The 144,179-nt window shown below is 42.9% G+C and overlaps 3 protein-coding genes across 4 annotated transcripts in view; 1 reads left to right on the forward strand and 2 right to left on the reverse strand.

Moving 5' to 3' along the window:
• Nucleotides 1-2,010: 2,010 nt before the first annotated feature.
• On the forward strand, nt 2,011-25,595 carry SLC5A9 (solute carrier family 5 member 9). Its single transcript, XM_075037069.1, has 14 exons — nt 2,011-2,154; nt 3,569-3,640; nt 6,109-6,213; nt 8,050-8,214; nt 10,812-10,917; nt 11,491-11,571; nt 12,354-12,559; nt 13,351-13,486; nt 14,394-14,501; nt 14,687-14,837; nt 16,052-16,220; nt 16,798-17,013; nt 23,264-23,411; nt 25,387-25,595. Exons 1-14 carry the CDS (start codon nt 2,026-2,028, stop codon nt 25,593-25,595), a joined length of 2,001 nt encoding a protein of 666 aa, XP_074893170.1. The 5' UTR covers nt 2,011-2,025.
• An 8,934-nt stretch (nt 25,596-34,529) lies between these two features.
• SPATA6 (spermatogenesis associated 6) lies at nt 34,530-80,532 on the reverse strand. 2 transcript variants are annotated; one of them, XM_075037068.1, is made up of 13 exons: nt 80,308-80,532; nt 74,486-74,623; nt 72,895-72,943; nt 71,983-72,024; nt 70,505-70,626; nt 65,842-65,922; nt 62,942-63,220; nt 61,221-61,308; nt 59,444-59,484; nt 57,581-57,756; nt 48,259-48,358; nt 44,410-44,498; nt 34,530-40,599 (listed from the first exon to the last, which is right to left on the reverse strand). In XM_075037068.1, exons 1-13 carry the CDS (start codon nt 80,353-80,355, stop codon nt 40,419-40,421), a joined length of 1,434 nt encoding a protein of 477 aa, XP_074893169.1. In that variant the 5' UTR covers nt 80,356-80,532; the 3' UTR covers nt 34,530-40,418. The 2 variants fall into 2 exon arrangements, with proteins under 2 accessions (XP_074893169.1, XP_074893168.1); XM_075037067.1 differs by having other exon boundaries at nt 70,505-70,629.
• Nucleotides 80,533-102,786: 22,254 nt separating this feature from the next.
• Nucleotides 102,787-144,179, reverse strand: part of AGBL4 (AGBL carboxypeptidase 4) — a 957,921-nt gene continuing 916,528 nt past the window's right edge. The window contains exons 11-12 of the mRNA XM_075037073.1: nt 118,613-118,709; nt 102,787-105,567 (exon numbers count right to left, since the gene is read on the reverse strand). Of these exons, the coding sequence (XP_074893174.1) occupies nt 105,444-105,567; nt 118,613-118,709 (221 nt within the window). The 3' untranslated portion in view covers nt 102,787-105,443. The remainder of the gene's footprint in view (nt 105,568-118,612; nt 118,710-144,179) is intronic.

Consider the following 144,179-nt stretch of genomic DNA (forward strand, 5'->3'; position numbering starts at 1 on the left):
CGGCGTTAAGAAGGAAAAGCGTGTGAGTGAGTGAAAATCAGCTCTGTGCAGGGAGAGCTGCCTGTTTACACCAGGGGATTTAGGCTTCCAGGTATTTAATTTCTGGTAACTGTACTTCAGCTTGTTGAAACATTTCAGTCTTGAAAAGCCTCTTGTGGATAATGAGACTACGGGGAGGTGCTGCTCCCAGAGAGCCTCGGACGAGGGAGCAGGGGTGGACGGGGGCCTTGCTTTAGCAGTGCAATTAATGAGCAAGTAGGTAGCCAGCATTTGCAAGAAAATGCTCGGGGAAGAGGGGGATAAAACAAAATGAGCAAGAGGTTTTGTTGCCTCCCTTGAAACCAAGAACAAGCAAAGCTCACCTAAGTTTAAAATGTCCCAGCTGGTATGTCATGGGGTGAGGGACCACGGATGGTGGAGGGTGGGGGAGGTAGGAGATGGTTGTGCTTTGAGGACCAGGGAACTGCAAGTGTTCTCCTCTTTCTTTTAGCATCCAGCTAGAGCCCTTTATGACTTCTTTTCTCACAGGACTCAGGGTAAGCCCCGCTGAGCCTGCCAGGGTGGCAGCCCCAAACCAAAACTCTCCCAAGGACATCCATCATAGCCCCTGCCTTTTTGCCTGCTAACCCAACCCACTGCCCTGTCTTCTCCTACAGCAGCATCCCCTCCATGGGAGCGCTCAGGAACCACCTCCAGCGTACTTGTGATTCCCCTGGTGCTACTGGGGCTGGGGAAAGTGAGGCAGGGGAAAGTGACACTGTCTTGGAGGGGCATTCACTGCACCGTGGGCGCTCAGCAGAAAGGAGAAAAGTAGCTCTTCCTCAGCCAGTGGAGAGAGAGGAGAGATATCTCCAGAGGGTGACTTAGGCCAGCTATGGTCTGGAGATGTTTGTATTTATTTAAGGAGGAAATGGATGCCACAAGCCCTCATGGCTTTGAGGGTAGCGTCAGGAGCCAAAACCTGTGGGAGGCGAATGTCTATTAGCATCACTAGGAACCACACTGAGAAGCCAGGCCTGTGCCTGTCTGCCTGTCTCAGGCTCTTGGGTTATGACCATCAAATGAAGCACCCGCAGGGACCATCCTGGACTCCTCCCAGCACCTCTGAGCAGGACCCTGGTACAGAGGGAGGTGGAGGCTCAGGTCCTACCTGGCCCCAGCATTAAGAGGTGGAGATGGGCGAGACATCCCAGGCAGCTGAGAAATGGCTCTGCTGTACCTGGCAGCTGGAGGGATGGGGAGGAGGACCTGTGACTCGCAGTTTGCTGCTGTGGTAGGGGACAGCCCCCTCCTACCTGCCCATGCCCCAAGACAGCTACTGCTCCTGCTGCCACTGCAGCTTTCCCGACTCACGTAGGTGACCTGGCATTGGCTCTGCTTGTCACGCAAGCAGCTTAACTACTTTGCTGCTGGCCACGTGCATGCTGGAGAGCCTGCCAAGAAAACTGAGCTCTCTCCTCCCTGCGCTTCCCCCTGTTGCTGTCTGCAAAGTGAATGTGCAGTGTAACACGTGCTCCCTGTCTGCTGACCATCCGCCGGGGCTGTGGGTCTCTCTGCAGCACCCATCCTGCCCAGATCAGTATCCTTACCACCCGCACCAGGAAGAAAGTCCAACTCCCCTCTATGGCAGCTCCTCTAAGGGGGAACTTTCCCCTATAGGATGCTGCAGAGAAAGTGATATGAAAGAGGGGCAAGGGACAAGACAATGTGACACTTATCCATTTGCCATCCCAGTGGCTGACACCAATGGGTAAATGAGCAGGAGAGGGGAACACTGGTAAAAGGACACAGGAGCATCTGGGAGGGATGCTCACACCACAGAGCTATGGGAAGGTCCTTACTGATGAACCGTGGAGCCAAAGCTCCTGCTGGGACCTGCTGGGAAAACATTAGATACAGTCCTGCCTGGCTCCCACTCCCCACTCACACCTTCTCCACCCTGTTAATTATTACAAGGGAAGTGATGAAGGCCAACGTGCGCCAAAGTCCAGTGTGAGAGAGAAAATCAGCAGTTCGCTTGCAGCCATGATCCAGCCAACCCCAGCTGCCTCAGAGCCGCCCGCGCTGCCGGGGGACACGAGAGTGGCCTTTGAGGTGGCAGACATAATCGTCGTGGTTTTTTACTTCGCCTTTGTCCTCGCCGTTGGGATATGGGTGAGTCCCTGAGGTGACTGGGTTTAGGTCCGCCTGAGGCGGAGAGCCTTTGATCCTCCCTGGACCCTTCATGGGTACAAAGGTGTTTGCCTGCAAAGGGCATCCTCTGTGCACACCGTTATCCCAAGGTCTACTGAGGGGTGACAGTGACCTTCCAGTGAGCCCTCACCCCCACATGGGGAATAACCAAGGGGTCATTCCCTGGAGGTTGTTCTGGGGATGATGTGTACCTCCCGTATTGCAAAGTAGTCTCACACCAGGGTGTGGGCAGGCAGGGGGCAAAAGAAAAGCCAGGGTTGGGGTGGAGAAGACTGAAACGGGACTTTAAAAAGCTTTGGAAAGATTGTTGCTAATTATTTGTTCATGTTGCTTTGTGAAGGCCTCTTTCATAGAGACCTGTAGTGTTCTGGCTGGCTGAAGCATTTTTTCTTTCCCAACTGGTACATTCAAGGAGAAGTCATTAAAGGTACAAGCAGCTTCTTTCCAAAGCTGGACTATCAGAAACCTGCACAAAGAGAGGCAGAAGCAATGGGTGAACACTGGCATACTTAACAGATACACGGTAATAATTTTGCAGCTGATGCTGAGACCAGGCATTCAGGCTCCTCCTGGCTTGGTGGCAGTGCTGCTCACCAGTGTGGATGCTGCCATGTGCACAGGTGGTTTGCAGCAAACCATTTTATTATAGTGCCCGACTGCAAGTTCCTGGTTGCTGCAAACAGCAAGCACAGTCAGCCTCAGTCACATTGGAGGGACTTGCTGGCCTATGGACATCCTATTGCTCTTGAAATCCCTGCAGTTCTCATGCAGTTCCTAGATGGAGCTGCATGATTTGGCCATGCAAGTGTGGGGCTGCTGGAAACCCTGAATCCACAGCAGTGGGAAGAAGCAAGGCAGCAGGAGCTGCAGCGAGACATTGCTAACCATCCTGGAGTGCATGTCATGCCCAAATGCAGTCCTTGATGGCATCCCATGGGATCCAAGGTTGTCCTCTGATTCTCACCCGTGACACGTTCTCCCTTATTTGGCTCTGAAGGCATTTGCTAGGGGTGTTAGCCAGTGAGGAGGGAAATGCTTCCCCTTAATGCATACCATTGTCAGAAGGTGGGCAGCCTTTCTTGGAGCTGCAAACATGTATCTTCACATGGCTGAGAGCTGACAAACCTCTTGATTTCTCAAAATTAGATGCCTTTCACAGGGGTCCTGCTTCAGCCTGCATCGGAGCCAGGCGCTACCTGTCTGTGCTGCTTTGAGTAGGGTGAGCCAGTTAACTGCAGTGACACCCAAGGAAGCAGGACTAGGGTGGTGCATGAGATTGCTGATGGGATGTATCAAGGCTACTGGGATGGGCATTGGGTCTGACTTGAGGGTGGGTGAATGGAGGAAAACACTCTTCTGTTTCCTGTGCTTCCAGTCATCGATACGAGCAAGCCGGGGGACCATTGGAGGCTATTTCCTAGCTGGACGATCCATGACTTGGTGGCCTGTGAGTGAAATGCATCCCTCTGTTCCTCATGGTTCAAAAGCAATTCCAGATGTAAGGACGGCAAGTCTAGTGAGGGGACCCAGTCCATACATGTTTTGACTGTAGTCTTGAGATGAAGAGGATCCACCAGGAATCATCCCATGCAGCTTTGCTTATGGGCTACAGCATGGAGCTCCTGGGCCAAAAGGATAGCTCAGCATCTTCAGGTTTTTTTCAACTCTGAATTCCTCTGCTAAACTCAGCGATAAAATTGTTCACATTGATGGAAGTGAGGGAGCGCTGACTGCCTAGCTGGGTTTGAAAATCTTTGGCCCCAACTCACCAAAGATACCTTTGTCCCCAAGCTAAGAGAGCATTAGGTGATCTAGGAATGTGCTATCCAGTAAAATAGCATTTAGAGACTGAAGAAAAAATAATCCCAAAGCCCAGGACTTTCTGAGCCCTTGCTATTTAGAGTAAAGTTGAGATTATTGACTAACGATGTAAAGAATATAAACTTCAAACCACCAAAGTATAAATCTTCACTATGAAGAAAAAAATCTATTGAAGGCACCTTTTCTTGGGAGTGAAAGGTACATATAAAGATAATTTAAAGTTTGAAAGGAATAAAAACGCCACAGGAATAAAGATCCTTCTCAGCCAATGCCAGACTCTAGCACCATATATCTCTCCAGTGAGTCGTGGGTAACAAAATGCACTTCTCAACCAAAACACTGTATTTTTTTCTATTTTTCCTTTGGATTTACATTGCCCATAAATTCACTAGGCTAGATTTTCAACCTCTTCCATCAGAGACACATACACCTCTCTAAAATCTGTTATTTCTTAAATGTTCTTTATATTTCTGTCTCAGGCAAGTGACATTTAATGGAAAAGCTTAGCTTGATGGTTTTCTCTAATTAGGAGGGCAAAAATTAAAAGATACTAAAATGGAACATTTTTTCCCCAACATCATTCTTTTTTTCTTAAAAAAAACCCAAAACACTAAACAACCCAAACCCCAAAGCATTCTCATTGCTTTGGCTCCAGCCACAGGTGGCCACAGAGTCTGGTGGGTACAGGTTGGCTCTTGGCTTTCCTAATTTATAGTTTCAAAGCAACCTATAATGCTGTTTGCTTTTCAGTTTTGTTTGTCAGAGAGCTGATTCCACCTCTGCAGCATTCCTGCAGGCTCAGCTCCTTGTGGCCTTCACCTTGAATACAAGACTGGCTTGCATGTATTTTATTTTTTTTTTTACGGGTGTGACAGATTTCTGCTGTGTGTCAGACAGCCTCAACTAAACCCTGATATTACACTGCTGCTCCTGTGCCATGTATCTTCTGTATTTCTGTATCTGATATAGATATCAGGAAAACTGTTTACATTTCTTGAGAGCATCCCCACCTCAATTGCAAATTCATGTTGCAGCAGCCAGCTCTCTAATCAAGAGTTTTCTTAGACAGACAAGCAGGCAGAGCTCTTGGCAGGAATCAGTGTGGGTGTTGATGACATATTAATGTTTTACCTTGCTCAAAGGTGAGAAGCAGATCAAATTCCATCACTCCTTTTTTCACATGTAGCAGTAGTATGGAGAGAAAAAGCTCCTTGTAGGCAATGTGGCTAAAAGCGAAATTTCTCTAGAGGCAAAAGGGTTAGACTCATCCTTTGGGTAACTTCTCATTTGACCCCGAGAGAGATTTGATGTTGACATACAGAAAGGAGGTCTTTGCCCTGTTTAAAGCACCTTGGAGCTTGCATTCTTCTAATTAGGGTGTCAATGAGCCATGGTAGGGACAGCCTACCATGCCCACAGCTACAGTTAAAGTTAACCTCGGGCATTAGCATTTTCCAGCCTACTGCAGAGCTGAGTATCTTTGAACCTATGTGTAGACATTAAACACAAAAGGCCTGCATGTTTCTCATATTGTCCCTGCTACGGTTCAGGAATCTCCTCCTTTAGGAGGAGCTCCAAGAGAGCGCTCCTGTCACCGTGGCTGTGTAACCCACCACGAGCGTGTTCAGTGCAAAGAGGCTGGGCTGTCAGCAAGACGCGGAGAGGTAGAGCAAGGGTCAGCGAGGCTGGAGAAGGCACGTTGCTGGATGAGTAACAAGGGAATGGAGAAATCTATCATGTTTCACGGACACTGAGGTATCTGTTACTGCCACCAGACTTCCCTCACCACGCTGTACTCCCCGTAACAGGTGTATATCTCAGGAGAACCACTGACAAAGTGAACCCTGATTCTGAGATTAAGCTTTGCATTGGAGTCTGGGCAGTGGAAGGGAGTAGACACACCCACTTTAAGATATAAAAACATAGTTTCCTTTAAAAGGAGAATGAAAGCACAACTCTCCATTAGCACCCAGCTACCTACCTACAAGGGGATGGGGCCCTGGGGAAAGAGAGTGCCTGGGGAAAATGCTTGGGCTTATACAGAAGTTCCTCAAGGTGGCTTTCTGGGGTTTATGCCTGTGCTATGTGTTTCAGATTGGAGCATCCCTGATGTCAAGCAATGTGGGCAGTGGCTTATTCATCGGCCTGGCGGGCACTGGAGCAGCTGGGGGCCTTGCTGTTGGGGGCTTTGAGTGGAATGTAAGCGTCACTTATGTTGTCAACTACACTGTCACTCTTTACAAAGGGATTGGGGGTTTGTCTCCAAAATCAGGTGCTAACAGTATCGGCAACTACAAGTTCTCCAGCCTCAGGAAAGAAGCCTCCAGACATTCAGATAGCGTTAAAAACATGAGATCTTTATTTTCGTTTAAGTGGAATTCACTAAAATTATTAGCTCTTTGACCTTCCCAGAAGCACATGGCCATATTTTTAAGCTTTATTCTGCACTCATGAAGATTAAAATAAAAGATAATGAATGCTGAAAAGGTACTTGGATAATCACAGGATTCGGGGTACAGGGAGTTTGAAAAAACAGCACGTGCTCCTAAATTCAATGTAAAACCATGAGAATTGGCAACACTGCATTCACCTGTCAGTGACGTCTCTGGGGTGAACACCTGAGTGTGAAAGCAGGTCTCATTCTGCCCTATTGAAGTGGCCTGGAAAATTGCCACTGACACCACACAGTGCATGAAAACCAGGCCCTTGGTGTGTGATACTAATGAAATTTCTCAGCTGCAGTGATGAGGAATGAGATTAGTGCCAGCCTCACAATAAACATCACTCACCTAACTCTAAATCTCTTGTCTATATCAGCAGAGACTGCTAATAGTGCCAGATACTTGCCAAGCACAGGCAGGGCCCACCAAGAGCTCTTTGCTGGTATATCTATTCACTGCACTGTTTTTTTTTCTAAACCATTAAGATCACTTTTAAGTCCTTTGTGAAGAAACCAGAGCCTGTGTTCAGCCTGGTGCATGTAGGACATACCAATATCGCTGTACTTTAAGTAAATCTATTCAAGTCATTTTAGAAACCCATGAAGACAAGATTGTATGTCAGGGCAAATCTAACTTCATGAGTTTAGATTCATTTCTTTCAGATTGGAAAGGGACCTTAGATATGCCATTATTCTCTCCCTTTGTCATGGGACATCACTCAGCTGCAGGGATTGTATGAGCATCTTTTACCTAAGCCAGTCTCTGCCACTGCGGGGGCCATGGCTGTTCTCCTCCATCACTCGCAATCTCTGCTTACAGGGATCGGTTTAATTTCTGATAACTTAAATAACTGATCAAAGTAAAATCTGAACTAATGTAAGGTACTTGGATGAAAGGTAATGGCCTGAGACAACCAGGAGGTGAAGTTTGATGATCCAATGGCTGTCATGTTCAAGATCTCCTGTTCAGGCTTTTGCTGGGTTTCAGAGAAGAAATACATGATGCCTTTACACCTTCCAAAGGACCCTTCACCTGTGGCAAAGCAATTGAACTGCTCCTTTATCTACCAGCGACAGAAGCACATCTGCGTCAGCCTGCAAGGAGAACATCGCAGCAGAGTCTTGCTGTTGCTTATTTTTATGCTCCGCAGGGACAGTCTGCTGCCTCAGCCTCATCACTTGCTAATCAAGCAACAAACAGATGCTCCCATCCTTCTCTGAATCACTTAACCCTTCACTGACACAGTATCAGTGGTTTCAAAGGCCACCAAATACAACACCATCTTTCAGAGATCCAGAGCAACAGAATACACTATCTTGCCCGAAAGGCTAGGAGGTGGAACAGGATGTGCCACTCGTGACAGAGAGACACAGAGCTTAGAAGGGTAACTTCAAAAACTTCTAACTGTATTGTAATAATTCCTCCATTTGTCATCTCATCTTCTGAGCAGGGAGAAAAAGTCAGACTGCTTTCCAGATCTATTGCATGGTACTGTACCTTTCTGTTTTCTTAGGATGTTCACTGAAAGAACAGAGGAGAAGGACATTTCCATGTGTTGAATCATGTGCCTTTATTTTCTCTGTCTCCTTAACAGGCTACCTGGGCACTTCTAGCTCTCGGCTGGATCTTTGTGCCTGTTTACATCGCAGCAGGAGTGGTCACCATGCCTGAGTACCTGCAGAAGAGATTTGGAGGGCAGAGGATACAAATCTACATGTCCGTACTGTCCCTCATTCTCTACATATTCACCAAGATATCCGTATGTATCCGACTGAACACAACCCTTGTGTCTAGGGCAGGGGTAGGTCATCCTGGTACAATGCAGAGCTGCTCAGAGATAACTCAGATGTCCTTGAAAGGACCAGCTCAGCTACCAGAAACAGCAGCAGTCTGTTAGTGTGCTGCTTTGCTCAAGTAAATACCTGCCTCTGTATTGATCATGGAGACTTATCCTAAAAGAGAGAGCCCTCATTAAACAGCAATGCACAGCGAGAACTTTACAGGGATATGGCAGCTAATTACTAAACTGTGTAAGTACCATAAGCTGTCTGCCTGCTTTTTCTCTTCTATCAGATCAAACCTTAGCTAATATAGACAGGGGAACTGCAGCATTACCCCATCTGAGGATCTGGCTGGCTGCATCTTGTAGATGTGAAATTCTCTTAAATTATCATAAATCTGCTGTTGTTCTTGTAGCTGAGTTTTCAGCATTAGGTATGTTTATTCCTCTCTCTTTCTGTCACTTTTGTTATATAAAAAGGGTATGGTGAAAGGGGGGTAGGTTCTGGCTTAAGACAAAACTCAGCATCTTTCCTGGATGCTTGTAGCACAGTATCCTGCCGATAGCCAAAAACTAATGTAAGCTACTGGGTATTTTCCTTCATTTAAATGCCATTAATAAAGAGGCAGAACTTAGGCTCAGAGATTTGCTAAGAACCACCTGTGCCCTTGGAGGGAAAGGACTGTATTTCAGAGTCCATTACAGGGACTGAAAAAATCAGTCCTTTGTCTCCAGCTGATTGTCCCATGGCCAGTACAAGTCAGTTTTCACTAGACTCTACTGAAGTATTTAGATGTCAAATTGCCTTGGAAGACATTAGCTGGAGATGAGGCACCCATGCGCCTTTTGCAGCTGGCTTCAGGGTCCTTCCCCAAGCTTATTATGTCTCAGGTCCTGGGAGGTGCATTAAGAGGAGTTCCAGGCTGGGAGTATGGGATAGATTTCCTCCTCTAATGGCCAGCTCTTGGTCATGTCACCCATCGCTGTCACCGCTGCCTCCAGGAGCTTTGCTCTGTGGGACTGAAGCATTGCAAGATGGGGTCTTGCAAAGAGGCATTTGAAGCCTCTTTACCCATGAGGGGTAAATGGAAGATTTCTCCTGCAACAGCACCACAATGTGCACAGCTACACAATCAATATATGTGATGAAAACAGACCAGTCTTCCAAAATGACCTTCAGCAGAACAGTATTTTCCAATGCCTTTCAGAGCAGGACCCTGGCCTCAGTCATTGCTGTTTCATCTCAGTGGTTTCTCCTCTGTGCAGCTAATTCACGCGTGGCTGACGGATGTGGCTGGTGGAGTTTATGGGCATGACAGGTGCTTTCTATTAAGCAGTGCTATTGTTTGTAGAGAGCTCATTTAGCGGCTGGCTGGACAGCAGGCAGTTGGTTACAAGAAGGATTTTTCTCCCTATGCTTTTTGCCCAAACATAGGTTAGCAACTAGGGCATTGCAGAGTCTTCCCTGCTTGCAAAGAAAATCAGAGATCTCAATAAACAGTGTTGTCAAAGGACTGATCCTGCATGGCTACAGAGGTGTTTCTATTTCCTGCTGGGAATTGAAAAACCAGAAGACACAGTGGCTCCTGTGGTATCCTGACAGTGGTTGTCCTGTCTCAGGGTTGCAGAGGTCAGGAGTTGCACTGAGTGCTTGCTTTTAAGGTGCTTATTTCAGGCACAGCAAATATAAATCTTGCCTCATCGCTTCTGTCTCCCTTGGCAAGTGTCTTCATCTGTATCTCAACCCATACCAGATTTGCAGGTGTCCTTCAGACTGATTTCCCAACATACACATCTCCCATATTACCTTCTGCATCTGAATGATGTTATCTGTATAATTCCAGGTTTCACCCAGTTTCTGGTTTCACCCTCTCTGCCAGTAGGTCCAAACAAAACAAAGCCGATGGGGCTTTCTGTATTTCTGGTGAGGTCCTCAGCAGGTATAACCCGTTTTTCAGGAGTCGTTCTAGTATGCTGAACTGCATGGATAGAAAAGTGAGCTGTCACCCTTTTCAGGTAAATAAATCATGGCACAAGACATCAGTGATTCTTTAGGGGTCTTTCAAGCTAGAGTGTCTCTCCTGGCCATGAGGCCACCAAGATGTAGTCTTGGGTAGAACCTGGTCTCTGCTATTTGCCCCCCTTTCCCTCCTGTGTCTGCCTGTGCATACATGGGCTCCTGCTTCCCACAGATGCCTTCACAGTCAGCAAAAGGAGTGGCAGTTTCCGCCAATACCTGTCTGTGCCAGTCAGGATTACATGCCACGAATGCTGCCTGTAAGACAGTCTTTTGACTGCTTTGTAGTGCCTTGGCGTGGGACCTTGATTTTCATCCTTCTGCTGCCCCAGCTCCCAGATGCTGAGAGCTCTGACTTGGAGGAAAGATTTTTCTTACACTGAGAACAAGAAGGTTCACAGCCAACAGCCCCATGCTCTCTCCTCCTCTTCCACTTCACCTTCGTGGTGTCCTCCCTCGTCAATGCTTTCAGCCGCAGAGGGCTGCAGGCTGCTTTATTAGATTTCACTTGCACGGAGCACTACTAACACCAGACTGCCCTTGGTTTTTTTTATTCCAGACAGACATTTTTTCTGGAGCGTTGTTCATCCAAATCTCTTTGGGCTGGAACCTCTACTTGTCCACTGTGGTCTTGCTAGCAGTGACTGCTGTCTACACCATAGCTGGTAAAAATCTGATTTTAAAAGAAACTTTTTGAAGTGAAGCCTAGGATATAAGTTTCCCCTTTCCTATATAGGGGAAAGTATTCAGGTCCTGGCCTGAGTGAGAGATTCCCCCAGTTGCTTGGTACCTGCCCTGTCAGTCCCAGCTGTTGGAGACCTCTGGCTATTCCCCTCTCCCCTCCTTGCCCAAGGGAAACTGGTATGGGGGGAACATCACTGTTTTCTAGAGAATTTTCTAACACTAGAGAAGGCTCCTGGCTCCCTCTCTGCAAATAGCTACCACTGCCCACATTTCCTCTTTTTTTCTCTTTTTGTAACATTAACATCTTTAGATATTAAGATGCCGAACTGCCTCCAAGTCCTCTCATGAATGTGGACAAGCCCTTCAGGCCATTCCTCATGGAAGGGCTTGTGACAACTATAGGGTCCTGGGGATCAGCTCAGTGCCAGCTTCTCCCAGGGGGTCTGTCCTGAAATCACAGGGCTGGGGCCAAAGAAAACCTTTTTCCAGGTGACGTACTTGTTTCATTGTACATGGTGATGCATTCTGCCTGTTGTCTCTGGTTGTCCTGACAGGTGGTTTAACTGCTGTGATATACACAGATGCGCTGCAGACTCTGATCATGGTGCTGGGAGCTTTGGTCCTCATGTTCATAGGTAAGGGGGACCTGCAGTGGCATCATACACTAGTTTAATGGTCCCAAGGTCATTAGACCTTAGCAGGGTACCTCACCTTTTCATGTATGGTGCAGAAATTAGTTTTAAGCACTCACAGAAGTGGTGCCAGCACAACTGTCATTCACCAAGCCATCAGACTTGCTTCATCCTTTGCACTAACTGTATGGAGGTAAGGTTCTGGATAACGTCACCTCACCAGTTTAGGTTTACTGGGAGTTGCCAAAGAGCTTGCAACACTGCATTCCCAGAGCCACATTCAACCCTCACTATGCTTATGTAAATTCAGAGTAATTCTGGTGACTTTGCCTGTTGACTTTCGGAGTTACTGTGCATTCATCTGGGTGTAACTGAGCTTTATAAAAAAATAAAAAAGCAACAAGGAACTAACCATCATTAGTCTTTGCTTTAAGCCTCCTTGGCAAACAGAAATATAGGTATATCTTGTTTCATGTCATACCGTTCTGCTCCAGCTCTTGGAGAGTGTGTGAACAAAGACTAGATGCTGAGGACATTGTGGGGATTAGGATCATGGATATTTTCCTGCATTGATCCCCTTCCAGGGTGCACTGTTAAAACCATAAGGACTCTGGGCAAAATCCAACTGACTCCTGTAAAAATCTTGAATGCCAAAAGCGAGGGTGGAATGAAAAGAAAGGAGATGAGAGGAAGACAGGAGAAAAGAAAAGTAATCATGAGACTCAGATAAAGAAATAACGTTGCAGGGAGCACCAGACCTTAAATCACTGGCATTTTCTTTTCAGGGTTTGAAAAAGTTGGCTGGTATGAAGGACTTCAGGAGAAATACAGCACAGCAATACCGAAGATCATAGTCCCAAACACGACCTGTCACGTCCCACGTGCAGATGCCTTTCATTTGTTCAGGGATCCAGTCACAGGAGACATTCCTTGGCCTGGCCTTATATTTGGCCTCTCTGTGCTGGCTCTTTGGTGCTGGTGCACTGACCAGGTAAAGAAAGTCTTTCCCTCTCAAGGCAAACCACCACTCACTTTGTAGATCTGTGAGCTGAAAACTGACTGTATCTCACTATGCAGGAGTTACTACCAGTTTACTGGTCTAGACCAGAATATTTCACTCCTTCCACCTTCTCAGCAAGCTGCTGATTTTGTGCGCTTCTTAGTGCAGAGCGAGCAGGTTATTTTCTTCCCTTTATCCCACTGTGGACTGGTTAGTACTGGCTGTCTTCATTGAGTTAGTGTGACAAGGATATGAAAATGTGGATCTGGAGCTGGCTTTGCAGTGACCTTGTGTAGACCTCCAGAGAAGCCATTCGTATGCCCAGAGTTCTCACGTCTCTTATTCCTTTCCAAGTTAGAAAGAAGGAAAACTGTATTTTTTTCTCAAGACATGGTGCTTCTGTGCTTTAAGATGGGATAATTACGAAAACACACCACTGAACTTATACCAAAACACCTACAGTCTGCTTCATTCCCTGTCTCTTGCTGCTGTACAGCTGCTGTCTCCAGTTCTCAAGGTGGCTTCACTTCAGTCAAGGGCGAAATGATTCCTGTAAAGGAAATTTCCACGCTGCCCTCTCCTATAGCCTGTGCACTGAGCTCTGAGCAGTGGCAGCAGGCTGCAGTCAACTGAGATGGGAAAGTTGCCATTGGCATGCAAAACACTCTGGGATCCTGCTGGATGAAAGTCATCCATGAGAATGAGAGACAGAGAGAGGATGGATCCTGCTCTCTCTGTAGTGCTTCTGTTTTACTCTCTGCTCCATTTCTGCACTGTTGCAGGTGATAGTCCAGAGGTCTCTCTCTGCCAAGAACCTCTCCCATGCCAAAGGTGGATCTGTGCTGGGAGGATATCTGAAAATCTTCCCTATGTTTTTCATTGTCATGCCAGGAATGATCAGCAGAGCTCTTTACCCAGGTAAGCCTTCCCATGTTCCTTGCCACAGGGCTTTATACCTGCCATGACCACTAATCCCACACAGGTCTGCCAGCACTTTTACACCTCAGAAACTGCTGTCCTGCAGGCATACTCATATAGATTCCTGTTGTGCAATGGTGTTCCCATGCCCTTCCTTCACCTCCAGTGCTTCCACAGTGGCAGAAGCCACTGGGAGTGTCCATATGGGGCATATTTTGCCATTGGGGGCATATAGCTCCATGCTGTGGACATTGCATGCATCTGTCTATCTGGAGGAAGTCAGTGAGATGAAATACATGGGGCATTGAGGTTGTCCTTCAGATCCTATGGCTTTCATTAGATATTTGGTGACAGTTTTAGCAATCTACCACACAGATTCAATCAGTTCCTGGTGGATTGTGCAAAACAGCCTTCTTTTGTGAAAGAGCAAGCATTCCCCTCCTGTTGTCTCCCAAGGAGCTCTCGTTGCTGGTTTCTCCAGAGCATGCCACTTCCTGGGAAGAATACCCTGGTTCGGAGGACCACTCTTGGAGGAAAGTGCCTCTCTCCCAGATTTCCTCAAATTGGACTAAGTCAGCCTGCAACATCCTTGGTAACCCAGCTGACAGGTTCATGGAAACAGTCCAGTTCCCACAAACGACAAATTGTCAAGGATTACAATTATGCAACATCCAGGAGAGTTATATCTGTACCCTGAACAGAATTGCAAAATGTCATCTTGCAGTTTCACCTTTATTTTACAATGATGTAAAATGTTCTTCAGCTCCACTCATTCTAGCTGTATTCCAGCTGCATCTCTGAATTTATATGAAAACGCACAAGGCATCAAGATTTGTTCCCTTGAATTAAACAACCATAGCTTAATGGGGTTTACACTGACTTCTTGTTATTTTCCTGTCTTCTACAGATGAAGTGGGCTGCGTGGACCCAGACATCTGTAGAAGGGTCTGTGGAGCTGCAGTGGGTTGTTCCAACATTGCCTACCCCAAACTCGTGATAGAACTCATGCCCAATGGTGAGAAACCTTTACAGTTGTGTAGGTGGCCTTGAGCCATGCTCTGCACGGGGGGGATCAGACTGCCCTTATCCATCCTAAGGATGAGGAAATCTTAGTGCTCTTACCAGACATTGGGATGAAAAAACAGTACTGAGAGGCCAAAGGTCTACTCCTGATTTTTCTTCCCTATTTTGGTCCCCCAGGGCTCCGGGGTTTGATGATTGCTGTGATGATGGCAGCCTTGATGAGTTCCCTCACCTCCATTTTCAACAGCAGCAGCACTCTCTTCGTTATAGACATCTGGCAGCGGATCCGCAGACAGGCTTCAGAGCAGGAGCTGATGATTGTGGGCAGGTCCTTACATTTCTTTATTTCTTGTAGCTCTCATCATCCGTTTTGAGTACAGCATTTACATTCTTCAGTCTGGACTCACTGAGAAAAATCTGGTGCCTAAAATATAGAGCAGGAACGCAGCCTGGGAAAGAGCATTACATTTTACAGCTTCATCTCAGATAGACCTGGTCAAAGAGAAACACTGAGTGTACCATTGAGCTAGGTAGATTATTGCCTCTCTCTTCTCTAAACTTAACATAAATAGTGCCTTAAATGTAACTTTTAGAAAAGCCAAAGATGCTCTGGAGTCACTGTCACCAGAGGTCTTTAAGAACGTGTTATTTTTGCATCAGATGGGAGTGATACATTGCAATTACTCCTTTTTTCAGGGAAAAGTGCAGAGAGCTGGGCCTCCCAGCTCTCTATCTCTGTGATAAGTTATAGTACCCTTTGCGAGCAAGCTTTGGTACTGCATTATATCAGGGGCATATAAAATTCTTCTCCTGATAGTGGAATTTAAGCTGATTTCTGCATGTTTGTGGTGCTTTTCCTCTCCAGTCATGAGCATTAAATTCTAAACTTTGCTGTGGGGTGGTTGAAGGCTGCGGGCAATCTCATACTCCACCACTGTAAAGTAGTGAGAGGGGAAGTACCTCTTGCTCAGCAATATGGAGAAACCTCTATAACATACAGTGCAAAGATGAAGGAAGGTTATGGTATGCACCTGAGACCTCAGAAGCAATTTTAATAAGCAGCAAATGAGTTGGAATTTGGCAAAGGCACCAGACCGAGCATGTTATCTGCTTGGAAAGGTGGCAGAAAGATTGCTTCCACAAACTTCCAGCTCCCTCTCTCTGTCACATCCGAGAGCTAGTCCTTCAAAGAACATGTCACTCTCTAGGACACACCAGGTTGAAGGGCTTGCACTGATCCAGCTCATGGTGGGAGCCACCATGTCCTTGTGGATCTCTCATGTGTGTTGACTGGCAAGTTCTAGCCGAGCTTACTCTGAAATCTGTGAAGTTAGCCTTGGGAGTTGGTTGAATTGACTTTCTAGAAGAGAACAATTTTCTCTCTTCCTGTGTACACAGGGAAAGGTTCTTCTTGAGAGTGATCTGTAGATTTTTTCTTAGGAAATTCTGAGAGCAACTGGAAGTGTCTTTTGCTACAAAACTTCATTTTCAGGTGGACTCCACCACCTGCGGAACTAATACAATTTTATCCTCATCTTCCAGGGTCTTTATCCTCATCCTTGTAGTCATCAGTATTCTCTGGATCCCGATCATTCAATCAGCCAACAGTGGCAAGCTCTTTGACTACATTCAGTCCATAACCAGCTATCTAGCCCCACCGATCACAGCTCTCTTCATCTTGGCAATCTTCTGCAAGAGGATTAATGAGTCTGTAAGTGGCGTGTCAACAACCAATTGATATACATATTTAATTTGATGCAATAAATAAATAACTCTCCCCTCAGTACCTAGCCTTTGAGACTCTTTAAACTCAAAAGCCAGTCCAGCTAAAGTGTGACAATTAGACAGCCTTTCCCTGGCATGCATTAGTGGATCTCAGCCCAGTCTCTAGTGTATGTGTGTTTGCTTCCAAGAAGGCACTGCAAGTGGTACTCTTTGGCAGTCCCATTTGAAAGCATGAAAGGCAAAAAGTTGTTCCACACTTTAGGGATGATGTATCAAAGTCTAGTTGGAGGCATGTTTTTAGAAGGAGACTCTTGCATTGTCTGTGCTCTGTCTGTTCCATGTTCAAGGGCAGAAAGAGAAAATGAGGAGTTTTAACTGAAAACATCCTCTGATGCATGTCAGTGTGGGTTTCCATCAGGCATAAAAGGTCTTGGTCTAAGAAAGGGCAGAAAAAAGAGCAGAAAAGATTAGAAAAGAGAAGAGAAGAGAAAAGAGAAGAGAAGAGAAACCTTTAACCAAAGGTAACATGCAGTGACCTTTTCTTTATGCTTGCCTTTTCTCAGGGTGCTTTCTGGGGCCTCATGGTTGGGCTAGCTGTTGGTCTTGTTCGGATGATCATCGAGTTTATTTATAGCACACCGTCTTGCGGTGAGGAGGACAGAAGACCAGCTGTGCTAAAGGACTTGCACTACCTCTACTTTGCCCTCATCCTCTGTGTCCTCACTGCAATTGTCATTGTCCTTATTAGTCTCTGCACCCCACCAATCCCTGAAGAAAAGGTAAGTAAGTGACTTGCAGTGGCACCCTTTTCTTAGAGTGCCCATTTGGTTTCCAAAAATCTCTGAAATCTGTCCTTTTCTTTTCCTCCCATGGCTAAGAGATGGTGTGTAGTGCATATGCTGCAAAGAAGCCCTTGCTCCTCAGCTTTCTATTCCCCAGGTCGCATAGTGTTAATGCTTCCTGAGGCACTGAGTGCTTCAAATTGAGTGTGAGTTCCCATGCTGTGCCTGGAGTTGGGCAGACACCACAGCCCATCATAACTGGAATAGAAAGAAAAGAAGAGGGGGAAGGAGATTAAATCATATTACAGAGCACTGCTGAGGAGGAATTAAATATATCTAATTGTAGCATCTACCCTGTTTCAGCAGAGCCAGCATCAATCTTGCAGGCAAACAAGATTAATATCTTTTGCAACATGGGCATTTAGGAAAATAACATTTTGTCCCAATGTGATCTCAATTACATTTAATAACTTTGAGTCAGGCACAACTTTCTTTTACTTAACACATTAAAATGGTGCAGAGTTGGGAGCCTTTATATAATAAAACCTTAAAAAAACTCTTCCCAGAGTTTTAAAGCAGCTGTCAATATAACAAAACTGCCATGTACCTCCAAACAAAGGTTACTGGATAGGTTTAAAAGACCCATTTTTTTCCTGTCTAACTGCATGAGGAAATGAGGGTGATGCCATCACAGCATTTTCTATCTGTTGCTTCCTCATAACTTGTAAAGCATTAACCAGTTCCATCAATGTTTGATTGAATGTTAGTGGTGTCAAAGATACCCAGCTCCTAAAGATTACATGAAAGCAAGCGCTCAGATAGAGGAGAGGGGGAGAGAGACACTGTCTTTGTGTCTGCTTTGAGATAAAGTCTCAGCTTTTATTAGCTATCAGAGGATCCACATGGGAGAGAGAAATACTGGCAAGGAGGCACCATTAGTTCTGCTGCTTACGTTGTTCACTACTGCTCGGGGTGGCCAGATGGTTGCCAGCAATTAATTACTGTGGTTTAATGAGTTCCCACTCATCATCTGACCTGTGATAACTAAACATGTGCAGTGCTCCCTGCCCACAGCAATAGCAAGATAAGATGCATTAACATAGCACTGGCAAATAGTGAACATCATACCAACAGTCCAGGAAATGAAGAAACTGGCCATAGCACCTACCGGCTTTTTAGTCTGACCTCACAGGTATAAAAACATTTAAATCGTGTTTTAAGAGGTGGGGTTCAGGTTGGAGACCTACTATAATAGAATCAGGGAAAGAGAAGTTATGATCATAAGAGATTCCTTAGAGGAGATTTTCAGTAGAAATAGGGGATTCTATAGGTGCTAGACTTAAGGGACCTTATTTGACACATTCTTCAAAGAGCCAATGCTCGGAAAAGGTGGATTTGGACTGGAAGTGGTCCAGGGAGAAAAGCCAATGGGATGTTCAGGGAGGATAGGATTTTGTGTGAAACAGCTGTGTGCAGTTATTTCAGAGGAACAAAGGACGAGGGGGTGGTGGCTGGGCCCCCAGGTACATCTGGAGAGCCAAGGAGGGAGGAGAGCTTGGTAAAGGGCATTGCTGGCCATGAACAAATATAGGCTGGGCTTTTCTGTGGAAGTGTTCTAAAGAGGGATGTTTAGAATAACCTTTTGGTAGGCTATGGACCCCACATAGTGCTGAGCTCAGTGCTTGACCTCTGTGTAAGAGATTCTGTTGAAGAAAATTGAAAAGAATTAATGATATTGTCTGTGGTAGTGAGAGGCTGGACACAGAGACCTAGATCAATCATCTGATGACAGTGATGACCATCCATGTCCCATGTGCCCTCTTCCCCCCACCCGCCTCCGCCAGTATCTTCCCACCACAAGGAAAATGGGATGGGCTGCCAGGCAATTTGTGCCACTAAGTGGTAGCTAATTCCCTCTTTCCGTAGCTCAGTATGAATGGGAGAACATGCCCCTACTTGGTTTTAGTCTGATTTTCATTCACTTTCTACTACTTATCCCAAATTTCAACAGGAAAGGTCTGCCCTTGCTCCTCAGAGAATAGCCAAAGTGAAGGCATGGGTTTTAAGCCAAGGTGGGTGCCAACATTGCTGGGTTGCTGCCTGTCTGGCATGAATCTGAATGGGTAGCATTAAACCCAACATTTTTCATTTTCTCTCAGTCAGACTGACCCCAGCTTTTGTCCTAGACATGAGTGCAGGTGTAGGTTTGGACCGTCACTCCTGGTGGCATGGTTTCTCATGGTGTCCTGCAAGCAGGGCTTGTCTCCTCATCTCAAGTTAGTCTGTGGCTGTGCTGAGATGGCTCAAGGATAGAAGGGCTTTGTGAAGGAAGGACAGGAGGTAGAAATCAGGATGGACATGTCAGGCTCTAACCCTCGGGGTAGAAACTGGCACCTGAACTTTGTGTTTGGCCATTAGCGACCTCACGTTGCTGGGGTTTGGCATGCAAGTGGGCAAACCTGTGGTGTATGTCTCCATGGTAGTGGCTGAGAGGGGGATACTGGGTGTCCCAGCTGAGGATATCTGAAGCTCTGGTGCTTCCCAGCCCCATGTGTTGGTCAATTCACTTTATGAGCCTCAGATATTTCCCCCATAAAAATTGCATGGGGCTAGTTCTGCTAGCATTTGAGATGTAATGATGAAAGACACCATATAAGAACTAGGAATTACACCATTTATTTTGTCAAGCAAAAGGAAAAGAAAAACAAGCCACCAAAGAAACAGCCAAGGAAATATAGTGATAGATCATACTTCAGCAGATGTAAATCAGCATAGCTCCATTGCCTTCAAAGACCAGGAACAGCTGTTGAGCACAGTTATGCCGCTTTACACCACCTGAGGATCTACACTGGACAACTTTAAATATTGAATCTCAATGCTTTTGAGATAGTAAATAGGCAAAAGGAGAAAAGAGATTTGTATCTCATGTTAAGAGTGTTACAGCTAATGTGCCTGGCTTTAAATGAATTACGGTCCAAGAACTGCAAGCTGTAGCATTTTCTCCTGCTGTTTTGGACACTCTCCCATCCCTGTGGTGATTGATGCTGTGCTGGAAAACAAGTATGCAAGGAATTTGTTTGGTATGCTCCAGAGTTCATATGTCTTCATTGTAGGTAGTCCATATTGTGTCACGCCGTCCTTGAAAACCCTGCAAAAGAGCTTACAATTAAATTTGAGACTGTGAAGCTGAAACACAACTGTCAGGTGCCAGATGGCATTTTGGAACAGAAGGATTTATTCTAGTTTACAAACAACAAAAGAAAAACTTTGCTGAGTTCTTGCAAACTCCCGTGTCCAAGGAGAATATGAGGGTGAAAAGGGAGAGGAACAGCCCACAAAGCATGAATGCTACACGAGCAGGTCACCTCCCTGGGGGTCAGGGCTCACCCAGACAGGCTGATGGATTGGCAATTCCACCTGATGTGCTCTGGGGTCAGGGATGTTTTCCCTGCGTCTTGAGGTCTGGCTTGAGTGGCTCCTTTAGGTGCAGAGCCTAGGAGGAGCACCAAGCCCGCTTTGGCTGGCCAGAGCCCACCCCGTGCACTCCGAGGTGCTGCAACTGAAGCTCCCACAGCATCATTTAGTGCCACTGAGAGCAAAGCACGCTCAGCTCCTGTGGGAACCAGGCACTCATGGAGGAGCAAACTAAGGGGGGACACAGGCTCCCTGAGCAGTGCCCACGCATGGCTCTGCAGTGGGGAGCCGAGCCACAGGGCTCCCCGGGACCCACCAAGTGGCTACCCCCCACTCCTCTGCCCTTGGGCATGGTGGCCTCGGGCAGCAGTTCCAAGGTCCAAGCTGATTATGCTAACGCAGCTCCCCTGTCAGCAGTTCTTCTTATTTATGTATTTGCTTGCTTTCTCCAGGCATGCAAAACACGTGCCATCATCTGCCTCCCCATCCCCATCCTTTCGTGAGTCTGTGCCAGCCAGCCCCGTGGTGGCCCCCATGGTCACACGGTGCTGCCGATCTGCCCCAGCATGCGTCCTCCTGGCGATAGCAAAGAGGAGAAAGGAATTCCTCAAGGAATTCAGCCAGCCAAAACCTCTGCAGGGGAGCTTGAAGCTGGAGCGTTGGTGTGATGCTTCCCTGAGGAGCCCTCTAGGGTGGTGGTTTGCTTTATTTGGCCATGGCCAAAGCACCAGCTCCTGGGGGGGTCAGTGGGATGATATGCGATGAGGTAACCTGCGTGTCTATGCTGCTTTCAATTGGGAATCGCGTCCGTCTGGCAGAGTCTGAGCCCCAGGTAAACTCTAGCCCTTGCAGATTTTGCTGCAATGTGAAGAGACAGTCATTCAGTGACATGTGGGAAGAGGAGGGAAAAGAAAAAAAGTTTTGGAAATCCTTTAGTACCCTGAAACTTTGCTATGTTCCAGTGACATTTCCTAAGTGATTAAAAAAAAAAAAAAAAGAATCCCTGAGAAAGATGAGGATCATCAAATCAAAGCAATTTAGCACATCGTGACAAGAAAGATTAGCCCTGCCCAATGCTCATCTTGGTTGAAAATGATTTAAATAAAGCTATAAATCTTCTGGAAATTATGCAACATTTTGTGTCAGCTGGAAACTCCTGCCTAGATTTGTGTGTGTAAAATTCACAAATTAAACTCACGTTACTTTCTAAGTGACCCATTTGAGACGTTCATTTCCATATGGGCAGAGCAGGGAGGCAGCCGCTCGTCAGGCAAATGTGTGACTTTGCCTGACCTGGTGTCACCACTGCAGCTTCGCTGCCCGGGTCCCATCCTGCGGCTCCTCCGCAAAGCAGCCGACAGGCTGGGGCGGGAGGACAGCCCATGGACTTGGGCACCTGCATTTGAGTGGGACTGATGAGCGTGGCCCTTGCTGCCTGGCTTGGCCAGAGCCCGCAGAGGTTAGGAAGCGTCCATGCCACCAAGCTGCTTGGTGGGCTGTGGTCAGCCAAATTTGCAGCAGGCCTGGCTTAAATTCAAAGACCTGAGCCCCTGGGATGGTTAACCCCACTCCGCAGCTGCAAAAGGACCGCTGTGAGGTTTGCAAGATTAATGCCTCCTGTGCACTCACTCCCTGTGTCCCAGGGAGGAGAAGACTTTCAGACTCGTGCTAGGATAAGAGTTTCAGACCTCCTGCTTTTGTAAAGCAGAGCAGATTGCAGCTGCAGCAGCTTATCCAGGGCTGATCATCTTTCATGGCTTTCAGTGGTTTGTTCACTGAAAGACTGCAGAGAGAGGTAATGTTTTCTATTGGCCCAATAGAGAAAACTGGAATTAAAAAAAAAAAAAACACAAAGAAAAAAAGCCAAACCAACAAACAAGCAAAAAAAAAAAAAAAAGGCATTTGGACAGGCAGGTCTTACAGTGTGTGCCCAGAGCTCATATTTTCCTACTTAGAACTACACCTGTTGGTCTAATGTATGGTACAATCCTCCCTGCAAATTGTGACTTGGTATTCACTGTCATGCCTCTGTCTGCCCACATAGTTGCACTTCTTGAACACATACTTGCACTTGCAGAGACACAATACTGCTACTTTTCCCACTATGAGCCTTCAGATAAGCTCATTTGGAAGTGCAGGTTGCTCCTTTGATGCGAGCTTGTCCCAGCTGTGAGGTTTAGTGTTCACATTGGGTTTTCTTTTCTCGTAAAATGACAACTGAGATGAGGCAGAAGATCCTCCAGTGCCTCCCCATGTCCCAGAGAAGGAGCTGCTCAAATACTAGTGTTCCCATGGCTATATATCTGCGTCATGCCCTTATGGCCATATATCTGCATGCCAACACCCGACTGATCTTTCTCTGCTGAGGGTACAATTGCTGTCCGTGATTGACTGTATCCAGAGGGTTATCTTGGCTTCTTTTTTCTTTTTTTTTTTTTTTTTAATTTACTTTATTACCCTTCCCGGTTTGAGGGCTGCCATTCTGGATGCAGATTATCATTATTTCATGTCAATCAAGTGAGCCTAGCAAATAGGAAGCTGCTTCTTCAATGTCTGCTAAAAGGTTACTCCTGGTAGAGACAGGGATGGAACAGGTTAATTAAAAATAGAAGGAAAGAAACTAGATTAATTCACACTTTTTTTCAGCTCCAATGGAGGGTGTGGGCACCTATGCAGAAGGGAGGTGAGAGAAAGTGGAGGAACAGCCATCGCCCCAGAACAGGTCTCTCAGCACTGTCTTGGATCTGTGCCCCCCCCAAAAGAGGGAGACGACTGTCATGCCAGTCTGGGACTGACAGGCAATAACCTGTTTGCTCTCTGTCCCACTTTGCAGCTCGCTTGCCTGACGTGGTGGACAAGACACAGAAAAGCACCTGACATTGACCTGAAAAATTATAAGAGCGAAGCAGCACAGATCAATCCAGCCAACGGAGAGAGTGACTTGGTCGAAAGTGCAGATTCAGGCAATAAGGAGCAGGCAGGTAGGGTGGCTGTTTGTGAACAAGCACGCTCGTGTGCATGTGAGTGCACAGTCCAGATCTCATGCAAGTCCCTCTAAAGCTCATGAGAGGTCATTTGTTGCATTCACTGGAGTTGGGGCTTGTATTTATGGGTATACCAGTTATAATGATGTGACAAATGAAAGTGTTGTGGTTCTTGGTCCTCCCAACATATCTTCTACCATTTACCTTCACGTCACAGTCCTCTGAATGGCTCAGAAGAGCTGCCATTCCTGAAAAAAAGAACCCCCACCATTCAGTAAAATTCAGTTTTTTCTTTCTCCTCCCTAGAACAAGTTATTTACCCATGCAAACTACCCCAGTCCAGTTCTGCCCAAGTCACAGTGTTATTTTAGCATTTCAGGTGTGGACAGTTAATGCTGTGCTGGACTCCTTAGATGGGAGTCAATGGCCACTTACGAACATCCCTTGGGAGGATGGAGGTCTGTGCTGCGGGGACACTGCTCCTTGCCCCATTGACACTGGGGCTTTGTGCCATGACACTGCATCTATTTGTCTGTCTCACCAAGATGCTCTTAGGAGCTCCACAGCACTACTGCAGGCATAACCAAAGCAGCAGCTACCACTAGTGCTATGAAAGTCATGGCAGGCTCTTTAATTTCAACTTTTGGCACATAAAAGTGGCATCCTTTCCTGTCCTCATCATTGCTAGGAGATAAACCCCTTGTGTATGTGCTAGAAATGCCTCCTCCTTACCCCTGTGTGGGCTCTGCTGGCCAAACTCACCCAGTGATGCTGTAACATACTGTATCAAAATAGCATCATGCTCTGACGGGACCGTGAGACCCTGGAGGCAGACACGTGCACTTCATGGATGTCCTAGGATAAATCCACAAGCCTCAGTTTTCTCATTTACTTTATGCCAATAGTATCTTTCATCTTCCATTATATCCTATATAAGCCATAGTTAGACTCAAATTGCTTAAATAGCTGCGTGTCCTACTAAGGGTATTTAATAAGAAGGAAGGTGAAGAGTCAAATGAAGTTAAAAAGTTGTCAGGAGACAGAACAGTAGCAGAAGATAGGCAAGTTCTTTTTAGAGCAGACAGAGGTTTATTCTGCAAATCCATTTAAAAAAATGCAGCTTTCTGGTTTTGAGCTCAACCTTCCAAGGTTACAGAGCAGAACTCAGAAGAAAGGCACATACACAAGATTTCTTCACTCCTTCCTGTTTCTGGTCAGTCCAAAGGACACTGGTACCAATTACAGCCAAGCTAAACCGAAGTGAACAACTAAAGAAATCTCTTATTTTTTTTCCCCAATAGAGTAAGTTTGGGTTTAAGTTGAATGCAGCCATTCAGCATGTTTTATTCTTTCTTATCAATTTCTAGTTCACTTAACTAGCTCAGAATTTTATAAACAAATGTCTTGGTATTTTGGTAATTAGTAATGATGGGAAAGGAAATGCGAAACACAGCAGTTGACAGTTTAATGAGTTTTTTTTTTCCAGGTAACACCTTTTTCAAGGCCTTATGACATTCTGCATTTCAATAAAAGGTTATATTTGGAAAGAACAGCTAGCAAAATACACACGGCACAGGGCTGACAATTAAAACACATGCTTCATCCGGCATGTCACGTGTAATAAATAAGCCAGGCTATCTCTAAATGGACCATCATGCTGTCAGGAATTTGTGAAAGTGGATGGAAGCTGGGTCAGGGAGGAGGGGGAAAAGGTCTGTTAATTAACTAATTAACTATTGGTGTTGCAATCAACCAACTGTAATCAGGCTGTGCTGTACATGGTTGAGGCAGAGCTTTCTCTTTTCCCTTTCCTTCCCTTCCCTTCCCTTCATTATCTTGCATATCCCACCCAAGGTGCATCTCGAGCCCCACTCCAGATTGCTCAATGCACCTCCAAACCAGCGGAAGGAGGGAGGGAAGAGTCCCACCTAGATGATAACACCCATTTTTTTTTTTGGTCCGTCTCTCGCAGCAGCCAAGCCTCCCTGCTGGAAAATGCTGTACTTGTGGTTCTGCGGTCTGTCCACCGGCCCCACACCCACCCTGTCCCAGGAGGAGAGAGCAGCCCTGGAGAGGAGACTCACCAGCATCGAGGAAAAGCCCCTGTGGAAGACCGTTTGCAATGTTAATGCTATTCTCCTGCTGACCATTAATGTCTTTCTGTGGGCATATTTTGGCTGAGGTGGGGTCAGGCAGCATGTGGCTTTGGTTTCTCTCAGCGGTCCTCATCTTCACGTCTAAACTGGAAGCATCAGGTGACGGAGACCCTCGTGATGGTCCCCGGAGGTGCCGGCACACATTGGCGCAGCCCTTCCCCGGAGGCACTGCTTGCTGGAAATGGCTGCGGGGCACAGTTTCTCCATGAGATAAGGTGTGACCAAGCCTCAACACTGGTCACATCCAGGATACAGGGGATGTGGACATCACGTGGATCAAGTCAGCAGACCTGGGGTCAATTTTCAGCCCAGCAAGGAGCAAAGGCTTTGGAAAGCTGGGTCCTTGCTCTCCTCATGCTTGGGGCTGACTTCACACTGCTGGTCTTAGCAGAAGGACTTCTGGTTTACACTGGTGTGGGGGAGGAGACTTAAGCACTACCTGAAGATTTTTATATGGCCAAAATTCAGATGGGGTTAGTGTAGGACCACTGGATTAGCTCAGCAGTGACAACCTTGGCTCCCACAGCCACCCCAGGACCTGTGTTGGATCCCCACCACCCTCTCCGTTGGCATTGGAAGTGGGGACAGGGACTTCCCTGCCTTCCCCAAGCCCCCCCCAGCTGCATGATGGTGGTGCTTATAACCGCCTGAGCCTGTTTACTCCTTGGGCCAATCCTGCCCCTTAACAGCATTACCAGCAATAAAGGTGCCTTAGTAACAAAGCCAATTCTGACTTTGGGTTATTGTGTTTATATATCCTGCACTGACGCACAAAGGTCTCCCTGGGACCATGGTGACCTGGCTGTGGTAGGGAAAATAATAAATATCCCTCCTCGGGCCAGGTCCAAGGCTGGACCTTGCTTTCTTGAGCAAGTCTGTGCTTGTCTGGCCCATCGTGGTACCATCATATGATGTGGCATGGCCATAACCTTTTAAAGCCCCTCCAGAGGAAGAGACGGCAGTACCCACTGTTAGTATCTTTGTCTGGTGGTTAGGATGCTCATCTGGAAGCAAGCTAAAAATGCCCACGGGGATGTGACCCTCCACTCGAGCATCCGAGGGGCATGTTCAAGCCAGCAGGCGTAGGCTGTGCAGAGAGGTGAGGGCATATGGTGAAGGCCAATGCCATGAAGGTGAAGAAAATGAGTCATGATCCAGCAAGGAGAGGAGAAACAAGGCTCTGTGCCCACCTGGCACGGGGAGCCCAGGTCACGGTTCCCTCGCTCATCCTCAGTTTGGATGGGGGAGACTGAATTGGCCATGCAGGATGGGGTCGGTGCTCTGCTCATGCAGGTCAATACAACCATTTGCTTCTTCTAAGAGGAAAAAGTAGATTTCCTTTGAATAAGGGAGATGGCAGCCCCATCGGTCGCCCATCCAGCCACCCCCATGGAAAGAGGCATACGACGCAGAGCTTGCCTTACCTTTCCACTATTCAATTTCAAGCAGGTGGTGCCCATATCAGAGGGTGCCTCAAAACATTTAGAGGAAATCAAGTTACCAGCTGTGATTAATAGCTGTTAAATGTCTAATAATAACGAACACCTTTCTAATGCTTTTAGAAATACCAGGGCTCTCGCCTCCTCGCCTAGAGCAGCGAGGTGCTGAGTGCTCCTGAGCCACAGAGCCCCTCAGCAGCACTTAGCTCAATGGCTTTATTGGCTTATTTTGACTACACATCTGCTAAAGCCAGGGGGAAAGCAAGATGGAGCAGGATGAGGAATACTGGGGCAGTTTTTGAAATGTTTGAAATTATTCTTTTCTGCTAAGAAAATTTCAGTTTTGCAGAGAGTAAAGTGAAATTTTCTAAGTCTTTTTTTTTTTTAAATGAACAAATAGTTTTGGCTATATGATGCTGCCCTCTTCCCCTCCTCATCTCACCCCATGGACCCTGGAAGATGGTGTTTCCTTTAAAAGGATGATGTCTATGTCAGTTAAACAAAAAGTAATGAGCTTTGAGAGATGTGACTGCATCTCTGAGATTGGCCCACAGAAGGAATGGAGACATCCACACTGCCAGATGCAGCCAGCTGTGCGCCCCGCAGGAGGAACACATTTCAATGGTAAGTTTATTTGACTTGCTACTTCCTATGAACCACTAAAGTGAAACAAAAGAAAAAATAATCATTGGGGAGGGGGTATCTGAAACGTTTTATTGGAATAAACCAAAGTAATCTCAAAACATCTTGACCTTTCCTTGTATTTTCTAAGAAAATACATATTTAGCTGAAAAAAATTAAAACCAAACCAAAAAGAGATTATATTTTTCCTCCTCATTGAAGATTGGGGATGGGGGGGGGAGTTTCTGTTTCATGTTATTCCTCGTTTCAGTCCCTCTGCTCCTTCCTTCTCATCTCCCACACCCATTCCCTCTGCCTACACCCATGTGCAGCTCTTCCCCCCTACGTCTCCCAGCCCCCTTGTAGCCTTGATCATTTCCATTTTATGCCACATCTCCCCATGCATTGCACTTGAACACATGCAGTCCCTCCAGCCCCAGCTCCCACTCCCTTCCTGCAGCAAGTGGGACCCTGCTCACCCCGGCAGCTCCCATCAGCCTCACCCCAGCATGCCAAGGAGCCATGGGGATGGGGATAGGGACAAGGAGGGGGATGGGATGGGATGGGATGGGATGGGATGGGATGGGATGATTCTCGGCTCCCTGCCACCGCAGGGGTGATGCTGTGGCAGAGATTGCTGCTATGAGCATGCAGCTCTTTGCACCATCTTAGATATGCTCTGGGGCTGTTAAGAGGGAAAGCCCAACAGAGGCTCTGCAGGTGTTATAAGCCCAAAATAAAATGCTCTTTTCCTAACAGGGATGTTCAAGGCTGAGGAACCAAGGCCCATGACAGTCACATGCAGCACCTGTGAAGAGCTTTATCTCCTAACGTGTTGTGCATCCAGTGAAGCGGGGGTACTTTCCAAAGCTGTGTCAGTTGAAGACACACAAGCGCTTAAATTCCTGTGGCAGGCTCTGGAGGGACCTTTTTAGAGCTACATGAGGTGGGAACGAGCGCAGACCCTGAGTGAAAGCGTATGTCAAACCCCAGGTGCTGCAGCCCGAGCTGCTCCGTGCCTGGAGCAGCTTCTCCACCAACATTGCTCAGCCCGCACCATGAGGGCAGAGCTCCTGGGGGAACAAGGCTTATCCGCGAATCCAGCCAGCCAGAGCCCCAAAAGCAAGGAACGCGCAAATTCACGGGGTCCGGAAGAGTTTTTAGCAGTGACACGGGGAGACGCACGTGGGAAGTGAGAGCCCAGCAGAACTGGGGCTTGGGCGATGACAGGCTCAGCCGCCGGCGGCTGCAGCATGGCCTTGGCGTTGGGCTCCTCGCAAGCCTTTCCTGAGGAGTAGCTTGTCATCGCCCCAGAAGCACTATACAGCCTCGCTCCTCGCAGCACGTGATGAATTGCAATATCCTAACAAGAACACATTGCTTTCAGAGCTGCAACCAATATACAAGTCCATTGGCAGCAGATGTTATTAATGATGCCAATACATATTTTCTTATTAATCTTCCATACTAGGCTTGTGTCTATCTGCAAATGATTATCATTCATTTTCCTGACAAATCTATCAAGATCATTTATTACTGTTCGGCAAAGGATCTTCTTTTAAACAAAGATTAATAACATTGCATTTTATCTGGCTGGCTGAGCCAAAGGAAATGAAATTAACAATGAACCCTACAAACATGTCATCACTTTAATTTACTGGAAAATATTTTAAAATGTTATTTAAAAGAATATACGCTATGGTGGGCAGAGTTTATTACAAAGGAAAGAAATGAAACCGCATGCATTTTAGCAGGGTGGAGAGTAAGTTAGCAAACAGGGCACCATGTTTTCTCTGGTTCCTTGCGCTCATTTTCTGGGACAAGGAGGCAGCAGCACTCACAGCCTTCTCGGTGTGCACAGACGGGCACCTGCCCAGGTGAATCATAGCTGGAAGTCACTGTTTCTGGGTTAAAGCAGATCCTACCCGGGATCACAAGGTCTCATCGCTGCAGGGAGAGCTGCCCTCCCTGCATTCCTATAGAGGGAAACTTCACCAGGGTAAAGCTCGTGGAGATCTGAGGGAGAGGAGGGCACGTGTGGGCTGGCAGAGTCCTGGCACCTTTCTGCACTTTTGGTCCCTGTGAAGAAAAGAAACAAACTCAGTAAACTTACATATAGTTTAGTTTCCTTTCTTCTGCACTCTCTTCTTACTTTCCCTTCCCTTCCTTTGAGTAACATAAAAATAATCAATACATAGACACCAAAGACCATATTAGAACTCCCCTCTTACTTTTACTGCAAATAGTAATGCAAAAACTTGATACCAGCTTTGCTTTTGCATTGCTTTGTTTATACCCATGAGCTTTTATTTTCTGAGCCCTGTTTTTGTGCAGGTGCTCACCACTGTCTCTGCAGGACTGTTCCCATGTCCCTGGCTCTGGGCTGTGACATCTCCAGCAATGGGAACCCCACCTCCCCTCCACAGCCTTGTGCCTGCCTGGAAGGTGTTCCCCCCCTCCCCAATACTCCAGCTCACTTATCTATTTCTCAGCACCCAGTGCTTCCAACACCAGCAAATTACTCCCTTGCTGGGGGGGCGGAGAGGAGAAGGTTGCTTAAAACAATTTTGAATTATGTAGTCAAGAAGTGTCTCTCCTACAGATAATAAAGTCAACTTCTTCCCTTCAGTGGATTCATCTTATCTTACCCAGATACCAGGTTGGGAGCAATGTTTTAAACCCCAGACAAAAGAAAATAGCCCGGCTAACCTCAAGCTGTAGCAGTTTCAAAATGCTGACATATCGGCAGGAGGATTTCCAAGTGTGCATTTGTGTATCTCTATGGAGCAGCAAAAGCACACTTGCTAAATTGGCTGGTATTTAACTATACATTTTACTGCTACATAACAAAGTCTTCTGGATTTTTATTTTTTTTTAATTAAAAAGTCATCAACATAGCATAGGTCTTGAAAAATTTATAACAAATAAGAAAAGCCTCAATATATCCCAAAGCAGGGCTTGGCTCGTCTGCAGATTAAAAGGCAATGAGTTAATGAGACACAAGCTGGCCCTCTGTTTAAGCTGGAGCTGTCTCTCCAGTTACTTTGGGGACACTCTGTAGTTTGATAAAGTGGCAAGAGCTCAGGCTGCACATGTCCAGGCCATACATACTGAAGTAGGACCAGACTCCAAGCTTCTAAAAGGTCTAATCTGCTACAGTGACCTAGCATTTACTGGTAGAATTTGTGATCTTTGACTCAGCAATAACCACAATGCCTATGGCAAAACATCCCTGCCTATTTCTTAATCAAACTGCCAGCTTAGCCATGTTTATTTTAGCATAATTGTCAATCATGGCATAAAGACTGCAAGCTAAGAAACCAGTTTCTGGCTAAAGTGGTCTAAAAGCTAAATACTCGCTACATCATTATTAAAAAAAAAAAAAAAAAAAAAGGAGCTGCACCTTATTTCTAGTGTGACTGCATCTCGCTCCAGCTTTCAACTGCTGGATTTCATCAAGCCTCTTCTGTTACATTAAGCAGTTGTCTGTTATGAACTTACACCACATAAATAAAAATCATAGATAGTGCATGCAGAGAAAGAGGGCTTTGTAACCATGGAAAGGCAAAAAAAAGGGATAAAGCTAAAAGGAAGTGGCAGAGGACAAAATGTAGTGGATGAAAAAAACCAAATTCAAGCCTCTCATCTCACAGTCCTGTATATACATTTAATGGGGTACAGTTTTTTTCCCCATTTCAGACTAATGCTAGCATAATGTGGGAGGTGTCATCCAACCTTGGTGATTCCCCAAAGACAGGTATGAACAGTTTTTAGCTTGTTTGCCTTCAGCAGTGAGAGAGATATACAGTGGTGTTGTGAATGCAACATAAGGAGCAATAGATGAAAATGATTTTTTTAGCATAGGTAAAGTGTTGGTGTCACAATTTGAGATTTTTGTACAACCTCTTCTGAAGCAGGTGAACGTGAGTGAAGAAGCCAATTGCTAAGCTGCCGCCCCAAGACAGTGTTGCTGCAACGGCGATGAAGGCTCCCTCCCTCCTAGGCTGCGAAAGGTTGCAAGGAAGAGTCACTGCCTGTTCTTCGGAGAAGTGAAAGACGGCTTCCGCCTCATCACCCAAACATAACCTTCTCCCCAGTGGAGACAGCAAATCCACTGGGAACACCAAAATACAGATGTCCTTGTTGGAGAAATGCTCAAGGAGGAGTCTTTGCTGGTGATGCCCATCATTGCCCCACTGCGCACAACGCTGTCGTTTCCCAAGTGTACCCTGATCCTCAGAGTCGTGCCTTTTCTCCACCTCTCTGTGACCCAATGAGTCTTAAAACTCCTACAGGAGAGCCTGAGAATGCTTCTGCCCCAGAACTGCCCAGGCTGCCTCACGCCAAGAACTGGCCACTCTTCAGAGTCTGTTATAGGTTTAAAGCCCTTCGAGGGGAGCAGAGAAGCCTGTGGACATCCAATGGCACTTTAATTCCTGACCTGAGATCCCATGTAACAACACCTGAAGCCATCTTCATGCCTGCCTTCCCCTTGCCTCCAATGCAATTTCCAACACCTCTGTGTATCCATCTCCGTCACAGTACACGGGGGGCTATTACTTAAGCAGGTACCATCTGGTCAAAGGCTGGCATCAAGGTATCGGTGTGCCGTTTAAGCACAGCCCAAGATTTCATAAGCAAAAACTGAAATATCATGCAGTGCAGTATTACAGATAAGCTGTCCAAGCAAGACCAGATGGCACCGCCACGCCAAGGACAACAAATAGATATTAAGTTGTCAGAGTACGAACCAAAGTCAGCCCGAGCCGTTGAGTTCGCGCCATTTCTGTGCGCGATCCCCAGGAACGAGAAACAAGCTGTCCCAAACGATACTGCAGAAATGCTCCTGGAGAGGGCACTTGAACAATGTTCTGCGAGGCACAGGGTGTCCCTCGGGGAGCACGAGTGCCACACAAGCGGGAGTGCACGTAAGAGTGCCTAACAGCACACACGTCTACGCAAAACGTAAGAGCAACTGCACTCGCAACGCTCGCTTACTGCTCTGTGGTGTGATTTCTCTACCAGACTATTGTCAGATTGGGTTGGCAGCATTCTGGGTTCCGTACTGGGATGCAGAGCGTCAGGGACAATTCCTCTGCCCACTTCCTGGTTTAGACTAACACAGCAAGCTTTATTTCTGTGTGTGTGTGTGGTGGGGTGGGGGGAAGGACCAGGGTAACCATTTTAAGAAACCCATAATTTTTGTTGCATTTATTCGAAACAGGAACGTTGTTCAAAACCTTCAGCTGTGACTTGCTCCTGTAGCTTCTACAAAAGCAGCATTCAATTTAATATGTGAGACTCATAACCAACTCACGCAGTCCAATAGTTCACATCAGTTTGAAGAAAAAAAATTCTGCTGGAAGCACAGGCAAGTAGCAGTGTCAATTTTTCATTAACCTACAGCCACTGTCTCTGTAGACTTACAGCTCTAAGTAAGATTACTGTTATAATTTCTTCTGGTCCCTAAGGGGAGGGAAAAAAAACTTCTCAAAACTTTTAAGGTCATTAAAAAAACCCACCTTTAAATTGGAGGTAGTTTCAGTTTACTTTCATATTTCAAAATCAAATCTTAGCTTCAGCCTCACACCAAAGCAGAAATGTCAGTTGCTTTGTTTCTACATCTTCTGTGAAAGAAGTTCCAGCTTATACATGGGCTGAATGCCAAGTAAATAGATTTTCCTGGGGAACAAAGGCAGCTTTTTTTGTTTGTTTTAAACATATGTAAATAGAGACCCAGGAGCTGAGCTGCCTGTCACTTCAACCAGGTTTACACTCATGTCACTCCAGCTGGTTATTTCTGACCGACCTTAGGTCAGAACTGCCAAAGTTTCCCTCCCCACTCCTTCATGCACTTGTATCAAGCAGCCACTCAAGCCCTTTCCCTCCGGCCTCATACCTCAGCAAAGGGCAAACAGTTTAATATGTATTCCTTTTTTGCTAGTTTCTTATTCCTTCTTTTCTTTTTTTCTTTTTTTCTAAGCTTTAGTTACAGAACCACAGAAATACTTTGGTTCTCTGTCACAGTCACCGAGATGGTTCTGAAAAGGTTTCGGCAGATAAGATCAGTATCTGACAATATATGGCTACTATCAATAAACAGCCAGGGCTGTGTTCCTACATACTAGCAGTATATTAAAGACTGATAGCACCTACTGGTTCATGGTCAAGATTATGGGGGGCAGGGAAGAAACAGGAATGAATTGGTAAGAAAAATGACTTTTTTTTTTTTTTTTTTCTAAACAGGAGGGCACCATCAGTCTTCAGATTTCTCTTTTCAGTACCAGGCATTTAAACAGCGGAGAGTTATTTTCCACAAAGCCAGAAGATGACAACAAAGAGGAGTACAATCCCTTCACATGCCCATCTTCTATTACTCACTTTTTTTTTTTAATTTAAAATAGCAGATAAATGCAAAATTAAAAGCACTTAATGCTTGTCATTTCCAAATGGCTTGGGTTATACCTCAATCTTCAGCACTCATTTTGGGTGTAATACCAGGTAGCACTGAGGGATGCATCACTTTATAGGCTATGCATAAGCCGCAATTAAGGAAAATCCTCAAGTACACGAGAAACCTCAATTTTGATTGGCCAATTTACCATAACTCACTGATAATTCAAATCACGAGTATTATTCAGTGTGTTCTCCCTGCTTTTTTCATCTCTTGACAAGTTTACAAAGAAAAGAATGGAGCAGAGCTTAGCTGCATTACATCCAATATGCTGCCTACACAAACGCCAGAGAAGCTAAATGAACCCCAGAACATATGGCACTCTGCTGACAGAGCTCAGAAACTGGTTCTGCATGAGCAACAAGGAACATCTTGAAACGCAGAAGACATATGTGTTTTAGGAAGAAGATTGAAGTGTTTCATAATAAAACAGGACAAAGTGAAATACAAGTGCTGTATAAAATTTTAATTAAAAACTGGTTTTACCCCTCAACGTGAATATACAATATGTTTCCCAGATGGATTTCATATTTAAGTATTATCCAAACCAAAAACGTAAATGAGACAAATAAAGCCTTCAAAAATGGCACAGAGGCTAAAATGTATGTAAACACTAGATGACTGTGGTGAAAACAAGGCAGGCAGGGAAAGCAACCTCTTAGCAAATGTTTACTACTGGAGTACTGAATGAAACAGTTCATACAACTATAGTCTTAGTAACAACACAATTAGCTAAACATTCAAAAATTCAAGTCAGTGTAACAATTCAAATATAAGCATCAGAATTCACCACCGTTCAGCAATGTAAATGGTACTTTTGTTAAAAGTTTCACTGGTTATTTTATACACTGATAATTCACGGGATACAAATACATAACCTATGGCATGCCATGCATCAAACCACTCTCAGAGTCTGCCCCTGCTTTCAGCCTCCCACCCCCACTTTGTGTGAAGTTCTGTTCATTCAATGGCATCAGCTTTACAGGGTTACGCAAATACCTGACCACAGAAAAAAATTTTTGTGCTGTATCCTCAGGATCAGTAAATTCTTATGAACCAAGAGGGATGTTGTTTTGCAACAGCAAACTCCTTTCCCTGAAGAGGTGAGAAGGCGGCTCAGATCACCACTTCTCAGAGAAGTTGCTGAGAGTTCTTTGCTAGGTCAGAAGAAATCACCCAGAATTGAATGGAAATACATATGAAGAAAAAGCACAATCTCCACATTGATCAAGCAAAAAGAAAGATTACAGTTCCTTTATGTTGCCATCCAGACAAATTATCACTGCACCTCAGAGAATTTCTCACTGAAGACAAACAGGGAACAAACTGCATGTCTTTGGCAAGCCAACACTGATAACAAAAGGAGCTACAGCCTCATCTTTTAAGGGCTTTGGTTGATGATGTTTTGAATTCCATGGAGAAAGCAGTAGAAACCAATGCAATCAATGGGGCTCATGCTTAATGTTTCACTGTGTAATAGAAACAGGAATATTAGGTGTTCTTGATCACTTCGCACAACACTGGTTTATTTGTTGAAACTGAAAGGAACCGGGCAAAGACTGGTTCTCTGCTGCTACCAGAGACCATCATCTAAACCAGACACCATTTCTGTCAGTGAGGTAGCTCATTAAGATCACCAACAGAAGTGCTGATCTCTCTTAGCTTCAATTGTTTTCACTGGAACCAGGAAGCTAAGTTTCATTGATTTGAAAGTTTCCCCAAACTCCTTGACTACTAAACAAATTTCTCGAGATACTCTCAGCATCCTGATAATGATCACTCCATAACCACTGAAGTTATCAACACCATGGCAGGCTTTCCTATGACCCAGTGATTCCACAAGAAGATTTATACAGTTATGTGACCACTGCTAAAAGGCTAAGAATTTTGTTGCATAGTTCAGTGTTTCGGAAAACACTTTCAAGCTTAAAAATTAGGAAGAGCAGAATTATGTAATAAGCTATTCCTTGCACATGGACTGAAAAGGCAGAGATTCCTTCTAACTTACTTTCTCTGACAAACCTATGGCACACCACACAAACTCTTCCACTGTCAAGCTGCACACACCATTGTGCCCCTTGCTCCTGGGGAGAAGATGAGAACAAATGATGTGATAGACGTTAATCGTGCTGATTAGTACACATAGCAGACACCACTAAGACATTAGGATGACAAAAAAGTAATTTGTATTAAAAAAAAAAAGATATCATGAGAGCAATCAGTATGAGTATGATGAACCCAGATCATGCAGGAGACAGAAACTAAGTAGGATACCAACTGTAAAGATTAGGTCCTAAAAGCACATGTAGTAAAGCAGTTCATTATCTTTTTCAGCCGTTTCTTAGATTTAATAGATTTCTATCTTGGTAAGATTAAGACTTGCTTAATAATTGTCTGATTAAAACATAATAAACCTGGGAAAATTAAAATAAAGCCTTTTTAGTAACTGGAGAGATGGGACTTTCCAGCCAGGCTTCCACAAAATAATTTCTGTAACATTCACCTCAGGATCCCAAAGCACTTCCCAGTCATTTAATTAAGCTTCAGCAGAGCACAAACTCCCCACTTTACAGCTGAGGTAACAATGAGGAGGAGTTTGGAAAAGACTATTTAATACTGAGCAGAGCTAAATGTTCTGTTATTTTACCCCCAAAACAGACTCCCAACACCTATAGGTAGATTTCTTTCCCCCCTCACTGTTTTGGTAGTGTCTGAAGTAATAATAAGATTCAAACATGTGATGCACAATCTAAAGAACAGCCCTCATCATCTTCCAAGCTGCTCAGATTTGGAGTATAAACACTGCTGCCCATCTATCTTACAAAGCTGCTCCTACCTGTTCCCGTTACTCTAGCCATCCCTATGCCTCTTGTCCCCAGTGGACCAATTTAAGCTTCCCTTCTTCTAGTTGAAAACTTAGATAAGGCAAATCATTAAAAGAGTTTGACATTTTTGCCTTTAATCCACAACAGGTCAATGACTGATTTCCAAAGCAACTACTACTCAGCAAAGGATTTGCATTTCTACTGAACACAGGCAGGTAGTTTGTCTAAAGCCACCCCAAGATTCTAAACTATACCGTTATTTGTAGGAAAGAGGGAAGGGAGCAAGTAGGAAGCAGACTCTGACTTATTAAAATGAAAGTGATTAAAATACTGATTGCATACTGCAAGCAACACTGCATGCTGAATAGCATTTGGTGAGAATACTCATAGGTTATAATAACTTGGGGAGGGCAAGAGAAAGAGACAGACTGCAGAAAAACACTAATTCGTTCTTAATCTAGCCCATTATTTCTAGATTTCCTTTAGGAGGTAAAATGATGGGGGTCAAATTATGCCATCCCACTGTCACTAACAGACCACTTTGTGGATGGCAAAAGATAAGGAATGAGCATAGAAAATGCTATTTAAAGCTCCACTCAGGAACCTAGAAATTTGCATTTGATAGAAGGGATTTAAATTGTATTAGAAGGCAAGGTGCACTAAACAATTACAGTTTATTACTATGTTGGTTCACTGCCTGAACCTATACTTATCACATCCTCCAGTAGCAAAGGAGCAGCAGTGCTCAGTACACTTGAGCTGTATGCATATTAATAGGAGGGTTAGCTGAGCAAACAGGGAAGGGGCCAAATGCTTTTGAAAACAAAGTGGCTTGCAGATTTTATGGACAGATCGGAGTAATTTGGGTCTTAAGTCACATTTCAGAGAAAAGTTTTCCATTAACCAGACCGGATTTCCAGCCCAGTGCTTGAAAGAGAACACTCTTTGCTGTATCACAGCATATAAGCTGTGGAACGACGCTGACCCAAGAGAGAAACACATATCCTGCAGCAGCTGATTCAGAAAGACATAATACACACCATCTCCCCTCATAGCTGGAGCAGGGCCAAAGACACTCATAGTCTATCTGCTTCACTTGTTGTTATGCTGCATACGAAAGCTACAGTGAGAATATTCATACCAGTCGAAATTCAATATATGACTTTTTCTTTTCTCCCGTGCAGTTTTCACCTTTGATGAAAAATTTTTCATCTTTGATGAAAAACTGAAGGTTGCCATATCACCATATGCTTCCTTTCTTTAGCTAGGGTAATTTAACAGATATACCCCAGCCATTCCTCTGGACCCCTCGCAAACATTACCCTGTTTTTTCACAGCGGCCTCTAACCTCCCTCATCCCCTCCTTGTCTCTTGAATTCATGGCAACTTGTGTCCTTACTCATACATACAAAAAACCCAAAGCCTCAGGATTCAGGCCTTCTTACACATTGAACAAACAGGGACTAAAATCTGCTGGACAGCTGGGGAGGGAAAAATGGAACAGTACTTCTGTGTCACAGAACCAGATTAGGCCAAGGGGGAGCAGCCAATCTTCAGAAGACTGTAACTTTTACTAAGCTATGACACTGGGGAGGGAAAACACACAGAATATTGAATGAAAACTGTGGGATACCATGAGAAGAACACTAAATCTTATGGTTCAAACACCTACAGGGAACTGCAGCAACCTTCAGATTTCAGTAGATCCATTTTAAACCAAAAGCTTGGAAAGTATCTCTCCGAATGTGCCCTGCCTATCTAGGATCCATTTGAATACACCTACTTTCCTGAACAGCAAGGAGAAAGAAACTATCCCTTTATGGACTAATATGGAACAGGCTAATGAATGAATACCAGGTAACAGTAGCACAATACTCCACAGCCACCATGCCTTCAGTGGCACAACTCGGGTAAGTTTTACTTTTCACTTCTGCAAAAAAAAATGTACTACTACTTCATAGAGTGACTCAACACTTACCCACAGCATTAGACTGTGCAAGTAATGCCCTTTGAAAGTACTAATATACTAAATGGCATCAAGGACAGGAAGTTATCAGTGTTAATCCACTTCAACTGGTTTAACAGTTACAAGGAATAGAAATGTCTATATGCAAGACACTTCCTCTGAGAGTCCCCTTTCCTGAAACAGAAGCACACAGCCTTTCAGCATGCTTTCCCACTAGCATAATTGCTCACCAACTGCTTTCTCAAATCAATTATGTTGTCTCAGCATTAAAGGATGGAAGGCAGAGTAGACCAACTTTTTGTTTATCTAGGCATGCTGGCAGGTTACAGTCATATGTTCTGCCATCTGTACTGCTAGCTTTATCCTTTATCCAATCATAACAGGTAAAATGGCATTGGTGTAACTGAATCTGTTCATTCAGTCAGGGAAGGAGCCAGAACAGGCATTTGGTTTTTCCCCCATTCTGAAAGGAAGCAGGAGATGGACACTCTTGCCCTTTTAAAACATTCCGCTTTTCAATAGATGGGCAATTTGCCCCGGTCTGCTAATGTGGGATCTGTTCAATGCAAGGCTGAAAAGGTTCCATCCCCAGGGAAAGCATCGAACTGCTGATGAACATTTGGTGGCCTTTAGCAAAAACGATATGATTTCTGCCAACAGGATCCCAGCAGACTGGGAAGGACAGGCTCCAAATTAGGTGGGATTGTGATGCAGGAACTTCAGAAGGCCTGTACAGGATATATGAAGAGCTTGCTGACTAGCTCCAGTCTTTCCCCCTCTGCACTCCTTTCTTATTCATATTTTTTAAAATTACAAATATATTGGCAAATGTCATGGTTGCATTCAAGAGAACCTGGAAATTTTCAAATGCACAGGGTGCGCAAAGATAACCTTTCTTCTGATATAGAGGCTGCTGGGATGGGTGGGTTTCTTTTAAAATTAGAAAATTTGTGACTGAAGGTGCTTGAAACCACTTTGAAAGCATGTCTATAGATCAGTATCAGAGTTTCTGCCCGTCTGAAAAACAAACAATCCAAGGCAATTTTCTAGAAAACAATTCCCTTTGACCCTGATAGGACACTTTAAAATCAACATTCACATTCACCTTCCTCTTAGACCCCCTCTCTGAACACTAGGACATACTGCTTCTTCAACCAATTCTGTTTATGTTACTAAATAGCTTTAATTATTTAATGAAAATTGGCTGCAGCCGAAACCTGAGTTGATGTCAGACACAAATGTCCAGTGGACCTATTAGTCTTCAAATGACTATCTTTTCGTAGTCTCAAAGGAGCAACACCATCTTGCTTAATTGTGAAGTTGCTGTTTTTTTTGGTTTGGTTTTTTTTTTTTTTGGGGGGGGGGGGGAGCAGTGGGATATTAATAGTTTCCTTTTGGCAAGGCAGGCCAAAACCCTGTTTCTCCAAAACCCTGCCTAACCATAATTGCATCTTAAAAATAGAGTACAAATATTTGTTACATAAAAATAGGTTTCATTACAAATATGAACACTGTGTACTGTGCATTTCCAGGTGAATTGCTATCAGGAGTGTTTTTTTTGGTCTGAAACAGTGCCAGAAGCTTTTCGATACATGTTTCTATATATTTTCTCGAGACTCTCTTCAAAGATTGCTCTGTGAGGCTTCCCTTTGTACACAGCTGCACGACTAGAACAGTATTCACCATTATCCAAGTGAACAGTAGTGTTCTGCTGCACTGGTGAACTGTCAACAGAAAAAAGATAAGAAATAATGATTAAATCAAGATAAGGAAGAGGAATCAGAACCACAAAACCAGCAGAAATCCAAAGGTAGAGCTGCTAATCACAGATTACCTTTCACAAATTGATAAAAAAACTGCACTGCAGCTCCTTCTAAGAAATGGGAGCCCCACGTTACTCATTCACACAAATGCTCCCCCACTTATCTGAGTGCACTTGATAATACCTCCCACATAGAAAGAGAATTAATTTTCAAAGAGCATGCAGTAATTTTGCTGTATTTTGATAGGCAGTGTGACTAGGCACTAAGCCTATGCAAGAGCAACACAGTAGGATTTTTCTGTCCTTTGAAGGTCAAAACGTAACCACAAGCAGCTATTTCAATATGAAGACAATCTATCAGAGGTATATTAAATTACTGTGGTTGCAGCTGTAAAGTGCTCTATCAGAAGCATCTTGGATTAAGTATTCTACCAAATACATTATGATATAGTGGCAATCGAGTGTTCCTTCCCCACCCCATCTTCTGTGTCACTGTTTTAATACTAAACACAAATACAGTCTCATATTTCAGTTGCTTTGAGAAATTATTTCCTAGATCTATGAAGTGAAATCTATTCTCTGAAAATCATTACAAAACACTGACAAATCTGAAGTATGTATATCTAAACTTCATGACTATTTGCCTTCTCTTGAAACTCTGAAAACAAAGGCTTGTGTCATATAATGAAATGAGCCATTTTCCTGTAATAAAGCATGAAACAAGTAGCTCAAAAATCGTAAGAAAAATTATTATTGCGGTGACATTTTTCACATCTGCTCAGAGATTTAGGCACTTAAGATGCTTAAAAATTAGGACTGAGTTATCTTCAGCCTCTCGTGAATGTTCTCAGTCTGGGAAATGAAACTGGAAATGTGAAGCTTACAATGACCATCTTCACTTAGGAAATGGATTACATTTCTCAGGGAAGGTTTACATTTTCTTATATACATATCATTTATTAATCTACGGCCAAACCAGTACTTAAAACTTTGTCCTCAAGTTAGTATCAGTAAACAACTGTGACAAAACTGAACGAAACCTTATGTCAAAGGACTCACAAATATACTTCTAGCTAGCTGCATCAAAACACAACGTTTTCACTTTAAGAAAGGAAAATGGTGAGGGAAGAAGATGAAGGTGTAGGATCAGCTTTCTAAATTCACATTTCTAAGCTTCCATTGTCCCATGGAAAACAAAAGAAGGAATAGCTTTTGCTTTTAGATTTCTTACATTCAAATATTAGGGTGACGCCAACCTATACAGCATAAAAAACCAACAAGAAGATCTCTGTGTGGCTCCAATATTAAAAAGGGAGGAAGGTCACTGACACTTTTTCAAAAAATCTCCAACATTTAAAGTCAGTCGGCAGCATGAAGCAAATTTAAACCTGTTTATCATCCTGGAGAGGGAGGACTGTGCTTCACAGTTTGGACACAAAGAAACCAACCTACCAAACAGCAGAATCAATAGAAAAGTTGTACAGGCCTGTGTTAAATGTAGACAAGTCAATACCTTGGGGACCCATCAACAACTGAAGTTTTACCTCCTCCTTTCTGCAGTTTGTTTTACCTCACTTCTGATGGAGCACTCTCAGGCCAACAAATAAGCACGGCACTAGGAGCAGCACTTGTAATGATACAACAAACAGCTCTGCCACTCTTTTCCTTGGAATCCATCTCCTGCAGTCAGCCTTGTGCTTGCCTTTTCTTCTACTAAAAGCTTAACCTACACAGAGACACTCAAAACCAACCACTTAACTGCAGTAAAGGAAAGACTCAAAAAACAATAGTAACTTTCACAAGTTCCTTATTCTAGTACTGACAAAGACTTAAGCTTCATTTTCCCTTCTCTTTTTGGAGGGGGTGTGTGTGTCTATGTATTTCCACTAGCCAATCCTTGCACTTGAGATACTTAGCACTGATGTGGACAAAGATACAGCCAAGCTAGGGAAGAGTCCCTCTCCTGTCTCAACTGGAAACCAGCTGACAACCTGAGCTAAGCAATCTGGGAATTACACTCACAAATCATATTAACAGCAGGATTTCTGCACGCAACTCCCTGCTCTGAAATACCTGTCATATGCTTTTGTTCCCTCATACATCTCCTTTAAGAGTCCCAGAAGTTCTTTTCTGAGTGAATCATATACTAAATATTTCACAAAACACAGACCTTTTCCTTACTCCCAGTGGTTTTCAATCATCTATCTACTTTACTGCCAACATTTGGTTGACAGTACCATGTCCTTCTATGAACTCTGTCTCTGTCCTTGTATCCTGTTTATGAGCACTGTGGCAAACACTCAGCAATCAGACTGTCCTCGAGTCCTTTTATGTCTCGCCCTTCAGTGAACGGGACTAGTACTGCCGGCCTCTAAATCTAAGGAGTGGTCCTCTCCCAACTTGAGTGCCGCATTTCATATCCCATCACTTCATGATTCTGTAGTATTAGGGTTTGTTTTTTCTTTTTTCATGGTCTGCAGTTTCAGCATCAATCTCAAAGTCCCAAAGCTGCCTCAAAACAAAAACTTGCACTTTCTCTCTCACAAACACATCCCACACAATTTAATTGCAGCAGCTGTCAGGACAAAGGATAAGGGAGCAAAAAGGCTACATGCAGAATACAAGAGTGAGCACAGGTATAGAAATAGTAACAACTTCAGAGTAGCAACTTCACATACATGTGAAAATCTGACTAACTAGAACCCTTGCACAGAGGTGACTACAAATTACAGGAATTTTAAAAAAAGCCAACAAATCATAAATTTTAGAACTTTTTAGAGCTTACTAATTGCAGGTAGAATTTCACTACAATACCTATATTGAATTACCCTTCTTTCAGTGGTATACAGTGGTGATTCGGGAAGCACTTGTTACAAAATATAGGATCACATTTAGTTATTAAAATAAAACCTTTTTTTTCCTAATGTCAAGACCTCTCAAATTTAGCACCACAGTTCTAGGACTTATCTCTTAATACGAAGAAAAACAGAAAAGCTGTACAACCCCAAAAATGTTTTACATTAGTTACTATCTTTCCTCCAACAAGTACCCAAAACGTTGTACAAAATACTGTGCACATACACAGAGAACATCAGTATTGATAACTTCTACTACAGAAGTTGTCAAAATCAATTCAATTGGTGTCTTTTAAGTAAAATATTCAAATGAAACCCTAGTCATATATGTGAGGAATACACAGAATAATTAACCTACATAAACCAGGTTTTCAAGATCTCAGGTTTTCAAGATGTCTTCTGAAATACAGCATGCTGAATCACTAAACCATAGTCTATACATTTGCTTTGTTTTTTGAAGATGCTTCTCTTTTCCAAATATGTGTTTTGGAAAACAAAGAACAAAACAACAAAAGAACCACAAACCATATTACTAAATAAACTTCAATTTATTTTTGCACTCCCATAGTTTTAAGAAAAAATAATCAATTGGTTATTTTTAAAGTGACGTTTGCTCTCTGGTTGATGAAATCCAAAAACTACTGCCCAAGGATCATTTTCATGACCAGGTCCAGTTTCAAAATCAGTGTTTTATGAAGACTATACTGACACAGTGCCAAATAGCACGAAAGGCATAATTATAGTTAACTGCATTTTGCTTTTAGGTGAAAAACCTTGGTAGGACTAACTCCTACAGAAGCCTTTTCCCAGTGTAATATATTACATAGCTTAAAATAGGAAGAGAATTTTTTAGCTAAATTTAAAGGGCAATATCATGAGTTTGACTGTTCTGTCTTGGTCAGAGAAAAACTCCATACCTGCTCTGCAGTTCACTCATGGATAAGAGCGATCTATGCGAAGATTCTCTTGTCTTAGTCAAGTCTCCTTTTGATGAGTTACTCTCATCCTAAAAAAACAGAAATCAGATTCTCATTACCTTGGTTTCTGATTACAATGATCTCATTTCAAAAATACATTCTTTCCATTTAGTAGAAGACTATTAAAGTGCTTACATGTCTTGGGGGAGAAAGGGACAAAGTGTAATGAGCCAAATGCCATTTATGAACACTTTTAATTAAGTTCAGTACAATTCAGCTAATAATTTTCAGGTAATAAACTGGAAAGAATTTCTAGACAATGTAGATCTAGAGAACTATGCAGGCAGCACAAGCTTCAATAATCCCCAACAAACACATTGGTGAAACACTATGAAACCTACTGATCACTGCCTTATTTTTGTTTCTTGCAGAAGACGGGAAAAGAACCTAAAACTTATTATTTATTAGTTTTTATAATGAGCTATTGTTATCCATTTAATGCATTTTGCAAGACAGAAGCATTCTACACATCTGAATACTTCGATTCCATATACAGGGGTGAGAACATGCTTACCCAACTTTAAAATATATCTATGATAGACTTAATGACCCTTCAGTGGTATTCTTAAGAGTTGCTAGAAAGCAGTCTTACCTTCCAAATGCCACCTAGACATTAATTAACCCATATTTGCCCTCTTAGGTAAGTAAGAAACAAAACACCTCATGTGAAGGGAGCCAGTTGCTCACCTGAGACAGGATGCTAGGAATTCCAACACACAATCACGTTCACTCTACTCTGAAGAGCAAAGACACTACTTAAGAGGTGATACTAAGTGATCTTTCAGCAGAAGCCAATTGTTGTAAGGATTAGTAAACAAAATCATCTTTCATGCCATGGAAGTAGTAACTGGAAAAAAAGACTGTGCAGTAAAAATAATCATCACACTTGCTGGTAACACAAAACTGGGAGACAAGACAATAAATATAGTGGTAGATGGAAATAAGATGCAGAGCAAGCTGAACTGTAGGCATATGGATGAGGAAAAACCCAACACAATCTATTGTGGTGAAACAGAAGGCAGTAAGTGTGTTTGTAAACAGGAAAACTCTCTTCCTTCAGCAGTCACAGACTACAAAGCACTGAAGAGGAAATGGGGTACAGTGGTAAATAAAACTCTGCAGCATTTCCCAGAGGCAAATTATGTTCTAGAAAGCCAAAAAAGATGGAAACATTATGATACTGTCAGAAAGCTACAGTGGACACCCTAAGGAATCTGCAGGAGAGCTCCAGTCACACTATTTTTACAGAGCACTATGGAAACGAAATTTTGGAAAACACAGCTGGATGCTTCTGGGAATGGTTATTTACCATTAGGCTCTTTGGAATGAAACAGAATAAGAGATACTTTTTAACCTTTCAAAGTTTGGAAGAGGATCCAGACTGGAGCCAAAATCTACTCACCACGTTGCCAGTGCACTTGCTTTACTATTCCCTCACTTTCAGGATGACCCATTTACCTCATCCATCCACTGCGTAACAACACAGCCTAGATTTGGGGCCATCTGGGGAACCACAACCAATCCTGGTGTATTTTACAGTACTAACTGCAAGTAGACCTGATTTTTTTTTTTTTTTAAAGCAGGTCAGCTGCTGTTAGCACAGCTTTCACAAGTTAGCTGTACACAATTACCAAACCACAAGACTTCTCTGTACCATCCTCCCATTCCTTTTGCTCAGTGGAAGAAAATGGAGTGAGAAGAATGGTCCTTATCCAGCATTGTTCTGACCAGGTTGGTAATTAAAGACTCAAAAATCTTATCCAATACCCTGATATCTAGATTTTTTTTTAGGGCAGAAACATAAGGTTTTCCAACAGGAGAGGAAAGATTAAAGCATCATCTCTGGTGATTAATCCCCTGTGAGTATTCAGCAAGTGTTTGATACTGGAAGCGGCAAAGTGTGCTAACAGAAAGCCAACAGAAAGTACCATGCTTCAAGAATCTAACACCATGCTTGCAAATTCATGGGCATTTGTGCAACATTGCAGTAACAAGTGAATACTAGCATATGTGTAAGTCATTCTAGAGTAGAATGTTTTAAATTATGTAAGTAAAATAAGTAAATAGGAAGAAAATTATCAAATTCTCCTTTACCCATTATTATATTTAATAGTCTTTATGACTGTATGGAGAGATCATGTAACCAGCCATCCAGCTCTCCTAACAAACTAGTATGTCTTTCATTGTAAAGTCATGGTCTACTGTTCAAGGAAAGTAGTCAAGGACCACTGGAGATAGTTCAGGATGTGCAAACTTTCATTATATGTAGGTGCTCGACCGCCATGAAACCCAATTTTTTATCTTAAGTTCATTGAAACATCAGAGAGGCATTTGACATGATTTGTACCTATTTTGGAGTGGCTGAAACACAGAAAAATGTGATGGGCATCTTCTATTTGAGAGGCAACAGTTCACAAGATCATAATGTTTGTATACAAACTCAGGGAGGTACAGCATGAACTAGATCAAACAGTCTTAGTATGCACAAGAAAAGGTTTTTCAGAGTTTAAAATAACAAGCACCACAACTAAACCAAAAATGAAGATTAAACAGAAATGAGAAAATAATCAGATTAAGAGAGCATGCAGGCAACACAGGAGTTGCCCAGGATGGCTAAATTTGGGGAGATAAATAAATAAATAAAGACTTCAGAGCTAAGACAGATGTTCTTCAGTACATCTTGCAGCAGTGGATTGAGACAACAACCTTCTGCCCCAGCCCTCTGCCATGGGTTTACTGTAGTTAGTGGAGTCACCACATCCCAGCCAGCACAGCTCACATGCCAGCGTACTAGTGTTACGCCTGCCGTTCCCGTGCTGAAGTACGAGTTGGGGAGGCCAGGGGTCTCACACTCTATCACACTTCCCACTGATACAGTAAATTACATCAGAGGGGAAAGGTGGACGGTTGGGGACGGTAGTAACTTAAAATTGCAGCAACATTCAAAAGCAGATTTCTGTCAACACTCCTTTTTCTAAGAGAAGAAACTGAAGGAAAAAAGATGTCTTTCTCAATTTTGAGGGACTCATGTCTCTTCTAACCAATCAACGACATTTGTGTATTAGATTGTCAGACAAAAATAATAATTTCATCAGAGCTCCTAATCTTAATCTTACCTACCTTTCATCCTTATATCCTCTTATCTTACCTTTCCTTTACCTCATCTCACACTTAAGACCCTAAGTTCTTTCCAGATGAAGAACCTTGTTATTCAGTTTGTACAATGCTTTGGCCAGGGAGATCCTGTGCCACAACTGGGTTTCTGAAAATCGCAATAGGAAAAATTTTTATCTGTCTAAAACCATACTTCAAAATTCCATCAGACTCAAGGACAAAATATTCTGATCCGGGGCATAATCTCATTAAAGGGCTCTGTTCATGGAAAGCCAGGTAATTAAGGGAAAAAAGCACACATCTGAAGAATAATATTAGCTCTACAAACAGCTGGACACAAGCAGCTGCTGATGTGCAGCTGCACATGTTAAGCCTTGATGTTCTACAGATCTGTAACATATTTTTTGCCCAAATTGGAAATGGAGAACCAGATATAAAAAAAACTTTAATTGTCCTCAATAACCCGTGAGAGGGTTACCTATACCAGGTAAAGGCTACACACATGGAGGCTACTGAAATCAGTGTGAAACAGTTCAACTTATATACTGAATCCATATTTCTACAATCAGGGTTGCTTCAAAGGACAACATTATAATAAATCCAAGACTGTAGGCACAGTTCTCTTCCTCAGCCATCTTGGAGAAAAGAAAGGATTTAGTTTGCCGTCAAACTTACAAACATTAGACGTTGTCTAGCACTGTGTGTCCTTAAAATATTTTTCACTCTTTTATGGATCTCATCTCCATTTGCTGGTGAAGGCCAACCAGAGCTAAATCTGCAAGAGGAAGAAGAAAAACAAACAGAAGAAATATTTTCTCATTGAAAAGCTCAAACATGTTTTTGACTCAGATTTTTTTTTTTTTTTAAATTATGAAGCATGCATTACTTCCTTCTATTTGGAACATACACAGTGTTTAGATTTTATTCTTTTTCTCCTCTGGGGTACAAGTAAAGAAACATTTCAAAGCAGCACGTAAATGATATGCATCCATGATACCAACAGAAGATGCAAAACATAGAAAATGTTGGATGATTTTGTAGCTTGAGTAATATTTCTGTAATGTTTGTATTGTCCCTACAGAATAGAAAAGCTATACAGTTATTCTATTCCCTGTGATCAGGTATCATTTTGCTTTTTTTAAAGGAAGTATTACACACATGAAATTCTTTTCACTGGAATAAATCAACAGGAGGATAACCCCAATGTGTGCAAATTGGAAAGCCCATGGAGTTAAAAACTGGCAAATTCACAATCTTTATTTCACAAGATGGCACTGCATTTTAAGTTGCTTTTTTACATTAAAAACTAGGTAGCTTGCTTGATATGAGTGACTTAAACCCAACAGCTACTTTTGGATTTTACCCTTCTATGTTTTGCAGCACTTTTTTTTTCCACTGGGGAGACAAAAAAAAACCCACTCCTCATCCTTCTCAGCAAGATCAGAAGCTGACAGAAATTTCATATCAATAGTTATTCTTAGACTGTTAAGGGAAGCAACTAAGATTTTAAGAATAGGATCATTTACGCACCAACCTCCACATGTTAGTACACTCAAAAATGTATTATTTAGAAAAAAAAATCAACATAAGGAAACAATTATTGGGGAAAAGTTATGAAATGTTTACTGACACAATCTCATCACAGTGGATAGGAACAGGGCACCAAGTCAAGACTGTGCATCTTCATTTTAATGTTTCCTAACTCTGAGAGCCTGACTTTGCACCAAGAGAATAAAAACCTCATGATGTGGTATCATCCTAATATTAATATGGGTCGCCAGGCAAGCTGCAAGCTGGCAAGCCATACCACTGCAATTTGAGCTAATGGAACAACAGCCAACAGCAGTACTGGGCGTCCATATCCTGGGTGGATTAGGAGCACAAGAAACAGTGACATGCTTTGATAGTTGGCTTCGCAAATTTGATGTGGCAGAGAAACTTCATGACTCTGAACCCTGAGATTCTACAGTCGGCTCTGGATGGGTTTGTGGGACTGTGACTGCAAGCCCTTCTTGCCCTCTTCTCTCTAATTTATCATGTTCCCTGCGTTATCCAGTCTATCACTCTGAAATCCTCAATTGTATCGTGCCTGGATTAGTTTACCTGCACCAAACTTCCAGAAATTTCAATACAGCTAAAGAACTGTGCAGCTCCTTCCAAAAAGAACAAACCAAGTACACATAGAAAGCTTCAGTCCAAAACAAGTAGCTTGACAATGTTAAAATTAATGGAAGTAGGATCCTGAAAATGGGAAGTGCCAGGCTGCCTTGAAGGTTACAGGCAGGGCTGGGAGCACTTTGCAATCTTTTGGATCTACTACCAGAGAGAGAAATACAAGTAGAAAGTGACCAGCTCTCTGCTTTTGAGTAACTTCCTTCTATTTTCTTGTATCTAATCAACTTATTTGGACTCACTTATTATTGCTTACCTTTCTAAAATATCTCTCTCTGTTCTAAGCATCCCCAATATTTTCATCCTATTTATGAGTTTCCTTAAATCAAACCATCATATTTCTGAATGCTGCTATTTTTCTTCAAGAAAGGGTGCCAAGAAATGACACAATATTGGAAGGATGAATCATATAATCTACAGGGGGATGTATTTTCCATATTTCTAATGACATTTAGCATTGTTTATCTTTGGATCATTACAAGCAAGAATTTTCACAAAGCTGGCTATAACATTCGTATTAGCATCCTGAACATTTACAATTAATTTCAAACCCAACAGCATACACAGCAAATCCATACTGTTCAATTCTTTTGCATACTAGAATCTAACGATCTGTTGCACTAAAAGTTCTCACATAACTTCTTCTAAAAGAAATCAAAATGGTTTGTGAATTTTGTCGGGGGAGGAAAGCTTTGCCTTTAAAGGAATAGAAGTCTAAGTCCCTTAAGCAGGTAGAAACATTCATTTCCCTAACAGTCAAATCCCATTTGATGTTCTGCATTACAATGCATGTGCTCTATCACTAGCAGTGTTTTGAGAAAAAAAAAAACAAAAAAAGTTTTTTTTTTGTTTGTTTTGTTTGTTTTTTTTAAAGAAGAGAGGTAAAGGAAAGGGACTGGAGTGGTACTATCATCTAGCATTTACAAACATTTACTAATATTAAAGAACCTCCGAAATGCATGTTTAAAAATCTGCATCCTAGATGCAGTAAGAGTGAGTCATTTCCCATTTGACAAATAAAAGATAGACCCATGAAGTCATGGCATTTTCTCTTATTTATACAGCAGCTGCTGTTCTTCTAACATCCAGGTTGCTGGCACTGAGAAGAGAAGTTGGAATAGATTGCCTTTGGGAAATAAATTTTATGAAATTCGTATGTAAGATTTCAGATCATTGTTATTAATCTTAAATTTACAAATATCCTTGGAGATAAATGTATTTGCTTTTGGTAAAAAGAAAACCCAGCTTGCTATTGTATTCATTTAGAAAATACGTGGCTATGTCTGCAAGAAGAAGAAGAAGATTTAAGTACCTAATTCAAGAACTATTAAATTTCTTTCTTCAGGTGATTTTATTGATCAATCCACTAGTGTGCGCTGTGGTATAAGAAACATTAGCCACTCACACATACCCCAAACTTAATTTACCAAAAAAAAAAAAAAAAATCTTAAGTATGATTAAAACCAGTATCAGCTTCTTTTTAATTAGCTTTTCTAGTATTGTTATTGTCTAATTTTAGTACTAACTATAGAGTCTAATCCACATTTAAAATCATAATGTTAATATTTACATCAACCAAAACTCAAAATAAAATCATGCCTGAAATGTGACAACCATAATCTGAAGTGAAACCTTTTTATAATATTCTAATTCTCCTATTGGAAATGTTTTATAATACTGGCTTTATAGCACAGCTTCTTAGAGTATAAATAAAGGGATTCCATTTGCCCAAAATCACCAATAACGAGTTTTTAAAATGACTAGCTACTTATTTATGTGATTAAGGTGTCACTATCATATTGCAATGTTGAAAGGAAAGTAATTTCATTTCAATGACTGTTTGTCCTGATAAATGAAATAAACTTCTACAGCTGTATTCTTTGTCATACTTCCAATTTTCCCTGGGACTTGCAAACATTCTGCAGTTACATCAGTTTAAATTGTTTATTGATTCCAATAGATTGTATAAACACTTTGGAAATATAGCTCAGTGACCTAGAAAAAGCCAGATCAATCAGAGAACTTCTCAAGATTAATTTCAAAGATGTTGTGTCGAGTCCGATCAAGGAAACAGAACCATTTTCCCTTGTAATGTGACTAAAGGCATTTATTTTCTTTTATGAGATAAGGATTTTTTTAAGGTCATACAGACAATATCTACCTTGATATAAAAAAAAAAAAAAAGGCAGCCAAGCAGGCAGTCTAGATCTTGTGCTAAAGATTGAAGTTATTTTCATGTATAATTTTATCTATTAGGATGAAATACTCCATTAGAAATACAAACAGGATACATCCACCCATGTACTCTAGTCAAACAGCAGCTTGCAAACTTGAGAGCTGTAATAAATAGGAATTTTCAAATGTCAGACAATCCAATCATCTACTTGCACATAGCAAAAATGTTAATATCACATTTCAGCAGGAGATACTAATACATTTCATATCAGTAGAATTAATGCAAAAGCCTACTGCAGGATATTTGCAATGCCTATCATGACCCCTTCCCCCACCATCACACCTCCTAGCCTTGTGAACAACTCAGTGCATGTGGCCCCCATGAAGAATTCATCAGCTTCAAAGACACAGACTTCATGCTGAGCAAAACCACACACAAGGACAAACTATCAGAGGACAGAAATCAATGAAGTCCTGTACTACCAGATTCACAATTGGAGAGAATGCTACTGTAATTGGGAGAAGAGGGAGAAAGAACTCTTAAAGCTAAGTATAACCTGAAAAAACCACAATCTGAAAGAACTTATACATGGAATGAGAGATTTTCAAGAAAAACAAATACATTTCATTCTGAAATAGAAAAAAGATCTCACAGATTTTATATCCAAGTAGGCATTAATGCAGCATTCATAGTAAGTGGAGAAGTTGCTTTATTCTCATGTAAGAGGACATGAATGGTAATTCAGTACAATGAACTTGGTTCTCAGTGCATACTGGTCTGTATGGAGGCACAATAGAAAGGCTAGGCTACGCTTCAGAGTTTTACTGGTCTACTTAGTAAAGGATACAATTTTGGTTTACTTTTTCTTAAAATGACTGATGGCTATGAACCTTAGTGTAGATGCTGTGCAAAAGTGTTCTAGAGACTATATTGGTATATACCAGTTCCTAAATTGTTATGAAAATACACCAACATAAAAATTCTTACATTCTCACAATATTTGAAATGGAGGAAGCAGGCTGCTTTCACAATGCCAGGATACTACCATGAAGCAGAAACAATTACACACAGAAAAGGCCTTAAATCAAAGCACAGAAGCCTAAATATTTGGAAGCAGAAGCTGACAGCTTAGCTGTGTACCCATTTGCTCTCGCTCGTCAGTAAGAAGTGAAATAAAAAGTAAAAATTTTTCATCCTTTCTACATAGTTTCTCTTACTTTCAAAAGCCCTGTTTACGGTTAGGCCTTGAAGCACTAGAGATACATTCAGTGCCGAGTGTTTAAATTAGTAAATGCTTTCTTTTCCCTCCTAAGTTTCATATCTAGCCCTTAAAACTGTGGCAAGATGCATCATCCTCATGTAAAAAGTGAAACTTCAGCGGCAGACAGCTTCTGAGATTTCAAGGAAGGCCAATACTCTAGCTGAGCAGTTGCCTCCGAAAGGTTGAAGTCATTCTGGTACTAAATAATTAGTATCTCATAAACAGGCTGCACCTCCTTATTCTCTTTGGAAGCTTTTCCATTACCTTCTATCCTCTCTGAATTTATCAATTTATACACAAAACGGCTTTGACAGCAATCAATTTCAAATTCACTTACCGCTGCAGCAAAATCAACCAATGAAGATGACAAATAGCATGGATGTTGGTCAAAAACACGAAACAAGGCTTAGGTACTGCTCAGTTTTGCAGAATATAGTATGAAATAACTGATCTTCAAGAGCGATTCCAGAAGTTAACTTAAAGAATGCAAAATAAGTAAACTTCCCCAAGAATTGAGACTGATAAATGCAAAAGATTCAAGAACAACCTTACTACCAAACTAAATTCCAAAAAATCAGAAATAATGACTTTTAAATGGCTAGAAATAGACAGGAAACCTAGTTGCAGCCTCTCCCTAGAGCAAGCATTTTTTCTAAAAAGTCTGCTAAATTTTTCAGTGTTCCACTTTGTAGTAGAAAGCTCTCAGAACTTAAACACAGACTCTCACAGAAGTAAACCCTGTCTTCGGATGCATGACACTCTCTAAAATATTAGGTGAACTACCTGTGTCTGGATTTGGCTATGCAACAAAACTAGTACCCAAGATCCTGGGATGACACATTTCAAGATCACTGAAGAACAAAGCTTCTGGTAACTGGAATTTTCAAGGACTTCATGTAGGATCTAGTATTCCATTAATATCTAACTATTAGTATCTGTCATTGTATCTGTCATTAGTAATATAATGCTGGTATTTCCCTAGTACTTGGAAAAAGTTAATATAAAAAGATGGTAGTAAACCAATAGAGGAATATTACAGAAGGGCATCTGATCCAGACAGTTCACCTCTGCCTTACTTCAAACACAACTTCATTTTTTGTTAAATTTTATAGTAGGGAAGATCACATATCAGCAGTATAACTAGGAGAACATAAAAAAAGACATCGAGTTGCACTTCACTCTGGAAACAAAAGCAAAAGCCTGCCATTTCCAGAGTAGGAAAAATAATTATTTGATCCCAAATGCATGAGAAGTAGCTTTGCCTCTCAACATAACAGAAATGGACAAATACTCCTACGATTGCTGTAGTCTCTTGAGAAAAGGATTTCTCTTGTGCCAGCACATAGCTCCATTCAGAGGACTTCTGCCATTACCTTACAGAATCCATCTCACTATTTCTCCTTTTCTTTACGAAAGGTACTTTGCTACAGGTTTCAGTGCTGCAAGGAAGGCTTAGCTTGTAAGTCCCCAAGAAAAACACCATCTTCTAGGAGTACATGAGGATGTATATGCATCATGAAAGCAAGGACTGGTCTTGAATTTTGCTTTCCTGCAGCATCATTGAGAGAATATAGTGCTAATGCTCTTTCACAAAGCTCACAGGATACTTATCTATGCACAAAAGGATACTTATCTATGCACAAAAAAACAGACTGTGGGGGCAAGTCAACTGCATTGACACACTGCTGGCCACACATCATAGGCAGGAACCAAAGAGTGTGTATGTACCATTGGTCTGCACAGGAGCTAGAATCAAAATGGGAAGTGGAGTTGTACGGCCATGTCACTCTGCTGACTGTCAGTTTGCAACACCAGCAAATGCTTTCCTTAGGTGACCTAAATAATGAGAAATGTAAAAATAAAGTATGAAAAATAAATATTCAAAACTTTGCTGCCTTGTTCAACAGTGAATCTATTTACAGTTCTGCTTCTGGCTCAAACCCATTGGAAAAGGGGAGAGGATTGATTTGCAGTCTCTCTAGCAGGCTTACAGAAAGGGACTGGAAACTGCTGGAAAGGATACAAAAGGGCTCAGAGGACCTTATGCAAGACCCCAATTTCTGTATCACTGAAAAGTATTGCAGTGGCTTAACAACTATTCAGCAGGGCTCTAGGAAGTACTCCCAAGAAGGCAGACATTCACTTTACACTAATTTAAAAAAAAAAAAAAAAAAAGGGAAAAAAGGAAACTAAAGGTTGAAGTGGGGAGTCAAGTTTCATATTGACTGTGGGTAGACTAGCATTAAAAAAACCAGCCTGGATATGCTAAGCTCTTTGTCTTTGTAAATCAAAATAAAATTGAGGAAATAAACACCAAATACTGTGAGATAAGACTCTATATTCTTGCAAATACACTAACACTGATATACTTTCAGTAGTACTGATTTTCTCTGTACTTCTATGATCTGAACAGCAGCGTTTGCATGCATTTCCAAACGTTGACCTCTGATCCATGTTTGTCATTCCAAGTATAACTCAGTCTACAGTCAGCTAAAACCATTGTTATCTCAGCAGCATGAAACAGAGATCAAATTTTTTAGACTATGCCCTTTACCTTCTCATTTTGAATTTTTTTCTGATGACAAAAGTAAATGCTTACATCTTTAACATAAAGAGATGTAACATCTCTAAAGAGCTGAGAACATTTGTTCTAATAAGAAGAAAAAACATAATTTCAGAAGATCACAAATCTCTTCTGCAGAGGGGCTCATAAAGAGAAAAAGCAAGAACATTCAGACAAGCTCAAGATTAACTGGCAGATGACTAAATTACTATGCATGTAACAGCAGCTCACAACATACAAGACTTTCCTGCTATCAATACAAGGGACACTGTCAGCTTTAAATATAAGGCATTTTAAAATTTACCCCCTCCTCCCCAAAAGGAATCCAGCTGAAAAAAAGATTAAAAAGTCACCATTACAATAGCTCTTCCCCAGACATGGGTAACTAATGCACAAACATTGTCAGAAGACAGTAAGAGAGTAGGGAGGTAGAGAAGATGACAAAGAAACACCCTCCAAACCTCAGATGCATCCTCATCTCTGTGTAACAGTTCTCAAGAAATACTATTATACAGACCAACAAACAAGCAAGTTTTCAAGCAAAGGAAGATGTTAAAACACCAATTTGATCTTTATGAGTATTAAAAATCCAACCCCCACCCACCATCTGTCATTTTTCTTTTTAAAGAAAAAAACTGAGACAATTTTTCTATTTTGAAAAAAAAGCATTACGCTGTGTGTAGGCTGTAAAATGCACCCTGTGAGCATTGACCAACTGAGGTACCAATGGTAACAAGGATGAAACAGCCTGGAACAAGTGTGAACTAGCCACCAAAGTACACCTCCAGGCAGGGCCTCAGTAAACACTTCAGCATCTAGGACAGGACATAAGTTTGATTCTCAGCTTCTCCCAATTATTTAATGTTATTTGCTTATTCAGGCCCAGCTTAGTATATTGTTTTTCTGCTCCCAGAAAGCCATCTAGTAACTTACTAAACTGAATGTACAGTAGAAGCATTGCGCACTAAGTACATGTTGTACTCAGCAGGAGGTAGGGAATGCTCTCCTTGAAGGACTGGAAAACTTAAGCATGAAAAATATCTGTTGCTTTTTGACATTTCTTCCATCCCACCCTCAAGAGACACCCAAGCTGTGGGGTTTGCCCAAAACGTTCTACTGAACGAAGGAATATTAGAAACTGTCTCCACCCCAACCCCATCGTGGTCAGTGGAGACTACTAAGAAAACTAACTTAAATACAGCAAGTAATGTACTCACAGTTGCTGCAGAGGCCCAAACTTAAACTCAAACACAACAAAATCTCAGGATGTCAATAAAGCAGAAAGACTGGAAAATAATACACTGACTAGATTAAAGCTAGCCCAAGCATGTTACGCATACTAGTCTCATATGTGACTACACCACAGTGACAAGTATGTGCTTACAAATACGAGTCAAGAGTCAGAAGGAATAAAGGTTTCCAGGTACCTGCCATAAAGCCTACTTGACATGCATCTATAGTTACATTCCTGAGATTCTAATCGCCTCTGAAACAGTGATTATTTATTTATTTAAGTATTCTCTGTTTTAGATGGACATTGGCAGCCTGAAATCTGGGACTTCATTGTTTCAGAGAAGGTTAGCAACAAAGATATCAGAGATCCTTTTCATTGCTGTATTGTTAGGATTGTATTCATTAAGCAGAGAGGTGACGGCAAACACGGCACCTGAAGAAAAGTCAAATGACAACGCAGTTGTTGGGGAAAGATTTTTCAGTCTCTTCAGCCTGCATACCTCCAAACATGCAAACTATAGTCATGCAAGTACTGTTAGCATCTGCTCATGTTAATAATTCCAGAATTTCACAAACAAAACCAAGTCATTACCTTTCCCTTAGAGAAGATCGATTTAGCACAGAACTTAGAGAATGCTTCTGAAATGCTGGAGGTGCTGAATGCTCTAATGAAGCAGCAGAATGGGACTGTCTGTTGGGCGGATCTGAGATGCCATCCTCATTGCAAACATCAGAACTGTCAAAGTCTTTTCCATGAGTAGATTTTGCCTGTAAAAAAACCCAACAAACCTTGCTAAATTTTATTATGAATATCAAGATGTACAGTTTTCATGTTTTTATTTTTCAAACCAAAAGGTTAAAGGTTGCACATACATGCAGGAGTATCTGCCTGCTGGGGAAAGAACAAGGACCCTCATTTCATAGAAAGAGCCCTGGTCTAAATTAAATCAAGTGTGAGAGGACTGTGTTGGTATCTAACACATTACCTTATGGCAAAGTCTACTGTAACAGTCCTTTTATCACCTTTTCTGACTGCACAACTTAAAGGCTCACCCTTCCCAGGAATCTCACAGATTCAGAATGATGCCTGAGTCTAAACAACACGAACCTTAGACTTTTTTTTTTCTCCTCATGATTTGCTGTTCCTCAAGGGAAAACTCAGGCCCATCTACTCATCTTCTGCTCACTCTTCACTATACCAGTTACTCCTTCCGTAGTTCCTATTAACCTGAAACTTACCACTAAAACGTCTCCACAGGTTACCCACTTTTACCTGGCATGGGGATTGTTACGGGAGCTGTTTCTCAACGCTGAGGAAAAAACCCAAAACCCACAACAAAACCAGACCAACAATAATCAGGTTGCAGGGTTTTTTCCTCAGCTTTGGGAAACAGCTCCTCTTAAACAAAGCTATATAACATTTCTGGCAAGAAAAAGATACATTCTCTTCAGCCCTGATTTTGTGAGAATCACAAGTGATTAGTGTCATCAAGAACATGATGAATTAACCTGTAGCTCAGCTATCTGCATTCTCCAATGACTGCTCCTAAAATCTACTTTCCCATTGGGTGTGGGCAGAGGGATGGGGGAGATGACACGACCTTAAAATAGCCATCATTTTTAAAAAAAAAAAAAAAAACACAACAAAAAAAAGACATATTTAGCATACTTAGCAGAAATTCTCTATTTTCTTTTCAGTTTCTCATTTAAAGCCATGGAACAAACCCGAAGTGGCACAATATGTTAAACTTACATGGTACAAAAAACTGCAATCCTTGGTAACAAAAGTTTAGACTCTGACAAAAGTGTGCTTAACATATATCAAGGTTTATCCTTATAATTCCCCTTCTTTCCTCCTCCCTGTTATCATCACTTTTCCTAGCCGTTAGGAAATCTAAGAGGGCATACATAATTAAATGCTTAAACCCACAATTTCTACAGTACTTCAGGCAAAAACAACTAAATGAGGATGGAAAGAATAAAAACACCAAAACCCAAAGGAACCCCGACATTAATCTTCAGATCCATTTACTAGACAAAGCAGCTAAAATCTGAAAAAGGAAGGATGCGAAATAACAGAACAGTGGTTTGCCAACTGTACCAGTGCTACCTTTCGGTACAATTCCAGAATGAAGTGTGCTCTCAGAATAACTGGGAAGGCAAATGCAAACTGCCTTTAAAGGCTCTTCTACAGCCTTGTCACAAGCATTAATGCTAAGGAGAAGCAAGTTCTGTACCTACAGGCATGAATATCTTATAGAGTGTTAAGTTTCACATTTCTATTTGTAAATAATCTGTCAGCAGGCCTAAACTGGGTTAGATCAGATTTAAAACATTCCTTTTCTTGCTTTTGATGCTACAGTAGATAAAATTTCAAAAATACCTATGCAAGACAATCCTCAATCAGACCTTCCCAAAAAACAATGTGTAAACAATAGCACTTCAGAGTACTCACTTTTGCTTTCTTGGGTCTGTAGCTACCGAGAAGAGAAGGATCTGGAGAAAGAAAAACAGGTGCATCCCAGAAGAAATTCAAAAGAAAATCCAAATATCCTAAATTATATGTAATCTTTTACAAAACAGCTTACCACTCCTCCCAAATAGTACTAAAGCAATTTATTACTATTATCATTATACCTTGTGAAATTCTAAGCAGTCTCCTCAGTATATTTCAGGAAATCACTTTCTTTAGCTGAAAACAATGACTTCACATTTAATGGAATACAATGTTTGTAATAATGAATCAGTGTATGCACCATCTTCTGCATAGACAGAAGTGGCACATTTTGTTAAGCTATTTATTGCCTAAATCAGTATAAAATCAAGCTGTACCACTCCCCAAAATTCTCATGTACATTACACTACTTTGCTAATCTTCTCTGAACAAGCTTCCCTATGACCACTTCTCCCTCCTCCTGTCACCTCTTCATTCCTTCCTTCACCACTGACCCACAAAGATGAGTATGAAGCACATGGAAACATACGTGGGGAAACTATTAGGTCCGTATGAGGTTCGAATATTTCACCAATGTCAATACACACCTCATCCCTGAGGGACTGACATTAAATTATGTCTGCCTTCTTGATCAGTTATATTAGTCTCTACTGAACAACCCACACACTGTGACCCAAGACCAAAGAGGTACTTCTGTGTTGTACAGCAATGTAAAGACACCCCTCTATTAGCTACCTGCACGAAAACAAGAAAGGACTAAACTGTACTGTCAGTATTAAGATTTCTAATCCTAGGAATCTGTTTTTTTTCAGAAGTTACAGTTAAGCCTCGAGACACAGGCAAGTGACCAGTGAATCCTCTGGATATTAATAGTGAGGTAGGTTTCGGTCTCCTAACCACTGGCCAGAAACCACCAACTCATTTCGGAAGTATGCAATGGTATCAGGTGATAATAGGTCTGTTACATTATCCAGCTACTACAGATTGGTAAGTATGAACACAAAGGGAAGGTGAAACGTTTAAAATCCTGCACCCAGTGCTACTACAAAGAACAAATGTAAAATAACAAATTCATAACGATTTGCTATATAACAGTTTATAATTGGTGAGGAGGCACAATAAAAATGAGGCAGAGCACACATAAACTAATACTGATGAGACTTATTAAAATCTTCATATTGCCAGACACATGCAATATAATCAAGTTTTAGGGTAATTCCTTAAATTTCTGATCCCACGCCTTTTATTAAACCCTCACTTACTGACACCAATGAATGCTGAAGCAGGTATTGGAGCACAACCTGGATGCTCATTAATAATGGTAAGTCACTGATCCACTACTCACAAATACTGCTGAAATAAACATTATTCAGCAACAGAGCCCTTGAACTTCAAAACGATCAATACTCCAAGCCTGACCAACACACCCACAGACTGTGGTGTAGATCTGCTCCACTATCCAACTCATCAAAACAAATGGAGTGAAACAGAGTACTTGCTTTGACTTTGGTATTTTCTACTCCTACTTTCATATAATGTAGAACTATGTTCCAAGTTCCATGAGGTGAAGAACTATTCAAAACCACCTTTTGCAGCAGTAGCTTATTCAGTATTCTTCCTGTTCTTAGGAAGAAAGAACAGCTTTTTCACCATTATAGACTGATATTTTTATAATAAATAAAAAAAACCCAAAACAAAAACCCCCAAACAAAATGACCTCACTAAACTACTACAGAAAACAAAAGCATTAATGAGAAATATAGTAGAAAATACTGACCATGGTCTACCTTGGTCCAGGCTTCCAGTGCGCTTTCTTGCGTGGGACACCAGATATGAAGTTTAATACCAGGACTTGTTTGTTCAACCTGAAGCAAAAATACGTTAAAATGCTCAGTATCAGTTGTATCAATTCCTATTTTTATCTGTTTTCGTTCAGAAGATTACATCTAGTCCTTTCTGAAATATTTTATTCTTATTTAAATACTATTTAAAACTATTTTCACAACACTTTGCTCATGTGTATTATTAACATTACTGTGCATAAACAAAAACAGTGCTAGAAAACTCTGAATATCATACTGTTCAAAGAAAAAAAATGCAGATAGTTTCTCCTTCATCTATAATGTCTGCAGTCTTTTCCAACAATTCTTGGGATCTCATGTTTATTCCAGATAGTTCAGATCTTACCAAGAGATCTGAATCTCTTCCTGATTAAAAAAGTTACATTTAGCATAATCTAATTTTAATCTTCATGTAATGCAAAATCTCCAGGCCAAAAGAGTCCTCAGCAGTAAAGATGCCCTAAAAGGAGCGTTCTCAATCTAGAAAAGCCATGAGTCAGGATATGGTACACTAAGAGACAAGCTTTTTCTTTTTTGTACAAACATAACCAAGCAATCGAAATCAATAATCAGTGTTTAAAGATGCTATAATTAAACTGTGAACTTCACCTATAGATCAAAAAACAGAAGAATTGATTAAAAGGAGTTAAAAGAAAAATATCTGAGAGAGAGATAAACAGTAGGTTGATGAATGATTAATGCATTATTAAAGCTAATCTGAATCTCTAAAAGGTACCTATATGTAGAATAAAACTTGGAAAACAATTCTAAAATTTGACAAGTTATCATTAATTCATTTGTACATAAACTAGAAAAAAATTAAATAAAGTGAGAAGCAAACTAATTAAACACTGAATTATCTCAATGGCTGTGACAAGCGTCCAGAATTGTAGACAGATCATAATGTCATAGCACAGAATCAGAACAATCCCTTTTCTGCCCCTACACATTCAAAGTAGTTTTCTAAAAATAAAGGATTGTTGCAACCATAAGAAAAATGCAGAGAAAAAAAAAGTAACATGAGAATATGATCCCCCAAGAGGCTGGGAAACGTGGCCCCTTCGTATTCGAGCACCTAAACACAGTTTCCTTAAATAAGTACCTAATTTCAGAATAATTTTTCACATACAGTTAGCAAAAAGTCCTTATGTGGGTGCTAAGGTGCTAAAGTCAGGTTGGTTATGAACTCCAAGTCAAAGCATTAGAGATGTAGCTCTGAGCAAAGGAAGTGTTTCAAAGATCACAGGATGCCAACATAAAAAAAGTTGAAAGAGAGGAAGTGTAAGTGTTCGTAATGTGACTAGACACTCTTTCTTTAAAGTCTTATTCAGGAATTTTTAATACTAATATCAATTACTTCCAAGCTGAATTTATACACCTATTATCCTGTCTAGTGCACTGGAAGAAAAGAAATGGGGCCTCAGAGAATTTAACCAAGATATTCATGAAAGAATTTGATCTTTGTCTGTTACTAATGCGGATAAAAGAAATTTTATTTTAGTTAATTTTACATTTAAATCACTATGTGACAGACTGTTAAGGAGAGAAAAATTATTCATCTAAACTAAGAGCTGAATGAATTTCTGGAGCAGTATTTAGTGAAAGAACAATATTTGATCTGAGCTTAAGCTGGAAGCACTTTGGAAAGAATACAAACCCGTCTAACTACAAATGGAGGTTTATCGGTTTCTCTTCTGAATTCATAAGGACCAAGGTTTAAATGGGCCAGTCGTTGCCTGGCTTCTTCTGATAGCTCACACATTCGTCTTTTTGTGTATGGAGATGGAGAACGTGATTTAGAAGCTATTGTAGGCTGCTCGTAGTTCTTTGTTGCTAAGTTGTGTCTGCTTTTCTCAGGTGAAACAGTATTTTTCTTTGGTAACTGTGTTTGCAATTTTCCATTTGGGGTTGAGTGATGTACCCAATTCAAATCACCCTAAAGTGAAAAAGAGACGTTATCTGGTTTGACAGCATGCAGAACAAAGATCACCGAAAATAATGCAAACAGGGAACTAATAATTTAAACAGAAATAGACGCCATGTCAGCTGAAGCTCCCCTCACAAAACTATAATCAAACAGCAATTTAAAAAACAACAATGGATTTACCATTTTCTCTGAAACCAGAACAAGGTTAAAACACACATTACTACATGTTAGATGTTAAGTATCTAATACTTACCCAATTAGTTTTCTCACACAGTTAGTGTGCAGAGACTGTAAAAAAAATTAAACTGAATTTTGTCACAAGTTCATTTAACACAAACTTTACCTGGATTGGACATACAGAGATTTGAAGCATTTTTTCATCTGTTTAAAGTTTTTTTTAACCTTTGAATTTCTTACCCTTCAAAATAAAATACATAGATTAAAATAGAAGCCTATTTAATAGTTTCAATTATATACATTTAGAGTTGCCTAAAGCCTCACAAGAAGCATAATTACATTCTCTGAAATGCATATTTTCTTGGATCATGGTGAATTTACTAGTTCTTTAAAGAGTTATAATCAAGAAGCTATGTTTAGCAAAAAACCCCAACACTTCCCCCCCAAAAAAACCTTTAAAGACCATCTTCAAAAGATCCTCTCAAATCAAGAATACTTTTGCAAAGGAGGAGGCAAAGCAGCTGTTTATTTGTACAACTGGCACTTGACATCCAAAATACGGATTTTTGTAGCTAAAATTTATAAAAATCCCACCATTATCAAATATTGCCTTAAAAGTCTATGTCTGAGTTGACGCTGCTTTTAAAGTACCTACAGACAGCAGAATAAAGGAAAGTGGAGGAACAACCAACCTCACCACCGCCCTTCCCACCACATAGGATGGGGGTGGTGCTGTTGTAGTTTTTGTTGTTGTCATTACCAGCAAAGGCTACCTAACAATCAGGACTGACACCACCTCCAAGTAATCATTAACTTCTTCAGTGACCAATTTAAAATTCTGGGAAACTGCTTGCAGCATCGATGTTCTGTTTGAAATACATTATCACTCCTTTGTAATTCCTGGCATTAAATGAGCATTCAATTACTCTACAAACTTTATAGGTCAAGGCACTCTAGATTATACAACTCTTATCAGGCTACTTAGTCAGCAGCATGTTTTAACTTTGAATACTGCAGTATGGATAATTAGGGGTTTTGGTCAAATTTGGCCCAAAAATCACAGGTTATAAAAGATATAAAATGATGGTATAGCAAGACTTTTCTTCCTGTTAGAAATTCTTTTTCAAGCTTGAGGAAGTTGACTTTAGTGTTAAATCTGAATGTTGCATGCACTACTTCAGTTCAGAGGAACCCAGAAATAAAATGTCCAGCTTGCCTTCGAGCCTTTCCCTCTACACCCAACAATGAATGAGGCTGAGGTTGTGTGTTTGTTTTGCATCAACATAGTTTGAACCTGGCATCACACAGACTATTCATGCCACTGTCTTTCTCACGCCTGTACTAGCACTTGTGCAGGTGGTAGTGAGCTAGAGTATGGAACTGGACCAAACAAAACCAGACCTAGCTCTCTAAGATTAATTTCAGTTTCACCAGAAATGTGAATTCTGGCTTACACCAATCGTGAAACTAGACCTTCACTGCAACATATGCAAATTTGATATGCCATTCATAACATACTAAATACTTTTAAGGACATTTTAAATTTTAAATCAAACTGCCCTCATTGAAGTCACCTTCAGTGAAGTTAGTTTTCTGACAATGACAATTTTCACTGATTTTTTTTTTGTTTATCTAAGTGTCCCAATACATTTTGTCTGCTAAAATTGCAAGAAACTTCTCAGTGAACTAATTAGCAATGCCACAAACAGGTCAAAGTCACGTAACCGTCTTTGCACGCAAGCCTTCCTGACAACCGCTCCATTTTAATGAACCTGCACCATTTTTCAATAACATAGCAAAAAAGGGAGGATGTAAGAGTAACTTTATGTGATAGCTTGTGCCAGGAATCCCAACAAAAATTCCAATCCGTGAGACCAGAGAAGCGTGCTACCAAATGAACAAAAGCATCAGAGAGGGTTTTTTTTTTTTCCCCAGTCTCTTCAGCTACTTCACCTTTAATTTTGCTCATTGCAGAAGCAGCATTTCCAGATTAATATTGGTGACAGCCTTTGCAACAAAAATCTTCATTACTGTTACTGATATCATTATGGAAAACAATTAAATTAATTGGTTTGTTTTTGATAATGTACCTTCTCTTGACTTCACCTAGCTTTCATTGTCCTTAATTTTAAGTGTCAGTAAAAAATGGTGAGAAGGCATCTTCCCACCTACAAATACACCAGGGATTGACACTTCAGCTGATCACAGAACATAGCAGCTGATAATTGTTTCAGATTCAAGGAACTCTCAGCATTTACTGTCATGCACCAAACCCACTCTTTACTCATACTTGATTAAAAATTTAATCAAGTTGTCAAGCACCCATGATAACTGCTTTAACCACAACAAAAGAATGAGAAAAGTTTGAAGTGAGCAGCACATGTAAAAATTGGAACCAAGGCTATCAATATTAAATCTAGAAATTAAATTGCAAACAATTTAATTATGCTAACCTGTATATGACTCCTTCCTGAGCTTAACAGACTTTCTGTAATAAGGGAGCTTGTAGAAAATCTCAATTTTGGTGCAATTCCCTAGAAGAGAGACAATAATTGAACATCAAGCTCCAACTCAAGATAAAGGGTATCAAAGAAGTAAATGTCACCTAATGTAACAAACCATTCCTAATTTTCAGCCATTTCCTTTGTTAATTTCAGCCTTTAATAAAGATAATTAGAAAAGACAGAACAGCAACGGTAAATGTCAAGATGCTAACATTTGCATTTCTGACAATTCAATTACAGATGATTATATTGCTTTTGTACAACAATTAAGGTCTGACTTTTATTTCAATACATTTCTTTGTCAAAAGTACTTTTTAAAGATTTTTTTCACGCCATGCTATGTAGCATCAATAAAAATTCCAGTCATGCTCTAGAACATTAGAGTTAATGCCTAAGTTTCATTAACGCTAACTTTGGAAACTTATTTATAAGTACTCTCAATTGTACAATCTTTTTTGTAAAAACATTTTGAAAATTAGTCAATTGCACTGCAAATAACTACTCATTTGTAACAGCATGATTAAGAATACCCTTTATTCTATAACTATTAGAGCAAAGTCTGATTTCTGTGGATTGTCTCCCATATTCTATTATCATGTTCCACTTCCTCTCAATCCCCCCTTACACATGTGGATGGCAAAAGGCAGCCCTAGCTTGACCAATTTGGAATCAGTAGCGTCCAGCTGGGCCTCCTGGTCAACCAGTACACAGGTAGCAATGGCTGGCAGGTCCTTCTGTCTTTACAGGGCTAACAGTTTCTGTTCAACTCATCTTCTTTTACTGCAGCCATGTCTAGAAACATAATACCTCTCAGAGCTCTATTTCCTGTTAGATTTAGCTAGAATTGGCCAATGTATACAAAATTTCCTGGGTGCAAATGGCAGAGATTATGACACACAAGTGTTATTTCCTAAACCAGCAACATTAAAAAAGGCATAAAAGAACTAAAGGCCACATACACTATAAACAAGTGGGAATCACCTATGTGCATCTTACACAGCTCTGCAGAAGCAAAGAGGGAATCAAGGGTCCCTAGAACTTTCTACCCTCTTCTTCCAACACAGACAGAGTTTGCTGCCCCAAGGCATCTGCGTGCATGGGCATCTGTGCACATGAACACACAAAATCACTTGGAAATGAAAAGAAGCTGGTCTGTTTGTGACTCTACCCCATATTCTTAAGAATTAGCAGGAAATTTATGAGTGAAAGTCTACTGCTAACCAAAGTATTCTCTACCACCTGCCCAAACACATACTGATTTCCCATAAGGGAATATGATCTGGCGCCAGGTTAGATTATGGAAATGAAATGACAAAAATGCCAAGAAAGCTCAGTCATAGCAATTAACAGAGTCCAGGATTCAATCAAGTTAGGTTATGGCATATAAAACAGATTTTAAAACTGACCATCTTTAATCAACTCATTTTTATTACTAATGAATTGTCAAGTGCTATCAACAATTTAAAAAAGGACACATCAGAATCAGTAAGTCTTCTATAAAAAGCAACAACAGAGCACCTACTGCTCTCACAGAGACTGGGAATGATTACCGAATTGTTAAATGCTCATAGCTAAAAAAATCACACAAAACCATGGTTTCTTTAGAGAAATGGTTTGTGGAGAGGGAATACAGGATGACACTCACATACATAGGCATGGATATGACAAAAGTAACTTATAGGCCAAAAGCAATCAGAGTTCTGCTATTTTCTGCAGTTCCCAAACTAGGGATTGCTGCAGGATATTCAATATAGTATTATGTAAAGACTGCCATATAGCCCCAAACATAACTGTAAATGAAAATCCAGCCAGAAAGTTTTTGGGATCTGTTCTTCTGCCTCCGGCTTAGTGGTATCTGCAGCCCTGACCAGGCTTGTCAGTCTTTCCGTACCAGTCATTAAACTGAAGTGACATGGACATAATATTAATTTGATCATAGAAAAACTGTAAAGGTGGTTCATATTTAGAAGAACACAAGTTAGAAAACAAGTCTAATATATGGTTTTGACTGTAAGGAGCATGTGTACAAGTCTGTAGCTTAAAAAAGTATATATGAATATAATAGAAGGTCTTGTATCGGTATGCTAACAAAAGATAGCATAACTAAAAAGAAACTGTTTTAAGTAACGTGGCAAATGCTGCATGAGAGTGGGGAATTGAGATAAGAATGTCTGTAAAAAGTCACCACCAGTCAACGCTTAAACATATTCTGAAAGGCAAGGGTTGCAGAGAAATACAGAAGAGCCAGCAAAAGCCTCAGCTGGGCAACACTGGACCAGGAGAGATAACTTGAGGCACATCTTGTATGCGTATTGTGTTTGTAAGCCTCATAAGACATTTAGCCAGAGACATTATCAGCCAAGTGCCAGATTTCTGGAGGAGTTCTGATCCTCTCAACTTGGGATTTCTTCCAACTGGCAGATTAGCAGTGTTAATCAGACACTGCTTGTCACTGCCTATCTGAACTCCACAACCGCAACCTTGCTGTTGCTCCCTTTATTTTTTTTAATAAAAGACAAATTTATTGTGAATCAAAGTGCCAGTGAAGCACAGCTGTCAGTCAATACTCAACATCTCAGCTAGCTATAAATAACTTTTCATGTGGGACGAACATGGCTTGACTAGCATGGGAATACTGTAAGGGTTCTCACAACCTTTTTTAACACTTTCCCTTTTGCTTAGCATTCACATTCAGTGCTTGGTGCTGACAGAGTTAGCAGGAGATACTTGCCAGTAAAGCTTAGAGACCACTAGGAGATGGAGGCGTTTGAGACCACATTTCTACTGGAAGTAAAAATCCTCTCACAGGTATCCCATTTGGCAAGCAAGGAGAGGAACCTCAAGTTCTTTTTGGGAGCCTCGCTCCAATTCCATCAAACACAGCTTCTTTATTATTCCTGAAATTGGGGTCAGTGTGCCAAAATCCTTTCTTAAACTGTTCTTTCTGCAAAGGAGATGGAACGGAGCAACAGATGCTTCTGCAGTCCTCGTTCCAGGGCAGAGATGGATTTAATTTACACTGCTCCCAAGGACATGGAAGTATATTTCTGTCTTATATCAGCCAACTTTTTAAAGCTACTACAGTGTCATCATTCAGCTACACATCCAAATGACTCTGATCACATCTTCTCACAACTCACAAATTATGGCACCTTCTCTTTACTAGAAAATACATAATTTTTGTATTAAAGAACTCAGTCCAACAAACTTCTCTAGTGGCTCTGCTTCTACAAAGCTTCATTAAATTGCATTTATAAAAAATTTGAAACCAGTTTGCTAAATGAGGTGGTATTATTACTACCTCCCTATCTATTCTTTCTCAACACCAGGAAAGTACCTATTCTTTAAGTAATATGGAAGCAATACAGTCCTACCCCCTCCCTTGAGCCACCACTAACATGCATAGGATAAGTCATATCAAAGAGATGCTATGGCCAAAAAATAATGGTTATTTTTGCAGGGACAGTTTAAGCTGCCACAGAACTATACATTTTGTACCACAAAATCACAGCTTTAATTAATTCAAATGTAACACAGCATTAGACACCAAATTAGCACTTCTAATTGCAAGTGACCGGGCAATTTCCAGGTGACTGGGCAATTTCCAGGTTGCCCTTGCAGGGAAAGATTATACTAGCTAAAAGATATCAATGACCTTTAACCAGCATTTCCCTCCTGCCATGTGTTTTTAATCCAATCACAATGGACAGGGCAACTGAGTCCCTATCTTCCCAATCCAAATGTCCTGCCATTCTGCTAGTAAAACTTAACCAAAATAAGACAAACAAAACAAACCCCAAACACAAATCTCCCACATCATCACCATAATCTTCAAAGTGCCTTCCTGAGTTATTCCACTGACACCCAAGATTCAACAGCCAAACTCTACGAAAGGGCAGTGTGAGATGAATTCATTTTCATTTACTATGTATTTGAGCCCCTATCTCCAGAAAATTAACATTAATTCATTGCACTCATTCTGCCAATTAGTTGTTGTTTACGACAGCTTTTTTGAAACTGTAGAAAAAGCACTAAATGAGTGTGAATGGCCTGAACAGACCTTAAGAAACAGGGTTTGGAACTGAAAAACAATCATGCAGCACTAAGCTGTATTTCAGTTACTTACTATTTTAGTGGTGATCTTGCACCACAGGGAGGCCCACAAGTCAGATGGCATGGCACTATAAGCTTGTACTGGCTGTCACCGTCCTAAACAGTACAAAAAGTAGTCTGAAACAAAATGCTACAAAGACAGACTGCGAAGGAACAGTACATGGTTTATCTGTTGAGAACCGTGAAGTTGATAGGACATCTCCCTCTTCTCTTGCATCCCTTCAACTACCAACTGCACCACAGATTAAACTGAACAGAAGACATGTCACAGTGCCACACTGCAAACCAAGTGCAAACTAACTTTTTCACATTAAATAATTTCTTGAAGCATTTTGAAAAAAGATTATACCTTCACCAAAGTTCAACTGTAGATTTGTACATTCAACACCTGAAATGGCAAAATCTGTCAGAAGTAATCACTTCTCATTTGAAGTAGTTCAAGGGGTTTCTTCAGTGAAACACACTGTATCATAAATACAATCCACAGATATTCACTCACTGTAAAAGAAGAGGACCTCTTCATTAAAATCTCACGATCTAAACCATGGTGCCCGTGGGTAAGCTTAGGGTCAGGGAACAGGAAATCTCTTGTATTTTCTTCATATGTAGCTAGAATTTTTCCTACTAAAAAGAAAATATATGCTTTGATTGGAAAACAGATAAAGCCATAGAGTACAGACATCACACACAAGACCATATTGAAACTAAGATAAATTTTGTTCTTTACAAATTAACAACATGGCTCTAAAACTTGTATCACACTAGGAAATAACCTCATCAGGTTAAATCATCAGCAGAAATGGGCAGAATCTACTCTGAAAGTATGTTTTACTGTTATTGTAAAAAAATTATAGAACAGTTAATACAATCTTCTTTAAGAGACATATAAGAATTTTTCTCTAGGCAATTCTTCAGTAGTTCTCCTCTTTCTTTCCCTTCCATGCCACAGAAGAAACTAGTTGGTTTTTTAATGGCAGCCAATCCCTTATGAAAAAATTTATCATTCCATATTACAGTAGTAGTAATAGTAGGCATAGTAGTAAAACGAAACGCAAGCAACATCAAAATCATTATCTCAAGATTTTCTTACTATGCTGGTTTCCTACTTTTTAAAAAACATATTTTCTTTAGGGGAAAACCTTGAATGTATATTATAAAAAAATTTAAATTGTGCTATTGCAGTCATCTTGTAAGCTTATGTTGGGCTGTATCACACTTATCTCTGACCCCTGAAAATTAAATTCCTTACCCAAGATCTTTTACCCTCCCACAACAAAAATCCACATTCAGTACATTTCTTCAAGTAAACAGTCTGGTAAGTTACCCGAGAGAAGCAATCATTTCCTTGAAAGTACTAAGGACAAGTGACAGAGAGTGCTTTTAATACCACAGTTTCCAAATGAGTCCTCTTTAAAACTTGACTTTATTTCCAATAAAATGCAGATTTACATTATTCATGGGAACACTTGAATTTCATTAAAATAGATTTTTATAATCACACAAACCAATAACAGAAGTACGACAAATCGCTATTTATTATCTTCACATATCCCAAGAGACCTATAATACTTATAGTGAGGATAAGAGTTTTCCCAATGGTCACCATTAAAATGGAAGGAAAAAAGTGTCATTCTGAGAACAAGATTATGCACTCTGAAATTTCACAGACAGCCACTTTGCAAGTGAATTGTGATGCAGTTAATAAGTGTGCACTGGATGATTTCAGTTTATATTCCATTTTTAAAATATTATCACTTTCCTAAGCCTGAGTATGATACATTTCAATATTCAGTTATTATTCTCTTTCAAGAATGAGATCCTCTTGATCTATTAACATTTTATATTCAGAGGACTATTTGTTGAAGAGCTTTCTATGTTGTTTGTGAGTTGGAAAAAGTGATTGTGCTGTAATGGGCAATGTCCTCATGGAAATTCACCTATTAAACTGCATAATTTATGAAGAGACTGATACAATACCTGGAGGAACAAGCTGTATTAGTTCAAGTACTGCTGTGTCAACTAGAAAGGAAAAAGTTTTTTCATGAGTTAAAAAAAACTGAAGTGGAAAGTAATTCTCATAGTCAAGAAAATGGCTCACTGATTTAAGCTTCATAGCACTATACATAGCTGCACTATTTCCACTACACCAACAATAAGAAAAAATTAAGAACAGCTTGCATAAATACCACAGAGGAACACAATGGCATTAGCAGTGTACAAATGACAACTCTAAATTTGACTTAGAACTTGGTAAGTTCTATCTGCTGCCAAGTTTGTCCTTCTTTTAAAGAAGAAAATGCAAGCTTTGCCACTTTTTCAGGTAACTAACTCCCAGTATGAGTTGCTGGAGTTTGAGTTCAGGGTCAGTGTTGTCTCACTACAATTCATTATGCTCCACATGTGGCAAGACATGTAATTCTCTTAAAAAATAAAAAGAATAATTATACAAAAATCAGAAGTTTATGCTTCTATTATTTGAAAATTAATGAAATAAATGATCAGGTAAAGGATCCATTACCTATCTGGATAACCACATGGATTTTCCATTAATTATGACTTTTTACCCTTTTCCTGTTCTAAAGCATGTGGCATACACTTCTAGAGACATTTTGTTAGCTAACAGTATTTTTGGTAAGTTACTAGTAACCAAAGATAGCAAAAAACCTCTGCCTGCACTGACAACAAATTTTCTATTCTGAAAACCCACTAGTGCTAGGGTCCCACTTATTTAGTACATGATATACTACATTGGTTACCCACTAGCTTTTCAGAGAACAGGCTCTTGATAGAAAAATTATCACATACTTTAAACCTCCAAAAAGTTTTTAGAGCCCATACATGCATGACATTAATGCATACAACATAGTATTCATAAAAAGCAGAACCTACTTTCCAGTAACTCCACAAGGTCTCCAGGATCAACTACATCAGCAAATGCCTGGAAAATAAATTAATAAATAATAATAACGGCACAGTTGAAGTAATCAGATGGACCTCTGGGGAAAGAGAAGGAAAAAAAAATAAAAATCAATATTCTTCCTTGCTTCAGATGGTTGCCAAGAGTCCTATTCCTACTGGAAAAATAAAGGAAACTGAAATTATCATTTGGCGCATGATCAAATTCATTGAAAGCTAGCAGTTCTTGCCATATGCTTTCTAGCCATTCAGGGTTACCTCTCCATATTTAAATTAGGAGGTATTGTGAAGAGTTGAACACATAGAGGTAAGTATTGTCTGAGAAAATTTCAAGAGACAAAGATAAATTGCTGAATATACTAGAATTCTGATAGATGAAGAATATGTTCTTTAACATATTAGTAATGCTTTAAGCTTCATTTTCATGGAAGTGACTATTCATGTACAGAGTACTGTTCAGGGTTTTTTTTAACCTGAATCCCATGTGAATAGATGGCAAGGAATAGGGGAGGATGTTGCAGTGGATATTCAGAGGCTAATAGGCTTCCCCCTAACTCTGTACAAAAGTCTCATCAGAGTGGTATAGATCACTTCGCTGTTCAAGGTACCAAACACTAAAAAACACCAAATATTGGTGCTCCACAAATATCTACACCTATTCAATAGCTATTTGTAAGAAGACAGATAATATTCTCAGCTTTCTTGTTCACCTCTTTTGTAAGCAGATAGATCCTGCTGTCTTGGAGTTCCCCTAAATTACAATGAAAACAGTATTCAGTACATTTCCCTTACGTAGTTTGTGGTATGTTTGCCTTTAAAGAACTATAGTCTTTTTTACTCTTCAGTAGCTGGTGAAATTATCACTGTTTGTATCTTACTCACATCACCAGAGCATCACTGATGTTTACTCAGTCTGGTTTTCAAAGTGCTGGGGGATGCTTAAAGGAAAAGAACTAGAAAGGGCAAAGTATTATTATTCATAGGTAGTCAAGAAGCCAGATCATATCTGTAAGATACTGTGTTTCATTATCCCTGTGGTACTAATAATGAAGCTAGTAGGGACTCAGAATATGTGATAAACAACCATAAATTATAAGGCCAGAGTACCAACCCGGGAATTCTGGTGACAAACCATGAAAAAAGCATCTCAAAGGGAAAAAGATGTCACCAAAAAGGCTTGAGCTGCTATTCTATCTTTCTACTAAATTAAGTTGACTCTCCTATATCACACAGTCTTTGTTCTTCACCTTGCCATAATTCTTAGAGCAACAACATTCCATTCCTTCCAAGCCAGGAAAACAGACACAGAAAAAGGACAGTTCACAAAAGAATGAACAAACACCTAAAAAGTCTCATCATACATTATAATCTTCAGTACGCATAATTCTTCAGTCACCATGTGGATAATATAGGCACACACCTCCCCTGTGCTGAAGAGAAGCAGGAGTTATAATACTGTGCCATCCTCAGTGTGATTACTTGTGCTCAGGGGCTTTGCAGTGAGTTTTTGTGGAGTTTGGGATGGGTTTTATTTGGCTTGTATTAGCTCTTGACATTATCTTACCTTTTCAAACACTAGTTTTTCTTGAAATAAGAGTGGAAATGCTGCAGGGACGCATTGAGTTTTTTTGTACTGCCCAAGTACAGACACACTGAGATAAAGTTCCTCTTTGTCTTTCAGCAGCACTCCGGGGCAAGTTATCTGTAAGAGTAACAAACACATTCATTAAACAAACTCAACTTCAGTTATAGAAGTAATGTCTGGTTTCAAGATAAAAGTGAAATGGTCAAGGCTGAAATGGTTGATTTCTGAGAGTCAGATTGTAACAGACTAGATAGAGTGAAAAAAATTCTTCTCTAAAGCAATTCTGTTGGTACAGACTGACCAGGAAAAATAGTCACCATTTTAAAATAATCAGGACCAAATTCTTCTTACTGTAAGTAAAGATACTCTATTGCCTTCAACTAAAACTAAACCCTGGTATCCCAATCCCAGGTTAATACAGTTAAAAGGCATGCATTGACTATATAAGTTAATCATCACGGGTCACATCAGGTTCTATATGAAGAGTCATGTAGAATGAAGTCTACGTGATGCCAAGACACAAAAACCCATCCAAATTTTAGCCTAGCTACAGAGAGAATGAAGCTGGGAAATGTACATGCTTAGATACCCATAGTCTGTCCAGCCACCCACCAGAAAGGGCAAGTTTATTTACAAATATTATACTAACTTTGCCTTCTAAAATGTAAATGAGGAAAAGCAACTGTTGTTCCGTTACTGTCAGACACACAGCACACAAAGTTTTATCTGAGAAGTCTGGCCACCTTGGAGGGTACTCAAGGCAGGGAAGGCTCCTCATTAGCCTGCCAGATACTGCCACTAATCTCAACCTTCTCTGGACAACTCTTATTCTTTAAGTAAGAAGAAGTTGGTATGTTTTTAAAGCTCTGATGAACATCAGACATTCTTACTTGTGTTTTCACTGCAAGGATGTACACAACTCATTGCAAAACTATTTGCTGTTTTCTCCAAGCCACATGGTTTTATTCTGTTACCCAGCCAGAGAATAGTCACCTTTCACTTCAGTTCTACTGCTCACTTTTTATCGCAGTATAATAAATATGAGGTTGTCTCTTCCAACATAAGGTTGCTGGAGAAAGTGTTCAGACTTTCAATTGCCAGGTAGAAAGACAAAGGAGAGTGACAGGAATTAAAATAAGTGGTTTGGTTACAGTCTTCTACTCCCAAATGAATGTTTTACTTGAGAAATCCTAACTGGATTTAAAAGAAAACTATATAAACAGCAGAAAAACAGCCTCAGGTGAAAGAAATAACAGAAACCAATGTGTAATAGATTATTATAGATACAGTATAAGCTAAAAAAAATAGCTTCTATTCATAAATACCTGAGGAGGAAAAAAAAAAAGGGGGGTTCCTCTCCATGTAAACAAGGGCTTCAAATCTGCAAGAAAAGTGCCAGAATAATAGATATCCCAATTGAAACAGACTGTCAAGCATTAAACAGCTTGGATGACACTCATGCAGTTGCAAGTGTGAATAGGAGTGAGTGAAAGAGACAGTTTTCATTCATACAAGGCAAGATCCCCCAAACTACATACAAGTCATATTAGCTTAGTTCTCGCTTTTCTTCTTGATATTTTTGTAGAATTTACAGTAATTTTTAGCTGGGGTTTTGTGCCTTTTGCCTCAGAGAAGGCAACGAATATTTGCCTATTGATTGAGATGAAACAGCAGAGTTTTTAAGACATTGGAGAGGGCAAAACTGCAAACAACAGGTGCTATTTATTCTGGCTAACCTGTAAAAGAAAATACATTCTTACAAATGTGCATGTGGGGCAAGACAACACATGTGGAAACTTGTGTTTCTACTACCCTTAAGACAAACTGCACAACTCATTGCCTGGGCTGGAACACCAAGTGTACATGTTCACGTAACTTTAAACCAGCTCCAAAAATGAATCACACATGTATATCCGCAGTTCATGAAATCTGTGTTGTACTATGTGATGCATGGAGCTGTGTAACACTGAGGAGACAAACTGAAGCTCCTATCTGACTGCAAACTGTTCAGGCAGGATGAGGGACCATTTTATAAACCGTAATAGTATTATCTATGGATCAGCTAAGGCAGAGGGATAGCAATGTTGCAATTAGCTGATCTTACAACCGATCAGGAGAACTATGATAAATGTCTAGGACAGTGTTACCCTGGACTTCTCTGCTGCAGTTCCCAGGAGGATGGAAAATGTGTACCAGCCCTGTTGCTGGGACATCACAAATAGCCATAAAGAGATCACTGAATTCATCTCATGGGAAGGAACAGAACTCTACTGATCCACAACCCCCAATGGCATTTGGTACACACAGTCCTAAAACTGTAGCTGCATAGGTAACCGATGAAAAAGGCAGGCCTTGAAAAATCCCTTTAATTGTCCATTACCATCAAAACAAGAAGAGTCCCCAGTGAAGGGCAATGGACAGTATTAACTTCTGCTGAGCGCAAGCTTCTAGATAGAATAGCATCTTGGACTTAGAGTTGCAAAAATAATCTTCTCAATGTGAAGAGATGCCATTTTAGTCTCCTTACCTAGCAGTAATCCACAATGCTATTAATTCATCTTAGTGCTTAAAGCTTTACCTACCTTCACTGCCGCATTTGTGAATTCTCCATGTAGCAATGACATGAAGAATAATGTGAATTTCATTCTCTTGCTACATGAGCAATCTAAATGCCAGCAGCAGAGGTAGGAACCAAAATTAGTCTCAAAAAACCAAGTAACAATAAAATCTTAGTCTGAGCAATCATGAATTATTCCATTTCAATTAATGGCAGGATAAACCTAGTAAGGTCTTTAACTAAAGTCTTCCATTTTAGAAGAGCAGCCTTTCAGAAATGAAGAAAACCAGCAGTGAGATAAACCAAAGAGCTGGTGGACTCAAATCGGAAAAGATCTTAGAATTTCATTACGTCAAAAGGAGCAAAACCCATCCGTATCCTGAAGCACGGGAAAAACAAAGAGGACAGAACTTCTGACACAAGGGGGTAGGTTTCAACAAGTGTTGACAAAATACACAGAGCATTGTAAAAGAACGGGAAAAGGAATCAGAAATTTGGACAAGACTTTAGTCACAAAACAATCAAGGAGAAAACAAGTGGACACAAATATACATCAACTGAGATGTGAAAACTAGCACATCTACGTCCCAAACACAAATGAATATTTTGCCTTGGTTTTAATGATACTTAATACAGGAGCAAAAAAACAACTTAAAGAATGAAATGATGGAAACAGAAGTTACCCAGTATGCACTAGGCCTGGACCAAGGAGCCACAGGGAGGGTGAATCATATTCAGCCCAGGTTCTAAAAGTATGTGATTTTTCTTGCTGGACCTACACATAATTAAAACCTATGTTATGAAAACAAGGATAGAACCATCTGCTGAAAAATAACAAATGCAAGGCCTATGTGAGGCTGAAAAAGATATATGAAAAATTATAACCCCATCAATCAGAATATTTAGATACACATAAGTAAAGAATAAAGATATGGAGGAAAACATGACTAGAAAAAAGCCCAGCAGTGCATGTTTCATAAAAATAGATCACTCAAGCAAAACATTACATTTTCTTGAAAACCTGTTGTCTGGACAAAGGCTATCATACGGTGCCACATGAGAAATTATTACTTATGATGCAGAAGATGGGAGTTAGTATGAAAGTCCTAAGGTGGTACAGAAGTAGCCAAAGGACAGCATCAATAATGTGTAAAACTGGGAGGCATCAAGCTAAGGGTTACTATTAAAACCATTCATCTCTATATCCTGGGATCCATGCTTTTTAATATTTTTAATGAGCCTGACACAAGAAGTCAGAATGTTCTCATGAAATTCTTCCAACTAAAATTCAGAAATCATCAGAGATCAACAAAAAGATATAAAAAACCCCTGTTTGCGGGACCACAGTAATAGAGATGAGATGCACCTACTGTGTGTTAACAACAGCTTTTGCTTTCACTGGAGGGGCTAACCTTCAAAGCTGGCTGAGAGGAAGATGATGAGTGTGTTAATAAATGACAGCATAACTGCAGTGCAGCTGTGAAGAGACTAATATTAAGACATATAGGATGAATGTTAGACTTTTTTTCCCTGACATCACCTAAGGCAACAGTAAGACTCCATCTGGGATGCTGAAATCAATTCCAATCCTGATCGATGCAAATTCAAAGTGGAAAAGTAGCACCCATCCCTAAGATGATCAGAAGACTGGTGAGCCTATCACACAAAATACTACCAAAAGAACCAGGTCTCTTCAGCTGACAAGGATCAATTGTGAAATGACAGAATGGCTGCCCCAAAAATACATCAAGAGAGCAAACACCAAGCAAGGAAAAAAAATATTTAAGTGAAAGGCCCGTGCTGACATTTGTGTAAGAGTAGGGCATCAACTAGCCAGAAGGAAATTTATGCTGGAAAGTTTTCAAACTGCCACAAGACTGAAATGCTGAAGTAGGCTCTAGTGCGGAAAAAAGGCAAACCGAGTGTTCAAAACCAGACTAAATACACTTATTAAAAGGGTTATCTGAGAGAAATTATATAGCATAGCAGGGATATAACTGAATGACCCACATGTGCTGAAAGGGGCACTCATATCTGTGTTGTAGATTTCCTGTTCTGCCCCTTTCCACTATTATTTGTAGTCTTAAGAGCAGGGTGAATAACAAATACCCCACAACTGAAGAAGCATGACCCTGGAGGAACGCCTTCCTGTACTCTCTCCTGAAACACGAATAGCTCACAGCAGTAGGAACAGAAAAGAAAAGCACATCCGCTCCTTTCCTGGAACCAAGCAGGCCTTTGCATTATGAAGACAAACACTAGCTGTTGAGACATCAGAGCAACACCATTAAGGTGATACTCTCACCATCTATGTGTAGAAATTCACAGCTCTGTTTTAGAGCAGCCACAGAAGTTTGGGAACAAAAGTGGCTAAGCGGTCAGGAATACTGGGTCCATTTCCCAGTACCTACTTTCTGCATCTGCACTGGAATTTTTTGGATGGTGCCTCAGGTTTTCCTTTCTGGCAGCACTTGCACCGTGAGGAGGCCCTAACCCCTGGATTACAGCAACCGGGGCATATGAAGCCAACAACTCCGGAGTAACAGAGCACTATCTAATTCAACTACTTCTTGAAAGCCATCAGGAGAATGACACAGACTCTCACTTTACTCCCACCTTGTATATAAGCAGAAAACGTTGCGACGTGCACAAGGAACGATCTTGACATGATTAATGTAAAAACTTGGCCCTTCCACACCTACTGACCTCACCCCCCGCCCCGGCCACGTACCACCCAGGTACTCCAGAGCCGCATCCTGCCCCTCACAGGGAACTCATCGCCCACAGGGGTGCATACACCTCGTACGAACTGCTGTTTCCTGGGATTTCTTTTGCTCTGGTTTTTTTTCCAAGAGTGCTTCTCCCACACCACGAAGCTTCCCAAGAATCTGTCTCTTAAAAACGCCCTTTTCCACAGTAAGGCGAGAACTGTGAAGCAGCGCGGCTGCTGCTAAGACCCACGGGGAGCGGGGGCACAGGGTCCGGCTGCTGGAGGATGCTCACAGAAGGGGCAGAGGTTGCCCAGGAGCCAGAGCTGAGCCGCACTGCCAGGCGGAGGGCGGCCCCCCGCTCGGCAACAGGGCCCGGGCCAGCCTCCCAGGAGCACGCCCGGGGCCAGGAGTAGCTGAGAGAGGGAAGCGGGGCGGGAAGCGGCGCCGGAAAGGCAAACCGCGGCTTCTTCTCCAGCCTGCGGCCCTGCCGCGCCCCGGCTGAGGACGGCGGGGTCCGCGGCCCGGGCACTCACCGAGCGGACGTCCAGCTGCAGGACGCAGAGCAGCGCTTTCCGCGGCATGGGCCGGGCCGGGCCGGGGACCCGGCGGCTGCCGGCCCGCTCCGCCTCAGCCGCGCCGCGGGGCCGACGCCGTCGTCACGGCAACCGGGGCGCTTCCGGCCCCCGCCGCGCTGCGCATGCGCACCGTCCCTGGCGGGAGGGCCGCGGCGGGGCCGGCCCGGGCCGGGCTCGCCTCCCGGGGGCTTCCGCCCCGCACTGCCCCGGCGGCGCCAGCTCCCGCCGGCGGCGCCAGCTCCCGCCTCCGGCGCCGCTCCTCCTCCTTCCCACAATGCCCTGCGCTCTCCGGCGGGCTGGCGGTCACCGGCGCTCCCGGAACGCCCTGCGCGGCCGCGCCTGCCCCTTCCCACAGTGCACTGCGCCAACGGCCGCTGCCCGCTCCCGCCATGGCGGGCGGTTGCCTGTGGCCCCTCAGCTCTCGTTCTGCCCTTCTCAGGGCCCCCTGTCCTCGTCCTTCCTCTCCCGCACAGCCTGCCCGGGTGCCCCCTTCCCGCCCCTCACAGGCTGGCTGGCGCTGGCCCTTCCCTCAGGCGCCTGTGGTGCTGAGGGGGAGCTCCCGGGGTGGGTGAGAAGTGGAACGATTTCCAACCCCTCGGCGTCCCAAAGGACGGACGGTCCCAAGATGGCGGCTCTGTTGAGAGATGGATTGCTGGTGCAAAAGCTAAAGCGTCCAGCACAGGGCAGGGAAGGAGGCAGGCCGCATGTCAGCGGAGCGCTGCTGTAGGGCGTCCGAAAGGAGTGTGAAGCTCGGGGAACATCTGTATCCCTCTGGCTTCTTGGGCCTCCTGTGGAAAGGTGCCAGGAGAGCCTTCCCTTCAGAAGAGGGGGACACCAGCCAAGTTTGACACAGCTCCAGCGCTGAATAGCTAAAAAGCAGTGACTTTCCATACTTGGTGGTTTTTTTTTTCTTTCAATGCGTACTGGAATTTTACCTACTTCCTGTTTTACGCAGCTGGGCCCCTTTGACTCTTCAGAATCCCGTTTTAGGACTCTTCAGGATCTCTGTGAGTGAGACGCAGAGTGGTCGTGGTATATTCGGACTGGTCCCAACTTCAGAGACTCGTCTCCACGCTCATAGCTGAAACTGTCTTTTCAGGCCTACCTTTCTGCTTTCATTACTAGACATTCAAATACACACCACTGATCTTCATCACCATTATGATCACACCAAGGGTATTCCCCAATGTCTTTGCTGCTAAGTTGTTCTCAGTGTATTTACAGTCATGTGTAACACCAAAATAGTCTGACTTTCAGTTTTGGCAACTGCAGTTCATTTCAGCCGATTCAGACTGAGGAGGTTTAAGACTTTAAATATCCTTTCCAAATTCACAAGTGTAGCTGTAGAGAGAGGAGGAAGCTCAGTGGACAATTTTAATTGCCTCCAAAAGAGAGCAGTGGCTCAAATGCATCCCATGACTTGCTTTATTTTAATTTTACAACTTCAAAGAAAAATCATGCTGAGTGATCTAGCAAGCTAGTGCTAAGTGATCTGGAAGGAAACAGCATTCTCAAAGTATTTGTTTGTTTGTTTAAAAGGAAACTATGCAAAGAACATAATATGTCACTGCAGACGAAAGTGAAATCTATAGCTGGATTAAATATCACTACTAATACTTGATACCAATCTTTTAAAATAAATAAATGACTGGAAATGCAGGCCTTATTTTCATTAGTGTGACTTCTGTAACAGCTTTACGTCTTTTTTTTTTCTTTTTTTTTTTTTTTTTGTCTGAGCAAAGGACAGGAATCTGTATTTAGGGCCTGGAAAAGACTCATTTTTGAATTTCAGACCTCTAATACATATATTAAGGAGGGGTTGACACTTGGATAAAACCATTTTCTGTGCATTATCAGTCTCAAGATTATGAATAGCATTCCAGAGTTAATGAGAAGAAAATTCTCAAAGATCCATAACCTCAGAAGGCAACAGTATTAAAATGGTTTATTGCTTATTTTCAGGTATCTTTCATATACATGCTTTTTGAAGGGATAAATAATGTGTTAAAGATTGTGAAGTATGAGATATTATGGTAAGTGTGGCCATATAAGAACAGAGGATAGATAAATGCTGAAATCAAAAACGGCATCATGTTTGTGATGAAAATTTAATATCCATGTGCACTGCCCTGGAACAGAAGTACTTTATAACCTTTGAAAAAGGAGCACAAGGCAGGACAGAAAGCTTCTCCGAAGCGATAAGGCAAAAATGAATTTCAGTGGTTTTTCCCCTGGTAAACCAGGGAAAATCTGGGGTAGACTGGAGGGATGTGCACTCTGCACAGAGATGCTTCTCCATCCCTCTGGTCTGCAGAGTTTCTGCCACTTCGCCCTGCTGGGCCTTGGAAAGAAAGGCTGCTGCTGCTGCAGTGTTTTTCCTGTCCAGCCCTTTCTGCAGCAGTGCGAGATCTACCTGGACCTTCTTGTTATGGTGAAATGCATGATTTAGTCTTACATTTGCACTGCAGGAACAATGATGCAGGAATTTGGGGGACAACAAGGGGATACCCTGACTTTCAGCACAAATGCATTGGCTAATAAGCAAAACTGATAAGCAAAAACCACAAGAAGTGCATGCTACTTTAATAGACCTGAGGTCTTAACTGCTGTAAAGTTTCCCTGCTGTGAAAGCACATGAATTCCTTTGCTTTTACAAAAGTAAATCTTCTTAAAACGCTACTTATACTTAGTTCCATGTAATAAAAGAGCCTGGATGACAGCTCTGCATTATGTTAAGGTTTTTGCAACCTCGTCCATTTAAAAGCCTCATCTTTTTCTGTCTTCCAGGCCCTCCGACATACCTACTATGAAAGAACCCTGATGTCATCAAAATATTCAATTCTGCTCTTATTTCTATCATTGCAAACCAGGAGTAACTGTCAAAAGAGTGAGGCTGCACTGGTTTAAGATAATTAATCATAAGATTTATACCATATTGTTGCAATGCTCGTGACGGTCAGGCCTCGGGAGTTTCAATGTGTTGAAACATGCTACAAAATAGGTAAAGTGGGAAAAATGGGAAGAGTCAGATTTGCAAACAGTGGATATTCTAAAGTTCAGAATTTAAAAGATACTGTGGATTAGATAGAATTAGATAAGACTGGAGATCAGAGTGCAAGTCTAACATCACTGAGTTTGTCAGAGATTCACTTTTGGCTAAGAAGCCAAGAATGGCTTTTTCCTTAAACTTAGGAAGTATTACTCTGGGTGCAAAGTGGCATTGCACAGTCATTCTGGCAATAAGAATGAAGGAAATAAAGGAGCTTTCCATGTTTTTCCACCCTCTACTGCAGTTCTTATAAGTGTTGTCAGACAGCCATTTCTGCCTACTTTAAGCCCCTGATGTTGACCGAGCAGCCAGAAGAGACGTCTGTCTTACTGCACATCAAGCCCTTTATTTAGATATCTTCACCAAGTACGATTGTCTCGTCATTAATAACTGTGGAGAATTCCAGGAAGACATGTGCTCAAATAACAGCAACAAATTATGAGATAGGGAAAGATTTCCATATTAGAAAAGGCAAACAAACAAGACTGTTTTACTTTGGAGAGGAGAAAAATAAGATGTAATACAAAAGAGGTACATAAGGGATTGAATAATATGTAGAAATGTGTGCTTCTATTTACCCATGCCTATTTATCCTTTCAAAGGACACATGCAATGAAATTAAAAGACAACACAATCAAAACTGATAGAAGAAAGTACTTTAGATAGTGGAACTCATTATCACAAGATACATTCAACAGTGTTCAAAGCAGAATCAGAGCGCTTTAGGGACCCCATAGGACAATACCCACATGCATTACTTATTTTGATCTTCTCGCTCACTGCTAGGTTAAATGTGCAGTTCACAAAAGTCAATTCCTGTGCAAAGAATTGTAGTTGAGGAACACAGCCAGCAGAAGTTAAGACTAAACAATCCCAGTACGCTATAGAGCAGAGCTGGAAGAATTTTGTAATGTGAGAGATTCTAATAGGATCTAAGGGGACCAAAGTGAATTGCATTACTGCAGACAGTAATGTAACGGGGAAGGTAGAGTGTTAGATTATTGATGAGGACAGAGGATGGAGATTACCTGAGGGTGTCAGCACACTCTTCACAAAATACATTTTCATCTAATCTTCCTACTTTAAAGCAGGAAAAAAGTTGCCCAGAAGTTAGCATTCATTAATATCTATTGCTTTAGAAAAAGGCCACAATGATTTTGTCGATCCTGTCTTATTGAGCGTCTTGCTCTTTTCTAATGTGCAAGAACACAAATGGGCAGAGCTCTCAGGCTTCCTTGATGAACCTACAAGTTGCTACAGGCAAAAGGTCACCTGGTCGTGTTGTTATGTAGGCAAAGCAGCGACCTTTCTTCCCTGTGCCCTCCCAGTCTCACTAGAGCCTATTGAAGAGCATTTTTCGCTACACACCTGGAGAAACTCAACACCTCTCTAACATTTCACCGTGGCTCAGCCATGACAGAGCAATTCCTCTGTGTTGCTGCTAAGCCAATACTTGCTTTGGTGAATGTGATCATTAACTTCACTGATTCTTGATGTATGTCATGCCTGCAACACACACACCAAAAAAAAAGGCAAGCTACCTAACAACACTGAAGTTTTCTTAACATGTAGGCTCTTTTCCAGGTCTGCTAAATTTTTTCTCAACTCTCTGCAGCTAAAGAAGAAATCAAATCTGATTTCATTACAGCCACTAGAGGAATATTCCAGATCTTGAATTCAGTTGTAGTAATTGGAAACTTGCATTGTAAAGGAATGATCTAAATTCATCTAAGAGATAACTTCTATGAATACGGTCTTATGAATTCACAAGCGGTACTGATACCATCAGCCAAGACAGCATTAGCTTTCTACCCCTAGAAAGTTCCTGGGCTCTCCCTTACTCAGTTCCAAAGAGGTAACACTTTCCTTAGTGTTTTACATTTTTTAAAAAAATTGTCTTAGATGGAGATATTGCCCCAGTGAAGTTTTTGCTTGAAACAAAATTCTTCTAACCAAGTTATAAACCCCTGAATATAGGGGTTTATAATGGGACTGCTGATAGACCCTTAACAATAGCATTGTGAATGGTGCTGCTGTAATTAATGATACTTCAGAAAGATTTATGGTCCTTAGACAGAGATAAAACAGAAATATCATTGCTTCTTTGCCTCCCATCATTTTATCCTCTATGAAATTTTATGTGAAATAAGTCAAATGAAAAATGTAAGCTCTTAATCTTTTCCCAGAGTCCTGTCTCTCACTTGATGAACACTTTTGCAGAATATATTAGAGCTTTTTATTCCTCATGTATGTACAGCTTTGTATTTAAAAAGCAAAGAAAAGAACATTGTCGGGTTGGCAAAGCAACTGAAGACAATGGTCATGGAGGAAGCAGAAATTACCGCCTATTCTTGTCCATTCTTCTGCTGTCCCACAGATGATGACTCTGGTCCTGCAGTAACTCAGAGCAGCTGGCTTGGAAGTATACAAAAGGGCACCTGTATTCTGCATTGAAGAACCGCTGCTCACGGAAAGTTAGCCGTGGTGGCTCTAGCTGCAGCAGCGATAGCACAGTGGCCTGAGCAGAAAGCCAAAAGCTACCTTTGTGTTGAAAAATGCAGGCTACTGTAGGGATCTTTAATATAACTGGGAACAGCATAGCAAGAGGCAGTTGCTAGAAGCTGAAGCTAGAAAAATTTGAATTAGGTATTGGGCATTATAGCGTAACAGAGAAAGTGAGTAACCACTGGAACAAGCTATCAAAGGGAAAGTGAATTCTCCACTTTCTGACAATACCAAAGGAAAATGAGGAGCTGACTGAAGAAATGCTTTTGTCAAAACAAAACATATTTTAGTCAAACAAAAAGAAGAGTGACAACAGTATTTAATGGTCCATGATGTACAGGAGGCTACCCTAATGGTCTAATGGTATGTTCTGTCTGTAAACATTGTGACTCTGTAAAGCATGTTAAAAAAGTAAATGCTAAAGTACTGCTTCCTGAGCAGAGAACAGAGGAGAGGGCTCTGAACAATTTGCTTTGGAGCTCATGCATTGCAGCACCTGCATTGCCAACGGAGGTGCTGGGAGGGCGGCAGGGAGCGCTGGCTTCTGAGGCCCTGAGGGCACAGGCAAAACGTGGCTCCAAGCTTGTCAGAGTTGTCTTAACTGAGCTACTTCCGAGCATGGCCGGGAAGCGAGTGTCAGACACCAGTCTTCAGGGGGAAAAGCTTCACCTCTGGGCAGCAGCTGAACAGGGGGCTGAGAAATCACAGTTTTGGCACAGGCTACCTGAAATGGCAGTTAAAGCTTGAAGTCCATCATATCCCATTATAGTCCTAGGCTCTGGCTTCTGTTAGCCTCATCCAGCTCAGATGGCATCTAGTCGCTTGTTTTTCAAAAGCCTCTCTGCAGTGTGTCAAGGGCTTTGTCCCTCTGCCCATTGAAGTAGCAGTGTTTGAGCATCTTCCATGTTAATTTGATTGACAACAGTGAAGTCACTAGACAACCTCAAGGACTTTCTGGCTGGCTTGTTTTCCTGTTATAAATTGTAGCTTGTTGTTGTATTAGAGAAGAAGGCCGAAACACTTTCTTTAAATAATAGCTGAAGTTACCCTGTCTAATAGGGAGCTCTGAGATCTATGCTCAAATTCCCCATAAATTATAATATTGCTTCTTTAAAATTTCTCCAATCCATCAGGAACAGAGAGGGATTTTTTTTTTTTTTTTAAACAAGAACTTTTGGTTTTCAATGGAATTCACTCTGGAAGGCAGAACTTTTTTTTTTTTTTTTTTTCATTGTAAGGAAGATTTGTAAAGGGGCAGGATTGTGGCTATTATTAGAATCCTTCCTAAAGAAAATCATCAAATCCTTTACAGCGCTAGGCAGATCTGGGCTAGAAAGTATAACAGGATGGCATAGAGCAGCCCAGATAGCAACAGAGAGAAAATGGAGCAGGAAGAAAGAAAAAAATGGAAACCCAAAAAGAAAAGCAGATGCCAATTAGAGTTCTTGCAGGCTGCAGCAAGGACTGAATATAAGAAGCCATAGGAAAAGAAAGGGTAGAGTGGATTAGTGTTAATCACAGACACAGGAAAGTAGGAAAGGTTTTAAATGAGCTTTAAAAAGCAAAAATTGAGTTAGCAGCTTGGAAGAGAATTCCAGATCCATCAAGTATAGGAGCAAAAATAAAATGCAGAATACCAAGAGATACATCTGAGTCTGAAGCAATTAACTTCTGAAGGTAATAAGACTTTTTTTGGAAGTGGAAGCTTCTCTCTCTCTCTTTCTTTCTCTCTAAAGACAGCACTGTTTTCTTTCTCCCAGTGAAAGGGTGCATTTTGTATTAGAAGAAAGTGACTCCCACCTGATTGCTTTTTCACTGTCCTAATGGTATATACATACAGCACCCTGTTACAGGAAAATTAAGCACTAAGGAACTAGAACTTGCCCAGCCTCTGGCAGTAAATTTGTCCAGGCACATAGTCCAGATGAATTGCCTCTGGACTCGGGTGAGTTACACCAGGTAAGAATCTAGCACATTATGGGGCAGTGTTTGCGTCACAGTCTTGAGTTGTCCGCAGACCTTGGCATTGAAGATGAGTTCCAAAATCCACTAAAGCCGTTGACTTCAGTAGACATTAGAGCAGGATGGCTGGACTGTGTGAGGGTAGGGGTTCTCCTTACAGCTCTGAGATATGAAACGTCACTTAACATTTCTATGCTGCCAATTTAACTACCTGTGAAATGAGGACAGTAACACTTAGTCACTAAAAGGGGGGGGGGGGGGGGAGAGAAAAAAGATTTAAAAAAGAGAAAAAGAACCCGGGGGGGGGGGAGAAAAATCCCCACTGATTATCTGTTCTTAGGAGCTGCACAATACTGTCATTAAAAAATACTATTTCTAGCTTTGGCTTTATCTGCAATGTAAGAAAGTATAGCATGGTGTTTCAGTTTGGGTTTCTTTTACAAATGAATCGTCATTAAAGGTTAATGAGGAAACTAACACTGTATGAAAAGGTTGTTTTCTCATTAGTTAAACACTTTCTTTTTAAAAGCTCTATATATTCCTAGAATATTATGGATTTATTATTTGCTAAACAGAATCTTAATCAGTCCCGTCTTATTTCCTTACATGACATCATTTTAAGCAAATGCAATCAATGCCTTAGTTCCAGACATCAGTTCCAGATCTCTGCACCAGTGGATCACCAGCAGAACAAACTTCATCCAAACAAAGTGCAGACATGTACATCGTATCAGCCAGAGCTCCTGACACAGAGTTTGTGCCAGCTTAATGCTTTAACATTGGCTTTGCACTGGCTGCCGAAGGACAGATGATGCTGGATCCAGTGTAACGTTAGACTAGCACAGAGAGTCAATGCCTAATGTAGCATAAAACCTGCCAGCACCATGCCAAACCTTCCACGGTTTTTTGAACAAATTTAAACCAGCAAAGTGAGTGTATAAGAGATCAGTGTTTTACATCACATTGCCACAGTAGTCTGGATCCAACACTAAGAGCCTCAAAGTCACAGTCTGGTCACACGCAAGCCTGCAGTCAATTTTTGCTCTCTAGTTACAAGGAAGGAGCACTGTGATAAAGCGTCACTGAATTCAAACAAATCCTAAAAGACATGTCCGTTTTCTATGCACTGGGATATATTATGGTGATGAAAGCAACCGTTCTGGCATGGTAGAAGAAGATGGATCCTACATTACAGCCTCAAACCCAGCCACCATGCGTGTGGCCACATGGGGGAAAGATGAGCTCTCAGGGAGCAGAAAACCAAAAGTTTGCTCAAGCTTCTTGCTCCATGCCAGGGGTGCACGTGCCAGCATTTCCAGTCGGATGCGACTCTCTTTTAATGACCAAAGTTACACAACGTGTCCCCCCCTCTGAAAACAGGGCTTCGTGACAGAAACGCCTACACAGCTGTAACAGCCACTTCTCAAATGTGCTGCTGCTTATGAACCACAAGAATAATATGGTGAAATGTGCCGACTTTTGCAGTTTTCCCCTCTTTTGTTGAAACTAATGAGTCACGATTAGAGTAATGCTTTTCTGTGACTCTGAAACCATTTTGCGTAATGAGGTACTAAGTCTTTATAATTAGGCCCAGAAGGGAACTGGGACGTGGCCCCTTAAGAGCAATAATTATTTAGGTTATTTATGGTAATAAAAAATTGAAAATAGGAATTCTTCCTCAGAATGTGACTATTTATTCTTTTACATATTGCCTAACAGGCAATTACCCTATTAAGGCAACGTTTTGTTGCTAAAGACATTAATTGAAATGTAAATTAAATGTAAATCAGCTAATTAAATTGATATGTAATGAACTTGTCATGCAGGCCTTTGAGATCAGATGCATTTTGCTAATAAACAAGTGTTATAGTGGTGCCATTGCTCACTGGAGTTAAGGTTGTTTAACGTGTTGCGTTGATAACGCTCTCCCTCCTCAAATACAAAGGTTTGGATTATGTCATTAGAGCCCAGAACGAAGCTGGCACTGGGAGTTTCCAGATTTATTCCGATTATTTCCTGATCAACTTCATTGCAAGGCAAGGCAAGGTGTTCCCCTAATGGTGAGTGCTGCACAGCCCATCGGGGTGCAGTCCGAACTCTGTCTATTCCTTCTGCTCCCCAGAAATGATAAAGCACTTTGTAAAACCCCCCGCCCAGACCGATGCTGCTGTGTCAGATGGCTTCTGGAGGGGTTAGTGTTATTTCTTCCTCCGTGCACTGTGGCCAGTTCACTAGGGGTAGTGAACCCTCACGGCAGCAGGAGGATAACTAGATATTCCTGAAATACAAAGGAATAAAATGAGAAATGAAGCAATTGGAATTTGCTTGGTGATTATGTTAACAACGTACAAGGTAAACATCAAAGCCCGACATCATCAAGTCAGTACAGCAACAGGAGAATGAGCCAGAATAACCTTCTGCGCTGTCCGTAACACACGAATAACCTTAATCATCAAAGTGTGGGCTTGTGTCAAACTCTAAATTAAAGGGAAGGAATATGAAGCTATCAGTTCTCCTACAGAATGATCAGTTTTCCTGCAGCTACATTTTGAGCCAGACCTACTAAAATTTCTGGCATAAATTCAGGTCCTGTATTGAAGGTATCTTGGAGGATAGAAGTCCCTCCCCTGCCAGATATATGGACAAAACTCACTGCCTACAATTATGCAACAGTAAGGCAAATGTCACATATTTTGCTTTTGAAAAAGCTCAGGTCAGCACTTTGTAAAATCTGCTGCCCACTTCCATTCAAATCGTGCAGACATTTTGTGTGCGCAGTCATAAAGCTCAAGCAAATGTGGCAAAAAGGGACAGAGAATAGAAACACGGTTTGGAATTGCAGAAATGCTTTTGCAGAAAGTTTTCCTGGATCCATCGTGGTGTAGTTGCACCTGAGCATTCATGCATAAATGTTCTGACTTGAATAAATCTGATGCTGCATTTATAACTTCTTCTACCCAGAGAACCATCCACCCTGCAGTCCGTTGGGGCCCGGGGGTATTTAATAAACATGTCAACTACCACTCTTCTTTAGCTTGAATGCAGCGTCTTGTTTTTTCATAGTGAAGAACACTCCAGTTTGAAGTTTACAGAGCAATTAAAGACCCTCATGGGGCCCCTGATATGTAGAGATTGTCAGCATATGTAGATTAGTAATTGTCAAGTTTCTCCCTAAGGCCGAAGAGCTCTTAGTCAAATTCCAGAGATCATCAAGTATTCAGATTTCAGTGGGCTTTGTGTCATACACAACATAGTGGCATAATTAAACTACAATGCTTCTTTTCTAATAAACTTTTGGATCTGGCTATGTTTCTATTAATTTCTTTTAATTAGCTATGATCACAAAATAAAAATGAACATCAATCTAAAGCTGCAACTTTGCTGTTTCCAAAAAGACACCCTGGGAATAGCTTTCTCTTCTAAACTGATGGGATTTGGGGACCACTCTTACTGCCGTGACTTGCAGAGGCCTGATGGAGGACAAAAACCAGCAGACTGAAGGCACAGTCCTTCTCTGACTCCTTTTCAGCTGACACGTGGGCACAGGTGACTGAATGATGCTGCCGTCTTAAACTATGTCTTCATTGGCCTGTTGGCTTGGACTCTAGTTCAAATTTTAGTCTATTCTTCATTAGTTTTGGTGTCTTTGAATGTTGATCTAGATGGAAACTGAAAAAAAGAAAAAAAAAAAGATTTACTTTAGAGGTCAGGGAAAGAAGTTAGTATAAGGATCCTCACAACCCAGGCTGATGCTGTAATGGCTGTCTCCAACATCCCCCATTGCTGATCCCTCTGCCCCCCATGTTGGGCAATCAAACACACACCTGAATTTAATATTCATTAGCTTGAAGCGTTGAAGAGGAATCGTGCTGGCTTGCTTTGCGTCTTGCACGATCCAACCTTGAAGACCAAATCACTGCTCTAACATGGTATTCCCTGAAGCCAGGGGGTAACGAGCAACTGGATGAAGTTTTCCTGCAGTAAGACTGGCCTGTGCATGTTCTGCCAGCTGGATCCTCTGCTGTGGTTCCCACATGCATTGTATTGTGGTCCCAGGGCTTGGAAGGTACAAAGTGTTGGTCATTGGCCTGCATCCATCGTTTGAGTCCCACTCCATCGATCTGTGTCTGTTTGTGGACAAAGCCTATGGCAAGGAGTAAGTTGTTAAAATCTCTGTGGTGTTTCTGACCTGCAGACTGGGATTTTTCAAAGCCACGTGTGGGATCTGAAGGTTTAATTCCTAATGAAATAAAAAAGAATTGGACTTGGAAATTGTGAAGGCAGCTTTAATAATCTTCATTACAGCATGTTCCATAAAAGAGCTAAATTATTACTCATGAGGAGTAGATCTTCATTTCCGTGCTGTTCACACTTTCTAGGTGTAGCAGAAGACAAACTGTCCGTGCTTGGGAATTCACAGAAATCTGTTGTTAACCCCAGACTGGCCATGGACAAACATGTGTGCTCTTGCATGAACACTCAGACATATGTGCCCAAATGAGCAATGTTCTTTTCTTCTCAAACCGGGCTAGTAAGACCCTGAGAAACCTCAAAAGCATTTGTGCATCCAGGAGCAAACTATTACCTCCATCTTGCACAGCACTTCTTCCTCTGTAAATCCCGTCTTATTTATCACAACTTATGCACACCTCCAGTGCTGGAATATTGGCAGCTCTGAAGACTGAGATCTTTCAGTAGCCCCAGACAAGACAGCCCTTCCCAACACAGAGGATAACCTGAAGCCAGCGGGTAATTTCAGAGTGGTTTTCTGCAGTCTCAGGCTGACTTCAAAGCAAAGTTCTATCATTTTGCCTCCAAATCTCTAAAGTCTCTGTGTCCCCAAGCCCCTTTGTGGGCTAAATCCTCATTTCATGAAAATCACTTAAATTCTTCCCTTCACTGAGTAAAACCCATTGGTGAAGTGGCTCTTCTCCACTTGGCCTACTGTGTATGGCAGGATATAATGCTGCTTTCTTTCCAGAGGTCTGTTTTTATGCTGGGGTATGAAAACTGGATCCAAGCAGCACAAAGAAAGTTGGGCTTTAAATAGTAGCCCAGGAGGAGAATCTCAAGAGTCCCAATAAAAAGAAGAAAAAAAACCATCACATTCTTCATATGATGATACATCTCAAAATTATTAATTTTGCTTGTCCTGTATCATATCTTAGGGCAAGCTGCTTTTCCCGAGTGAATTGCAACGTGGCATTTGGTTCAGTGGGTTTAACTGAAGCGTGGCTATCTGGAAAAGGCAGTGTTATCTGTAATAAAGTAACTCCTTCAAATTTACTTTCTTGATCTTGTACTTTGGTTGGGCTGCCAGAGTCTTAATGCCTGGAAAAGTATCTGTCACCCAGGGCCCTCATTTTAAAGGACTGTAGGTTTTTTAGGGGCTGGATGGCGTCATCTCCCTGTATCGATTTTGTCGATGTATTCCTGCGAGCGAGCCAGCCTGAGCTGCGTGCTAATTTCCCATCTCTTCTTCAGTTGACAACAGTCCCTGGCTCAGCGAGATTTCAGTTTTGCTCACTGGACTCTTCTTTCCCAGCCCTCCCTGAGCTATATTTTCTAAGCACCAATTTCACTCCAAAATTAAAGATGAAATTTAAAGATTAGGGACTGCAGGTTTTTTTCCAAAGGCATTTCAATGTCTCATACTCATTGATTGAGTTAGGTATCTAAATCATCCAGAGCAATCTGGCCCCCATCCCAAATTATGTGATGTAAAAGGCCAATTTGACTTTTAAAATGCTCTCCACTTTAATTGCCTGCTGTGCGATTAGTACCATGCGTAATAAACACATTGTGTGCGGCATGCATAGGGCAGGTGTGGGGTGATGTAATGGATCCCACTGACTGCCTTGAATATAAATGCCAGAAATATCAAATACCACGTGCACCAGTCTTAGTCCCAGTCAATTCTAATTACTTTAGTGGTCTGATTCCAAATTCAGATGTACCATGGTGTAACTGAGGTCAGGATACAGTACATGATTCTCATCTTAATACCGCTTTAGTACTGTAAAGGTCAAACGGAGCATCATCCAAGCAGAAGAGGTAAGGGCTCTGTTAATTATTCTTCTCTCCACTCCTTGAACAAAGGGATGAAGATTGTGTCTCTGCTGAAGAGCATTCTGCCTTACTGCATATTTAAGTTAAAAAACAAAGAAGAATGAAGGAGCCATTCCTGCAATAATCCTTAAATGAGCCTTGCTGCTGAGCTCTTCCTGAAATCTTACAGCACTTGCTCTGCCAATCTTTTGAGCTACAACTATACCAGCGTCAGAGGCCAGGGAGGGCAGCCTTCCCCCTCCAGGCAGGGGTAGCTCCCAGTTTTGACCGTTAAGAAAAGCCAGCTTCGTCCACTGAGTAACAAGTTCAGGAAACATTAAAGCCCCACGTTCATTTGTAGACATTCCTGATGTCAGAGGAATCACTGACTCAGTGGGGCACAAGGCTGGAGCCCCCCTTTTCCGCTTGCGAATGACTATCCCACTTGAACAGCTGTAAAGCACCTCCAAATAGGAATGTTCCCTCCATGCCAGTGGTAGCATTTTGTTCCCTGTTTTGCATTAGTTCTAATAACTGTATTAGGTAGAGACAGCGGAAGTCTGGGTTCAGAGCTGGTTTTAGTTGAACTTGGCTCACTGTTCTACTGACCGTTATGTGATGTTATCGTTAACTGCACCCATTTCCAAGTTGCCTTCTCAGAAGCCCGCACTCACGAGACATTATTTTGTTCCTTCTCTGAAGGCGGTAAGCAAAGTCATCGCTAAAACCAGAGTGCGATCCCAATCCATAGCTATTCTACTCATTTCATTTTCTGATATCTCGAAAGTGTTAACTGCTGAAAGCAGAAACATGAAAACCCACGAGAGTGAGAGCTGATTAAAATTCAGCCCACTGTATCACCCATAAATAGGAAATAAAGAATACATGGCTGTGATTAATCGTCCATAAATGGCCATTGCCTGCTTCCTCTATTCCATACAAACACAGTCCACGTATTTATTCAGCTCACCAAAAGAGTAACGAGCAGATCATTCCTATTTGTCAGGATCTGGGATTTAAGCAAGTACTTAAAGTGGGGGCTTTGTGCTTGTGTGTCTGTAGACATGCACCCACATCTGCTCTTCTGTCTGATTTTCAATATTCATGAGAAAAATCAGAATGTTATTTTTTTTTTATAAAGGTGTACTTGTCAATAGATCAAAATACATTGAGATGCAAAATCACACCAGTGTGAGCTTTAGTTAAGGAATTTTTATGGTATTACAAACATCAATCTCTAAGGATTGGTATAGTAGTACTATTAAGAAAGAATGTTTCTGTTGTTATGCATTGCAACTTGGCCAAATCTGAGACCTGCAGTAGAAGCACTGGAAAAATATAAATAGTATGTGATATACAGGAACTAGACCTGTAGTTTGAAGCACTGATGGGTAAAGACTGTTTTTACCAGTTGTGAATACGCCTTCATTAAAGCACCAGCTTGCCTGTTTGTGGTTCAGCTGAGCTCACCGGAGCAGAGCTGCCTGCGCCATTGTCTCCCTGGCAAAGCACAGAAGCATTTCTCCTTTGCTGTGATTTACAGTCCAAGGGCTGCATCTGTGGATAGAATGCTGCATCCAGCACCTTCGGCCTCTGCTGTCACAGGGTACTAGATACACCAGGCATCTCTCTTGAAGTACCACTTGCACAGGCGTTGCAGCTGCAGTGCTGGTCCAGGAACGGGAGGTGACACTCAGGAAATTTGGTCCATCTGCCCCTGTCTTCCTGAATGTCTTTAAGCAAATCACTTGTTTTCTGACTGTCCCGGTTCCCCTAGCTGTTAAAAAGGGATGATGAACTACAAACCTCATTAAAGGCACTGCGGACCAAGGAGTAGAAAGTGCTGCAAAAGAGCTAAATTTTTATATTATTACACTGCTTGCTGCAAAATGACCAGTAAAATTGTCAGAAATGAGCAGAAGAAACAGGAGACAGAATCACAGGATGGATGATGTTGGAAAGGATCTTGAGATCATCTCGTCCGTCCCCTGTGCTCAGGCCGGGTCAGCTAGAGCAGGTTGCCCGGGGCTATGTCTGGCTGGGTTTTGAATATCTGCAGGGATGGAGACTCCGAAGCCTCTCCGGGCACCCTGTTCCATTGTTTGACCACCCACACAGTTAAAAAGTGTTTTCTTGTCTTCAGATGGAATTTCATGTATTTGTTCCCATTGCATCTTGTGCCACGTGTGGTCCCCATACACCCCTGAGCAACCAGTGAGCCCCAGATGGGGACTGCATGTGACCAGATTTGATCTGAATTTGTCCGTTCACCTTTGAAATCCCAGTATTCATTCCCTTTCCCCCTGTTGATCTCTCTCAATGAGAGATTTGGCTACTTTTGCTTGGAGACCAGTATCAGCTTGTTGAACCAATGGGTTAACAGCTTCACATCTCCTGGAGATGCTCTGGCACCATCCTAGGGCCCAACACTCCTAGGAAGTTAGCAGAGATTGTTTAGCAATAGGGAGCCTTCCCCGGACCAGCCTGCTGAATTGTAAAACACAGTGATTACCGCCACCATGACCAAGAGACAGCTCTTTCAGTAAAAAAAAAATATAGCTCATGCCTAAAGATGTTATCATGCATAATTCAGGGAAGAAATCCATACTGCATTTAAAAGATTACATCTTATCATCCAGGGTACTTATTAGCTTGATGATTTAAAAGTACATGGGGATAGAGTCTTTCCTGCTATTCTGCACTGGCATCGGTGCAGTTGTGCTGATGAATGATTAGCCTCGTGGCTTGGTTTGGGACTGAGCTGCTTTTCTGATGCCAAAACTGGCCCAGATGGGATTGGGATGTACCCGATCCATGGTGAGCAGCCCTATCCCTGCCTGGGTGTGTGGTCTGTGTGGGTTATGCCAGACTGCCGTCCATGGTTACACCGGGAACCACTTCCTTCTTTCTGTTAGGTTTGGTTAGGTTTGTGGTGGGCAGTAACAAGGGGTTAGTGGTGTTTAGCTCCACTGGTAAATCCCCTCTCCAGAAACACACAGCACTCTCATCTTCCCAACAGCACAAGAAAATGCTTTGGGGCAGCCAAGGACTGAATATGTTGAATGTGCTTCTCCTTCTCAAGTGCAGAAACACGAGGCTAGTCTGTACCACTGCTGATACATATGCTTGTGACCATTATTATTGTTTGTATTAACTAACTCACCTATAGCTGTTCACCCAGAGGACTGACAATAACAAAGGACTTTGTCCTACACGCATTTAAGAGTAAGGGATTAAAAAAATGCCTAAGGGTTGTTGCTACCCTTAGGCACACCCTCCATGTCATGGAAACATGTAGACAGGACACTGACCACAAACGTGCTGATAAACTCATGTCAAAGAAGCAGCAATATGCATCTCTGTCCCTCTCAGTTGTGCCTTCAGTCAAGTCCAGTGTTTTGAACCTACAGCCTGGAGTACAAACATGTTTTTATACCAACTGCAGGCGTTTGGTTACTGAAATAGTGAGGAGGTTGGAGCAAAATTCAGGCAAATTTACCCTGGATAGCAGTAGTTGCTCTGATGGCCCTTGACGATTTCCAAATACAGGTTCCCCTTCCCAGAATGTGCCCTCTTTTTAACCTGGCATGTTCCACGCTACATGGCACCCTAGCTCAAAACAGGGCTTGGGTTTCCATCTCTGGCCGCACGCTGTGCAGACTGCCACCATTTTTCTAAATCAATGAAAATTAGAGAATTTTTTTTTCAACCCATACACAGGCTGCTCTAAATCCAGTTACAGATTTGAAATTAATAGTTTAAATTGTTTAAAAATGGCATTGGCACCAAGGAACAGTTTCATTCAAATACCACATGCCTCAGGTTGAAGGGAAAACTTGGCTATGACCATTTTTTTTGCACTATCATACTGTCCCTACTGTGTCTTGCACCTCCACTGTATCAGAAGGCAGAACTGTTGGCATTCATGGCAGGACTACTCCAGCTAAGCATGTCTGTACCTATCATCTGCAATACCTAAATGAAGTACCTTTTTTTTAGCTTTTTATTTATGGGCTACGTGGATGTAGTAAGTGTGAAATTATAATGAAGTTGAGCAAGGAAGCTTAGGAAATCTTGATTTGTCATCAAAAACATTTGGAGGTTGTCCTGGGCAAATAAGGTTAACCCCAAAAGGTGGCACCTACACTGATTATAGCAAGTGGCATGGGAGTCTCTGGGGTTCTTCTCTGTGTGGCTTTCCACACAACCTCTGTCATCTCACAGATCCCCTAGTCGTATCATGGGCATGAAACTAACTAATAACCTGAGGACTGTGATGTTTACAGCCGTTTCAGTCAGAAATCCCCAGACGAATGGTTTGGGAAGTCTCAGGATGGCTGAACGACAGCTCAGTTCAGGAAGAGAGCGTACCGAACACATAGTGTGAGAGTGACAGAAAAGGAAGTATTTTGCAAAAATCCTTCTCCCCATTTTTTCAAGGTTGAGAGGTGTGAAATATCTGCATTTAACAGCCATTATTAATTACTCTTTGCTCTCTGTCAACACTGCCTTGGGAGCATCTGTGATGATTTAGCCAAGGACCCACTGCCATCACTCAGCTGGCTGCCGTGGCTCAGCCATGGAGTCTCATTCACTTCCCTCGATGGCTCTGTGACCCACTTCTGTCCTGCTTCAGCTCACTTCAGCTGCCTGAGTCTTGGGCCACCATGTGAGAAATCGGCGTTGCCTCACATGGAAAAAAAGGTATATAAAGCAACATTACTGTGAGGTAGAAGTATCATGGGGTTTTGGATGGTAGAGATGAATCACAGAAATAAATATTCCTCACCTTATCCTAAATCTTGCAACATCCGATCCATAGAAGAGCTGAGAGTTGCATTCAAGATTTCCAGGGTGAAGTCCTGGCTTTATTTAGAAGAATAGCAAAACTCTTCTTCACCTAAAAGGACCAAAGGTTTCACCCAGCCCTCAGTGCTGAACCACAAGCTCTGCAAGAGCCACTTCCATGCTAAAGAGCATCTCTATGCTCTAACCAGCTTCCTGAGCTAAAGTTAAATCGTGTTTCTCCATCTTTTTTTCTCCCCCTTCCCCCTACTTCTTAGTCAAGCCTCTCCATGCATGCTAGGTATTTTCCACTTGGTGGCTCAGGATCAGCTGCTCAAACTCTTTGGGAGTGTGACGGGGCTGTGACGGACCGAGAGGGAAAAGGAATCTGCCTTGGGGGAGAAAGAAATGGAAGTGCTAAGTACAACATGGATTTGCCAGAAAACAACTTCCCGGCCAAGAGCACACGGTCTCCCTGCAGGACTACGCTTTGCATTCAGCACCGTAAACACCAGCAAGCGGCCTCCTCATTTACGGCAGCACGGCTCTGTAAAGGCGCATCTCGCAACTGCATCACACAACATGGGTAACGTTTAGGACCTAAAGAAGTTACACCTCTGGAAATTTCTTCATCCAGCTTTAAAATAGGACATAAATGCTACAGAACAGTCTTAGTGGTACGCACAGGGAGCAAAACCCCCCAAACCCCCCACCTTCACCTAGCACCAAAGGGAAATGTACAAATCCTCAGCATTTTTTCAGGCTGCTTTGGCTGAAAGTACCAGGGGTAACAGCCCTAAAGGTGCGAAATGAACAGGGGACTCTTTATACTCAGTATAATTTTGTGTATGTAATGGGGGATCACAGGAGGATATTGGTTCCCTTATGACTGTGAGAAAGACTTCATCCCCAATGGCATAACTTGCTCTAGTACTTTTTTCTTCAAAACACTAGCTGGTAAGAAAAATCTTCTTTTGTATACCCAGGCTATTGATACTGCAGCTTAAGTTGGAGTTGGATAGTTTCTGCTCCCACTGCTTCCAGACAGTAAATTTCAAGCCTTACTGGAAAAGCACCATTTTCGTATTTCATAAACTTGGATTTTTTTATACATTTTCAATGATGAAGAACTTCTTTAATGAACAACTTCATGAAAAAAAAAAAAAAGACTCTGATTTCAAAGTTCTTTTACATACCATGCCCATCAGTACTGATGCTCTCAGCCTCCCATGTTCCTTCCACAGGAGGATGCAAACACCTCCAGACTTGCTCTCTCGAAAGCATATCTTCCTTCCACGTGTGCTAGTCTGCCACGGAGAGGTGCATGAAAAGTGAAATAAATCACACCTCCCTGTATTGACTAGCTATGACAACCCCTGACAGCCATGCTGCTGCAATGCAGTTCGTGTCAGGTGCCCTTGGATCTCTGCTCAGCGCTACCAGATGGGGAAGAACATGAGTAATGAGAGGTGCTCCTCCATGCCCAGGCAGAACCATAGCAGGATGTATTGCGTCTGATCTGATCTGAAATCTCCTCTCATGCACCAGAAAAAGTCCAATCCGTAGCGCGCTTACCTCCAGAAAATGGATGAGGTGATGGTTGGTCAGCTCTGCAGGGTCTGGAGCGTGTGGCTCCGGCAAGCCTGGCTCTTCCATGCCTGGAGGTGACCTGGCTGCATTACAGGGCGATACCGAGGCAGTCGACAAGCTGTGGGCCATCCTCCTCCTCTGAACGGTGCGCGCAGGGTGCGCTTACTTACACGGACAGACTGCTCCTGGCCGTGGCTGCAGCAGCTACATCAGGACACGTCTGCCTTGTAGCCCTGGGCTTGCAGCGACCCAGTGAAGTTGCTCTCTGCTATTAACCCGTGGCTATGGACCACTAAATACTAATAGTAAGCACAGGGAAGACCTTAATCAGCTCTTGCAGAGGGCTTTGAAATCTTTTTCTGCACAAGGACAGAGAGACTTTAAGGGGACAGAAATCAGCTCCTTTGCAAGCCATGTCAAATGTTTTTAGCAACCTCCAGTACAAAAGGAAACACAGTGAGCTCTGCTTATGAATCGTTACCATCCAGCAGCATGCCTGCAGCTGCTGAGGAAACTGGTTTAACTTATTTTTATATGAAAAGAGGTAGATAGACACAAACACACACACATATAATCTAGGAGGCAAAGAGAGAATCTGTATCTGCATTTGTGATATCTTCCTGCACCAGGTAAGGAAAGCATCTTTTTCCTTTTAACTGAGTGCTGTACATACATTGTTTCCTTGCAGTCTATCTTTAGGTTATAGCAGTTCACAAGGTTTTTTCAGCAGATGTGTTATTCAATTACTTCAGGGCTTTTCCATTTGTAATATTATGAAGCAATGATAGCCAGCAGACTTCACCTGTCTTTTAGAGATAGCCAGGCTGGTAATTTTAACTCTGCCCATTTTATCCACACCAGTAAATCTCATAACATGGTTATAGAGAGATTCCAATTTTTGTAGAACCTTCTCCCGGGAATTCCTGTATACAATATTGCCATAGTCTGTAATGGACATAACCTGTGATTGGATTAATGTTTCCCTAGTGAAGAAGTCAAAGCATTTCATGTTCCTATAACTGGTTTGCAGCTCTGCAGTAAAGGTCTTTGGTGTGGCAGAGAAAATAATTGCAAACGCAGCCCCAATCAGAATATATAATCCCCTCACAGTGAGGGTCTAATTCAGCACAGTTAGACTGCCTGTGCAGGGGTTTGTAGCGGGATTTTCTTGTCAGGAGAGCAGAATGCACAGAAAACAAGTTAATTTCGGCATTTTAATATTCATCACCCACTCCTGTACAAAGGGAGGCAAATAAGTTGCTACTGCTCCAAGGCAGGGCCCTCCAGGTGCCCAAGCAGAGAGTGGAAAGAGGCAGGGCAATGCAGTGGGGCTCAGGTCTCCCCACAAGAAGAACCCTCCACTTGTGCTCAGATAAACACGTGCCCAGTTTTGGACCCATATTGGCTTCCGAACCTTTCAAAATCCCTGGCGTTACCTTACCTTGGACCTGACACAGGAGACTAGCAAAGAATTACTGCTGTGTGTACAACGTACATTACTGACGTCTGAGACATAGCTTATCTTCACCAGGAAGAAGAGGCTCATGCCAGGCCAGAAGTAGGCTCTGAAGCAGGACCTGCCTGCTCAGGTGGAGGAGAGGAACTTCGGCACTCATGCGAGAGGAAAGTGAGCTAGAGACTGGGAGCAAAAGGTCTCATATTTTCAGCTACCATGATAGTCTCCCCAAGAATTTGTAAAATGATTTGTGCACTTGATGCAGACTCTGCCACGCCAAATTGTAAGCCCTCATCATGCAGGCTAGCAAAGACCTGACAGTGAAAGGCTCAGGCTTCCATCCCCAGCTGGTCAGGGAGAGTTTTCAAGAAACATGGTTTATTGGTGAACCCTGCTAGCAGAGGTGAGTCTCTGAAGAAAGCACTATAGAGTCAACTCTGCCTGTAGGGTTCAGAGGAGATGTGATTGGGATCTCAGGGTGGAGAAAATGGGTAGGGGCAACTATGGCTGGATCAGAAGGTGCCAGGGACAAACTGAGACAGGAGTGAAATGGGAGGCAAGAGCAAAGAGTCTGAGCATGACAAGCTGGAACAAGAATGGGGAGGGTGGGCTCCAGAACAGGCATGCTGCCCAACTGAGGAGCAAGGCAGATGCTCTTGGCAGATAACCTTATGTTTGGATGCTATGGTATTGCTAGGCAGGTGGAGAGGATGGGAAGAAGGTTACCAGCATGGGAGTTGACAAATGGGATGTCATCATTTCCCATATGGGTAACTGTCTCCAGTCTGTCCTTTCTATCCAACTAAAAGCTTGGGATATCTCAGCAGAAAGGAAGCATCTCTGGCAGAGATGAGCAGTCTACTTTGAGTCTATACTAAGACCTGGAAATTACAGGCTGTGGGGCAGATATGGGTGGCAGGAGACAAGAAGGAGAGACAGTGATTTCCAGGAAGATCCCGTTATTAAATCTAAAACTTGAAAGACTGACTTTTACAAGTCCAATAGCAGGACCCTCTAATAACCAATAGCAGGGCAGCACAAGGGCTTCCCAGAACCCGCTTCTCCACGTCTCAGTACTGAAGTGAGTCTGGGGGCCTGTGAGGAGGAAGGAATGAAAATGAAACAACACACTCATTCCACAGCTGCTTTTATCACTTTATTCCTATTTCTAGAGTAGACTCTTTAGCGGCTAAGCAAATACCTGAAACTCTCTCATTATATATATATATGTATATATAGAATAATTCAAAAAGAAATAATGAGGAATTCTGCAAGTGTTTTTCCGATGAATATGCAGAAGGAACAATATCACCCCAGTAAACCAACTTTGAAAGTCTTCCACTAAAACCCTATAAAATCCAACGATAGTCATAAATTAGCACTAGATTAATTCAAAGGAGAACTTATCCCCCCTCTGCGTACCTTCTAATCCATATCTCCAAGAGGTCATTTTAATTATCACACTGTCACTGCTATTCATTACTCTGCTTCTGGAGACAGAGAGCCAGCACTGTGCCTTTTGGATGCCTTGGAATTCATCATAGGAAGGCATTTTATTCTCCCCCAAAACGTGCACCGTTTAACTCCCTCACCTTGAAATATCAGGTTTGCTTGGTGTTTTAAATAATTGTCCCTCCAGTGAGATATCTCTTTCTTGTTTTCAACCAAGTTCCCCTTATCAGAGAGAAACTAACTAATGAAAGCCCAGCTAACGGGTGGCTAGTGCACAGACACAATCAGATCAAGTTTTGTCACATCCTGAGTAGCTTGTCCTTTTTCAGAGGCATGCAAGGCCAATTTTTTGTCCTGACTTGTACCTGCTCACTCTTTCTAGCTGCAGTAATGCTAACTGGATGGAAATCATGTGCCAGTGGCTCCCAGGAGGTCTGTTGTGATGGGGCTCCAGAAGTGTGTGTCCTGAGGGGTCCTGAGGCACAGAACACAGACCTCAGCCTTGACCCTGCATGCTTTGTGTTTACTTGTATGGAAAGGAGCTCAAGGACCTTACACAGAACTCCTTTCTATCCATTGAGATATAGACATGGGACCTGTATTCAAAAACAGATGACCACATATGCAGGCCTACTAGCTTCCTGGCTGCATGAATGCAACCCAACCTGCTTCCAGTTCTTCCTGGGATCACACCTTGGTTCAGCGTTGGTCATGCTCACGCCTTGCAGCAGCCAGGTCTCCATTGCTGAAGAATCAGGGAGTACTTTCACAAGGGACAGTAAATTTAAGTTAGTTGAAAGGTCTATTTTAGCCTATAATTCTCAGTTTTTCTCATACCTTTTCATTTACCCCCAGGATGCATTCTTCTCACACACAGGCCAGCGCAGGGACCCAGCTGAGTCTGTTCCTAGATCATGGTTCTCAAGTCCTGGGAAAGAGGAGAGGAGCAACCAACCCAGGTCTTTAACTAGAGAACAGAGCATCTGGGGCTACTACTTCTATAAGGCCATCCCACACCAAGAGGAGCTCATTCAGTCTTGTTTCACATGTCTGTCTTCACCCTCAGTCCGGTTCATCCTTTCCCTCTCTATCTACTGGGTCTTGGCACCTTCTCTCCTCCAAGCCATCATTGCACCCCAACTCCTAGCAGAAGAGAGTGAAGAAAGGCTGCTTCCCCAGGCTTCCGATGGGTTGGAAAGAGGCATTTCTAAGTGCACTTTCCCTTCCCATCCCCTGGGAGACACTCGGACTCCCCTCAGGGTCACCCTCTTTTACTCTCCAGTTTGAGAACCACAGGCCTCGCGCTTCAAATCCACATCACTGGCAGATATTTCAATAAGTCACACAACACAGGAGACAAACTGCCTAGTGACGGTGGCTTTGAGCTGAGATTTCACATGCTGTCCATGTAATGGGAAGGTGGTGAGGTTTTGCTTGGGATTTCTTACAGTAGTGGCACAACATTGTTCATCCCTTTCAGCACTACCCCTAGCTCACCCTGCCTCAGTCGTACATCTGTTGGGAAGTCCAATCTTTGTAGACCCCAGCCAGTTTTTGCTGGAGGACCATGGATCCTACCTGTTAAGACAGGTCTTGCAGTGAGTTTCATGCCTGCAGCCTGACAGCAGCATTTCTTATATGACCCCTTTCCTCAAATGATAGGATAGAAGAGCAAAAAACCTAACCATGCAGCAGATGATAAACGGCACACTGAGGAGCGCCTGCCTGACTCCCAGAAGCTATTTATCAGGCTCTCTTAATGCAAGCTAACAGGGCTAGCACATGCAATTGGCATAAGAGCTTCTGAGCCTGACACTAAAAGGGGAGACATCACATGGTGCAGCAGGGGAGCCAGGACTCCCTCGTTAGCTCATCATATGGATTACCCCTTTAAAGAGAGAGAGCAAGGCTGGTGGAGGAAGGGGAGGCTTTCTCATTTTAACAAATAGCTTTTCAGCCACCACAAATGATTTCTGTAAATCTATCGGGTCACTCTTTTTTTCCCAGAGATGAAGGGGGAAGGAGAAAAAAAAAAAAAAAAAGAGCTCTGAAATTGATTTACCATCTATAAATAAAAAAGAATCAATAGTAAAATTTCTAGCTAATTTCCCTCTCCCTCTTTCCCCCTTTGGACTATTTGTTATCTTAGAAATACTTGTCTAGGAAAAAAAGAGAAACATCATCAGTTCCAGACCCCGACGTGCTCCTCCGCCTTGCCCCGCAGACCTGCCCTCCTCTCTTCTCCTCTCATCGCGTGGAGAGAGACTGGTCCTTCAGATGCGCCTGGCTCCTCTTCTCTGGCTTGCCGCCAGCATGGCTGTTCCCTTGGCCCCGCTGGGTAGTGCATTTAAAAAGCGGCAGTTTCTCCTTCCTGCCAAAGGAAGAGAAAGAGAGGACAGGTATTGTAAAATGCTGGGGTGTTTCAGCAGCAGGTAAGCCATGTGTGGGGTGTGCTGCGAGGAGAAGCCATGTGTAAAGCCTCACCGTGAAGCGCATCTGTAAGGAAGGCTTTGGCAGCTCGAGACAAATTAGAGGTGGTTAAAGACCAGCTGGTCCCATCCTCCTCTGGCCAGAGCAGGGTTAGTCCTTCCAGGAGACTTCAAGGGCTTTGCATTAGCTCTGAGGTCTCCAAGAGAAGGGCCCCGCTGCTTCCCTTTGGGTACTGCACTTACCACTGTTTTCTCCCCACTGCAGCTCCCACACGCCTGAAATGTTTTGCTTCATTTCTTCTCATTAACAGCCCTCGTATCGCTGTGAATATTTCCTTCTGGGGCATATACTGTTCCCAGGACAGCTGGGTTCACACATCTGCTCACCACTGGATTGCCCCCACTGCCAGGGGTGTTCGCAGCTGGGGCCAAACTCTTTAGTGGCAGACTCCCACTGTGTGGCCGGGGAACACCCATCGCCTGACACATGATGCCAGTGCTTCCAGCATCCAGACCAGTGCCATCAAAGAGCCCGATGTGATGCTGCTATTTCACCGTACCCGTTAACGCCACTTATCTAACAGTTATGTAAAACTTTAGTTGTCACCATAGTTTGGAATGTGGCGTTTCCAGTGCACCTTTCGGGCTACAGTCCTAGCAGAGCAGTGGGAGTTTAACTACTGACCTCCAAAGGAGCAGAGTTATGCTAAATACTAAGTACTTTTGCAGTGATGCCCCAGGAGTTCATGGGCTAAAAACCGAGCTCCTCACAATGCAGCACCACAGAAACAGCTCCTCGGCTTCCCGCAGCTTGTCTGGGGGAACAGACCTACTTTGTAATGCTTTGGTTCCTGATAAGTCTCACTACTTGTTTCCCAAAGTGCTGCTGGGTGTGTGTTTACGGTGTGCGTGATGAATGTTGGCTACTTTAAGGAAAAGTAAATCTCTGTCCTTTATTATCAGTTAATTCTGTAACATTTCTATTCTATTTACTTATATAGCCTCTTTGCTTAGAGGCCTTAATTAAAATCCTCCATCTCACAGCCCAGTGCTCTCACTGCCTCTTCTCCCTCCAGGTCCTGACACACTTGTATTTCACAGCAAGACAGGCACAAGCGACCGGACAGCCTCAGCCATGGTCTGTCTAGCTGCTGGGCAAAGCCAGGCCTGGGCAAAAAGTGGCACAACTCACACCCTTGTACCCAGAGACCTCACTTTCGTGAGAGGCTGATTGACGAGGGGTGTGGGTGCTGCAGCACCATCCCTTGCTCACGGAGACTCGGGCAGCACTGGGCCATCCCATAGCGAGGAGCTTCCCCTCACAACCCCCTACCAGCACTGGTGGGTCACACTGGAACTGTAGAGGTGCCTCTGAGCCAAACGCTGGGACCAGGAGCCAGAGGAACCAGCTCTTGGCTGCCCGCTGGCAGCCAAGGCAGCCCTACAACCCTGCCTGCAGACTGCTGGCGGAGCGTGGGGTCCCTCCGCGCCCACCCCAAGCAGAAGCAGCACCAGCTCGAACAGCCGTCATCATCCCCTGCGTGTACCAAGCTCCAATCCGGTGGTGCTGCATCTCCTACTTATCTTGGCAGAGCGTGAATTACCTCCCCTCACCAAGCTGGCTGTGCTGCGGCTGTAAAAGCAGATACACCTTTTGATGGCTTCTCCTTTGTAAAAGTGGCAAAACCTGACTTTCCATTCCCATCCCAAGGAAAGAAATCAAACCGTGCTGTCAGCCTTTCTCACACCAGCCAAGGGGCTCCAATGAGCATTCAGGGTGCCCACTCAGACAGCTCCTGCCCCCCCCAGCACCCGCTATGCCCTGCCAATTTGGTTCATTCACCCCCCACTGCTATGGCAGGACACAAATGGAGAGGGTCATCTACTTATACCTGATCTACTCTTTAAGCACTCAGTCTGCTCCCCCTAATACCAGTTATCTGTATTCGCTACGGCAGCTGGAGACCCAAGCGAAACTGGTGTTGATGCCGTACCATTTCATACTGAGACACAAACGCTAGGAAGGGGAGGACCTATCTGTTCACATAGCCAGGTTACCAAAAGTGAAGTGACCTACCAAATGCCATGCAACAGAATTGGGGAGAACTGAAAGGAAAAGAGCTGAGATGGAAACCCAGGTTTCTTGATCCTTCCACCCCGACTCACCCCTGAGGAACTGGGCCCCTCTAAACCTGCAGAGAAACCTGCCTTCCCCACCACACAGGTGTGTGTTTGTCAGTGCTTTTGCTTTTATTTGGAGAAGGAGGTTAAAATACATTTTAAAAGAACTGAAATAATGTAGGGGCCGATGGGGCACAGGGCTTGGAAGGCTTTACCTCCACCAGCCCTCCCCTCCTCACTGCTGTCTCAGCTGCCATCAATTCAGCATCTACTGCATCTCCACAGTTCGTTCACCAACCTAAGGCACAGTGGTATTTTGAAGAGATAAACACTGAGACAAAAATAAATAAATTAGGACCCTGCGAGGGAGACCTGAAAGGCACGCTGAAGTGAGAACAAGCGGTTTCTCTGGTTCTGCGTATAATTACATTGACATGTTCCCAGACAATGGGTGGAGACCCAAACACAGCAGCAGCTGTGGACCAAACGGAGAATCAGGCAAAAAACCATGGAAAGCCAGCCAGTCAATCCATCCCCTGGGGCTGCATCAGCACTGCCCGTGTCGCTGCTGACAGCCTGCCTGCCCGCTCGCAGGGGCAGAGCCAGCGCTGGGCAGGCAGGGCTCAGCTCCTGGCCGTGCTGGGGCTGGCTCTTCCGTACAGACGCTGATTTCTCTGCACCCACTCGTCCAGTCCACTAGAGAAGGAACGTCATTCCCATTCTCCTCTCTGCAAGTGAGGGAAACTATAATATGAAACATGCAAAGAGGGTCGAAATGGGTCTTAAACCTCCTTCCTTTTTCATGATTTGGGAAACACAGAAAAAGGAAAACCTGTCTAACCAACGGCACTTAGAGATGGAATTTTTAGACACTGGCTGTTTTTAGCAGCCATCCAGGCATCCACCGAACTGAAGCATCATGAGTATCAACCACTCTGTTCACATCAGGTACTGGTGACGAAGTGATTTTTATGGACATACAGCCAATTGACAGACAGTCATGATCAAATCACAACTTGGCTGCGTGCTCATCGTGCATACAACAGTTAATCTTGCAGCCATGCAAACTGTTCTGCAAATTGAAATCTCAGAGGCATAGCAATTACAATACCAAATGTATACCACATCTCTCAGTCAACTAATTGTACATCCAAAAAATCACCACTTGAATAATCTGAATACGTTCACCTTTACAGCTAAAAAAAACCCCACTACATGCTTGATCTCAACACAATTTTGAGTTACAGAACCCCAAGGGAAAAAAATACCAACCTCTGATTTCAACAGCAAAATTGCTTCTATCTAAATACACCAGATGCATAATTCACATTGAGGTCTAACATCTTGGTGTTTCCAGTGATGGTCCTTTTACGTTCTGCAAAATGGGGCTATTCCTATTGCTTCCTGTAGCGCTCTCGGCCCGTCTGCAGGAAGACAAGCCCTATATACATCTACTCCAAATGTAGTGTATATGTTCACATCAAAACCAACTGTATCTGGATTTCTGTTTGTTAGGAAACCTTAAAGGTCTTTAAACGGATCAGCAGACTTACAAACCAGGCTAATGTTTTAGATGAACTTTAGAAAGCCACCGCCATAGGCAGACTTGTGCCACTGTGGCATTTTGAGCTCTTTCACATACATATTTCTTGACTTTTGTTTCCATCCGGTGAAGCAAGTTGAGGTGGGGAGCAACAGATTTGAATTAGTGACTTTGCAGCTGGTATATAAAAGAGGGCCAAAATAGAAGAAAATCTGTATTTAAATTGCAAAGGGAGGAGAAAACAAAGTTATCCAAGCCACGTGAGTGAGATCAAAAATGAATCATCAAGGCTGGAAAATGGCTAACCTCTGAACCCTGAAATCAAGAAATCTGGCTGCTGTCATGTAGCTGCTGATCTAATTTTTACACTTTCCTCTCCATACAGAGGAGACGCGTTTCCATTGCGTCCATCACAGCTAAACAATCAATGCCTGATTACTTCAAATGCTTCTCTCTCAGGGATGCACAATTAACCAGGCCCATATTTGACACTGCAAGGGGAGCGCAGTATTTTCTGGGAATGTCTGACAAGTTTCAAACATAAAAAACACAAATCAAATGGCCCAGCAGATAATGACAGCCAGTGCCCTGGCAGTTAGATAATGTGCATGCTCCAAAGCAAGGCCAATTAGAAGCAATAAAAACAAATTTGAAATGTTAGAGCAAAGGTCAGAAATCCTCAGCCATTACCACAGGCTTGATTTTTTCTTTCCAAGCAGTCACCAGTGCCTATTTCCAGAAAGTGAGCACAAATTCACGCTTGCCAGATGACCACCCACCTATTACAGCAGATTATGATTTCTGGGCCATACAAACTGCAGTAATGCGGTGGATGGAGAATCCCAGCACTATCTGGAAATCTCATCAGGTCCATACCCTGTGGCCCTACGTTTCGGAATGCGGGGGCTGGTCCATGCTGCTTATAGAGAAGTCATCATACTCGAGCCTGCTCCCCAGGAGAGTTTGCAGCTGTCTCTCCCTCTGCCACAGAAGGGATCCTGCTGCTTGTCATCCATCCCTCAGTTCCTGGCCTCCTTCCCCAGCTCACTGCAGCAAGGCACATCTGCTTCACCAAGGAGACAGTTCACAGAGGCAGGAATAATTAGCTTGTAACTGGAACCACATTATCGCACAAGAGAAGGAGAAGTAGCCACAATTACAAGCAACGCACGTGGCTCAGACCCAGCCATTGTTGTATATCTCTGCTGACCCTGGAGCAGGAAGCTGCAGAGAGGATGGGAATAGGTTTTGTCTTGTCTCCTGTCCTCCTATTTCCTAAGGAGCAGCAAGAGAATAATAGCTTCATTTACCTGATGAGATGTAGCAGAAAATGATAGTCTCTCGAGCTTGTTCAAGTTAGCAATATGATATTGGGATTAACGTGCTACGTACATCTGACATTACCCATGTCAACCCATCCTACAGAGAGCAGCTGTCTGCTTTCAGAGCAAAGTGCTCTGTCCTGCTCTTTAGAAATACAGGGAAAGTCCAGACAGGGGTGAGGCATGAAATAACACAGATGCTGTAAATCTGCTTACCGAGCCCTGGCTTCCTCAAAGCAACGAGCCCAAGGAAAGAAAAGGAAAGCAGGTGGGTATCTCCAGGCATGTCTATAAGAGGATGCCTGTGAGAGCTAATCCAAATACCTTTAGGGTGTAAATGTAAAGCTGATTAGTGAAACCACAGTAAGCTCCTATGTGGATATGCTCCTTCAGAGTTAAAGTAGCCATAATTCAATTTATTCATTTAGCTCATTTCTAAAAGTAAATTAAGGTAGAGTAAATTAAATTAAATCAGCTGACAGCACCTTCGTTTTGAAAGGGATTGTTAACATGGACCCAATCTACTTCATGCAGCAATGCAGATTATTTTCTCCTGCTGAGCCACCCGTCAGGCACACTGGCTCCCTGGGCTAGTCCTGAAGTATTTTTACACACCCTCTGTTCAGGGATTGTCTGAAAGCAGGACCAAGCCAGAGGTGTATTTGGCTGTTTGCGTGTAGGTGCTTAAATCCAGGGTAAAATCCTTCCAGCCAGCACTCTAGTTCCCAAGTGCTTGACAAGGTAATTGTTGTAATGTGGTATTTTGGTGAGCCCTCTGCTGGGGGCTGGCCAAGCACTGCAAATCTCCCCAAACTGCAAATGGATCCTTTTCATTGAACCCACGCAAATGTGTCACCATTTAAAACCTGAAAGGTTTTCTTTAGCGACAGCTACAAGTATCAAGAGCTGCATAAAACGTGCAGACGTGTGTGGGAGCAAGCTGACAGATTATAATTACCAATACAGAAGGGGGAAAAAACAAAAATTAATTTTTGAGGCAAAACATATAATTTGCCTTTAAACCATAGTACTGCTCCCATTTCTAATACAATTTACAGCCCTCGAAGTCAGACTGAAGTTGTTTGACTGCTCAGCAGTTTGTTTGTTTGTTTTAAATTTTCCTTTTAAAGGAGCACTGGCCAGCATGGGAGGATAAAGCAAGGGTTTTTTTAGACACTCATAGGAGCTTTGCACTGTTTGAACATGCAGGGAGCCAGGTAAGACAGTCTGCAGGCTCCAGCTGTGAGGTGGCATTTCTGTGCTAGCTGGTAGGATCGTGCACCAGCGCAGCCCTGGCTGGCCCTGCCAGTAACGTAAGGAAGACTTTTAAATACAGTCTGGTCCCACTTGTTCCTACAAAAGCAACACAGCTATAGGGCGCCCATGGACCAGGTCCTGGTGAAATCCCTAAGACAGGTTGCAGTCCTCCCTCCAGGGGAGCCAGGATGGTGATGGAAAGTTTTGCAGCAGACTCTTTTTTTTTTTTTTTTCCTGCCTTCATTTCATTTCCTCCTTTCTCTACAAGTTGTAAGCGGTTTTGCTGACCTTTCTCTGGAGCAGCACTGGAAGAAGGGGAACAAACAATTTACTTTGCTGTGTCTGCACAATTCAAGAGGCATTGACAGTAGCGTTTATGATACTGGCACCGTTTTGGTGCCTTGGAACTTTCTGGGAGTCGCTTTACCCCCTCAGGGGTGTAGTAGGGTGAGCTGCTGATGTTACAAGCAGCCTGGGGATGTGAAGAGCCTGCATGTATTCTCTGTGTGCAAAGGGATGGCCAGAACCACAAATGTCTTCAGGATTACTCTGGGGAACTTCTCCATGAAGACCCATGTCAGTTTGATTTTGCAATAACAAAAAAACCCCCAACCAAACAAAAAATGAAGGCACTGAATTTGCTCTTAGTAGCAGTGGTAGACTCACAGTATGGCCGAAATGTGAGGTGCCTCCTTGCCCATGTATTGGAGAAAGTGTAGTTTGTTTGGCCCACACAGACATTTCATTCAAACCAGTTTGCAAACTGGTCTGTATTTTCCTATACTAGCACTTACCTATGCCCTGTCACCAGAGCCTAAGGAGTGAATGGCTCAAAGATGGCCAGCAACATCTCCTTCCATGTGAGAGAAGTCATGAAAAAAAAAAAACCGAAGAGGTGCTCGATTTTCCTATCTCTCACTTGCACAGCATTGCAATGCTACTGTGCCCTGGAAGCTGTGGAGTATTTCAGATCTCTGTTGCACTGAGATCAAATTTGGTCTAGAACGTTTTTTCTGTTTATTAGACTCTGCTCTCCTCTAAGCCACTGAAAACGGTGGGGGAAAAGATGACAAGACAGTGATTTCAGTTTGGGAGAAGTGAGCTGGGGATGGCAGCAAACAGAGCCCCTAGAGAATGACAAGAAGCAGCCATCTATATAAAGCAGACTTCACTCCCAGCTCTCATGTCAGTCACGGCCAGGTCAAAGAAAGCACTACCAGGTATAGGTGAAACCTCAAAAATCCTGAAGGCACAGCTTAAAAGTGTAGAGAGGAGTTTTTCTGAAACACAGGAAGAGGTGGACTGGGAAGAACATCCCAGACCCAGTGGGACAGAAGGACCCCCACACAGCACATGCCAGAAAGCACCAAATCCCTGGGATGGTATGTGTGGTCTGAGCCTGTAAGACCACACAACCTCTGGACACAGCTCGTTAGTGTCAAGATGGGGCTCAAAACTTGAAAGGCTGAGCTGTCCTGGCAGAAGTGCCTCTGATCAGCCTGTGCCCATGCACAGGAAGACATTCCCCAGCGCCACCCAATATGATGCAGCTGACGGTGCCCATCGCCTCTGAGGATGACGGGACAGTCCCGCGGGCCTATCCAGCCTGTTGGATACGCAGCTGTGAACTCATACATCATCATTAAGGCTGCAAAATCAAGCAGCAAAAGGAGGAATTGCCAGAATAAAGGCTGTCAGAACAATTTTAATTCAACCTCCTGGCGGATATGCCTTCTGATGTGGTCTTTAATTACCTCGTCACAGCCTACTTTTTCTTCAACAAGACTGCTGCTGCATTCAGGGCACGATGGACAGACGGCAATTAATGAAGGGCCAGTCAATATTTTGTTCTGTCCTTTTTTTCTTCAGTGCGTGGCCCCAGGCATTATTTTCTGCATGCCATCAAATGCCTGCTCTTAGAATTATTCATCTTCTCCTGGACTTTTCTCTCATGTGTATCAGTGCAGCAACTGTGAGCTCCCCACCCAGGAAGGAATTTCTCTTCCAACACTCCTGCAAGCAGAGAGCCTGGGTTTTACCTACAGGAAAATGTGGTGCAGATATGAGTTGCAGACTGCTCCACTAGCAAGGTCCAGGGGGGATTTTTCAGGGTACCCACATTGTGTCTGTTCAAAGCCCAGCTCCCCTAACCTCAGCCAGAGCTGTAAGCACTCAGCACTTCTGTAATTTGAAATCCAGTGTGTCCAGAAAATGAGAAACATAGAACTGGTGGCTCTCAGAGAAAAAATGTCAGTGGTTTAAAGAGGCAAGAGCTCCTCTGCTGAGCCAGAGTGAAAGAACAGAGCAACGCTGATATGGGCAAAGGGGTGGACTTAAGGCAGTGCAAGGTGACTGGCATTAGCTAATTTTTCAGCAAAAATTCTGTTTTCCTACCTTAACCATTCTCTGTAACAGCTGTACTCTGCTTTCTCTTAATCTCTTACAATTTTTTTCACCTTTTACCAAGCAGAGGACATTTCTCACTTTCGACCCAAGCAATCTTAACCTTTACTCTGGCACAAGTAGAAAGAGGCGAGCGCAGGACAGACTCGGTAAGAGGAAGAGCTCCCTGTGCCACCAGCGGCATCAAAGGGAGCCCCACTCAAACGCTTTCCAGTGAGTGCAGTGGGAGCAGAATTTGCTGGTTACCGAGCAGCTTAAGAAAAGACAGTAACAAGAGGAGAGGAAGGGCATGAACCTTCATTGCCACCCGACAGCCCCTTTCTGCACTGCGCCCTCCTGCTCTGTGCCCACTTAACCCAACCCGAGAGAGACGTCTTTGTGTCCAGGTCGGACTTTCCTGAGCCTCTCTGAAGCATGTCCAAGTGGCAGCGCTGTCTTCTGCAGCAGCTTCTGTAGGCTGCACAGATGCCTCTTACTGTTAGAAATTCATAGGCCTACCAGCTTGTCACTCCAGAAAACGTCCAGCATTTTCAGCAAGGCTTTTAATTCATTAGCTCACATAGGAAAATATTCTAACCTTCCTGCCCTCCCCAGCTGAGTCATTGATGCTTTCCTATCTTGCTGCAGACACATCACCTTCAGGAAAATAATTGCTTAGCATGCTGATAACAAGAGACATTATCTTTCTGAACTGGAAATTTGTTTGGGATCACAGGGTCTTCCCACAATGAGGACTGCAGGACACTTGTTTGAAACAAGTCCTGACCTGCCCTTGCAGGCTGTGGGAAACCCTGTATGTCCAGTGGGCTGGGCTTCTGGGGAAACGGGGAAGGTTGGAGGAAGCTCAGCCAGAAGAAAGGGGCTGAAGGGGTCTGGGAGGGACTGGATGAGCTGTGGTGGGAGGGAGGATGCACGGGAGAATAACCACACTGGACAGGGAGGGGATAAAGACAGAACTGTTGTAAGAAGTAAAGACAGTGCTAAAAAAACCTCTTTAAGCATTTCATTTTCATGTCTAGCCTCTCTACAGAGGCAGTGCACAGTCCAGAGGTCTTTTCAGGGATCTGAGCTACTTGGGGACTTCAGGTTTGCCCAGAGATTCCTTTGGTTACAGAGGAGCAGAAGCTTCTAAGCTTGATGTCTACGGCCTGCAACTGTGAACACCTCTTCTTGCTGGTGAGGACATGTTGGGAGGGCACAGGATTGCCCAGTGCAGAGTTAGGTGCACCAAAGCTCACCCCAACCCTTCAGAGACAACCACCACAACGATGGGTTCAACATGAATTTCTAGCAACCATCCACTCGGGGACAAAACACAGCATTCCTACTTCCCCGCCACCGGCAGGCTCAGCAAGTAGTTGAGGGCTCCAACCCTGACCTCACTTCATGGTGGCCTCTTGGGAAGTCCGTGGAGCCTGACTCCTGGGAGGGTGGTGGGCACAGCTCCACAGCGAGGAACTGAAGGCCCCATCTACAGGTGACACTTGTCCCAGGGCAGACAAGGGCAGGTGGAATTTAACCACAGGTCCAGCCGACCAGTTGGATTCACTTGTAGGCATGTAAGCACCTTATACAGATACAGCTATTTCTCTTACCTCTTGAAATAAGCTGCACAAGTATACGGGACAGCAGAGGGTACCCTAGCCCCAGCCTCAGTCTTGGTTCTGCCACCAGAGCTGTTGCCTCAGTTCTTGCCTGTTGCTCCAGATGATCCTAATTCAGTTCCCACTGAACTGCCCGCATTGCCTATGCTCTAGGATGGCTGTTGCCAGACAGCCTGACTGTGTGGACTAAACACCCTACTAAGATGTATTTCTGACTCTCAGGACCGTCTCTCCCTTTCTGTGCCTCAATTTCCTTCTCTGCAACGTGGTGATACCAACATAAACATTTCCTTCTTTAAGATCTTTCAATCAGATGTGCTCTGGAAGTGTTGCAGGTTGTTACTATTTCCAGGGCTATCGTTATAACACATTTTGGCTGCACTAATTCCCTCAAACAGAAATTGTTCTGCCTGTAGTAGGCTGGGACAAAGCAGCCAATTAGTTGTCCCTTACACGTTTATTAACTCTGCAGCTTTCTTTCAATGAGTATGTGGAATCTGGTAATGTTTTAATATATTTTCATAAGCTGTGGGCACAACATGTCCTGTTTCAAGCTAATAACCATGCCATATAATTAGTCCTGATTACACAGATATTTAGTATCATTTTACATATTCCAATCCTTTCCTAGTGCCACTGTCTAGCCAAGGCATATTTAAAGCCACAGCCATCTCCCTTCTGCTTCCCAGCAGTTTGCAAGATTTTGTTTTGGACAGGTTTGCAGTTAACACGACAGCTTCAAAGAACAATTTCATTTCATTGATATACATTTTATATATATACAAGCTCTGATCAGATGTCAGGTGACAAAGCCCAGGTTACAAATAGAAGGCATTTATCTACTTTTACAGTGAAAAGCCAGTATTTGAAAGCTGTCAAGAAATTAACAACATGAATCTTTAAAAATCTATTTCTTAAACATCTGTTGGCTTAGGGGTGAACATTTACTGTATTTAGGATTTTACTGTGAGGTAGCACTCCCCGAACAAAAGATCCCTCACCCCATTAGACTCTGGTCGGGGAGCAAGAAAAATTTGCTCTGTGCAACCCGATTATAGATGTGTATCTTTCCCTGCTGGCGTGGCTGTCTCTATAGAGATGGACATGGATATTTGATGAGATTAAAATGCTTCAGTTACCACTGTCAGTGGTTCTTTAATTTAAAATGAAGAAAGCAAACAAACATTCCTTTTGATGAGGTAACTGAATGATGCTACGGAAAAGCACTTTGCTGTCAGGTGGTAATTAGGTTCAGTAATAGTTGTGGGTTTTTAGCCTTGGAGGCTGTGGCCCTTGGGAGTCTGAGAGAAATGATACATTCAATTTCCGGAGGAGAGGAAGATGCTGGATGCTTTTCTCTGCTAACCCTGCAGGTCTCTGCAGATAAGAGCATTCAGAACTGCAGCGCTGACAATCCTCCCTGCATCAGCCTAAACTGTTGTGTCAAGATCACGAACAGAGAAAGAGAGATGGACTCAAAGCTGGGCATTTAAACACCTAACGCAGTCAGGCTGGCTCTGACCACATATATAAGGAACTGCCAGAATGGCTGCACTGAGAGGATTTTTAAAGGCTGCAGAAAGAACTCCAGCAATTGCTCTATGGTCTGTGCTGATATTTGTAACATCCATCTTGCGCATCACTAGAAAATCTTCAGTAGGAAAGTGTTCCTCTGCAAACAGGGGAGAAGAAGCGAGTGAATTTCAAGGCTCAGCTGCCTCCTTTGCCAATTGGGAATTAGCTTTTCTACTGCAAAATATAAATTATATTTGGTTGTGCTATTAAGAGTTGAAACCCAAATGAAGCATTCCAATTGGCCCAAAGGCATTTAATTAGAAACTTTTAGTTTGGAGGCATTATTGCTGTTTTCTCCGAGCAGAGGCAAATTCTGAATGTGGTGTTTCCCATGAAACAGGAGCTCTGGTTCCTGCTCTGCTCCCCTCCTCATGTTATTACACAGCTTTGCCTGTTCAAGGAATGACGGTTCTCCACAAACGGTTCAGTGGTATCTCCCCTGCTCCGCACACAAGCTAAGAGACACTGAAAGGACACCAGTTGGCCAACACCAGACAGAAGGCCAGCAGCACTGCAGGGATTCAAGCTTGGGCATTTCAAACCCTCTGTTCACACCTTTGTGCATTGCTCACCAGTGCTTTACTTCATGTCCAAGAAGACTTCCTTTTGGACAAACATCCAGTGAACTGGTTGTAAAGCTGGAGTAAGGACTTATGGTGAGACGGGGTCCCCAGGTAAAGGATCCCAGGTGGACTGGCAGAAGGAACCTGCCATCTGGCTGCCAGCACTGCGGCAGGTCCAAGAGGAGGTGGAGAACCCTGCCTTTAGCACAGGCTTGCCAGTAGTTTCCTGAAGCACTGAAGAAGTTTTCACTTCCAGAATTAAAACTTTTCAAATAAATTGAGTCTGATTCTCCTCTCACTCTCAGTAGATAAATGAAGGGTAAGTCCATTAAAGATACTGGTGTGAGATTGGTGTACAGCAGACAAAATTCAGGAAAGATATCGATATCTCCAAAATCCTCTGAATATTTTTTCAGACATAAACCAGGTATCTTTCCTGATCATAAATGCTTTATTTCCGAATGGAATTTCAATAAAATAAGCACAGTTAGACTAGCACGCTTATTATAAAGCCATAATGCAGTAGCACTGAAGTTTAGTCATGAAAGGTATTAAAAAAGCAGCCCTGCTAAAGCAAGAGAAATTGCTTTCTGACCTACCGAGTTTTAGGAGTGGGTGCTAGTGGTCTCTCCACCGAGGAGTTCAGCCTGTAGTAATCCAAGAATGTCCTGGCCACATTTCTTCCAAGCTTCATATCTGTGAGTTTTTAATTAAGGAGCTTTTTTTTTTTGAAATAATTAAAAATAATAATAATAAAAAAGCAGAGTCTAAAGGTAAATTACTGCTATTTAATGCATGAGCAAGTTTTACATTAACCATCCCACAGTGCTTAGGCTTCAGGCAAAATGACTTACGCAAGCAGATAAAGCGGGGGTCATCTTGTTTGCTTCTTGTTTTCACAGGCAGGTGCTGCATAAAACCACGGACAGGAGGAAACAATCTCCCTTTACCCCCATGCCTGGCTGCGGATCCCTGCGGTGGTCGTGAAGTAATACACCAGAGAAAAGGGGCCTTCCAATTTCCATGTTTAGGGAAAATAATTACCTAAAAATTCTTGAATACAGGCAGTATTTCCGTGCTTGTATCCAGGAAACAAGGTCAACAATGTCATGGTATGAACCAGCAGTGGACTAGTGTACAAACTCAAGGTTGGGATTACAGCTGTAGCCCTCCAAACCTTTAGCACTGACCCCTCCACGGTCCTGGGAGAATATACTGTTCTTCTTTAACTGTGTTGTATTCAAGACCTGAAATGGTGATTTTAGCACTGAACTGGAAGGACAGTAGATTGCCCTAGGGAGGTCAGCAGTAACTCTGGGGGCTCTTCTCACTAGCCATGATTCCTCCTTCAGCTAACTCTGAGCCCAACACTAGGCAGGTGCTGCACATCAGAGCTGCCACAGAGACATTATGGGGGCTAAGGACTCCTTTGTTTGCCTGTTTTGAACTGATGCCTACCCACGCTACAATAACCACATAATTCTCCCAGGCACTGCCCCAAATGGCCACCGTAATGGTCATTTCAGGAGTGCTGATGCAGTAGCTGAGGTGGGTACGTAACCTGGGGAATCTAAATACACCTCCGTCCAACACTCAGCAGCCCAGGAAAATAAACTGTTGCTGGGCTGTTTTGTGTGCATGCATGTTCTGCTTTATCAATAGTTATCTGCTGATGTTTCCATTAGAGGAAAATTCCAGAAGTGCAGTGTCCCAGGGGCTTCCAGCAGTGCCTGTGAAGACGCTAGCTTCTAAATGAAGCTTTTATTACCCGCCCACTTACATTAGACACATCAAAACAAGTGAGCATGAGACATCAGGTTCAGGCATCACTGTGAGATCTCTCTTTATCATTTATTTATTTATTTAAAGGGGAGGTTGAACTAATGTGACTCAGTCGTTAGCTCTAGTTCTGCAAAAAGCCAGCCCCCAGCTCTGCTAGTGCTGCAGTCAAGCCCAGTTCTAGTAGCTGAGGCTGACTCCTGACACTGCTTTTCTCTCCAGTGACCTGGTCCCACTTTTCTGGTTCCCGCTGCTGTGCCTGGGGATGGTTACATGGATCTATCCCTTCTGTTTCAGGGTCTATGCTGATATGCTCATTGTGATCCTAATACTGTACGTGCTGCGGGCACCCGTATTCTTCTGCCCAAAAGTACAGCCCAGCCTGAGCAGCTGGTGTTCACGGCTGTTGTCTGCGTGGACAGGGATAGTTGGTTGTGTGAAACAACACCGGCTGTTTCACGGCTGCTGCAGGACCCAGTAAGCTCCACTGCAGCCTGCCAGCACCGACAGACGAGACTAACCGTACATGCATGAAAGTTCAGAAAGTTGGAGACAGCTTAAAGTTTATCAATTTGAGGGAGGGCAGCGTTGCTTTGAAAGTGTTTTGTGATTGTTACTGGAATTTGGGGATGGCTGTGGGTAGTTTGGTTTCTGCAGATGTGAACTCAAAGCAGCGGCAAAGGTTAAGAGTTCAAAGTAGTCTGAGGAAGCGAGAAAGAAGGGAAGAGGGCTGTCAAACATTTAAGGGATTGAGAAGACTAACATGGCTTGATCTTGTAGTTTCTTTCATTTACTTGGCACTTTAAAGGCATAAAGTGGTAATTGGACTCGGTAAAGTCTCTAGGACATTTTCTCAGTACCAATCTCAGAAGGCTCCTCTGCCAGCAATGGCCCTGCTGCCCTTTTCTTTGTTTCTTTACATTGCTTGTGTTTGCACAGTGGGAAACACCTGACCTGCTGTCCTGAGGGAGGAAGCCCTTAGATGAGAGTGGGTGCAGCCGAGGAAGTGGTTACAGGAGCTCCTACATGGTGCCTTACAACTCTGCCTTAACCCTGACCTGGAGGAATCCAGTTCTATTGCTGAACTTAGGAACAGCTTTCTAAAGGTAAAGACAGTTAACCACTGGAATAACCTGCCTTAGCACCTCTGGAAATCTCCAGACCAGAGCTATTCAAGAGCAGGTTAAACCCACAGCAGACATGAATGCTTTAGGTCTAACTGGTCCTGCACAAAGTTCAGAAAAGGAAGTACAGAAAGGCCTCTAAGGCCACTTCACCCCATTTTTCTACAACGCTTAACATGCTTTGCAGCCCACGCAGACCGCCTGTTTGCTACGATTACCAGGCAAGGTAAAGGCTTTTTGTGGAGCATGGACACACAGGTAGACAGACACCGAAGAAACTGGAAATGCAAACCTGTGCCCGGTGCAGCCACCAAAAAGTCACAAAACGGGAACAACTTGCAGTCAGCATTGACGGAAAGAGCCTCGAACCAGCATGGGATAAAAAATTTGCATGTTCTAATACTAGTCTCTCAAGCCATCCTACCACCTCTCAGAAACAGCAGTAACAGCCTCTCCCTGTGACTGCCTAGCCTGGACAAGAAATGGCCTGACTCATTCAGCAAGTGCAGGAGGCACGTGTGTGCAGAACCAATGGAGAAAAGCAAATCAAATCAATAACATTTGCATTTATTTCAGGTGCACGGAAGACCCAGACTCCACTTTGGCCTACAGTATATCATAAGCACATAAATAACTGCTACTACAACCAGAACCCACTTTTGCTGAGTGGTTGGTTGGTTTGTTTTTTAACCAGCTTCCTTTCTGCAATCACACATGCTGTGCTTTTGCCCATAGGAACTCCCGACCTAGCTTGAACTGTACTTGATAGAAGGCCATTTCCCAGCTGTTCCCATCACGGGAGCTCAGCTCATACAAGATAGTAGAAATCCATTTGGGCAGGTCAAGGTGAAAATATCTGGGTGAATCTTCACTTTTACTAGTGTCTGCAATTCCCTTTCCTCTCCCTTCCTCCTCCAGAGACTCATTCTTCCATGCTCCATATTTCTACCTGGAAGTGAAAACCAGAGTGCCCAAGGCCCCTCCTGCAGACACTGTCCTCACAGCACTCAGTCTTTGAATGGCATCAGTGGTTTTGGGGACATTTCAGGACAGTCTGTTTATGTACAACTCTGCCAAATTTCACAGATGTTAGGAAGTTCAAGAATCGTGCCGGGCTTTCTGCAAAATCCCCCGTATTGATGAACCCTATCATGCCTCACACCCCAAAGCTTCCAGCCCTGGTAAGAAAAGAGGACAGAGGAGTGGGGAATCTCATAAGCCATTACTAGTTTTCAAGTGAGAAGATTCATTGCTCCTATTGTGAACAGTCTGCTTAAGCTGGAGCCTCTAGAAGCACAGACACAGCCTTGTTCTGTCTGTGCATGAAGGCAATAAAAATCTCAATTTGGAAACCAGTTAGCAGTACAAGTCATTAGGGGAGGTACTAAATGTTGCTGCTTTAATAGCTCACTGATCATTTAATAATGTCACTGCTGCAGAGCATGGTGGCACCATTCGCTCGCTTTTGTTTTGCTTTTTGAAATTCAGGGTCATTCCACTTTCAAGTGTGTGGATTATCTTTCTTTCCCCCTTTTGCCAGACACTGCAAACTGCTTTAAATAATTAGAAAAAGGATGGCTCCTTCAAGTTCACCGTCTCATTTTCATAAGGTCCAGTGTCATTGCTTTGGAACAGGAAGAGAAACTGTGGTGGTGGTAAGGATTTGACAAGGGCAAAACAGTTAGCAGCCCCCACTCATCTTTGATAAGTCCTGTGGGGTCTCTGCCAAGCAGATTGGATCTCTGTTTTTATGTCTCATCTAGAGGACAGCACCTCCATCAATTTGAAACACTGCGCTGGGTTATTAGCTTATGGAATTCGTCCAAGTTCAGTCCTAAACAGGATTTGAAATCGTGACCATTCAATCTAGAGGCACCACTGACCAGACCCACGCAAGTCTTTTGTCTCAGACAAACAGCTTTAAGTTATCCTAAAGACAGACACAGGGGAAGAAAAAAAATAGGGAAGGGAGAAAGAGGGGAAGGAAAATGAGACATGAAGAGAAAGATGAATCTTTTTAATAGCTCAAATTAAAAACCAGAAGAAGCTCTTTGTTTGACAAAACTGAATTCTACAGCAAATCTCAGTCTACCACAACAATGATCCTGTTATTTATGAAAAGAGGGTTATTTTGTGTGGGAGAGTCCCAGATGACTGTGGTCAGCTAGCGTACTGTCAGCTTCGTACAATCTCAAGAGAAATATGGATGAGGTTTTCTCATCTGTTTATAACAGCTTCCATCAATGGATCAAACCCCTTCCTGACTCGAACAAGAGCTCTAATGGAAAACGGCATTACACGGCTTTAAACCACTGTGTTGTATCACGCCTGGCCTGATCAGAACTAGTCCTCTATTTTAGCAGAGCTGTTTTCAGCAGTTACTTGTTTTGTTTCACAGGGCTGACACTATTCTCTAATAAATAAGAGATGCTGCCCACATCATGTCTAATTGGGGGGCCCACTTCAAGCGAAGTGTAATTGGGGCAATATAGAGACTTGGCAGTGGGGGGGGGGGTGTGAGGCGGAGAGGGGCTATTCTGTGGCTTTTCACCAGCATTTAACACAGTGCAAGTCTGGGCGCTGATGATGCCTCCTTCGCAGAGACTGTCACTCCAGGGAAACAAGGTTCACAATGTCTAGTATATCTGGTTACATATTTCAAAATCGTTATCAAAGGAGGAAGCTTCTAAAAGGGAGTGTGGGGAGGGGATAGGACTTACCCCGTCCTCACTACTGACTTTCGAGAGAGCAGGACCTGGCCAGGCAAGCACTAAATCTTCAAGTTGTTGGTTTTGCAGGGCTGTGAGGTGCATGTAGGCACGCTTTCTGGGGAGAGTCTGCCACTTCCAATGGGAATGGGGCTTTTCATAGCTCCAGCGTAAGAACCAGGCTCAACGTGGGAATTACTGGTGACACCCTGTCACAGTACTCGGCAGGTCAAGCTAGCAAAATGCAACTAGACTGTCCAGCCTTAAAAATCTATAAATGCCCTGAACGCAGCCAGCCTGGAAATAGCAAAGGGACTTTCCCCAAGGAGAGTATTTCCATTCCTAACAGCCTCAGTTCCTGATCCCAGATGGGACAGATGCTTTTGAAAATGAAATGTAACAGCAATGACGAGTCTTCATTTTTATTCCTCTTGTGTGTTATCAGGAAAGGAACCGGGCGGAAAGATCCCTGACTGACTATTTCAGGCCCTTTTCCTGAAATGCTTGATTGTGGTGGAAGAAATTACAAAGATGGAAGCTGTGCACTCTTCTCCCTGAGTAATCAGAGGCCTGTAATTTTCTCTCCTCTGAAAGAGGAGGTTGGAGAACAGGTATCTTGGAGAGCGCTGTTTTATCTCTGCCAGAGGGACTGTGCTGCAAGGACCACGCTGTATTTCCCATGAACTCATTTCACTATCAGCTACTGCTTCTGCCCTTCTTGTGAACTAAACTGAAATGGGCAGATCCTAGCTAACATCTGGACACGGGGAAGGGAGGGATCTCGAGGCAGAGAAAGAAAAAGGCAGGAAGGTGGCGGTGCTGCACAAGACCCAGTGCCAGGATAGAGCCAAGCACTCTTGACCCTGCCGGGTGCTGCCACTGAAGGGTAGCAGAGACTCAAGGGGAGCAGAGGCGAGTGCGGTGGAGAGCTCGCGTACCCCAACTCTCCCTCTGCAACACAGCGGCACCAGTGAGGGAACCACCCAACCAAACGCATTATGCTACTGATGAAAACCTCCATGCAATACTGGGCTGCAGAGCTGCTACCATATGTGGCCGTCAAAAGGGAGCACTTAATTCAACATGGGATTCGAGACACACAGACAGGGAAAGGAAAATCAGGCTGTCCAGAGCAAGCACAGAAACAGAGAGGGACGAGATGTTTCAGACACAGTCAAAGTAACACTGGAAAAGCAACAGGGCTACTGCCCATTTTTACCTCTGAATCCACATGCCGTTTACCAGCACTATAAGCATGATTTCACAGGGAAACCTCTTACTGGTGCTCCATCATCCTAATGCCATCTTCACATTGCTCTGTGTAAGTTGCATTTTATCCATCTTACGGTGCCTCTACACCAGTGGGAGATGGAAATGGGCGCTCCTGTAAATGGTAATCTGGCCTAAACTATGAAACGGCCAAAGAAAATGGTTTATTTAATATCTTGGCAGTGTTGACTCCTGATGAGGCTATCTAAGGGACAGAGGTCAGAACCAAGCTTACAGCTCAAAAACCCAGAAAGGGTGAATTTCAGCACCAGCATATTTTAATTCATTAAAATATTGCATCAGCATTGCTCCACAGGCTGGTATACTTGAAAAATTATATACTTAAATCCTGATTATAAGAGCTCCTATCAAATTGTCCCCAAATTAATTTGGGCCTGCATTTACTGGTCTCACATTAATGTCTGACAGATCTTTATTTAGAGTATCTGGGAGACACTAGGCTGAGCCTCTTCTTGTGATTTTAACGTTTCTGATCTTTTCTATTGTTCAGTTTTGGTCACTTGCCAAATCTGGGAAGGAGCCCTTGTGGATTAGCTGACCTCAGCTCTTTACACAGTCAATGAAAATTACAGAGCTGATTCTCTCTGATATACCAAAGAGGGATGAAAAGAGGGGAAGAAATTTCCAAGTGAAAATCCAGCATTCACAATCTTCTCCTATCACTGATGAATGTTCTCAAATGCACAAGGGAAAAACAGCATGAAGACTTAAGTCTTAACAAGTTTTGTTTTCAGCTTGGTTAGAAATGCAAGAACAGTACAATAGTTTCCAACTCTAATTACCCCCCCCTCCAATACACTGGAAAATCATGAGCTGAACTTTTTGGGGATCCTCTTAGTCCCTCACATCTCAGCCCAGAAGCATGATGACATTCATTGTTCCATGTCTGACAGTTCCCATTAGACATTCCATTCACGGCTTTGTGCATAACATTCACCACCACCCAAGCAAAATCGGTTTCAAGATAAATGGTAGAAAGTGTGTTTCAACACACCAAAGTGTGGATAAACCATTTTTCATCTCTAAATTGTTGGAAGCTCATGAATTGTATAAATCATAACTAGGCATCAGTAGTCTGTTGCATGCTGCATTTTCCCTCTTCAGCTGCAGCTTGCATTTTCAGACAGGGCATAGTCAATAGCTTTGCAAGAGCAATCCTAAAAAGAAGAAATTAAGAAATATGATTAAATAAGAAACATGAAGAATTAAGAAATATGAGGATTGTGTTCCCTTGTGACATAAACCTGCATATAACTGGTTTTAAAGTTTTTGAATAGAGGAATGATAAGGAGAATTGCAGAATGCTGACAGTGATTGCAAGACTCGCAATGATTTTGGGGGACATTTCTCCCCTGGCTGGGATACCCCTAGCTTTTCTGTGTCCAAGTGCAACTATGTGCACCTGGGAGCATAAGCACTTGCTCTCCAGTGTCTGAGCAGACGTAGAGGACCTCCTGGAACCTACCTTAGATCATCCATCTGAAAAAGGACTCAGTCCAGTGGCTATTAGATGGTTTCAGTCAAGATGCCTCTTCTTAAGGACTAGGTCAAAGACCAAATGGATTTCTCTTGCCTTCAGTCAGTCTTTGATAAGTCCCTTCAAGAGAAGGCAACACCTGCATTTGTATTGGGCAAAATGCAGGGAAGAGAAAACTTATCCTCAGGAATTGGCTTAGCTCCTCTCTCAGACTGTCCTGGGAGGAAAAAGGACCACAGCCTCAGAGGCTGTACCTTTAAAACCACTTGCAGTCTCCAAGTAATAGTCATGCTTCAGTGTGTTCAACATTTCGGCTGAGCTCAGTACAAAGTGCAGTGATTTAAAGCTGGGAGATCAGGCGGGATTCAGCAAATTCAGAATTATTTATTTCTTTAGAGCAGAAAGTCTGGCTACAGATTATTTACTGCAAATGGGTCTGTTTGGGGGAGGGGAGGAAGGCGAGAGGGTAGAGAAGGGGCAAATTGATTGATTGAAATTTTTCAATTAAAACAAGCAGTTTTTAAAAAAGATTTAAGGCTTTATTGAAAAGTGGGAAATAATTCAAGAGCCTGGAGCCCTGCTAAGTGCAGATCATAGAGATGGGGGGGAGAAAATAAAATTTTATTTTGTAGGAGAAGGGAGGGAAGGAAAAAAAAGGAAGAAAAAATATCATTATCTTTGTTTCTTCAGCTACGTTAATGTATTTCTCTCCCTGAGTTATCTCCAGTATCTGCAAGTATTGATTCAGAATAAGGCACTGTGGTGTAGGCTGCAGACAACAGAAAGCTCTGCTGGGAGTGGCACACTTCCAGGGCTGGCAGAGCACAAAAAAGATCTGGGGATTGGTTTTGCAATGGGAACTATGCCTGGCCAAACCAGAGACAGGGCACCTGCCCTCTCTGCAAGGACCAGGCTGTGCTGGGGTGGCAGAGCAGGTCTAGCTCAGGGGATGAATCTATGATTAAGGTGTCTTTGGGTGCTTGCTTTGGGCACTACAGGATGAGAGGACAAGCAGAGTTAAATGAAGTAAAATGAGAAAGAAGGAGCATCAGCTCTTGAATGCCAAGATCTCCTTTCTGCCTACATTGCTGACTCAGGCTCAAGGGTCAACGCCACACTTAATCTCAGGCTATCTGCTGTAGGGGGGGGTTCTCCCCAAAGCAACAACACACATGAGCTCGGCCAAAGCTCTCTTCACATCAGCTGGACACACCTCATCTGTAGGTGGTCACTCCAGAGTGATGTTGGTGAATGGGAAGAAGAGAATTAGAGCTGTTACTAGTAGGTAGAGAAACTAATGCTATTTTTGTCTTTGTAGGGAAGGAGTAAAATATTACTATAATCTCCACACACACACCCCCAATTAATGCCTCTTTGCTATTATAATTCCCATTCCTGGATCAATTTAGCTTTTTCTAAAACCTTTGATTTTTCCTCTGTGTTTTAAACTCAAGCTGGAATGCAGTGATAAGGCACTACACATATATATATTTAATCTACACACACACACAAATATAGTTATATATAGTCCCTGCCACAAATAACTCTCCTCTGACTGCTGTCACAAGGCTCTTTCTAAAAAAGCTACTCACCCAAGCTGGCTTGTTTTCCTACATCATGTCCCCCAGGGAAGGACTGCTGGCAGCAGCGGGTCTGTGTCCGGATAAAGATGCTGGAAAGGTCTGCAGCTCTCCCCTTCTCCACTGCCTGTCTCTTCTCCTCGCTTCTCTGATGGGATGGGAATAAACTATTGCCAAACTTCAGATCCACCAACTCCTGTCACTGAAACAACAGCCAACTTTGCTGAAGTGGCTGGAGGTACACCGCTATACAGCCAATGTAGGAGCGGCCCTTGATTTATAAAAGGGGCATCTCAAAGCAAGTGCTTGCTAGGGGATTAACTGGTGGGCCAGATTAAGAGTCACTGCTTTCCCTGGTGAAAAGGGTTTTCATAACAACATGCTTGTGACCATAATCTAACCACCAACCTCTGGAGTTTGTGAAAGACCTAAGCAGCAACTTTGCATCTCTCCATTTTCCAGAGTGTCATTTATGGCTATAAAAATCACTTCCCCTTCAAACTCTCCTTATAGTGGTGAGGCCTGTCTGCTGCGCTGCTCTTTACTCTGTCTCACTGTCTGCTTGTGTTGCCTATCTCTATCACCATATTACTAACAAGAAATAATTCCAGGAGCCCTATTTGCCTCCATTCACAAGTTCTAGTATCGTCCTGGAGAATTCTTTCTGATCCACAGCTCAGGTGACACAGCAGCACCAACCTCTGCATGGCTGGGAGAGAGCTCCTCCTTCTCAGATCCACTTCTGACACTGGTGTTCACACTGAATCACTGGGGAATATTCACCCACGGGTGCCAAAGGATGTTTGCTGCAGCTGTCGACCCTGCTGCAGAGGACTGAGATTGACTGACTCTCTTCACCGAGAAGCCATCTCTCATCGCTGCAAAGCCGGCTGGCCGAGCTCCCAGCTGTGTGCCACAGTCTCGCAAGAAGCAGTGTTTGGCTGTGGAGTCACAAAGCTGAGTTAGACTCTGCCACTCTTGAAGTTGGTTTAACTTCAGCTTAATTGTCTGGGGATTTTAAGGGCTTTCTAAAGGAGGATCAGAAGTCCAGAAAGCCTGAGGAGGAAAAACTGAAAAGATTTGTGGACTTTGGATCACAGAATAGTGAAGAGAGAGAGTGTACAAATAGGTAAAGGCTGCTGTAGAACAGGATACACTTTTCTGCACCTGCTGGTGATGGGACAAAAAGCAATGGTCTTAATTTACAATAAACCAGATTGAGATTAGATTTTGGGGGAAGTTTTCCAGCAATAAGACTAGTGAAGGACTAGGAAAATATCTCCTGGGGAGGCTGCAGCATTTCCATCTTAAGACAGAATTAGGAAAACAGCTATCAGGAAAGGGGAAAGTAGAACTGATCCTGTCTGAGAACAGAGGGGTGGGCAAAGGGTTGCCCCTGTAACTCAGTTCCTTTTGTTCAGATTTTATCATATAGTAGCGCTCTCCACTGGGGTTTTTCTCAGTCCTTGGCAAGGCAGGTATGACAAGTCTCTGCTCCTTTTGCACCGCCAGGAAGATGAGTAAGGGGCACAAATTCACCCCTTTGTAGCCCACTAGCCCCCAAAGATGACCATAACCATCTCACTGCTCACCACTATGGCTTGTGATTGAAAATTCAGCCCTTCTTTAAAGGTGCTGTGTGCTACTGTCTCCAGCTGCACTGAATCCCAAGTCCCCTGCCCCACATTCATCTGCTCCTTACTTCTGAATTCAAACACTGTTCTTCTTTAAAAGCCTCTCTGCCTTTTGCTGCTAATTAAAATATTAGTTGCACTCTGGCTTGCTTTTCCAAGAGGTCTGGACAGCATTGCAGGCAGTTCAGACAACCAACCAACCAACCAAACAGAATCCATTAGGAACTGCCACTGCTGACTGTCACCCTTTCGCATACATCACATTGAAAAGGTTAATGCTTCCCAAAAGGGGTGGAAGAGACGGGCGGAGGGGAAGGGCAGGAGGGATCCAATCCTGCGAGGACCAGATGTCAAAGATGCTCAATACCGCACAGAATGGGCTCCCCCGCGAGTGAGGCAATTGCCCATCCCTTGGCAAAGCTTCCCTTTGAGGGATCTATAATTTATTAGGGAAGGTGGAGTGCTGAATAAATTGTGCATAGAGATGAAGCAGTGATGATCGCTAACTCAAATCCCTAGGAGCTTGGCATTTTCAATCTTTAGCTCCCATTTGCGTCCCCCCGGTCCCTACTAAGTGAGCAAGCCAAAGAGCTGAATATCGACAAAACATAATGAGCTCATTGAGATCTAAGCATTGCAATTAGCAGGGTGGAATGGAGCAGAGGGGCTGGGAGGCAGACTGTAATTATTTATAATGTTGATAATCACTTACACGTAGTTAAAAATATAAATACATCCCAATGCTTGATGGCATTAACTACCCTTCAGTTAGCTCCATGCCCAATAAGTAAGCGATACCCAAGCACACACAGGAGAAAGGCTAAAGGCCTTTCTGTCTCATGGCTGTACTCACCAGGAGTTACAAACTGTTGGTGTGGATGGGTGGAAGAAGAGCATTTAAAGGAGATACCATCGTAATAGCTCCCATCACTAGCTAATGTTGCTGTGGAGTTGTAAGGAAGGACAGCTCAGACAAGTGGCTCATGTTCACACAGTGGTAGATCACCCTCTGCCATCTTCTTTCATAAATTTCACGAATCCCATCTTTTGGATATCGCCACAGGTTCTCACCCAGGTGACCGGAATTTGATTAAGTCAAGGGATACCAGTACAGAGCGCCCCACTGGAGGTGAGGAGTCCTTTGCCGTGTGACAGGCTGGTATCTCTATGCTGCAGTCGCAAAAGTAACCGTGGTGTATTACAGTGCTACTTGAACTATCGTTAGAAGCACTCAAACTACAGCGTTATGTTTCTCTGCACAGCTCACCTCATGCTGTTTCTCCTGTGCCTAAGCCAGCTTGTTTAAAAATAGCTTGAGTACATCTGTGCTACAGATATTTCCCTGCTCCTGAAGATTTTGACCAAAGCAACTCTTCCACAAAGTCATCCAGTCTGGGCAATTTCAGATATGGACAATCAAATCATTTTCCTTTCTTGCAATATCCCATCTCTTTGTGGACATCGAATCAAAATGTCTCTCTTACAAAAACGTAAGAGATGTTATGAAAGAGTTGGTCCAAATACAGTCATGTTTTACCAGCCAGAGGAAAGGGAGAACAAGCAGTGGAAAGCAGCAACTCTGAGTATAGGCAAGCTCTCAGGGAAGATTATGTACTTGAGAACTGATCTGAAGATCAAAACCACACCTTTGCCTGAACAGTAAGCAGAAGTGACCCTTATCATCTCCACAGTGCACTCCATTGGCATAAAAGTAAAGCATAAGTCAAGTTTTAATGGAAAAACAGGTAAAAGTGAAACCACAAGGGAGGGGGAGATTACTGTACATCAAAAAGAAAGACATTTTGGTGTGGGGGCGTAGATAAAACCCCAATCTGCCTGTACCATTGATTTCCTTCCAGGTGAAGGGAGCATTTAACACACTGAGGTGAAACTTGGACCCTTCTCAGTACAAATGTACAGAAAGGGCAGCAGTGGAGAAATGCTCACCTGAGTTTAGTGAGGGAGCTTAATGAAAACATGGAAAACGTGGAAAGAAAAAAAAAAAAAAAGAAAAGTAGGGAGAACAGCAGCAGACTGTATTGCAGTTGAAAAAGTTCTGAGAAAATACAGGCAGTGTTCAGTGAAACTGAAAGGGAAAAAACCAAAACCAGAGTAAATGGAAATTGTTCGAAGATAATTGAATGTATGTCCAAGCACTTGCATTTGCCAGCTAGCAATAAATACACGGCCTGCAAAAGCAAGCCAGTATGGGCAAAGGGAGGAAGTGCAAAAAGCAATCAAGGGGAAGCAAGAAGCATATGCAAGCAGAGCTGCAGTGCTGTAGGGTATAGGAACAGGAGACGAGGGACGACAGGTTAGAGAATGAAGCTGTGAGGCTGGAAATGAGGCAGAACTATGTATCTTGAACTGCATTCAAATAGGGCCCTTAGGCCTACCTCGAGCGTGCTGGAAACCTGAAGGAAAGGCAGCTGGACCACGCTGTAAGGGCCTGGCAGTGGCCGGGAGAGCTGATGTGTTTGAGGCTGTGTTCTGGTAGAATAACCGTTCAGTTTAGTAAGAATGTACGGGAAATTGGTCCTTGCTCTGTATATGACTTTGCAGGGACTGAAGTAGCTAACAGAGAAATGTACCTGAGCTATTTTAGCAGACAAAGAGTAGAGAAAGCAGAAAGGACGGGGAATTTCTGGCCTGTCTAGAAAAATCCCACAGAGAGCAGGAATAAATGATTCTTTCACAAGAAATACCAAACCAGGTCAGACCAAACCTAACCTACTCCAACAGCCTGTCTTTATCACCAGCCAGTGTTCAAAGGAAGAATATAAGATATACTCAAAGTGAAGAGACCCTTCTGGTAAGAGGTGCGGTATTGCTACATCAGCAAGGTGCTATCCCTGAGCAAAGCAGATCAGTTAACTGCCCCAGTTAGCTTGGGCACAGGACTGGATGAACATGGCTCAGCCATTTTCAGGACCAATTTCCCTTCTCTGTTGCCAGGAAAGCCTACTGAGAACCAAAGGGAACACCACACATGCACAACTTGAGGTACCGAGCCAGGAATCAACATTTGCTGCAGCACATTCTTTTAAGTGGCGTTCCCAAACGCAAAAACTAATGCAGAACTTATGAGGCATAAAAAGCTGGTCACAGCAACGAATAAAACAATACCTGCCAATAGTAAAAACCTTTCAAAGGCTGCCAGACTCCTCCATTTGTAGATTAAAACTGAAGTGCAAAAGGGGATGTGATGTTTGCAAGCCCACCAAGGAAATGCAACAGCAGAAATGAGAAAAGGAACTATTTCCTCACTTGGCCTAGAAGAACATGCCTGTCCTTGGTCAAGCTGATTCTTGCATGAGAGGAGACAGCCTAGACACATTGTCTGGTGAAGAGACCGAGGAGAGCATAGCATCAAAAATATTTCCACAGAGATTTTCCAGGAGAAAATCCCTTTGCTCCAGCTACATTTGTGCTTACTGTACATCGCCTTTCTCGCAGTTTGCAAGAAATAAGTGTTCTGCTGGCTCACCTCTCACAGCCACAAAGCGATGCCTCACCCACGTTCAGCCAATGCAGCGACAAGGAAACAAATCCATGTTAGAGGAGAGCCCACTTGAAGCGGATCACCTGTCAAAACGTAGCTCCCATGAAGAACGGCTTGCAATTGAACAACCACCCAAGAATTGCTTGGCAAAGTAATTTTGAGCTCATGTAGCTGAGAAAATGTGGGTCTGTTTGCAGATCATTTGTCAGGCAGAAGAGTATGCCAAACTGATCGGAGAAAGCAAAAGCTGTCAGAGGAGCCACAGTGTGTCCTGTTGCTGAAAGGGCACAAGATCCGAGACCTGGCCTTTATTTAGGCCCTTCCAAACACCTCAACCTGCACTTTTTTGCTTTTCCAGAAACACTTGACCTGATTGCAATTTGGGGCGTTTTAAAATTTATTTATTTTTTAATATCAAAACAATTATAGGTGCATTTTGTTTTCCAAATCGGGTCTTTTCAGAAAAGAACATGTGTTAGTAACAACTACTATTTAAAATATGGTAAAAAAAGTAAAAATAGGTCCTTTCCAGTCTTGTAACATGGAAACAACCTCAGTGTTTCAATCCTTGCATTGCTACAATTTTTTCTCTCTTATGCAACCAGATCAACTCTAATTAGTTCTGACTAAAACATCTGCTTTAGCAACACCTGATCTACACGCCAGGGAAGCCAACAGAGAGACTCCTACTTATTTCAGTGTGCTTTGGAGAAGTTTCTTGTTGGATTAACCCGTGAAACCAGTCAAAAACCTGGAGAACAAGGGTGAAAGTAATTCAGGCTCCCCAAAAAGGAGCGAAGAGATTCTGGCAAGCAAAATCTGAAGGTGGGAAGGTGTCTAGATCAGCAATCTTTCACTTGCCTGTGACTCTTGCCGTAACCTGACGTATATTAGATCAATTTATGACAGAAGGAGCCAACTCAGCCAAGCCCACAGTGGCTCCACAGCCCTGCTATTCCTGTCCCGAGAGCCTGATTCATTTACTGCACTGTTTTTCATGCATGCTAAAATGCCCTTTATTCTTCTCTGTGCTGCTGTTGCCTTTGATTGTACAGAAGGGATTTCTAAATGCTTATTTACTACCGTCCTCTTACAATTCCTGTATCTTGGAGGAAAGACAGACCAGTTCATTTTGAAGCAGGATGTTCATCTTTTCAATGGCTAGCATAGACTGGGGCACCAATAAATTAAGCGTTCTAGGGGTTAATTGATTGGAACAAGGTTGGTTAACTTTATGACTAAATGGTAACTAATCTGCTTGCAGACAGACTGGAGCTGGGTTACATTTGTACTCAGTGAGTTTGGGCTGTGAAAATGAAAAATTGATGATGATAATAATAATACAAACAGGGACACCTAACAGAAAAGGAAAAAGGAGGTTTTTCTCCCTAAAGAAAATGTACACAGGCTCTGTTAGATCTGAAATGATATCTCCCTCAACCTCTTTTCTTTGTGAAAATCACTACTTCTGAAACAGAAATTCTACCGAAGGAAAGATCCTATTATCAGCAGCAGTCACATTTCACAGCAATGTGATTAACTGCCGGTCACATGGTCCCCTCGCTCACCACTTGTAGACAGCTCAATAATTTTAACGAGGAAAGAAGAGCGTCTTTCTCTTTCTTCCTTCCTTCCTTCCCCTCCCCCTTCCCTTTTTTCTTTCTTTCTTCCCCTCCCCTCTCCCCCTTCAGACTTCCCTTACAAGGCAGGCAGTTGAAGCTGACCCTTAAGGAAAACCCCACTGGGACCTGGATATCACTTATCAAGTCTAAATATGCTGTCCTGGTCCAGGTTGATGTGAAGTGCGGCAGCCACATCTCAGAAATCTCCCCCTTTCAGAACAAAACCAGTCACCTTGGCCGGGAAATGTACTACCTCCATCACAGTCACACTTCAATCACCAGCCTCTCCCTTGTCTCAGCTCCTGTCCTTGGTTTGGAGTATTTACAGCCCATCTGTCTGTCTCAAACACACTTCTCACTCAAGAGGGAAATTAATCTCTCCCTTCTCTCCCCTCTCTGCTTTCTCTCTCTTTCTCCCTCCCCCTTCCCCCAACACTTGCAATTTGCCATGAACAGCTTCCCTTTTCTCATCTAAAATTCTCGATGACTTTGAAAATTGACTGCACCCACACACCTGGGCATGGCAAGAGATAATTGATTGCATTTTTATTTCGTCTCTTCCCTAAACTGTTTTCCTTGCTAATGGCCAGTTCTCTGCCATTTTTTTTTTTAACTGACACTCTGTGTGAGGGACTGAGGGAAAGGAAGAAATAACCAGCTGCTGAATATTGTCTCTTCTGCCTCTCTAAGGAATTAGAAGCTCCGTGAGTGATGAGGATCTTGCCTGGAGATGGATCGGATCTCACAGGGTCCAGGTGATAGAAAGCTTTGCAGGCAGACTCTCTGGGGCTTTGCAAAGGGGCATGTCCTGTGGCACTGTTAAAAGCAAAGGTCACCCGGGCTGCACAGCTGGTAGAGGCACCTCCACATTTTCCTATTTCACCATCAAGACTTAAGTTACTCGCTGCTTCTGCACCCTCTCTCCAAACTGAGCAAGTTCCCTATTTTACAAGGAGGGAAACTGAGGCACGGTGGAGAAGGGTGATTTCCATGAAATCTCACGAGATGGGAGGCACCACAACTGGCAAAGCACAGGACTGGGAGTTGAGACACCCTGCTTTTATGCCCAGATTGTCCAGCTTGGTATCAAGTAAGGACAGAGAAAACAAAGTATTCAGATATGGACGTTGACCTTGGTTTCTGAAGCCAAATGAAGGCTTTTAAAAAGACAGCCAGATTTCTCAGGTAAAATATTGGCTGTAATGTCTCTGACTCAGTTTCCCCATGATAATAGCAACAGGCCAATTTGACTGTGAATCTGCCTGCCATCGTCAGGAACTGGTTGCAGCTCTCTTATGCCTCTCAGGTAGGAAGGATATTACTAGCAAATTTGTTCCCAGCAAAACCTTGCTTTTCCTTCCATCTTCATGTGGAAGAGTAAAAGATGCATCAATATTGGTTAATTTGACGAATGACTCAAAAAAAAAAAAAAAAAGAAAAAAAAAAAAGGCAGCCCTTCTGAATAGCCCACAAGCCAGGGCATAAGAGGCTGGGAGCAAAGAACAAATGCAGGAGAGAGGTACAAACCAAAAACCAAAAGTCACTTAATGTGAGGAAACCTGTGCTAACTAGAACTGCTCTAACTTATATGGAAATCTAACTATAGGGGATGTAGTGGAGACTATGGAGAATGAAATTAGGCTGCAGGGATACAGGAGGTGTTTCATAGGAGGAGTGAAATGGAATTGGTGAAGCATAGTCATCAGATGAACCTAGAGGGCATCTGCTGGTTAGGCAAATACTTCCCACTTGTGTCTGCCTCCTTTGAGGTTTTGCTTCTTAATAAGTAAAAGTTGTTCTTCTTGCTGAGTGGTGACTCTTACTGCAGGAATGTGCTGAGGGAAAGGTGCAAGTTTCTGGGGTCCATCTGCAGCTGAAGGCCCAGCAAGTTCAGGCTGGAGACAGATGGCAACTCAGGAGAAGCCACCTTTCAAATGACACACAGTCATCTGACCCTCAAACCCCAACAGACAGATTCTGTGTATCCAGATTGCCTGAAGCAACTGAACACACCCCTGGGCAAACTCACATTTATATCTTACAAAACCAGTAATAACTGAAAAAAAAAGGCCACAGTCCATGGTTTAGGGGAGATCATGAGCATCTTATAAAGCATTTCTATTTGAAAGTCTATGTCAAGCTATGCAAGGAATAGAAATGGGGCAGCTGAGGAGAAGGGAAGAAAAGGGCTGGATTCAAATCTGCAGTATGAACATGCTTCTGATTTCCATGCCATCCATGGCCAGCAAGATTCTGGCACTGAAATCAGCCTTCAGCTTAATCCTATACCTGGGAGCTCAAGATTGAGATAAAACTTGAGAGAATTTGCAGTCGTACAAGATTTCTGCAGTGCAAGATAACAGAAATCCCGTGAAGTAACTTGATTTTGCCAGATTACTTGCCAAAACCTAAAGATATTTTGGCACTACACAGTTTAAAATCTACCCTGTGCTTTAGTTTCCTTCCAAGTCTATACAGCAAAACTTGATCCAAAAGAAACTTGTCCTTCTCCATCCATGGCTATAACCTGTCCAGCAAACTGAGTTTGCACTTATGTGGGCTAAGCCAATTTACCTCAAGTCTCATAAGGCCAAAGCTGCTCTAACGTTTTGCTAATCTGTAACAGACAGGAACATCCTTCACTTCTAACCTTTCCAGCATGGATCAGCTGATTACATACATCAAATACTGGTGTCAGAGATGAGCGAGAGTGGGAATAGTAGGAAATAAGATTTAGCCCCCACCTTCATTTAATTTTTATGATCAAAATGTTTCAAAACCCAGTTATGTCCAAGGATATCCTCAGGCTGTGTGAAGGTGTCAGGCAGAAACTGGACCCTTCTTTTCTCTTAGCGCATTGCCGAAAACAGAAAGGACAGGCTGGTGCTTCCAGGAAGGCAGGACAGGTTTCTAAGGAGTGCTTCCTGGGGATGCATCGCTGAAGAATTTCAAGGCAAGACTTAACCAGCAATAGCATTTAGAGGAGGGTGGATGATATTTTTAGGGACAATATAGGTTTGTTTGAACTATTCATCTCTCTATACAAAACTGTTTCCTCTTCTATTTCAGTAAGCACATAGTTCCTCGCCAGTTTTATACTCCTAGATGTTTGTATAACCTTCACTCAAGGATCGCAGATTTAAGCATAAACATGTTTGATCCTTTCCTTTCACCTCATCTGTGGATTTCTGTAACTGCAAGAATGGAGAAGCGCTCCCCAAGGCAAGCTCCCGTCTCATCATCTTGCAGTGACCTCAGGTCACAACCTCTGGCTTTGCCAAATGTATGCAAACACAGAATTTGTACAAGGCTGCAGTCCAATTCAATTTTAACATTCCCTTTAAAATTAAAACCTCCTTGTTATTTATTGTCAGTCTTCAGACAACAGCAACAATAACCATTTCTGGTGTGCTGACCTGCCACGACCTGCCCAGCTTTCTTGGCCATCCCCAACACTACCAAAAACCATTTCCAGAGCTGGTGGCTTTAAACAAGAGTTAACTTTTACTGGCCCTACAGAGGTCTAGTCTCAGAGGTGCCTGATGGCCAACAACTGGCAATTTCTCTGTTTGCTAACTGGAGATCAACCTCCCTTTTTCTGAATGCCCCATTAATAGGCACTCCCGAGCAAAAGGACAAAGAGATCCAAATCCCAGCCCAGCAGGAAGCATTCCTCTGTGTCCAGCAGGCCCTGGATCAGGCTTCTAACCAGGTAGTAATTACTTGAAAAGAAATAGCTGTTGTAATCTTTGGTGCTAGCACAGGGCAGAGAATCATTCACAAGTGTTAACCCTGGTGCTGGTCTGCCAGCAGCTCAGCTCCCTTCCTGCCTTACGGCATTATTTTGGGGGTCAGCCATCTCCAACTCCAAAGTATTGGGTATGACCTTCTGCACTCCTGTGGGAAAGGAAAATCTTAAAATTTGAAACCCAAAAGATGCAGTCTCCAATGGGCGACATGCCTCTGACTCTCTCAGCAAGGGTTTGTGTCTTTGCAGTCAGGCTTTTTTCTTTTTTTTTTTTTTACAAATACATTTCATACAAGAGGGGAAATGTAAGAAACAAACCATTTAATTAGCAGGTACTGCAGAAAGCAAGAAAAGAACAATGCTGAAGAGAGTGACTGTATTTTCTCTCCATTTATTTCACACAGGCAGAAGTGTTAGTGACAGCAAAAGTAGTAATAGTAATTCCTGAAAGAATAATCAAAAAACCCCTCCCCCAAAACCAAATTAACACTATCTGTTTATAGGCAGCCTGTAAAACGAGCAAGCCCCTGCTTGGCCCAGACAGTATTTGATCTGTACTAGAACCATCCTCTTTGGGATGTCATATAAATGCAACTGATCCTTCCACTGAAGCACAGGAGATTTACACTGATCATGCCCTGTGTCACTAATTAATGTCCCCATACGGCAGCAGAAAAAACAGTCTTTTGGAGAATTAGTATATACATTATGTATATAGATGAATTTTTTATATTTCTCTTTCCTTAACTAGAGTCCAAGTGAGCAAGCATTTTAATCTCTACAGATATTTCAAAGCTTCAGTTCCCCTAAGTGATCTGACCTTGGGTAGAGCCATGACGGAGTCACTGCCATGACTCCACTGCAGTACAGACCTACCAGATGGTACCTGAGGACCACCAGCGTTAAACTTGTGGCCCACCCAATGCTGCTCTGCAGTGTCCTGAACAGACAGAAGCCACAGCTTGCCCAAGTTGTATGTGACCTGAATATGGTTTGATGCCAGGAGAGCACTATAAAATCCAGAAAGACTTCACTGGTTCCCTGTCCAAAAAGGTTTACCACTCTCACAGTAGTCACAGATACTTTTAAAAAAAATCTGATTTTCAATCCAGAGAACGATCCAAATAGGTCCTACTATCTCACAAAGCCACAGAAGATACAAAGCCTGCCTGGGAAGAGGGATCAACACAAGAGTACCCAGTGTAGCTTAAAATTCGTGCTGCTTCTGTAGGCTGTGTCTTCTGGAGCAGGTGAGATCTGAGTGAGCTACTCTGCATGGAGCACCACAGCCACTGTGTCATTAGTTAGGCTCTGAACCTGCCAGAGCTAAGAGAAAAACAGTATGTAATTACTGTGTTTGCAAATGCAGGGATGTTGGGACTCTTGTGTAAATAAGAGGTATCCTTAGCCACAGAGAAGTGAATTTAATGACATTTAGTAGGAAAAGCTACAAGTACAGCACGACGGAAATGTCAATTATCCTCTAAATGAGAAGAATCAGACCCCAAATATTCAAAGAGGAGGAGCCCATTCAGAAAGCATGTGAGAGAGAAAAGACAGCACGGTTATTTAAGGTACAGATACTGTCAGTATCTGAGGCTGCAGGAGGCCTTCAATGAAAAGGAAGCAGAGAGATCCCAAAGGCCATCTTAGAGACCTGCACAGTATTCCCTTCCAGACGACCAACACCAAGAACCAAAGGGAGAGGAGGTGCTAGAGCTCCAGCATGCTCACCTGCATCCAGAGAGACAAACTCAAATCTAACTTTCTATAAAACACCAGAGGCTGGCAGGTGAAAGTGGTCTGTCTCCAAATGGAGATGAACAAGCATTTTAAGTCTGCACCTGCCATGGCCAGAAGCTGATAAACACATCTCACCTGTTGTGTCACAGCCTTTCATATGGATGGGGCCTGGGCTTTAGAGGGGGCAAGAAGGTCAGGTAGGCACCTGCAAAATGCTGGAGAAGGTCAGCCTGGAGCAGATAACCATATGGAAAAGCATATCTACTGTGTGCATCATGCAGCTGAAGGGAATGTGGTGGTCTTAGGTCCATTTGCCAGAGGAAATGTGTCCACAAGACAAAACCTGCTGCCAGGGTTGGCACCCTTGTTGCATATTTTCACAGAGAAACAAGGCGCTCAGTGGGCTACTGAGAGGTCTTTACTTTTCACCTCTAAATCTGGTCCCTCCAGATGAGGTCTAAGACACAGTGGCATGGGTAAGCTCTCCCATGGATACATTTTTGGGGGCTGTTAATTCAACACTAAATTCACACACATGCACAACTTTCTCATCAGAAGATATAAAAGCAATTCCTTGTATATGTCACACCATTCACAGTATCTCACAGCCACTCTCTGGAGCATTCAAATACAGCACAGTCAGACCTGCCGAGACTTAAAGACACTGGGTCACCTTTGAATGCACATTTACTAGCCTTTCCCTACACCCTGGTGGCCTGGCTGGTAATGGATGTTTCAGGGAAGAGCCCAGAAACACAGAAACTGTCTCACACTGATTGCATTTTTGAGCATTGTGCTCTGAAAAAGACAGCCTGCACTCAACAGCTCTCCAGAGCAAAACAAGCTGGAGGCGAAGCACCTGCTTCTTCAGGGAAACCTAGACCTGCCTCCTGGTATCTGGGAGAGTTCCTTTTGAAAGACCCAGCTGCAGCGTGGTAAATAGCAGTCTGTCTTGCTATACGACATTCTCATTCAACTTGGGCAAGCACTTCTGCCACTGCTTGAAGACAGTGTTGATGATGCAAATTTCCTGAGCTGGGAATTTAGTCACTTGTGACTGTGTTGCTCTACTACCTCTTAACCTCAGTCAAAATCCACTCACCTACCTCACTGAAATGAGTCGATTCCTTCTTGCTCTTTTTCTGTAAAGAATATAAACACCACTAAGTGACAACAGTTGGGTTCTGTCTGTCGACGCTTGCAACCATGTTGTGACACAGTCAGTGGGCACTGCGACAGACGAAACCATGAAGTGAGGTCTGCTGAACTCAAGCCATCAGCGTTTGCATGAAGAGCAACAAACAGGAGGGCATTTGAAGCGTGCACATTCACACAAGTGCATTTCAGTGAGCATCAAGCCTGTAATGCACATCCATCCACAAGGTTTTTCATACATATGCACAATGCAGCACGTGCATGTGTCTGTGCCCGCCATTGGCTTGGCTGAGCATACCACAGCTGCTGACCAATGCGATAAAAATGGAATTGACCCACCTGGGCTTGTGTTTGCTTATCTTCCTTCATGATCACTTCTGGAAAAAAGTGCCTATCAGTTTAGAAGCAATCAGTGCTTACCCTTTTCAAAGCCCCAGTAGAAATGGAAAAGGTGAGAAAGAAAAAGAAAAAACCCCAACAATTTACTGTAATGATACAGTTTGATTAAGAATTGTTGATGAAAATATGAAAGCTAAAGCCCACTTTTTAATTCACAGACCAGCTGCAGCACAGCTGCCAAGGCTACATTGGATAGGGCTTTGGTCTAGTGGAAGGTGTTCCTGACCATGGCAGGGGAGTTGGAACTAGATGATCTTTAAGGTTCCTTCCAGCCCAAATCATTCTATGATTCTATGCAGAAAGTGCAGTTGTCTGTCTCATTTGCTAAAACAACTCCTTCCTAGGATGGTGATGACTATACTCTTCTGTAATTCAGTTTAATTGAAATTCTATGCCTGTTAAATTCTGAGTCCTATATTGATCAACATATGTCAACTGTGGAAAATTGTACTAAATTGTGTTGTTTTACTGTGCAGCAGTCAACTGTCCATTGGTGTCTGAAGTTAGTTTATTTCATCTACTCAAAATTGGACTTGGACTGATATTACATCTAGAATTGGATTTTCTGTTCTTGATTTTTAATAACTAGGATTTGTACCACACTCAGAGAGATAAACAGAGCCAGCAATTTGGGCTGTGAATCCATCAACCCTTACGCATGAAGCAGAGCCTTGCCTAGTTAGGAGCTGTACAGGAAACCTCCCGGGACCAGTCAGCTGTTGTACAAGATGGTGCTGGAGTTTCAACAAGCAGCTCTCTCCCCTCTCTGCCAGTCCAGAACTGATCCCATTACACAGGGTACATGGCACTTAAATATGCTTCTGACCGTATTTTTCACAACAATATTTTCCAGGTCTTCTTCTCCTGTTCTGAATGATCCCCTGGGGCTTTCTGCAAGAATCATGATACTGAAATGTCACATCCTGAGCACTGGAACATGTGATCTTCTAATCCTGACAAGATTCCCCCAAATATAAAACAGGAAGAGAAGGATAAAATTATGTCAGTGTATATGCAGAGAGCAGAGAAAACAATAAAGATACCCAAATGTGCTTGCTGGTTACTACATCAGCATGGAATTTCAGCAAACTGTGTTACATGGGATCATCGTTTGGGGCTTTTGGCACACCAGTCACACTAGTCTTCAGGAACCATAATTCAGTATCTAACACTCCAGAAAATGGAAAGAGGTTAGAGATCACATTTTACAGGTTAAAGACTTTGAAACTTTCTATGGGTGAATTTTCCATCAGAGCAGTTCTCTTCATGGGGCTAACAGGTGACTTGTAGAAGAGGCAAATATGACTATTTTTTTCCTCTGCAGCCTAGTGCTAAGGATGCTTCCCTGAATTTCTGAAAGTGAATTGAAGGCATTGAATAATTACAAACAGACATTGGGATCTAGAGACTGTTGTTGTATGAGTATTTTCTCCTTTGGATTTATTTCAGCTGGAAGTAACTAGCAAGGTTACTTTTTTTTTTCTCCCTCCAGTCACTGGATAACAAAATCTTTCTGCAAAACAACAGAACAAAGTAGTTCTCTCTTCTTTACACCTCCTTTTGGATTTGCTGGTCCTAGATCTTCTGGGTCAACTGTCTACGGCCTAACCTCAAAAGCTGGCAATGGTGAAAGAGAAAAGTGCAAAGAAGAATCGGTTAGACAAGAGAAACAAAGAATGAGAGGGAGTCAGTTTTACCTATCTGTTGCTAGACAGAATCTGGGCGTAATTGTCTCTTCCATTTGTTAGCCAATATAAAGCCAGTTAAGTGTCCCACATTGGTTCTTCCTGGACAGTAAGATGTTGCTTTAGGCTGAAATTTTTCAGCATGGAGGATCTTCGATGAATTCTACCCATTTGCTTTTGAGAAAGGGTTATAGGAACAGGCTGAGCAGTGTTATCCATGACAAGATTCGAATGGACACTTTGAGATGCACAGCTCTTTTATTGGATAGCTAACCCTCCAGCTGGGCGTGGGTGGGAGACCCAAGGAAGTAAATTGCCTGTCACAGAGCCTCTCCGCGTCACACTAGTGATCATATGGCTGCTGGGCCTACATCTACAGTCTAGCAGAGGAGCTGGACATCAAATGGACCTGTTAAAATGAAATTCAAACACAGAGACTTCTAGGAAAGGACCGTCTGAGGTTACCGAGCTTCTCTATCCACCCTAGGTTGCTCTGAGAACTCCTGACAGACAGGTGCCCCCTTTGTTCTGAAAGCAGCAGTGGGGATCCCTGAGCCTCCCATCCCAGTGCTTAAATACAGACCTTGCTATCACACCCTTAGTACTTTCTTCGTGTCTCAGACAAATCCACCCCTTGCTGCAGGTTAAGACCATCACTCCTACTCTTGACTACCATGGCCATGGAGAACAAATTATTCCCTTCCGCTTTGTAGTCAAGCA

This window comes from Buteo buteo, chromosome 10 (assembly GCF_964188355.1).
Source record: "Buteo buteo chromosome 10, bButBut1.hap1.1, whole genome shotgun sequence".
NCBI lineage: Eukaryota > Metazoa > Chordata > Aves > Accipitriformes > Accipitridae > Buteo > Buteo buteo.

Excerpts from the sequence above, each read along its gene's own strand:
- SPATA6 (XM_075037067.1), bottom strand. The coding sequence starts at position 80,355 with ATGCCGCGGAAAGCGCTGCTCTGCGTCCTGCAGCTGGACGTCCGCTCG. Across the intron at positions 74,624-80,307 it reads TGCAGCTGGACGTCCGCTCG|ATAACTTGCCCCGGAGTGCT; the intron begins GTGAGTGCCCGG and ends TTACTCTTACAG. Across the intron at positions 65,923-70,504 it reads AGAGGTCCTCTTCTTTTACA|GGAATTGCACCAAAATTGAG; the intron begins GTGAGTGAATAT and ends TCTCTCTTCTAG.
- SLC5A9 (XM_075037069.1), top strand. The coding sequence starts at position 2,026 with ATGATCCAGCCAACCCCAGCTGCCTCAGAGCCGCCCGCGCTGCCGGGG. Across the intron at positions 2,155-3,568 it reads TCCTCGCCGTTGGGATATGG|TCATCGATACGAGCAAGCCG; the intron begins GTGAGTCCCTGA and ends CTGTGCTTCCAG. Across the intron at positions 17,014-23,263 it reads CACCAATCCCTGAAGAAAAG|CTCGCTTGCCTGACGTGGTG; the intron begins GTAAGTAAGTGA and ends CCCACTTTGCAG.